Source organism: Erpetoichthys calabaricus, chromosome 17 (assembly GCF_900747795.2).
Source record: "Erpetoichthys calabaricus chromosome 17, fErpCal1.3, whole genome shotgun sequence".
Lineage (NCBI taxonomy): Eukaryota > Metazoa > Chordata > Cladistia > Polypteriformes > Polypteridae > Erpetoichthys > Erpetoichthys calabaricus.
The window spans coordinates 87,501,238-87,645,416 of NC_041410.2; the positions used below are offsets into that span (position 1 = coordinate 87,501,238).

General features: G+C 39.9%; 3 protein-coding genes and 1 non-coding gene across 9 annotated transcripts; 3 read left to right on the top strand and 1 right to left on the bottom strand.

The window, feature by feature from the left end:
• Positions 1 to 18,459: 18,459 nt before the first annotated feature.
• On the top strand, positions 18,460 to 30,928 carry LOC114668052 (KH homology domain-containing protein 4-like). Of its 6 annotated transcripts, none has more exons than XM_028823665.2 (13): positions 18,460 to 18,643; positions 21,220 to 21,466; positions 23,426 to 23,536; positions 23,610 to 23,689; positions 23,775 to 23,827; positions 25,369 to 25,502; positions 28,175 to 28,383; positions 28,484 to 28,544; positions 29,127 to 29,163; positions 29,280 to 29,500; positions 29,929 to 30,042; positions 30,158 to 30,227; positions 30,327 to 30,481. In XM_028823665.2, the coding sequence occupies exons 1-13, from the start codon at positions 18,615 to 18,617 to the stop codon at positions 30,332 to 30,334; spliced, it is 1,374 nt and encodes a 457-aa protein (XP_028679498.1). In that variant the 5' UTR covers positions 18,460 to 18,614; the 3' UTR covers positions 30,335 to 30,481. The 6 variants fall into 6 exon arrangements, with proteins under 6 accessions (XP_028679498.1, XP_051776398.1, XP_051776397.1 ...); XM_051920438.1 differs by having other exon boundaries at positions 30,330 to 30,481; XM_051920435.1 differs by having other exon boundaries at positions 18,461 to 18,643; positions 30,130 to 30,227; positions 30,327 to 30,928.
• Positions 23,202 to 23,338, top strand: LOC114668273 (small Cajal body-specific RNA 15). Its single transcript, XR_003718863.1, has one exon. It is a non-coding gene; the product is annotated as a small Cajal body-specific RNA 15 (non-coding RNA).
• A 2,462-nt stretch (positions 30,929 to 33,390) lies between the features above and the next one.
• Positions 33,391 to 70,972, bottom strand: LOC114668051 (fibronectin type III and SPRY domain-containing protein 2). Its single transcript, XM_028823662.2, has 12 exons — positions 69,927 to 70,972; positions 67,255 to 67,350; positions 65,591 to 65,824; positions 65,030 to 65,052; positions 62,456 to 62,577; positions 51,356 to 51,520; positions 45,646 to 45,780; positions 43,867 to 44,020; positions 41,611 to 41,744; positions 39,259 to 39,391; positions 34,028 to 34,204; positions 33,391 to 33,779 (listed from the first exon to the last, which is right to left on the bottom strand). The coding sequence occupies exons 1-12, from the start codon at positions 70,857 to 70,859 to the stop codon at positions 33,527 to 33,529; spliced, it is 2,559 nt and encodes an 852-aa protein (XP_028679495.1). The 5' UTR covers positions 70,860 to 70,972; the 3' UTR covers positions 33,391 to 33,526.
• A 13,892-nt stretch (positions 70,973 to 84,864) lies between these two features.
• LOC114668055 (WASP homolog-associated protein with actin, membranes and microtubules) lies at positions 84,865 to 124,967 on the top strand. The gene is made up of 10 exons (XM_051920428.1): positions 84,865 to 85,555; positions 104,204 to 104,377; positions 107,447 to 107,597; positions 108,057 to 108,226; positions 110,658 to 110,823; positions 116,451 to 116,638; positions 116,834 to 116,920; positions 116,996 to 117,091; positions 118,451 to 118,898; positions 123,537 to 124,967. Exons 1-10 carry the CDS (start codon positions 84,989 to 84,991, stop codon positions 123,836 to 123,838), a joined length of 2,349 nt encoding a protein of 782 aa, XP_051776388.1. The 5' UTR covers positions 84,865 to 84,988; the 3' UTR covers positions 123,839 to 124,967.
• The last annotated feature ends 19,212 nt before the right edge of the window (positions 124,968 to 144,179 follow it).

A 144,179-nucleotide genomic window follows, 5' to 3' on the forward strand; every position in this document is an offset into this window, starting at 1 on the left:
ATGGGCAAATCAACTGAGGAAGCACACATAGTGTAGACCGCAGACATCCGCGAAGCAGTGAAAAATCCGCGATATATATTCACATATGCTTACATTTAAAATCCGCGATGGAGTGAAGCCGCGAAAGACGAAGCGCGATATAGCGAGGGATCACTGTACCTCTGCCACTGTAGTAGAAAGAAGATTGCAAGTAATGGCTGAACCTTGGGTCAACGAGAAGCAAACGAAGCTGATTATCTTGTGTCTGCTTAAAATGGAGCAGCTCTGTCCCACTAATTGGTTACAAAATGGCATTGTGGTGTAGCGGTTAAGGCTTGGTCTTCAACCCTGCGATTGTGGGTTCAAATCCTGCTATTGACACTATGCAACCATGAGCAAATCAAATTGAAGAAAAGAAAAAAAAGCAAAAACAAAAGAAATGTAATCGATTGTATTTGAAATGTTGCAAGTCGCCTTGCAATCAGCCAATTAATCTTTATATATAATATGCTACCGTGGCTGTCCGTATGTCTGTCCAGGATTTTAAATCACCTGTAGCTCGCAAACCATTTGACCTATTGACCTGAAATATGGTACACATATACTACGTGACATCTACTATCCACTTTCGGGGTGATGATTGACCTCCAAGGTTATTCCTCTTTTTATTTTAATTTTATTGTAGAATCAACTCTGGGCAGCAGGGCAGTCATGTAGCGCATGCATATGGGCGCCATTCTCATTCCTACCACCTTCGTCGTCACTTCCTCTATGTCTTCATATCTTAAATCATTCTTGAGGCAGATTGAAGACTTAAGTACCAGCTTAAGTGAAAAATTAAGGAAAATGTACTAAGTAATTGCAACACAAACACTGACTTAATCAGTTTTAATGCATAAAGATGCCGACGGAAGAAGAGAAGCAGTGGGCCGCTAGGGTGGAGAAAAGAAGAGCTGCTCAGCAAGCACATCAACCTCTGAGCAAACAAATGCTAAACGTACAGAGAAAGAGGATGAAAACTAGGAACGTTCAGGTCAAGTGTATGCACTGCATGTTATAGTGCAGTGCACCGTTACTGTCATGTAATAAAAATAAACAGCTGGCAGCATTTTAAAATCACATAAAATATTTTGTAGAGTCCAAGAAGACCTTCTGCTTTTCAAAGTGAAGAGGCAACAAGTACTCTTTTTAGGGTAATTATAGTACCTTGTGTTTTATGTTTATAATTTGTAATACGTGTATGTCATTAACAACCATATTGCCATTTGTGGCTTTGCAGTTTTGTTGGTAATGTGGGAACCGAGTTTTCACTCTTCTTACCATTCTCCTAACAAAATATACATTCAAGTCATACTTTCGGCTTACTATACTCACAGTCATATGAAAAAGTTTGAGAACCCCTCTTAATTCTTTGGACTTTTGTTGATCATTGGCTGAGCTTTTAAAGTAGCAACTTCCTTTTAATTTATGACATGCCTTATGGACACAGTAGGATTTCAGCAGTGACATTACGTTTATTGGATTAACAGAAAATATGCAATATGCATCATAACAAAATTAGACAGGTGCATAAATCTGGGCAGCCCAAGAGAGATATTACATCAATACTTAGTTGATCCTTCTTTTGCAAATCTAACAGCCTCTAGATGCATTCCTATAGCCTTTGATGAGTGTCTGGATTCTGGATGGAGGTATTTCTGTCCATTCTTCCATACAAAATCTCTCCAGTTCAGTTAAATTTGATGGCTGCCGAGCATGGACAGCCTGCTTCAAATCATCCCAAGATTTCTGATGATATTCAAGTCAAAGGACATTCCAGAACATTGTACTTCTCCCTCTGCATGACTGCCTTTGTAGATTTCGAACTGTGTTTTGGGTCACTGTCTTGTTGGAATATCCCACTTTGTGACTGATGCTTGAACATTATCCTGAAGAATTTGTTGATATTGGGTTGAATTCATCCGACCCTCAACTTTAACAAGGGACACAGTCCCTGAACTAGCCACACAGCCCCACAGCATGCTGGAACCTCCACCATATTTGACAGTAGGTAGCAGGTGTTTTTCTTGGAATGCGGTGTTCTTCTTTTGCCATGCAAAGTGCTTTTTGTTATGACCAAATAACTCAATTTTTGTCTCATCAGTCCAAAGCATTTTGTTCCAAAATGAATCTGGCTTGTCTAAATGAGCATTTGCATACAACAAGCGACTCGGTTTGTGGCGTGAGTGCAGAAAGGGCTTCATTCTCATCACCCTGCCATACAGATGTTCTTTGTGCAAATTGAGCTGAATTGTAGAACGATGTACAGAATACACCATCTGCAGCCAGATGTTCTTGCAGGTCTTTAAAGGTGATCTGTGGGTTGTCTGTAACCATTCTCACAATCCTGTGCATATGCCGCTCCTGTATTTTTCTTGGCCTGCCACACCTGCTGGGGTTAAGAGCAACTGTGCCTGTGGCCTTCCATTTCCTGATTCCATTCCTTACAGTTGAAACTGACAGTTTAAACCTCTGAGATGGCTTTTTGTAGCCTTCCCCTAAACCATGAGACTGAACAATCTTTGTTTTCAGATCTTTTGAGAGTTGCTTTGAGTATCCCATGCTGTCACTCTTCAGAGGAGAGTCAAAAAGAAGGAAGCACAACTTGCAATTGACCACCTTAAATACCTTTATATCTCATGATTGGACACACCGGTCTGTGAAGTTCAAGGCTTAACGAGCTAATCCAACCAATTTGGTGTTGCAAGTAATCAACATTGAGCAGTTACATGCATTCAAATCAGCAAAATTACAAGGGTACCCAAATTTTTGCACAGTCAGTTTTTCACATTTGATTTAATTTCATACAATTAAATACTGCTTCACTAAAAATCTTTGTTCAGAAAACACCCCAGTACTCAGATGTTCCTAGGAAATGAAAGACATACCACTGTTATCTTTTTTGTTGAAAGTAGAGTTAATTATTTTACAGGCTGAGAGAGGGGATCACAAACTTTTTCATATGACTGTAGTTAGGTTGGATACTACAGTCATGAAAGAAAAAATATCTACTCAGGAAATATCTGAGACATTAATCATATAGAAAACAGACAGTTAAAATACCTGTGTACTGCAGGCCTAATGACCATCGATCTGCTGTAGGTGGCTTTTAAAAGATGTGCTGATGCTGTAAAGTACAGTGGAACCTCGGTTTGCGAACATAATTCGTTCCGGAAACGTGCTCGCAGTCCAAAGCACTCGTATATCAAAGTGAATTTCCTCATAAGAAATAACGGAAACTCAGATGATTCGTTCCACAACCCAAAACTATTCATATAAAAATGATTACCGGTAATCTATAATAATAAAAGGCAAAGCCCTCACTGACTGACTCACTCACTCACTGACTGACTCACTCATCACTAATTCTCCAACTTCCCGTGTAGGTGGAAGGCTGAAATTTGGCAGGCTCATTCCTTACAGCTTACTTACAAAAGTTAGGCAGGTTTCATTTCGAAATTCAAAGCGTAATGGTCATAACTGGAACATATTTTTTGTCCATACACTGTAATGGAGGAGGCGGAGTCACGTATCGCGTCATCACGCCTCCTACGTAATCACGTGAACTAAAAACAAGGAAGACATTTACAGCACGAGTCACACGCGGGAACGAAGGTAAATGACGTTAATTTTTGACTGTCTTTTAATACTGTGTAAGCATACATATTAACACATGTGCAATTAAACGTGTGCATTTACGGGGTGATTTCTCAGGCTTAAAAGCTCGCCTTTTACTAAAAAGGTAAATGCAAAACTATTTTCAATCAGTTTATTGAAACGCTCCCGTTAAGGATTGCAATAACATATTCGCGAGATAAAAGAACGAAGTAGGGGGAAATGGAGGAACAGCCGCAAACAGCGAAGAGCAAAAAATTAATTAAACAATTGAGAACGGAGCGAGTTAAGCATACAAGCATGTTCATAAGGGAAACAAAGCACGGTGTAAAACGTAAGTTTAAATTAAGTTTATAGAAACGCTCCCGCTGCGGATTGCAATAACATATTCGCAAGATAAAAGTTTAATGAGAAGACACGAGGTATAAACGAACCACACGCCGTGGCGCAACGTTAGGGGCAACAGTTTCAACCATTCTATGATCTGCTTCTCGCAACTGAAAGACGGCACATGGCGGATGTTAGCCGATTTGCTGACCGCAACGTTAGGGGCTTCAACTATGGCGCTGACGCCACATCTCAGTGCCAACACTTTGCAGACTCTACTTAAAAGACACGCCCTCCTCACTGGACAGTTAAAAACACCAATCAAACTAACGATGACATCAAGTATTACCCAATCAAAAGTAGGAAAGGAGGCATCTTCATAAAATGCGTGTGGGATGATTTGCATGAGACGCTGCTTTAAAAAAAAAAATGATAAAAAAAATACGGGATAAATCCCGTCCAGTATTGATTCAAAACGGGACGCGCAATTTCATTCTCAAACGCGGCACGATTCCGTATTTTAAAGGACGGGTGGCAACCCTACAGTGCCAGGTAACCACCCATACAATCAGATTGTGATTCAGACTAGAAATGCAATGAATGTAATTACCCCGATCTACATACAAGGCGAAAGTCTTGCAACATTCAAAGATGATGGTTTGGGATAAGTACACCATACAACATAAAAGAGCTTATGAAGCCTTGAACCGAAAAAAGCAAGATCTCAGTGATCGTAAAAAAAAAAATAGGAGGTAATGTCGTTTTACTCGCTGTAGATTTTAGTCAAACATTACCAGTTATTCTACGAGGGAGACCAGCAGATGAACTCAACGCGTGTTTAAAATCCATGCTTCTCCCACGCTCGGTTATATGTCGCGTGTTCTTGGGTAGGTGCACCAAAAAATGTATACATTTAAGCATGTAATGGGCAAACAAAAAATGAGGTATACCCGAAGGCACTGCAGTAGTACTTAATGTAACTTTACTTCTTAAATGTTAATGTTTTACTGTTTAATAATTTATACGCTTCTTATATGTTGTTCAAATTCTTTTATCAAAATACCACTGACAGCGCAATGCACGATAACATGGAGTGAATACACCATACGCATCCGCCCACGGCTGCCCTGCTGTGCGCAGATAGGAGTTGATTCTACAATAAAATAAAATAAAGATAAAAAGAGTAAAACAATCATCACCCATAAAGCGTGTGTGTGTGTGTATATATGTGTATATATATATGTTGATATGTGGATGTGTATATGTATATATATATATATATATATATATGTAGATATGTGTATATATATGTGTATATGTATATGTATATATATGTTTATATGTGTGTGTGTGTATTTTATATATATAAAACACAGCAACACTCATAACAATGACAACACAATTACATTGACAATCATGTTACGTTATTTTTAAAATGTTTCCTTTTTTTTTCATAACCTCTTTAACACACTACTTCTCCGCTGCGAAGCGCGGGTATTTTGCTAGAATAAAATATAAAGTAAAACTACATAAAGCAAATTAACCTGCATTTTATCTTTGAAAAGAATCATGGCTGGTGTGAGTGGGTTTCTAAACTCTTGTGGGATTCAACCCAATAGGACGACACGAGGAACAGCGTCCCAAAGCAATCGCAGTCCCCAGCGCTGTAGCAGTTTGCCGTAAAAGCGAATCCGAAAAGATCGTGGACATGATATATGCGCCTGCTGTCAATGGGTGATACAAGGAACAAGGAACATTATAAATGTGCAGGGTACAGTACTACTTGGCCATGATCCTGCCTGACTGCTGTGTCTGTGTATAGGAGAGTGGGAGATCCCGCTACAATAAATAACCGCACTGTTGCCGTTTCAAGCTGAATAAAGCTGGTGTCGCTAAAGTACTGAGACTCAGCCTCGTGGTTTGGGGCGCATAACAGGGACTCGCACGTCACAGCACACACACACACACAGTCACAGTGCTGTAGTAAACAGTATATGCTCGTACGGATGTTGACTATATGAGTGAGGCACGCCGACTCAAGACGGAGAATAGGAGACGATGGCCCACAATCCCGCAGCGAGAGAGAGAGAGAAGAACCGTCAGCTCAGTTGTGATCACATGACAATCCACAAAGCGTATACATACTACTCGTATTGCAAGACCTCATTCATTTATCAAGTCAAAATTTATTAAAAATTTTAGCTTGTCTTGCAAAACACTCATAAACCAAGTTACTCGCAAACCGAGGTTCCACTGTACTGTGGCAAGGGCTATCGGTAATGACCACAAGGACACAATTATGTATAAAAGTGGCAGAAATGACAATTCCCTGAAGGGCTATTGGGATCTGTCTGTGATTAACTGAGAAGCCCAGAAATCAGACAGCCTTGTAGTAAGCGATACAGTTCTGTGATGTGCATTTAGAACTAACTGTGTAAAAATGATCCAAATTGCTGTATTGCATTTAAATTATTCAGTGTTGTGCAGGTAATTGACATTTGCACTATGAAGACCTGTGTTGATTTTTTGAGAACTGCACCGCACCGCCCCACCCCAGCCAGCCGAGTTAAATTTTGAGGCTAGTTTCCAGGATATCCAGACTTGGTTTATTTACCCCAAATTCCTCTTTTCCATCGACTTCTGTCATGTGTAGCTTCATCTGTAAGCTGCATTTTCTTCTTATCTATACTCATTCTATCACTCCAATATTTCCTCAGTCTATCTCTAGGCCTTTCACCATCCACAGAAGACTTTGCTTCATCCAGCCGTCTTCATTATTTCATATCATGTGCCCATACCACCTAAGGAAGTGTTCTCTAAAAGATAATGTTTCTAAGTTCAACATTCACTCGACTGCGTACATATATACATGTTTTCTTCAATCTATCTTTCAGTGACATGTCACACATCCATCTTATCATACACGTCAGTTCTCTCTAACTTAATAAGGTGTTGAGATTTTAACACCTAGGTCTCACCACCATACAGCATACAGAAACACACACAAGTGGAAAAAATTCTCCCTTTTGCTTTTAGTGAAGTCGCCTTGGACTTTAGTAATGGTAGCGCTTCTCTAAATTTTTGCCAAGCACACCTCAGTCTGGTAGTCACTGTTAAATCTGCCCAACCAGTACAGTCTAGCATATCTCCAAGATAACAAAACTTGTTGACCCCTTCTGATTTTATATAACCTTCAATCACAAAGTTTTGGCACAATTGCTAGAGATTGATTTTCAAAGATGGACAGATGCCTCCTTTTGGATAATAAAGTTAATACTATCATAACCTGTACACTTTTGCACGTTAAGCATTCTGATTAAACATGTGTTAATAAAATAGTGGTAAAACAACTTCAATTTACAGCTATGTCAGCATATCATCCGCTGTCCTTCAGAGGGTAGAACCCACAACCTTGGAGGTACCTTAGATAAGCAGTCAACTTGCTGAACTAGTTATTGTAAGGTTGAAGATGTCTACTGCTTCTGGCCCTGGTATACTTGTATCATGTCTTTTGTAGGTGTCTCAATCCAAACTCTTACTTACTGCCCCTCTTAAAATTTCAACATCAACGTAACACAGTTATTTTTTAAGATGCTTTTGCATATATTGCATAAAGCACCTATCGCAATAGGTAATGTTCGTTTGTCTGGAATTTTGTTGAAATGTGGCACACGTATTCTTCAAGTATGAATTAGCGAATCAGCAAACTTGCCTGTCTTAAAAAAGAGAAATGTTCTGTGCGACCTCAACTATGAATTTCTAATTTCAACTTTACCTTGACAACAGTCACACCAATTTGTATATTTTGCATATTCTCCTTTTTTTCACCTCCAATAGCTGCAACTTACGGCAGACAAATCCCCTGGTAGTAAGTATGCTGGAAAATCAGAATTTGAAAATGCATCACTTGCAACCTTCCTGAAGGGTTACCCTACCAAAGGGTTAAGAAGCATGGATGCCACCACAAAAGCTGGTGTATGGTTGCATCTCCAGAGTAAAGCTGGCATTTGGCTGGTGTTTCAGTAGCAAATGCTAACTAATGGTTCCACAGTCCAGATCATAGAACAAGGGGACGGCAAGAAAGACACAAAAATTATGTTGTTATGTCTACAAAAGATTTTTTATGATATTGGCGATGATAAGTGGTACTGTGTGTGCTTGGAAGCTGCAAGTAGAAAACTTCACAAAGCAACTATTGAGAGCAATGTGCAAACAGTACTGTGTTTGAAGCTAACATCGGTTAGTCTGTTACTGTTCATTCTGGTAATATTAAAGTTTACCTTCTCAATATTCAGAATTATAAATTAAGGTGATTCACTTAAATTAATTCTAATACACAAATGAAACTTATAAAGTGTAACTGTACTTACTGTTCATGGTATACGCTACCATTTTTGGGGTGCATTTTATTTGCATTTTCCAAAGAGGAAGGTCATAAATCACAAGTTCCAAGTTTTAGTCGAATGCAGCCTTACTCTCCATCACAAGCTACTTGCACAGCCGGGCTGGCAGGCAATCCTCTCTCTATAATTTCAGCAGTGCGCACACAGCAACCTCTACCATCAGCAAATTATTTCTTCTTTAAAAGTTCTCTCAGCTGCTTCAGCACAAACAGAAAAGAAGCAGTGCACCAGCATTTCACTCCTCCTGATTTTTAAATCACAACAGGTAAATTAAATAATGTTTCTAACCATAAAAGTATACAGTGCAAGCAAGGAAAACAAATGGTTATCTACAAATGAATGAAGTACCCTGTGCTGTGTAACCAATTATGCACCAAGTAAATGAACATTTACTCAGTATTAACCGGACACTAAAACAACCTCACAAGTACACGATCTTTAGTTTGTAATGATTCAATATTTCACTGACACTGTAACTTACTATGGTGACCAGATGTCCTAATGATGGCCAAAGTCCCAATTTCAGGCTGCAAATCCTGATAAATAACTAAAGAATATCAAAATGTCCTGCTTTTAACCTGCTGCCCATCTAAATGTTTTTCAGTGCAGAAACCATTGCTTTGCTGAAATAAACATCATCACAATATATTTAGAACAGAGCGCACAAAACCCCAAGGGAGAACCCTTCTTGATTAACAACTTGTTATATTTGAACAGCATAGCAAGAAAGAACAAGCAGCAAACAAAAACAGAGAGTACTATAATTTACTTGTTTCACCTTCAAGCCCTGTGTGGAATTATCTGTGAAAGATGCCTTTTCCTCTCAGATTATGATGAAATATAGCAGGCATTAAACAAATGAGTCCAAATTTGGGACTTTGAAAGTCTGGTAATCCTACAATTTACCATTAGAATGCCACATTCAACTGATATCCAAAATGGTCACTCACTGTAATAAAAAGTTTTTCCTGTCATTTATGTTATTCCCTAACATCTGTCATACCCGAACTGCTTTGCAAATCCTATTTCATGAAAATTTCTACAGCCAGACCTGCTCAAGCAAAGAAGGAAGATATATATTTTTTTTAATTTAGGTTATGTTAACTGGTAATTGCAATTTGTCACCATATATGAATATGGGGTGTGTATGTATGTGTGTGGGTTTTGTGCATGTTTGAGTGGCAGTGGTACCTGTGATGGACTAGGCCATCTTTCAGCCTTTTGCCCAGTCCTAGTGGGATAGCCTCTGGCCACCACAACCGTGACATGGACTGAGAAGGTTCTAGAACCTACACACTGAATGAAGTCAGTCCACAGAGAGCAACAGTGCCTACGCACCTTTCGAACGCACCTGAATGTTACACGATATGTACATTTTCTAACTTGTTTTTGTTCCGCTAGCTGCAGCCTCTGCTCCTTCAATGAAAGTATGGATACAGCTAGACTCAAAACTGTCCATCAAAATACGTATGAAATCTTCACTTAGAATACCAAAATGACAGCATTATTTAAACACCTATCAGAATTTTCATGATGTAATAACAACAAAAGCTGACGATAGTTTTTTTTTTTTTTTTTGTATGGTTTCAAGTATAGGACACCGACAACTCTGAAAAAGGCCAAAAAATATCAAATCAGGGAGAACAGAAAAATGCACTTGAGCACAGGGTCCACGTAAATCTAACACAGACAGTGATCAGGCCAGAGATCACCCCCATGAACATAACACCCAAAGGTGACAAACTATAGTATGGTAACAGGCAGGCAGTGTGTTGCAGTGGTTAAGGCTTGGACTTCAAACCCTGAGGTTGTAGGTTCAAATCTACCACTCACACTATGTGACCCTGAGCAGCTCACTTCACCTGCCTGTGCTACAATTGGAAAAAGAAATGTAACCAATTGTATCTCATTTGGACAAAGGTGTCAGCCAAATAAATAAATGTAAACATCAACAGTACTATTTTAGCAATTTTCCAATTTTAGAGCCAGTCACTGACTCTAAAATGCAATTTAATAGATAAAGACATCAGACTTAACTAAAAAGAGATGCAATTCAACCATGCCATCCATCTGTAAGGAGCCCTCTGGCTTCCTGAAAACCAAGGTGTGACCCAAGTCAGGGTATTCACTAAGTATTTCCTTCAATATCCCAAAGATGTAAATGACAGGTAAATTAATGGCTCTCTTTTGACCCTATACACATGAAAGAGGATAACTTGAAGACAATGGATTGGTATCTATACATTTAGAATGAACTCATTTTTATGAAACTACATCTTCAACCAAGTGTTACAGGGAGATGGAGCTCAGCTTAGTAGAAAGCAAGAATCACTTCAGCCGAAGGAGCACCTCAAATTAATTTAAAATTACATGTCTTTATAATGTGCAAGGAAACTGCAGTATATGAGAAAACCCACCAGAACACAGTAACTCCACACAAAACATTGACCAGGTCAGAATTTGAACCTAAGATTCTAAAGCTGTGAGGCAGCAGCATTAACCACTGTACCAACATGTTGTGATAGGAAAGATCGTTATAGAGAATATTTTGGTGTCAAAGGCCACATTATTTGCAATAGTATTTGAAGTTGTTAGTGGAACACTGCCAGCTTCAGTAAGATATCCATCTTTTTGAAGGCTTCCGTCTTCTTTCTGGATTTCTTAGAAACACGTGAATAGGCTTTTATAAGTTCTACATGAATGAAGCCATTTAGTAACAGGGCTGATAGTTTGCTTAGTGTTCTGTGCCTAAAAGGTCACAGTGCTTTCACTTTGCCTTTCATTATGCTTACCTCTACTGACCACTAATTATCCAATGGCTAAGCTGTCAAAGTGTCAGGCTCTTAGTGTGTTTGCCAGAAGTTGTTTACTGCTGCTATTAGCTAACCAAACAGATGAGTCTATCTCCATGCTCTCGTCTTGTCTGTAAAGTCTCTTGGGAAGACTTTGCCCAGTCTTTCTGTGTTCAGTCTAATTTTGTCATTAATGTGTATATGTTAACAGCAACAGGCTTTTTTCACTTGAAGCCAACTGAAAAGCTTTCATAACATCGGGGCCATAATAAGATGTAAGACAGTTTTACTTTTTCAATACTTTTCCTCATAATGACTGTTACAAACACCTATAAGATATTGTTATCTTCTTTAAACATTTTTACTGGCATAGTGACACAGTGATTAGCAATTCCAAAGAAAGCTGAACTCCAGCGTGACCTTCAACAATTTATCCATCTGTGCTCCAATTGTATAAATTACATGTATCTTACACATATTTGTACTTGTGTGTTTGCTATGGAAAGGTGCTAAACGATTTTTTTTGTTTTTGTTCAAGTCTAAGAGAATGTGCCATGTTATTGGACTGTTACACTTTCTAGCTTGATTCCTACCTTGTTCCAGAAGCAGTCAAATACATTTCAGCTTTCAGCAGCCCTGTAACAGAAAATAAATTGAAAAATAAGTGTGCTTTACAATTATTTGGCAGCAAACCCAGACATGGTTTCTTCCTTGCACTAAGTACGGGACTGATTCAAATCAGATTTTATTCATTATATAAACTTATACACACAGTACAATATGCAATGAAATGCTTGGATGCTAAGCTCCAAGACTGTACATTAGAAGAGTTTAAAAGACAAAAATATCAAAAAAGATCAGTTATGTACGATAATAGTAGTAGTTTGCATTACATTAAAATTATAAAAACATGTAAACAATAGAGCATCATGTAGCTGTAGGCACTGTCCTCATTTAGGAAGCATATGGACTATGAAAAGAAGCTCCTCATCAAGACTCCCTAAATGGGATTTCAGGGAGAGGAGTGTTTCCCTGACCGTGGCACAGAGAAGAGGCTATTATTGGGTCTGGCATCTCTGATAATGTTCTTTGTCCTGCTCTGACATCACTTGATATAGATGTAATGGAAGTTAAAGAGCAACCACACCACTCTCTCCAGAGACTTTTTTTTCAAACCAAGCAGTAATACTTCCTGTCAGAATACTTTCAACAGTAGGTATATAGAAGTACTTTAGTATCTGGGAGAGCACTCTAAAATCCCTGAGGCGTCCGAGGTGGTAAAGGCATTATTATGTCTTCTTCCCCGAGGTGTCAAGGTATCTGAAACTGCTCACCCTTTCTACCAGAGTGGTGTTAACACAGAATGTGGTGTTGCCTCTTTTGGTTTGTACCAAAGTTAACAATAAACTCATCTGTCTTGCTGACATTAGAAAGAAGACTGTAGTTCTGACAACAATATAACAGACTCCCCACTTCATTAAGGTAAGCCTGCTTATTGTTGTTAGGGATCTGGGCTACCACACTTGTGTCACCAGCAACCTTAACAATGATGTTAGAGACAGTCATATCTGTAGAGGAAATACAGCTGAGGACTCAGAACACAGCCTCATGGAGCTCAAACCACCTAGGGTGTGCCTGTCAAGAAGATAAAAAATTAAAACTGCCAGTATATACAACAGTTTCCCATTAGCCCAAAATATACAGCATTCAGGAACTTTTCTTTTTGATTTCACACAGATTCACTGTGTTAAATTGTCAATATATTTCTCTGGTGCTAAAAATGAAATAGTCTTACTGTTGAAATTAAAAGCGAGGTTTTGATCAAAAACTAAGAACAGAGCAACATTAACTCACATTTACAATGGATGTAATGCAGATACACAGTGCTAAAATAAGTGCACGTTTGTTAGAATTTCTGTCAAAGGCACAGTTACTGCATATTCATTCATGGATGTGAATACTAACCCAATTAAGTTATATTCTTGTTTACATTCATAATTAATTTACAAAGAACTATAGAAATTGCTTTCACTTTAATGTTATGGATGTGGAGCACTAGTTCAACATATCCCAAAAAATACATTAAGATTTTATGCTTAACATAATTCAACTGGGAAAAAGTACACGATTCTTCTCTCATTCAGCAGCCAGGTCTTTGCTGTCCCACTCTTGCTCTCCACTCACAGTATGACTTGATAAGTGCATGCAACACCACAACTGTCTTTGTAATGGACTTACAGGAGGCAGTTATATTAATGTCCTAACTCATGGATGTACTGTCATTAAACCACAAGTCTCATTGTCTCATCTAACCATTTTTAATTCGAGAAGAGCCCTCCACTTGGACAGCATTGAGTATCATCCTTAGAGGCTTGGTATCATAAAACTATTTATCCCTGGCAATATAATTTACAACTCTAAACAGCCAGCCCCTTGTGTGGTACATGATTGCCCGTCTCATCTGTCTTGCGTCCCCTCTTCTATGCCGAAATATAAACAGTTCTTGTATTTCTATAATCCTGTATTCATCAATAAACTGTATTATTCTGTTTCTTAAAACAAGTATGGTTCAGTGACCTTGATAAAAACATCTATTTTCGTTACCTTTCCCTGTAGGAAGGCTTTCAGTCCATAAAGTGTGAGCTTACAAAATTAAATAATTACAGGCATTGACAAAGGCAAAACATAAAAATAATTGACTGATTAGCATGGAACAATCTATTATTTTTAGCTATCAGCTAAGAAAATGAACTTGAAGGACTAAATGGTGTCCTCTCATCAAATTTCTTATATTTTTTTTTTCTATCCTGTTAACACACTTTCCCACAATAACCAGTTAGTATTATTTAGTTGTGGCCACTAGAACTCTAAAACCAGCAGCAACCAAAGAACTTGATTTAAAAATGTCAATATCCTCCAGAGGTACACAAACTGCATACATTTCTCAAGACAAGGAATGGAGGTCATGTGATTGTGAAGAGATATGGTACATAATAAAATGTGTGTAGTACGGCCGAAGTTGGGCACTATTTAGGCTCTGTCTGCCTCACATGGTGTTGCGATAAAAGGGAAAACCCCATGCAAATGTACATGAAGGCACAAAGTGCAGCATCTAATAATGTAAAGCATTTGGCAGATATAAACCAATGAAGAATAAACCACATCACTGAAAAACCTCTTAACAATATGTAAGAGTGAGTGTGTGTGTGTGTGTGTGTGTGGGAGGAATGCTGGATGTGGGCTGCATATTAAATCTCTGAATATTTAGAGTGCTTTTGTAGTTAGATTTACTGCTTTTTGTCCCGATGGTAAGGTAGCAAATCAGCTGATAATAGTTTTTAATAAACTGCAGCACAGAAGCTGTGTCTTGGATTAGCTGAAATTTGAAAAAGTATGAACTGAAACAGTTTTAAAGTCAAAAGTTGCAGCATAATAGCATTTAGGTTAAAGGTGCATAAAATGTTACTGTTTCCTTCGCATATTGTTATTCCAGTTTGAAATTTCTGTACTTCAACAGCACATCTAGTGGCAGATCCCATGTGGAAGAAAACTGCTAGTTCAACACCCACTTGTTGTGATGAAGAAATTATTTTACCCCCTAAACTTTAGAAGTAATCAGAATATTATCTCTGTGTCTTTGTACACACATTATAAGACTACTGGCTTCTAGAAAAATAAGGAGTAATGGACTGGACTTAAGAAATCCTTGTGCTAGCACAAATGGGTTTACAGTTATTTGCACAAAAGTTCAAAACACCTCTTTTTCTAGAGTTAGCTGAAACCTAATGGTGATCTAATGTGTCTTTCAAGAATTACATTTTAAAAACATCAAATGAGTCATGAAAGAAAAGAGTGCGTTTCCCCGAGACGTACTAGCACCCTGTCCAAGGGATTGTTCCTGCCTTGCACACTGTGGAAGAAAATATGCTCAGTTTGTATTGCATTTATGTTTATACATGTCTCTTCCCTATGCTTGCCTGTATAAATGATTTTATATTATTACAATTAAGGTTATCTTAATACATAATTCACCTGCCTCCTCACTCACTCACATCCGTCCAAAGCCAAATGCGCAGTCGCCTTCTGCGCACGTCCGAAGCCGAATGTGCAGTCGCCTTCTGCGCAGCTGCCCGAAAAACCTTACGAGACAGACATCCAAACCCAACATCGCGGTAGGCAGCGGATTTACGGCTGCAAAAATCCAAACAGAAAGGTGAGTTCGATTAAAGCTCTAGAGGCCTGAAAGGCGATTTCGACTACAGCTCGAGGCCTAATTACGCATTCTGATTCAATTACGCATTCATTCAATATACCTATGTCAGGTTTGTGGTGCTTATACTTATTACTATTCCATACTGTACTGGAACATTCATCATTCAATATTATACTATAGGCCTGGAAAATTCATCAACTAACAGTACAAGCCTGTACAGTAATGAGTAAAGCGGACTACAATCATTACAAAAAAACTTCGTTACTTATCATTTGTTCTTCATACACTGCTGACACAAACTCGTGCCCGTTTCATCTTACGTTTTCGAAACGGGCTCTTTGTCTAGTTTCTTTATAACTGTGGCACATTGTTGTTTGCTCCAAGACACTTGTCTCATTAACTGACGCAGGATTTACTAATGTATTGTAATACCATCTCCCCCAAAAGACTAATGGGACACCAATCCACAAGTGATAAGTAAGCCATAAAGCTTACTGAGTGCGACCACTTCAAAGTGGGAATGCTCCTGCATAGCGATTCATATTTTCAGATTGTGCCTACCTATTAAATGATAATCTAAAGCAGGGTTTGCAAAGTAAGTCCTAGAGGCTTGTTGTGGCTGCAGGTTTTTGATCCGCTACAGGAGGTAAAACGCACCAAACCATGCCATATTTGTAAAAGATATTTTCTTTCCACTCTATTATTTTATTTTGTGCAAATACTGTACACTCTTACAAATAAAGGTGTCAGAGTGTTTCTTTAGAGTGATGCCATAGAGGAATATTTTGTAGTTCCCAAAAGAACCACCCAAATTAAGGTTCCAGAAAGAACCTTTATTTATTTACATCCAATAACTGCTTCATAACTAACCATAAATTGATAACAGATTTGTGAAATACCAATGAGTTTTTCTTTTTGTTTTATTTTAAAAAGACTCTTGCTACATATGCTAACACAGACTAAGCTTGGGTTTTCTTGAGTCTGCTAGGAAGGCTGTTATACATTACAGATTTTTGCACTGTCTATGTATTAGAAACCTTTTCAAAGCCCAAAAACCAAATTTCATATAAAAAACACCCTTGCCCTTAATAAAATGGTTCTTTGTCAAGCAATGATTCTACAACAAACTGCAGCACCCAGTAAAATGACATTAGTCTTTCTGAGAGTGTACATGATCCCAGAATGCTCAGTCACATATCACCTTTTTGCCACAAAGTGGCACTGGCCTTTTCAAAATGTTTAATTAGCATCCATTAAGTTGATTTCCCACTGACGTGATGTTGCGCTCATCAATTGGTTTGTGACATTCAATGTATTCACACAAATGAATAATAAAGGGAAGTTGACCTGATACAATCTTTGGAAATTTTTCCACTTGAATCCCTGTGCCATACTGTACTTATTATTAGTATATGATGTTCCCAATGTGTGAATATATGCATGTGCTTAGTGGAGGTTGCCCTCAAAAGAGGTTGGTGCTTTTTGAGCTTCAACATCCTGGAGCCTATGGGGGTCCTAATCTGGTGTTGCCTCCAGGATTGACTTTGCAGACCCCTGTTCTAAAGATTTCACAAAGATATATGTAAATTTGTTTCTGTTATTAACAAAAGGGTTTCTTAATGTCTGTCCTTATAACAAGAGATGAATGGTTGCTGGTAAAACAGTTGCAGTAGAGTGTTAAGGCGATCCATTTTTGTTAATGACATCTTACATTGAGGAACACTGTACACAGAATTTGTTTGATGCTACTTACCTCGTGTACTTTGCAGTGGTGGCTAAGACAAACTTATAACCTCATGCTTTCATGCAGAATGGAGCGAAAAAAGATGGCAATAGAAATTAATACTGTACAAACTGTGAAAAATGTCTATTAAAAAAAAAGGGAAAAAAAACAACTTAACGATCCTCCGGTCACATGATCCAACAGCAGATACAGTACCAATGTTGAATGCTCAAAACGTACAAAACACTTGCTTTTTTTATTAAAACATTTTAAATAGTTCCAGAAAAATTGCTGCAAGTCATAAACAGGAAAGTAAAGCCTCATAGGATTGATTTTTTTGGTTTGAAGACCCGCCTAACCACCTCATTCGTTGGTCAAGAGTCATGTCTTTAGTTCAAAAAGTGGCTCCCATGAGGCTTTAGGTTCCCGTTTATGAGATGTGGAGACTATTCCAGAATTAACTACCATACTAGAATAGTTTAGAAAAGAAAAGACAGTTTTTTTTTAAAAAAGCACACGTTTTGTACAAATGACTCGATGATTGACAAGAGGAATATCCGACAGGAGTAACGTAAGCTTTTTTTTCTGTTTTCCATTAACGTTTTCAATGTGTTTGCTGTTGTACGCCATCAATCACTACTTGTATTGGCTTCTATCGTTTCAAACGTTTTAATCTCCATTGTCCATGAAAACAGAAGGTTATTTTTTCTCAACCTCCACTACAAAGTACATTGGGTAAGTAACACGGAAAATATCTTTAGGTTGGCGTATTACTTTAAATCTGTTTACACAAAGAAACTCGAATATTTCGGAATAAAATATTCTATCTTGTTGCTGAACCTCTTGAAATTGGTAGAATGAAGGCATATTTTTTGTCTTTATCAGGGTTATCAGAAATTAGAAGACTTTGAGACAGCAAAAAAATGAAATAACAAATGATGTCACTGCCAAGGACTCGCTTCTAATTAAACAGCTGGATAGAAGCAAAAACGTGCAGCCATTTTGGCCCTCTAGCACCGAACTTGTGGAGATTTGCTTTAAACGGTTCTCTTTGTTTGTCTGACATAAATAACTGGAGGAAAGTTCTAAAAGGCAAGCATTTAAGAAAGCTACAAATAAATTATTAAGAGTCCTCACACTTTTACTCCGTATTACCTTTAAGTGTAGTCTGTTTTTTTTTTTTTCATGCTTAAAGTATGGAGAGCAGAAAGGGTGCGCTCGCGCTCAAGCCTCTAATTGAAGAAGACGCGGGCTTTTTGGAGAGGATTGCGCTGGAAGATCCCCAAGTACTACCTGGAGGATAAAGAAGTATGTCCTTCGACGGATACCTTACAGCGGGTCGGGCGTCAAGTTGACGTCACAAAAGGCGTGTCTCGAGGGCGGGCATCGTGTTTCCGGAACATTCGATAGCTTCTTAGTGTTTGGTTTCTCGTTTATTCAACACCTACCACAATAACGTTTTAATAAGAAGTGATTCATGCATTTATAGTATAAAACATTTATATACAGGAAGTCGAAAAATCATGACTTCTCAAGTGGCACAACAGAAATCGTAAGTTGTTTTATATTTTTTGCGTGTAGAACCGTCTATTTTTAATGTTTTGAAAAATGGCTTTGTTCCCAGGAGGTCTGGCCTAGTTGTTTGTATAGAAGTTTTTGAAACGTTGGTTTGTTAAAAACTGTCAATTGTTATAATTTACTATAATATTATTCAGTACAATCTAAAGACGGATCTGTACATGTTGCATCGTTCAAGACCGATAATAGTTTTTATATTCTCGTATGAAACGCGAAAGTTCGTACTTCGGGGTTACTTTTTCGCTTCTCTGCGATTTTATTGCAGTCTTCATTGAACTTAACGTAGTGAGGGTTTTTAATTTAAGTTTAAGCATGGTTTTGGATACAAGTGATTTTTTTTGTATGAAATAGCTCCGATACGAGGTTTTTTTTTTTTTTTTAATTTAAACTTCAGTTATCTATGAGGATAATCCTTTTGTTTTTGTTTTTTCTACATTGATTTGGTGCTGATTCAATCCGTTAATGGAAGGCAGTGATTTGCTTCATAGCATTGAATTCCTCAGATCGAGGGCCTGAGTAATTTAACTTGTAATTTTTTGTATGGGTCGCCGTCTGGTACATGTCTCGTGGTAGTTCTGGAATGCGACATTTCGTATTTCCTGCTACCGACCAGCATACCGTTTCCTAGCCCCACGTTTTCGTTCATATGTGCATTTGGCTCCGAGATATAATGCACAACACGTTATTCCATTTGCGGTTTTAGCTTGTTTTCCATATTTCTTTAATTAGGGCACTGCCGAGATTTTTGTTCCACCTTTTAAGTGATAGAAGGTACAGTAACTCCAATCTTATCTGCTACAGTCAGCATTTTATTTACTTCTGTCTTTATTTATCCCCAGGGGGAAATTGGACAGAAGCTCAGTAATAAACAATTGCAGTCTGAATTAGTGTAAGCGCCGTAAGAAATCAAATGACTTACTTTATAGATAGATAGATAGATACTTTATGAGGTAGAATGACACAATAAACAAGAATAGCTGTGTTAAAATATTTTAAGTTCAGTATTAAGAAGTTTGCTTCAATGTAAATGTTTAAATATTCATTATTGTAATAGAATCATTAAGTAGTATCATATTCATAACCACTGACCTTGCAATAGTCTAAAACAACACCCCACATGCTTCTGTTTGAAATATGTTGTTTTTAATCTTGTGGAAGTGGCTTTTAGAGGGCTCGGACCACTATCAAATATCATAAAATGACACAATACATGTCTATATTGCCTCTCCACATTTCTATGTTTTGAACAACCCCTGAGGGGTGGATGATGTTACATGCATGACTTCAAGTCTTTTTTTGCTTGTTTTTGCAGGAAACGCCTATTGGTTTACTTTTTATCATGAGGGTTATTTCTTACACAAAATATGGTCCATAAATGGCCTTAACTGAGGAGTTTGTGTCTAGAAAGCTAAAAATAGGGGGTTACCCCAGAACCAGATGTCAAGTCAAACGGTATACCATATGGGGGTTTTCTCATTCTGGTGAGTCAGGAGGCCCCAAACAAAACACTGAAGTGATTTCAAAGCATTCATTCGTAATTCTTATAAACAGAGCAAATACTATTCTGTTACAATAAACGGTCCTCTCTGAAATACATACCAGCACCAGAATGACTGGGTGGGGGGGACGGGACTAAAAAAGAAATAAACTTCTGACATGGCAGCCATGGTTATAGTGGGGCATTATACAGGCATACTGCCTTGGGTATGCATGAGCCCCACTAGTTTCTTGACACTTCTGCTGAAGAATTGTTTGGAAGTACTCGGTGTTGGTGTCAGAGAGAGGATGTGCAGCATTGTTCATAATGGCACACTTTTTATTTCTTCCTGTTAGTCTCACATTTCTGGCCATAGTGTACTTGGTGTGAATGTGATAGTGACATATAGCAACCGTTGTTTATGGAACTTCATATGAATGTAAAAAAGGTTAAAACATCAGGGTTCAGCCTATAAATGCTTGGGTTTGAATCCATATCTTGAGTGTGCCTAGGCAGTGGAATCTTTGGGAGAAGGTGGCGTGCTAGTGTTAAATTATTCATCCAAAATATACATTATTTTTCAGTTACTGGAGAGAAAATTGCCCAGCATAAATTTAGAATGTGCAAACCGGGTAGTCCATGATGATGTCATTCTCTGAAAACCTGGGGGATTCCCCGTGTCTATCACATTAAATTTGAAGCCCTGAATTTTATTTTGATATTTATGAATGGCATTACCATTACTACTAAATGATAGTTGGGTAACTTCTTGATGGCTATACCATATTTTGCATTTGTGTATTTTATATTAGTAGGGTGTTCTACAGTAGGAGTCATTATGGATGCAGTGAGAAGTCTAACAAAGTGATGCCTTTTAGTGGCTAAGTGAACCAATTACATTATGCAGGCTTTCAAGCTAGCTAAGACCCCCTTATTCCTAAGGGGCCTTATGCACCTTTAAAAGCTTTTGACAGGTTTGTGCGGCTAGATTTTCAGTAAATAAAAACTCAATAGGTTTTCAGGCATACTAATTTAATCCGAAGTGTGAAGTCTTTGTTGTATTTATTTTTTAGGAGCTTATATCAATGGTATCCACCAAATCTAGGAGGAACTACTGTCCTTCAAAATATACCTGGAAATTTTTCTTATCCTACCTCCCTTCCTCTTCTCTCACTGCCGGGTACTGGGATGACCACTTTGCCAATTACCCCTTCAGCTGATTTTGAAAAAAAAGATGAAGATTCGCCACGTGGAATAATGGAGGCAGTTGCAGTTGCTGCTAAGATAAATGCAATGTTAATGGCTAAAGGCAAATTAAAGGTACCTGACCCATTTTATGTATATACTTCCACTAATGTTACTTAATTGTGTTGGTTCCACCTACCTAAACAATGTGAAGAATGTCTTTTTGCAGAAACATGAGAGTATGAAAACAGTGTACATTTTCTGTGGGGGCTAGGGTGGATGGTTATTTTAAACAACTCTCTGTAAGTTTCAGGCAGAAGGCATGTAACATTCAAGGACTGCAGTTGTTCATGTCTTTACCACTCCTCAGTCTGGAGCTGTCACCTTAGGTGAATTGTGGTGTGTGACCAGTTCCACTGTTGTTTCCAACTTAACATTGATTCAGTTTAATTTATCGTGCCAAGATTCTGGCAACCAACCTCTGTAAAGGCCATCCAAAAGTAAACAGATGTCACAGACCACTTGATTGCAGTGTGACCTGTTTGAAAATTTTCAGCATCTTTAATTTCTGTTTGCCTCAAGAATTGTCTTCTGTAGTGCCTCTTTGCTCTACTGCCAGAATTGATGCCTAAGGATTATCAGGAGGATAATCAAGGCTTCTTTGCTCCCTAACCACTGATTTTAGTAGTACGGAAAACAATGCATGTGAGAAGTTATGTGAATGCTGAAAGATCTGAATGGCTATTGTTGTTTGTGTTACTTTTGGCTCTGAAATATTAATGGTAGTTTGTCAGCTGGAATGGTCAATTAAGTTATAATCAAGTTTCTGCTTTGACAACCCCAAGGAAATATCCTGCTCCTGTAAACATCTTTTTCCTGAATGTGCCATGTTTGTCAGTCATACTTCTGTTTTTCTGAAAGTGTGAATTTAAGTACAGTTCATACTTGGATTTGCTGATTTATGGCTGACCAAATTGAGGCCATTCGTACTTGAAGCAATTGTTTCCTTGATATTTGTTCTTTGTGTGGATCTAAATAATAGAGGTGGTGCCTTCTTTTTGACTGTTTTCCTCAATCCCACTACATAGGCTTTTCCCTGTGAAGTATCAGCCAGTCACTATGAAGGTCTGACATGTGAACAAGTGGTTCCCCCATGGAGTGTTGGGAATACAGTTGCTTGGCACTTCGACTCCTGTGTGGCAGGGGGATTGATTGGCACAACAGCTGAGTGGTTCAAAATTGTTGTGCAACACATGATAAAAGCCACCGAGACACACACATTGGTTTGTGCTACTCCTTATCAGCAGTTAAAGTATGTGACCCACAGAGCCTCAATTGCTGCAACCTGTAAACTTCGTAACCAATATACGGCCAGTTTGACATACAGCCAAATGAGCTGTAAGTTGATGCATGACTGTGTGTTAATTTTCCCCCTTCACATGCCGTTGCTTCTTTTCTCCCCATTCATCATTACTTTTAATCATGTGAGGGTTTGAGAAAGAAAAGGTATAATGTGGGACCGTTTTTTTAATTCAAAATCCCAGTTATTAAAAGTCAGTAGCTCTTCAATAAATCAAACCTGCAAGTATGTGTACTGTGAAATGGATTAAAGGTTGTTTTGCATCTGTTGCTGTTAATCTGAAATTGCAAATTAAGCAGCATAACATTTATTTTGATTTTGCATGTTTTATACATAATACAACGATTTACAGGTAGTAAATTCACCCCTAATTTTCTTTTAAATTGGTGCAGTTTGTGTTGGTATAATTCTGTGTTTGATGCATGGAAACTCATAAATCATAGCCATGGTCTAATTTTATGTTTTCTTTAATATCTTGGAGAAAATTTGTAGCACTTTATTTCTTTTGATGTGGAGGATTAAGAAAGGAGTACCTTTTGCAGTAATTTGGTTCTTCTGATACTGTCCTCCTAGATTAAACTGTTGAGCAAAGAACAGGTCAGGCTATCCCAGTGTTTTGTACTGACCTACTTGCTCAACACACAGTTTTACAGGCGACAGCCTAATTATTTAAGACTATGGTGCTATTTTTGACACACTGTTTAATAAAAGGATGTTTTCCTTTTTCTGCATAGACTGAAGATAATGCTTTAAATACTGAGAACTTGGTTGTCACAGAAGTGGATATTAATGATGTTCCAGTAACCTGTAGAAATCTGCTAACTAAAGGCCAGATGCAAGATGCAGTAAGTACATAAGGGTGATTTGACCTCTATGTTTTAATTCATAATCAACTTATACAGTTTATTGTCGTCTTAGATTTCCCAATATAGTGGTGCTACTATCAAAACAAAGGGCAGACATATGACAAGCGCAGAGAAGCTAAAAGCTGAAATGGGGTATGTGGTGCATTCTTGTTATAATTTTTGTTTTTCAGTACATTTAAATTCTGCAGTATTTTCATTGTTTTTCTTTACTTTCAAGTGCCCGGCCTTTATATTTACGGATACAAGGAAAGACGCAGGAAAACTTAAACAGTAAGTCATCTTATTAGTAGTGGACATTTCTGGGGCAAGGCAATTCCAGGTGTTTTATATTAATACATATTGCATAAAAGCAGTAATTTTTTTATATATATATAATATATAACTTGCCTAGTGTTTCCCTCTGTGGTGACCCGATTTTTCTCATGAAAACTTAACATTGTAGGCTTGAGTGGCTTAAGACTTCTGAAATGTACTGTATTAAAAGTATTTGCATCATTTTATCCCAAAATAATACCAGATCTAACTGCAGGTGGTGCACACATTGAAAATATTATAATGTCAACCAATGAGGACATTGAAGCTTCCTTTTCCAGTGTTCTGGATTCAGATCTTGTGCCTCTTCATTGTCTGTGTTGAGTTTCCACATTCTCACTATATCAAAGTGGGGTTTCTCCCGAGTTCCCTGGTTTTCCTCTCACTCCTAAGTTTATGCATGTTAATCGATTCAGAACTGCTGAACAGTCTTAAGTGCTAGTGTGGATTTGTGCAATTGGGCTGATTCCTGACTTGCAGGCAATATATAGCTTCTATCACAGCTGCTAAGCTTTCAGCCACGTGAGATTGAGGAATAACAGGTCTGTGATGCCCTTAGATGTCCGGGGCTGCATGCGCGCTACACTGAATGGATCAATGTGTGTCTACCTGGTGCCGAGAGGTGTGGGTAAGCCGTTGAATCCCATTCGTGATGGGGACCGGGGCTTGCAATTGTTCCCCACGAACGAGGAATTCCCAGTAAGTGCGGGTCATAAGCTCGCACTGATTAAGTCCCTTCCCTTTGTACACATCACCCGTTGCTACTACCGATTGGATGGTTTAGTGAGGTCCTTGGATCGGCCCTGCCGCTCGCGGCCTCTGGCAGAGCGCCAAGAAGACGATCGATCTTGACTATCCAGAGGAAATAAAAGTTGTAATTCTGTAGGTGAACCTGCAGAAGGATCATTACCGGTTGTGCCGATCCGTTGTTGGACGGTTAGGACCCGAAACCTCTCGGGCCTGCTTCCCCGCCCTCTTTCCGGAGAGGCGGAAAGGGCGTTCTTCCTGGGCGTCCTTCCCCTCTCCCCGAACCCCCCCCCCTTCTGGTGTGGCGGCGGTCCTCCTGTTTTCAGTCACCGACAATTGTATGTTGCTCTCTCCAGAGTTCCATCTTTTCATTCACTTAGTCGTATCCTCAAACCCACCCCATTTGGACAACTGTGTCTTTCAGGAAGTGTTCACCCATCAATACATAATTATGCGGCTGGCTAGTTTAATATTATGCTATGTCCCATGCAAATAGCACCTCTAACCAATAGGGTGGACGGATAAACTGGTAACAGCCAGTACTAAATTAAGAACATCACAGGTGTCAAACCCGACAATAAATGAACTCTGAAGATAGTTTTGTATTTCATCTGGTTTGACCAATGTGTTTTTTGTGTAACTTTTTGCTCTTATTACTGAATAATACCTTTGCTTAGAATGTTTCTGCAAGGGAAACACTTGTGGTACTTTCCACGTGTATTGTTTATTAATTAGTATCCCGTTTTCTGCAGGAGCTGTAGCTTTCATTAAGGGGATTATTGCTGAACATGTTTTACACAATGAGTCATCCATACCACAAACACTTGTACCAGTCCTGAACCAGCAAATCCAGGCACCTCCTGCTCAAGCTCATGCAAGTAAACAAGTAAGTGGTTCTCCCCAACTGTACTTGTAAGCACGCATAAAATTTTGTGGTGTTTGTCTTGTTTTTTTTTTTCCTTCCTCTAGTCCAGGTATTTGCCTCACTACAAATGGTTTCTGACTTAGTATTTTATGCTTCCTTATTGTTCTTACCCCACTAGATTTGTAATAAAGGGAGATCTCTCTCACTGATAGAAGGCCTTCTAGAATAAGTTGCAATGAGAATTTTCAAGCTCCAATAATAGCTCTGATGTCCTGCAGCTGTTAACATGCTATAACACATTTGATTTTTCTCAATGACTGTTTACAGGCATAAGGTTTTAGCTGATGTTAAGGGTGACCATGCCATTTTTCCAAAACTGCTTAATCCGTTTCCAGGGTGTGGTTGAGAGTCAGAGAATATCCTAGCAGCACTGGGTACAACACAGGAACCGACCCTGGATAGGGCTTCCCCTCCTGGTTCACTCTGTCATACATCCACACCAGGGCATTTTGGATTTCAAGTTAACTTACGAACATGTGTCTTTGGGGATGTGGGTGGAAAATCTACACATACAGATTCTTTAAATTGACATTAATGCTTCCAGTCAATGATATTAAACATGCATTGTGGTGTTTTGGCTATGATGATGGACTAGATTAGAAGGTTATCGTTTGTTTCCTATTGCCACTTATTTTGTGACCCTCAATAAATACCTTAATTCTTGTAATCCTTTACTTCTAAGAACACTCTTCAATAATGCATTCTCGCCTGAGTAGTAAATGCATAGTATAAAAGTGACAAGAGTGTGTAAGACAGTCGCCTAGTTTAGTGTATTACATCTTAGTGATGACAAGAAAAGCAATTTATATGTGCTCACTAAGAATTGCCTGACACATTAACATGCACAACACAAAAATAATGTAAGCAAAGGTTTCCCTCTATAAAGTATTTTTTGTTTCTATTTAGCAGTCATGCATAAAGCAAACACCTTTTGAGAATGTAACAACAGATTATAGTTGTTTTATGTGCACACATTCTAATGTAGCATGTTTCTGTTAAGAGTGAGTTGGGTTCTCTTATTTAGTATCACGTGCATGTGACTTTGAAATTGCAGTGTGAAACAAAACCTCTACCATTGCTTCATTTTGTGTGTAATATTTTATGACCAATAAGTAAAGCGGTCCATGTGTTGCATGGCAGAGCAGACCACCAAAAAACTCAATCGGCAAAGACTGTGATCACCACAAAAAGTACCATTACGGTTTGTATCAAAGGTTTAGTGCCAGAATATAGTAAGTGAACATATTCCTGTATTATGCTAGTTCTATACAGACATAGCTCCTGTTAGCTCAAAGCCCCACTGCATTAAGATTATGTGCGACACACATTACCTATCCTAGGGCAGGCTAATAATGCACAGACAAGACTGTCCAGTATAAACACCTGCAGTAGGTACAGTAAAATCTGTTTAAAATTGTTTTCCAGCATTGTTTTACTAGCTAAGAGAGTTGTGGCATTCCTTATGCTGGGCATACACTCTGTGATTTTCAGAAGTCATGGTAAAGTGACTACTTGTACTGCACGAAAGAGTCCCCAGTCGTATGTGTGCTCAAACTGTGCAAATACGTTTGGCCTGACATGCCTCAATGTGAGTTCTCAGACTATAAATGTACATGATCGCCATGGACAGTTTTACTGTTTCAAAAATATGTCTGCAACAAGCATCTCAAAATGTCGACAAAAGAGCTGCATTCCTTACTGTGCTCCGAGTGCATACAAAGAAAAGTGGTTGAGGTGCAGACAATATGGTTATCTATTTTACAGAGAATTAGAGGTTCATAGTTTATGTAATTTATTGTTTTGTGTGTTTGTTTTGAATTCTTCTAGTAAAGGTTTCCTAAGATGCTTTTATCATTGGCCATTTCATCGTATTTGTGTTATATTTAGATGTTTTGGGGTTTTTTTTTTTTTTGACACCAAAAATTTGAAAATGATCATAATGGCAATGCTCGGTGTACAATATTGATCAATGCACAATAAAATTGTAATAGTGACATCAGAAAACCCACTTTGGAGACTGCATTACAAGACCGCCAGCTTAAATTTCTGATATGACTGCATTATACAGTACAATTGGGCTGTTGCACAGACAAAGCAACCCCTCTCATACTGCACATGAAATATTGCCAATTAAATCTGAAATTTGGGGTAACACCAAAAATCGGTCGGGTGTAAAATCATGCACAGTAAATGCCCAGCATTACTTGTTTCACATCATTTTACAGCCTTAAACTGAAGTTGCTAACTTCTGTATTGGATTTGTTTTGATTGCCAAGGACACCATGTTTTCTAAACTTGAATAACATGAGCAAAGCAAAAGAGTTAAACTGCTTACACCTTTATAATGTTCAAATATCCATTTTCTAATAACGCTACTTCATTTAAACTTAACCAGAACACAGTGAAAAGAAAAAAAAATGAATGTTTTAGGTGTTCATATACTTTTGGAATAAAGGAAGCCCCATATCCATTTTAATACATGATTACAAATTTAGTGAATATTCTAAGCAAAGTACTCCTGTTAAGAAATATCATTTATGACGTATTGGCCCTTGCTGTATTTTATTTTTTTTTATTAGATCTTGCTCTAGATACATAAATCAGTCCTGAAAGGTTGTCTCTCTTTATTGCAGCATTTTGTTCACACCAAACTCTTTATAGGATTGGATCATTCTGTACCATCATTCAACGTGAAAGAAAAAGTGGAGGGCCCCGGTGGTTCATATTTGCAACACATTCAAAAAGAGACTGGTGCCAGAGTGTTTTTACGTGGCAAAGGTTCTGGTTACAAGGAGCAGGCTTCGGGACGAGAATCATTTGAGCGCCTTTACTTGTATATTAGGTTGGTAACTGTAATATTTAAGCTTGTACATAAATGTCTTTGCACAAGGCTAAACATAGCTAGCCTAATATTTATCAAGGTATGTTATTTTTCCTCTTAGCCATTCTTCACCAGCAGGTTTGCTTGCAGCAAAACAGCTCTGTGATAATTTACTGGAGACGGTAAGATACAGTACTTCTGCGTGTGTGTGTGTGTTTTGTACATGGAGGTTTAAGATGGTGAACATTGGAAGGTTTGTCAACATTCACTGACTTTGCCACCTCCTATATTAATGAAGTAGCGAGAACAGCCCTATCCTAAGGAATGGTGTGTGGTGGACTGCAGCTGCTAACATAAAAAAAATTCTGTCATGATATAAATTGTTTGGTTTTATGGTGATGCAGGAGTTAGTGCTAGTTATTTAACACTTGAGGAACCTTGAGTTCTGGCCTGGCCACCATTAGTGTGGAGTTTACCTGCTGTATTAATGTCCATGTGTTTTTTGTTTTCCCCGAGTACTCTGAATTCCTCCAGATATGTGCCTGTGGGTTTATTAAAGAGAGGTTAACTTATTGTGTTAATTGGTAATGCTAAACTGGTATTGGGTGGAAGCATGCAGGAGTGTGTCTTGTGATTTGTTTCCTGTCTTGGGTCCTGATGCATCCTTAATAGGAAAGAAGCTGATGGACAGAAAATTGGATTGATCTTATTTTGCTGTTCTTGTATGTTTAAAGCATCATTAAGTTTTTGTCTTTTTCTAACAGGTACGCGCGGAATACTCCAAATCAGCATCCACATTAGGTATTCTTAAAATTAAGTTGATAAGTATCCTAATGTACAAATTTCTTCAATTTGTTTTAGTTAAAACGTTTTTCAGTGCTTTTTTTTTTTTTTTACATGCATTTGTTGTTTTACAGTTGTAGCATACTCATCCTCGCAAGGATATTCACCTGGTGAAGTTTACAATGCCACACAGTCTTGGTATACCTTTCCCCAAGATTCTTCTGCTTCATTCCAAGGACACAGCCATTTGGATAGTATGAACAGTCAGCAAATTCAACCAAGTAGTGCTTTAACTACTCAAACCTTGATTCAGTATCCCGTCTGTCCCAGAATTTCTACATGTTACGTAACCGAGGCAAGTGGTAATGGCATAGTGCTGACTTGTGTTATGATGTGTTATATACAAAATCACAGTTGGGAAAAGTAACATTTTCTTGTCTGCTAATACAGTAAATGTCCAGCATTTTTTACATTTGTCATTTAAATGGTTACAAGTGTGCAGGTCTTAAGGATTTGCTAATTTGCTAGTGTTCTTATTCATAGCTGTGCTATGAGCTGCTTGTCCGTGAAATCCTTTTAAATGGCAGTGTGTGTGTAGTGAATAGGCAGTACCTGTTTACACATGAGAAATGGGGCTGAGTTTGTAGTTAAGACCAGTACATGCTAAATGATGTCCTGTTACCTTAACCAGTAAAACCAGAGTAAATCTCTGAATGTCCCACACAGTAAAGATATTAAAATTGTTTGTTCAGTACAATGTTTAATTTATATCTTGTGTTTTAGGACACAAACAATCAGGGTTCCAGTTATCAAGAATCTGTGTCATCTTGGCAGTCAAGTTCAGACAATGTGAAGAAGTGCACACAAAACACTACTGATGCCTACTTGCAATACCAGGTTGGCATGATGAGCTTTTATACAATGCTTTTACTCCTTCTCTCTCTATTTTCAGTTAAATTTACCATTATGCAATTTTGCTCTTAGCACGGACCGTTTCATTACAATAATTTAGCTACAGGCAATTCTTGGAAAACAGGAGAGACTGCTACAATCAAGACTAATGAAGATGGTGAATTTGAAAGGTGTGTGTCTGAACATGTATTGAAATTAATAAAAGAACAAAATATATGTATAGTTTGGAATCGTATGCAAGACTTTCACCAACCCATTAACTTTTGTAGGAGGTTAATGCCACCGCCACCACCTCCTTCTACACTTGCAAGTTGCTTAAAAAGGCAGAGAGCATCAGAACCTGAACAGATGGAAGCTTGTTTTGGTATGCATTTTTATACTTACGAATTGTTTTTGTCTATCCTAATGCAAACTTGTCTTCTCCCCGTGCCACCAAACCCATCTACCCATGGTAATAAAGATAACATAAACAATAACTTGGTTTTTCTTTCCAGGTGATTCAAGACGTCATTAAGTCGATCACAATTTAGACAGATACTAATGTTTTCTTTCCTGTTTTTATATTCTTTTTTTTTCCCCCCTTTCTCTGTTCTCTACATCTCCTGGACTTGCCTGATATGTCCCTGGATGCCATTTCTTGCCCCTTGGCTGTGGACTGGATTTTTTTTCTCGTTAACCTCCTGTTTGGGGCATCCTTGCGGTTGCCTGGCGTGTTCTGGTTTGTGTTTTTGCAGGTAAAGGAGATCCAGCTGTGAAAAAGCAGAAAATTGTAAATTCTGGGATTTCCTTAGTACCTTACGGTAATGAAGATTCTTCTGATGAAGATGACAGGTTTCATGGGAATAAGCAGTATAATCCTGACGATGCAGAATATTGTGAATACTGCTTTTAATTTTTATGTCAATGGGATATCATAATCAGCTTCTCAGAATTTTTTTTTCTTGTACAATGTTTTAGTCTTGTCTCTTTGTGAGGAAAATAAAATATTTAAAATTTTCACATCCATTCTGCAAAAGTGTACTTTTTTTTCCCCCTGTAATTTATGAAAGTTGAATAAGGAAATGTCCAATTATTTTTACAAGGATACAGTGCTACCTGAAATACCATCAATCCTTTCTGACACAGGAACTAGAAAAATGGGAGTCTTGGATATTTAATACGTACAGTAGATAGATAGATACTTTATTAATCCCAAGGGGAAATTCACAGTACTTCAGTACTTCAAATTAGAAGGCTGGTTCTTTCATACTTGGTTATGAACCAGTTCCTCTTGAATATATTGGATGAATGGATGGATGGATATTAAAGTGCCGTCGGTGTCGCCTTGCTTTCTAACATTCCATATTAATTCACATGTCCTTTATTTCTAAAGATAATTCTTTACTCCTGATGTATAAGACTATAATGTGTTAAGTATAGTGCAGTTGTGCACAATTTGGCTATTTGTACGTCCATTTACTCTGGATTAATGATTGATTTAATCAGAGGATCAGCTCAAGTTGGACAGTTGGGAGACAAAGTCAGAGAGGCGAGATTGCATTGGTTTGGACATGTGCAGAGGAGAGATGCTGGGTATATTGGGAGAAGGGTGCTAAGGATAGAGCTGCCAGGGAAGAGGAGCAGAGGAAGGCCTAAGAGAAGGTTTATGGATGTGCTGAGAGAGGACAGGCAGGTGATGGGTGTGACTGAACAAGATGGAGAGGACAGAAAGATAGGGGTTGCCACAGTGGATCATCTTCCATAATGGCAGCAGCCAACCGAAGAAGAAGAAAATAGTTCTTTATACACACATGCAAACAGAAGCAGGTTATCTTTGTGTCCCAAGTTTATTCAGAGCTGCCAATTGTATGGTGACTGGTACTCGTTTTAAGCGTTTTTTTTTTTTTTAAATCTTTCCTCGCCTGTTGAACTTAAACATGCAAGACGGTTTATAATGGAACATTGTACTAAAGTGGTGATTTTTGAAAGTGTGCAGTGTTCATTATTTACTAAGTTTTTGTACACTATTGGAACTGAGTTGGTAATGAAAGAATAATGGCAGCCATCCTTGATTTTTGGGTAAACTTATCAGGCAGTAGACCTGGAAACAGGTGTACGTATACTGTAGATATAATTGTGTCTAAGAAGAGTAGTAGTACAGGATTAAAATAAAGAGTAACTGGAAACAAGTGAAAGTCTACTTAGCTGTTGGTTAAGTATCTGGAGAACATGCAATGATATTAGAACAGAAATCAAAACATTTGCCATTGGACATTTTATGGTATATTTATTACAACTCGATATATGCATACCAGTGATGTTCTCCATTGTAATGCTTTAATATTAGTATTATTTTTGAGGACTTTGCTCCCCTCCCCTTCATAAACATCTGCCTAGTTACTTTGGTATTTCCAGGGCTGCTGTCCCTATTGTGTCTTGATTGGGTTTTTAATTCTTCACTTTCAGTCGGTATCAATAACCACCACACAACAGTGCCTGGCATTTCTGTTACATCTTTCAATTATTTGTCTTTATATATGAAAATGAACCTTGCAATATGATAAATTAAATGGTGGCCTAGGATTAGTAGTAGCAGGACTAAACTGCACACTGGACGTTACAAGTGAAACCAATTAAATGAATAAATCGTAGATGACCTGTCCCCAGTTTGTCTTTTGCACAAAATAACACCAGCTATGGCCTCTAAATCTTGAGTAAGGCCTTTAAATTGTGCTTAGCTGTTCGCACATCAGAGAGCAAAGCAATTGCTGCCCGAGACCACATCCATAGTCCATTTGTTTTCATGTGTTAACCAAGAAACTTGTTTGTCCTTGTGACTAAATTTGTGTTTGTGTGGTGTTCCGAGTTGGGCTTTACAAAGGTATAATGAAAATGACCGTATCTGCTCTAAGACTGTAGAGTAACAGTTGCACTTTGTCCTCATTTAGTGTTAATGTAATAAGATGTACACCACTGACAGAAATTAAATTAAATGGTAAAATGAACCATGGAAGGTTTGGCTGAAAATGTTTTTATTCAAAACAATCCTTTTCCCCACCAAAATGTATTTTGGTTTTGTCTACAGATCAATAGTTTTTCTTTGGCAGTTGAGAGGCAAAAATTTATATTGTTTATAAACATAATTGAAAACTGTGCATGTTACAGCACTGTCTGAAATAGTGTTTTTTATCATTATTGTAATAACTTTAGTAAATGTAGAAAATCATTTAATTTAAAAAATAAATTCAAGTGTTTTTTCTATTTTACAGCTTTAGAAAATGCCATTTGAAATGAGACATTTGAAGGTTTTTTGTTATTTAAGAATCTTCATAAAAAGAGGTAAATCTGGATAAATCTGTCAATTCCATGTCTTCTGCTGCTGCGTATTTAAGACAAGATTGTGTAGTTTAATGGAGTCATCAGTTCTCCCTTGTAATGAATGCTTCACTTTTTTTTTTTTTGTTTACGGTTACAATCTATTTCTAGCCTGTTAGAAAATGTGCACATAGTCAGGACTTTCAATTCCATTGTGCACTGTGAGGGCACCAGGTTTGTCTAATGCAAAACAAGGATGAACATAGTGGAGAAACTGACATTTGTACGTGTGGAGGTGCTGACCAAGGTCAGTGTTGAAAAATGATAGGTTTCCAGAGTCATAGTCCAGAAGCACTCCTATTCTCTTTGGTGGAATGCTAATCCTTATATCGGGAGATGCTCCATTATGCAGAAATTCATATTTATGTCTGCAAGAAAAGGTGAAAGTGAGATAAAAAGGTAAAATGATTAATTTGGAAAAGGTTTTGTAAAAAAATTTAAACATCACCTGTACATACAATTATGTGAAAACAAGTCAAATGTATGTTAACCTGTGCAGCATCTCAAAACGACATTTTGCTGTTGTTGGGTTGCTATGGCAACTTAATCACAGGAAATTTAGAAGAAAAGCATTTTTCTGTAAAAATTTGGGCCACTTTTTTCATTGTATACATACCTTGACGGAGTGATGATGTGCCTCATGCACCAGGATGTGTTGTTTCCTCCAAGGTAGCCATTCCTCTGTGTGTCTTCATAGGCCACACCAATCCTGTATTCCGTATTCTCTTCCACTTCTACCTCCCAGTAATGCTTTCCTTTAACTGGTATCAGCTCTCCCATGATGGCCACACATCTACAAAGACCACTGCAAGTTACTTTTTGTTTTCCTTTACAAGGCAGTAGGGCTCCTGTATATGTGCGTTTATTTCTATGTAAAGTGTAAACAGACTTGTGGTGGTGTTAACACCCATGGTATTTGACACAAGTTCTATCACTCAATACTGGGCCAAATTGGATTAATTGGTTAACTTGTATTGTACACATCATTAAGCTATGACAATAAGTGGAGTACTGGCAGAAAAATCTCTTGGCTAGCTAAACTTAAAACCAGTGAGTACTAACCATTTGCAGCAGATGGTTTGTAAATCATATTGGATAAATGCATCACCACCATCTTGGCCTAAATAAACCACCAATTTCAGCTCTCTTCTTCTTTTTGCTGCTCCCATTTGATGATCCGCTGTAGTGACCCCTATTTCCAGATCTTCCTGTCCTTGTCATCTTGCTCTGTCACATCCATAAACCTCTGCTTAGGCCTTCCTCTTACCTGGTAGCTCCATCATTCCTAATCTTGTACCTCTTCATCACACCCAATGCAAATCTTAACATCTTGAACTCTGCCACCTCCAGCTCTGTCTCCTTTTAGTTTTTGCCATTGTCTCCAAAATGTATAACATAGTTGGTGTCGCTACAGTCTTGTAGACCTTTCACTTTTGCTGGTACCTGTCTTTCACAAATTACTCCACCCTGCCTGCATTCTCTTCTTCACTTCTCTTACACAACCCCTGTTACTGTGTACTGTTGATCCCAAGTATTTAAACTCCTCCACCTTTGCCAGCTCTACTCCCTGTCTCCTCACCATTTCACTGACCTCCCTTTCATTTATACACATGTATTCTGTGGTGATGGTCCTGCTGACCTTCATTCCTCTTCTCCCTAGAGCAGATCTCCATCTCTCTCTAAGGTCTCCTTGACCTGCTCCCTACTCTTGCTGCAGCTCATAGTGTAATCGGCACACATCTTAGACCATGGAGACTCCTGTGTAATCTTACTTGTCAACTTGTGGGTTCAAATCCCACTCTGAAACTGGGTGACTAAGAGACTGAGCAAGTCACTTCACCTGCCTATGCTTCAATTTGATCTCAAATGCCGTATTTTGCCTTGTATAAAGGCATCAGGTAAATGTAAATATTTTGTTAGTCACACGTGAGTTTAGTATGTGCGTCTGTCTGCCCCTTGACGGCTTAGATACCTCTTGGTTGAGCTGTGGAACAGCGTGACCTGAACAAAGAGAATTGTGGGTAGATTCCCATACAAACCTATTATAATGACAACCCCATGCCCAGTCCTTTATTTCCAAGACCAAGACTAGCTAACATTACAGGGTGTAATCCCAGTCATGACATACATTAAGTCTGTCACAAATCGTAGACACACTGCACGCACTACTTTGCTGTTGATTAGATACTTTGTATGTGCTGATAGGTCATTACACCAGATTTCCTGATTTTTTGTTTTTATAATAAAGAAAATGTGCAAATAGCACGACATATTTGTGTTCTCCAAGGTGTACGTGGTACAAAGATTTAAAGATAATACTAGATCCGATCCTTGGCTACAGAAGCTGGCTCTTGGGACGTGGAATGTCACCTCTCTGAAGGGGTAGGAGCCTGAGCTAGTGCGCGAAGTTGAGAGGTTCCGGCTAGATATAGTCGGACTCGCCTCGACGCACAGCTTGGACTCTGGAACCAATCTCCTTGAGAGGGGCTGGACTCTGTACCACTCTGGAGTTGCCCCCGGTGAGAGGCGCCAAGCGGGTGTGGGCATACTTATTGCCCCCCGACTTGGAGCCTGTACATTGGGGTTTACCCCGGTGGACGAGAGGGTAGCCTCCCTCCGCCTTCGGGTGGGGGGACGGGTCCTAACTGTTGTTTGTGCGTATGCGCCGGCCAGCAGTTCGGAGTACCCACCCTTTTTTGGAGTCCCTGGAGGGGGTGCTAGAGGGCATACCTTCTGGGGACTCCCTCATACTGTTGGGAGACTTCAGTGTTCACGTGGGTAATGACAGTGAGACCTGGAAGGGCGTGATTGGGAGGAATGGCCCCCCCGATCTGAACCCGAACGGTGTTTTGTTATTGGACTTCTGTGCCCGTCACGGATTGTCCATAACGAACACCATGTTCAAGCATAGGGGTGTTCATATGTGCACTTGGCACCAGGACACCCTAGGCCTGAGTTCGATGATCGACTTTGTGGTCGTGTCGTCGGACTTGCGGCCACATGTCTTGGACACTCGGGTGAAGAGAGGGGCGGAGCTGTCAACTGATCACCACCTGGTGGTGAGTTGGCCTCGATGGTGGGGGAGGATGCCTGTCAGGCCTGGTAGGCCTAAACGTGTTGTGAGGGTCTGCTGGGAACGTCTGGCAGAGCCCCCTGTCAGAAGCAGCTTCAACTCCCACCTCCGGCAGAACTTCGACCACGTCCCGAGGGAGGTGGGGGACATTGAGTCAGAATGGGCCATGTTCTGTGCCTCTATTGTTGAGGCAGCTGACCAGAGCTGTGGCCGTAAGGTGGTCGGTGCCTGTCGTGGCGGCAATCCCCGAACCCGTTGGTGGACACCGGGATGCCGTCAAGCTGAAGAAGGAGTCCTACCGGTCCCTTTTGTCCTGTGGGACTCTGGAGGCAGCTGATAGGTACCGGCAGGCCAAGCGGAATGCGGCTTTGGTGGTTGCTGAGGCAAAAACCCAGGCGTGGGAGGAGTTTGGGGAGGCCATGCAGAAGGACTTTCGGACGGCTTCGAGGAGATTCTGGTCCACCATCCGGCGTCTCAGGAAGGGGAAGCAGTGCAGTGTCAACACTGTATATGGTGGGGATGGTGCGCTGCTGACCTCGAGTCGGTGGGGGGAGTACTTCGAAGACTTCCTCAATCCCACTAACATGCCTTCCAATGAGGAAGCAGAGCCTGGGGACTTGGAGGTGGGCTCCCCCATCTCTGGGACTGAGGTCACCGAGGTGGTCAAAAAACTCCTTGGTGGCAGGGCCCCGGGGGTGGATGAGATACGCCCGGAGTTCCTCAAGGCTCTGGATGTTGTAGGACTGTCTTGGTTGACACGTCTCTGCAACATCGCATGGACATCAGGGACAGTGCCTCTGGATTGGCAGACCGGGGTGGTGGTCCCCCTCTTTAAGAAGGGGGACCGGAGGGTGTGTTCCAACTACAGACAGATCCCACTCCTCAGCCTCCCAGGAAAAGTCTATTCAGGGGTTCTGGAGAGGAGGGTCCGTCGGATAGTCAAGCCTCGGATTCAGGAGGAACAATGTGGTTTTCGTCCTGGTCGCGGAACAGTGGACCAGCTCTAGACCCTTAGAGTCCTGGAGGGTGCATGGGAGTTCGCCCAACCAGTCTACTTGTGTTTTGTGGACTTGGAAAAGGCATTCGACCGTGTCCCTCGGGGAATCCTGTGGAGGGTACTCCGAGAGTATGGGGTACTGGACCCCCTGATAAGGGCTGTTCGGTCCCTGTACAACCGGTGTCACAGCTTGGTCCGCATTGCCGGCAGTAAGTCGAACCCGTTTCCAGTGAGAGTTGGACTCCGCCAGGGCTGCCCTTTGTCACCAATTCTGTTCATAACATTTATGGACAGAATTTCTAGGCGCAGCCAGGGTGTTGAGGGGGTCCGGTTTGGTGGACTCAGGATTGGGTCACTGCTTATTACAGATGATGTTGTCCTGTTTGCTTCATCAGGCCGTGATCTTCATCACTCTCTGGATTGTTCGCAGCCGAGTGCGAAGCGGCTGGAATGGGAATCAGCACCTCCAAATCCGAGACCATGGTCCTCAGCCGGAAAAGGGTGGAGTGCCCTCTCAGGGTTGGTAGCGAGATCCTGCCCCAAGTGGAGGAGTTCAAGTATCTCTGGGTCTTGTTCACGAGTGAGGGACGAATGGAGCGTGAGATCGACAGGCGGATCGGTGTGGCATCCGCAGTGATGCGGGCTCTGCATCGTTCTGTCGTGGTGAAAAAGGAGCTGAGCCGCAAGGCGAAGCTCTCAATTTACCGGTCGACCTATGTTCCTACCCTCACCTATGGTCATGAACTATGGGTAGTGACCGAAAGAACGAGATCGCGAATACAAGCGGCTGAAATGAGTTTCCTCCGCAGGGTGTCTGGGCTCTCCCTTAAAGATAGGGTGAGAAGCTCAGTCATCTGGGAGGAGCTCAGAGTAGAGCTGCTGCTCCTCCGCATTGAGAGGAGTCAGATGAGGTGGCTCGGGCATCTGATCAGGATGCCTCCTGGACGCCTCCCTGGTGAGGTATTCCGGGCACGTCTAACCGGGAGGAGGCCCCGGGGAAGACCCAGGACATGCTGGAGGGACTATGTCTCTCGACTGGCCTGGGAATGCCTTGGGATTCTCCTGGAAGAGCTAGAAGAAGTGGCCAGGGAGAGGGAAGTCCGGACATCTCTGCTCAAGCTGCTGCCCCCGCGACCCGACCTCAGATAAGCGGAAGAGGATGGATGGATGGACTAGATCTGTGCATTTCATTTGTATTTTTTTCCTGCTTAATTGAATGGACTGACTAAGCAATGAAGGACAAAATGGGCATACGTGAGGAGGAAAGAGTCAGAGGGCACAAAATTCTGCAGCACCCCACTTCACTTGCTTTTTGAAACAATTTGTATTCTGCAGTTTCAGATTCCAAAAATGGCCACTGTGGTTTAGCCAGATCTCCAACTAAATACAAAATGAAGTGAGAATAAAGAAGAGCATTGACTTGCGGGTTTTCTGGCCTCCCCAGATCACAAGGTTTAAAGCCAGTGACAAGCTGCCGTTACTGCACCGGGACATTTGTTGCTTTTCTTGGCCCTTTGTTTTTAATTCTTTAGCCCACAGCACTTCACCACGTACAGCGTGTCAGATCTACACGTATAAAATGAACCTGCCGTGTGGTCTGCCGGCTGAAGTCCCAGGTCCAAGTCCCAGTCTCACCAGGTGCCCCATGGCGAGCTGCTTATCATTAAGCTATGTGTGGATGTATGAATGTGTGATGCACAGTCGCCGACCATGAAATTTGATAAGATGTGTGCAGTTTAAAGGCTTGCAATACATCCCCCGGGTCAATACGTCATACCTTGCAAAACTGTTATCTCCAAAGTTCATGTCGCTGATATCGGAGTATTCATCTCCGTAAAACATGGTGAACCCATCTTCAGAAATAGAGAGGCTGGGATGAGCCGTTTCCTCATTCAGGTGGAAAAATGTGCCTGTGACAAGCACCAGATTCAAAAGAAAAGAAAGAGCAATGATTACAAGTGGGAGCAAGTCAACAACAACAACATTTATTTATACGCGACCGCCCACACCACCGCAGATCCACTTCAGACCTGCTTAATCCAGTTCAAGGTCACTGGTTGTCTAAGCCTGTGCAGGCTGTGGGGGGGCACTTCTTGTCCCATTAGTTTGACTGTGGATGTCATGGTGGGAGCACTGCAGGCTTGCAACAAAAAGACTATGGTTAGCATCCAAGGTGCTCCCTGCATGGAGTTCACATGTTCTCCCCGTATGCACAGGGGCTTCCTCTCACAGTCCAAGGACCTGCAGGTTAGGTGGACTGGCATGTTAAACTGGACCTGATATGTGTGTGTGTGTGTGTGTTCATCCTGAAATGGGCTAGCGCCATCTCCACATATTCTTTATTATGGGGACAGAATGTTCAACAACCTGACAGTGTGGGGCCATGTTGAATGTTTTCCAGTGCAGAGGCGCTCCCTCCAGCGTGAGTGGGCTCTGCACTCTTAACATTTGTAGTGCAGTGTGTAAGGCTGGGTGCTATGTCTCTGGTATACACCATTTGATATGGGATTCGTAAAAACAGTGGTAAGTGTGTGTGTGATGCGGCATCTATTGGAGTGATGAATACAATGCATTTTATTACAAACCAGCAAGCCCGCGATTCTCAAAAGAATCGCAAATCCAAGAATGGCAATCACTTTCTGTTCTCTCCGATACTTGGAGGGATGAAATATCATGGAGGGTGGCTGCGTCCTGGGAAAGTTAATTTAATGAAATAAACTTATTTGTACTAAAGCGGTTTCTTTTTGGAGCTGTGACTCAGTTGTAGGCGCCTTCGTTTATTGTTTTTATCCATGCAGTCTCTTTTTTGTTTTTCTATGGCTGTGTCGTCAGCGTGAAGTCATTTGCTGACAGAGGCGGATTCGCATGCTGAAGTGACCATGGCGGCAGATCCGGGTATGGAGGGCTACATTACTAAACGAACGTGGCATATGTGGTGGTTTGGGCGGTCACGATCGGGCAGCTGTACAACCTAGCGTGCACGCTTTACCTCAGGTTTAGTTCACAGGTCGTAGCCATGGTAAAGTTTTCATTTAATTAAATAAATATATTTGTACTAAGGCGGTTTCTTTGTGTGGGCGCCTTCGTTCATTGTTTTTATCCATACGGGCTCGTTTACAGGTCGTTCCCATACAGGGTCGTGTTTGTACTACTAATCGTTGAGCTCCTTCCATTTGGAGCCGTGACTCCTTTGCCTCTGCTGTGTCATAAGCGCGTTGTGGGCGCGTTCGCTCATTGTGTTTATCCATACGGGCTCATTTTGTATTTCCGTTAGTTGAACTCTTTCATTATGGAGCCGTGACGTCTTTGCTTCTGGTGTGTCTGAAGCACGTCGTGGGAGCCTCCGTGTATTGTTTTTATCCATGCGGTCTCGTCTTTGTTGTTCTGTGGCTGTGTCATTAGGTAGAAGTCGGAGTGGTGGCTCTGAGGCTAGGGAATCTGCACTGGCAATCGGAAGGTTGCCGGTTCGAATCCCGTAAATGCCAATAGGGACTCTGCTCTGTTGGGCCCTTCAGCAAGGTCCTTAACCTGCAATTGCTGAGCGCTTTGAGTAGTGAGAAAAGCGCTATATAAATGCAAAGAATTATTATTATAATTATTATTATTACTGTTAGAAAGCATACTCCAACTTGCACACACTGACTACTGGCACAGTGGATTAGAGCAGGTGTAGTTTACAGGTTGTGGTGTTTGGGCGCCAGGCACTGACTCTGGGAACTACGGGCTCAGTTTTGTATTACAAATCATTGAGCTCACAGGTTGTGTTGTTCGGGTGCCACCTACCGACTCTGGGAAGCCGCTGGGTTTGACTCTGGGGCGCAGTGCGCATGCGCGTCGGTGCGTCCGCCGTCCGTGCATAAATGAAACTGTGGTTTAGTGATAGAGATGCTTGTGATGTGCCATCTGCTGGAATGACCGAGAAATAGCAACCAGACGGCCACAAGACAGACACTTTTTTTTTAAACTTACTTTTTTAATTAGATAGATAGATACTTTAGGGTGGATATTTACTTATTTACTTTTGTCCAAGCTATTCCTCCATATTCTGAAACCCTGACTTGCATTAAGCAGACTGTTATAATAATTATTTAATAATAATAATAATAAATTTTCTAACGAAGACACAAACCTGTTGTATGAATTGTGATAGGCTGACTCCCGTCGCTCGGGCCACCTATATTCACTGCCCTGACATAGATGATGTAGTGCCGTCCAGACTGTAACTGAATAAGAGATTCACATGTAGGAATCCCGACGATGGACCTGAAAACAAACAAATAGAAAAAATAAATCAATAAAAGTTTGTTCCGTTTTCAAGGAGATGCAGCATGCTGAAGAAACTGCAGGAAAACAATTCACGGGTCAACATGGCACATGACCCTATCTGCAAATTAGCAAGCTCACATCTCAGCATGTTGGGGCCATGCAGTCACACAGGCCAGACTGAGGACATCAGGCACCTTATACTGGCTGGGGAGGCAGTAATGCTACATGCTGTGCTGCCATGACATCCAATGAATAGAACCTTCTTGAAGCCACCTTCTCCAGTTCATAGCTGAGGGGGACCGCAGCCCTGAACACTGGCTGGATGGCAGTCTATCGCAAGGCCCGTTCACACACTCCATTCTCAAACCCTCTTCATCCAGTTGTAGTGCGGCCACATAATGCATTGTTACTGGTGTGTCTCGTGCCTCTCTGTTGTGTCGACAAGCACATGCAACATTGGAAAGAAAGAAGCAGGCATTTTGAGAAGACCACAATAGTGAGGGACCTTTGTACCATAAGGTCCTGTTGTGATGATTTCAAGGGTTGTCATGGCAATAAGCACCAATCTACAGTTCATATGAGAGCAAGGAAGACACAGAGAGAAGGAGCAAAAGACAACGTCCTTACAAATGCTTTTTGATGAGCCATCTGTTGGAATGACAAATGCAATACAACTTGCTGTATGTTCTCCCATTATACCTTACGGCGCTGGGGTATGCATTACAATAGACGGTGCACCACAAACATTAACATGGAGGTCTACATTGATTACTTAGATTTCAACCTGTCTCGGGTAGCACGGCTAGTGCAATTGTCATTCCAAAAAGATGGCACATTACAGACATTTGTAGTAATGAAATGCAATGCATTTGTCACTCCAACAGATGGCATATCCCAAACATTAGCACTGCTTTTACGAATCTCATACCAAATGACACATAATAGAGACATATACATTGCATTTGTCATTCCAACACATGGCTCATCACAAACACTTGTAGTAATAAAAAGCATTGCATTTGTCATTCCAACAGATGATGCATCATAAACATTTCTAGTAATGAAATGCATTGTGTTTGTCATCCCAATAGATGACACATCACAAATATTAGCACTGCTTTTTACGAATCCCATACCAAATGAAACATAACAGAGACATATGCATTGCATTTGTTATTCTAACAGGAGGCACATCAAAAAACATTACCACTGCTTTTACAATGACACAAAACATAGACATATGCATTGCATTTGTTATTCCAACAGATGACGCATCACAAACATTTGTACTAATAAAAAGCATTGCATTTGTCATTCCAACAGACGGTGCATCACAAACATTCCTAGTAATGAAATGCATTATGTTTGTCATCCCAACAGATGACACATCATAAACATTAGCACTGCTTTTTACGAATCCCATACTAAATTAAATATAACACAGACATATGCATTGCATTTGTGATTCTAACAGGTGGCACATCACAAACATTACCACTGCTTTTATGAATCCCAAATGGCATATAACAGAGACATAGCAACTAGACGCACACGCAGACACCTGTACTTTTATTAAGGTGGATCTATCTGGATGCAAGAAGGGGTCCGAGGGCGATTTAAGGTAGACTCACCATTTGAATAGAGTAAATTACCTAAAGAGTGGTGAATTATAGCAGCCTCGTTCAGCATACAGGCGGGGTGCAAGGCAGGAAACAGGCCTAGAGGCGGTGCCAGCCCACTCACACATTTATATATGCCCACATTGACACAGTTAACCTACTTTGCACGTCTTTGGAAGTGTGGAAGGGTAACCCAGACAGACAATAACAATAATCCTAATTATAATCATAATAATAATAACACTCCAGACTGGTTCAGCTCCCCTGGGCTGCTCAAGGTCAACCGTTGCTAATTGCGGTTTACAATATGAAGCTCTTTAGGCTTCCATGACTGCAGTCTGCGTTCAACAGCTGGTATCTAGTGAAGCTTTGCTCTTTCTTGTATTACAACATATAGGATTCAAAACACAGCCCAGCAATTTCCGGCCCGGAATCGAGCATGCAAACTCATTATGGTTGTGTCTGTTGATGCCACACACGTGCAGCATTTGGGAACTCACTCAGTGACCGTGTTCTCATTCCTCTCGCGGGTCAGCTCGCACAACTCCACGGTGTATGAATCCACCGGATTGGTGTTTCCCGATTCCCATCGGATCAGCGCGGCGTTGGGACAGCTCCGGCACTCCTTACTCAAAATAACAGGAGGTGAAGGTACTAAGACGAAATATGGGACATTGGTTTGTTTTTGTCTTCTTTGTTTCTTTTCATTCAGCACATTTGAACACAGAAAACAGACTCGTTCTTCTAATAATGTCCTGCACCACCATCGTGGCTCTCAAGTAACCCCATAAAGGATTCTTATCAGACGCAGCTAAACAGTTTTGCGGAAAGAAGAATGGAGAAAAATGGCAGCGTCCCGAGAAAGAGAGACCTGAGCACACAGACTCAAGGCTGTCATGGCTGCCAAAGGTGCATCTACTAAATACTGACATGAAAACACATGGGATCAATTACAGAAAGTTGGTCAGTTGAGCGACTGGAGGACTGGAGCAGTCAACAACGACGAGCAACGTCCAGAGATCGATAAGAGGGAGCGGTAGACACAGATGGAGGCAAGTGTTGGTGGCCAGGGGCTTATTGGGCTGAGGTAGCCAGAGCACTGAAAGGAGGTAAATGTGGGGATGCTGAATCGCTGGCCAAAGTGGGCATCTGTGGCCAGGAGCCCATGAGCTTTAGATCACTGGAGTGCAGGTGTGAGGATCCTGGATCACCGGCTGAGGCCTTAAAGCATTTGAGATTTAGATTGCTACAGCATCAATGGAGTCAAGTGTTGGGGTTCTGGATCACCAATCAAAGCATCCATTGGCCATGAACACTGAAGGTGGCAAGCACGGGGACACCTGATTGCCGGCCAAGGTGGGCGGGCATCTGTAGCCACAAGGAAAGGTGGCCAGGAAGCCCAGAAACTTTAGACTGGTAGAGAGCCAATGAAGGCAAGCATGGGCATTGCAGATCACCAGCTGAGGCGAGTGTCCGTGGTCATGAGCATCTGAGCTTTAGGATCGGCGGAGTGTCAATGGAGGCAAGCGTTAGGGTTCTGGATCACCGATTGTGGCGAGCATCCATTGGCCATTAACAGCTGAGCTTGAGATCAATAGCGCCCTGAAGTTTGGGGATGCTAGACCACCAACCAAGGCAAGCCAAGTGCATGAGCTTTAGATTGCTACGGCGCTGATGGATGCAAGTGTTGGGGCGCAGGATCAGCAATCGAGCCGAGTGTCCACTGGCCATGAACATCTGAGCTTTAGATCACTAGAGCCTCGAAGGAGACAAGCTTGGGGACACTCAATCGCCGGCCAAGGCGAGCATTTATGGCCACAAGGAAAGGTGGGCAGGAGCTTTAGATCAGTAGAACGGCTGGGGCACTGGATCACTGGTTTAGGCGAGCATCCATTGGCCACGGATGTAACAGAGCCTTGGTAGTTCCATGAATGACAACATCTCCAAATGGCTGATTTTATCCCTCACGTGTAAAACTGTGTTTTTATTTAAGGAAGAATGCACTGCACTCTACTGACTGATGGACGCTGTTGCGAAAATAAAAGCCCAGTTTTGTGTTGTGTCCTCATTGGCCAGGCCATCCCTGGTTACGTTTATCGATGATCTGGGCTCAAGGACCTTATGGTAGATGCAGCCAACCCAGACATGACAGAGACTCCTGCCTCAGGTTCACAAATGATGTTTTCAGGTGGGACGCCCCTGTTTTGACTGGTGGTCTAATTCTGAACACATTACATACACCCAAACACTTGGACACACCTCACAAACATTTACAGTACCTGTCATGTAAACTGCTCTTTCGCTCGCCGGGCTGATGCCTGTGGTGTTCAGCGCTGTCACCCAGAATTCATATTGCGTGTTTGGCTCTAAATTGGTCACCGTGTAGTACGTTTCTTTAACTTTTACCATGGCTTCTGTAAAACAAAACCAAAAAGAACAAAACGACATCGCTGAAAGGGATACGTATCCGAAGGGATGATCTCTTGAACAAAACTCAAAACCTTGGACTCTCTTATTTTAAAAAGTCTCAGCGTGAGAGCATCTGCAGACCTGATAAGCCCACCAGGTGGCTACCCGCTCCCCGTCCAGGTGCCTGTTGTGTTCTTGCTTTGTGTTCCTTTTATTTGTCGACTGCTGCCCCCCACGTCGCCCCCCCCACAGTAAAGCCAGAGTGGAGGAGGGGGGTCCTCCAACTACCACTAATGTCTCAGATTGGGGGGCTGTAATGAAAGCTGTTGACAGTCTGTCTTACAGCTCAACCTTTCCATTTGTTCTGTGTTGTGTATTTACTTGAGCTGATGTGTTTTATTGTGGATTTCTTTATTTTTAATATTTTAAGGTATTTTCCAGTATGTTCCAGTTTGCAGTTATGTACTTCTTCCTCTTCTTCTTCTTTCGGCTGCTCCCGTTAGGGGTCACCACAGCAGATCATCTTCTTCCATATCTTCCTGTCCTCGTCATCTTGTTCTGTCACACCCATCACCTGCATGTCCTTTCTCACCACATCCATAAACCTTCTCCTCTGTTCCTCTTGCCTGGCAGCTCTATCCTTAGCACCCTTCTCTCATTATACCCAGCATCTCTCCTCTGCACATGTCCAAACCAACGCAATCTCGCCTCTCTGACTTTGACTCCCAACCGTCCAACACGAGCTGACCCTCTAATGTCCTCATTTCTAATCCTGCCCATCCTCATCACACCCAATGCAAATCTTAACATCTTTAACTCTGCCATCTCCAGCTCTGCTTTCTGGTAAGTGCCACCGTCTCCAGCCCATATAACATAGCTGGTCTCACTACCGTCCTGTAGTAGTACCAGGCAAGAGGAAGGCCTAAGCGGAGGTTTATGGATGTGGTGGGTGTGACAAAGCAAGATGACGAGGACAGGAAGATCTGGAAATAGGGGTCACCACAGCAGATCATCTAAGGAGAGCAGCCAAATGAAGAAGAAGAAGAGAGCTGAAGGGGTGGGGGTGGGGGGTGGATTTGCACTGCCCACAGTTATTTAGGCTAAGATGCTGGTGGTGATGCAAATGGTTAGTGGTCACTGGTGGCGAAGGTGGATGAGTTTAAATACTTGGGGTCAACAATGCAGAGTAATGGGGATTATGGAAGAGCAGGGAAGAAGAGAGTGCAGTCAGAGTGGAGTGGGTGGAGAAGAGTGTCAGGAGTGATTTGTGACAGACGGGTATACAGTGTCAGTGAAACATGTCAAGTCTTTATGCTTGGCATACTTTTTCATGTCTCGTACACGTACATTGCCGTGGGGACAATTGCCATAAAGAGAAGTAACTTGACTGAGTTTCTAATCTCCATACCAAGTGGATTTTCGGAAAGACCACTTTTGCTTTGCCTAACCCTCTGGCTTTACTTGGCCATCCTCGGAAATAATGCTGCCTGGGTACGTGACGTGTCGAGCACATTCAAGGTTATGTTCTCCAGTTGTTATAATGAAGGCTTAGTTGATCGCCTGAGACTGTTATTTTGTTTTGTTCACAGCGGATTGGTAATCCGACTTTCTCTGCATTCTGGGAGAAGTGCATTATGCCAGCTTTGTGACAAAGCATGGTGATATCATCAGTATCAAATGTCCCATCTGATTGCGTAGTCTGGGTATTCCACTGTCTTCATGATAATAAAATCAATGAGAATCGAGAATAGCAGAGGCGACAGAATGCAACCCTGTCGGACCCCAGTCACCAGACACAGCATCTGGAATGATGTTATAGAGACGTAAAGATACCGATATACAGTGGCATGCAAATGTTTGGGCACCCCTAGTCAAAAGTTATGTTACTGTGAATAGCTAAGCAAAAAAAAAAAAAGAATGACCTGATTTCCGAAAAGCACAAAGTTAAAGATCCACAATATAGAATAAGCAGGAAAGGTAACACAAATACGTATACTCAACAAGAAGAACATGTAAAACACAAACCACTTATTAAGTACAGAAAGATTTATACTTGAGAACCAATGAGCGCTCAGCCAGACATTCAATGCCTAGAATGTAGGAATCAACAATATGTCCTGTCTAATGTATCTAACTCACCATAGCCCTTCACACAGCACTGCCTCCATCAGGCAGCACGTGATTGGGCTTCAGGAAGAAGGAGCGAGCTTGCGATACTTTTAGAAGTCACATGATGTGACAATGGCTTTAAATGCTGGGAAATTAGGAACTTAATTGGATAAGTACGACCATAAGTATGTCTCCTGAAGGAGGGCAAGCAGTGGAGTAAGCCCTCTAAAGCAGAGATGTAGTAACAGGACAGGCAAGGTAGGAATGGTGTCCCTTTACACAAGTACTCAATACAACCACACATCTGTGGAAACAACACACAGCAGCAATACACTACAACAACAGCCTCCTGAGGGGGCCACAACTGCATTGTAAGAGTGTTTGTAATGAACATTTTAGTGATGTTAAATGTAATTAGCGCCATTTTTATAAATTGTGCAAAGGATTTGCTTGTCTGGAAGCAGAAATGTGGGGAAGAAAACAACAACCGGAAGAAAAGAAGAGACAGGAGACTGAGAAGTAGTAGAGATTTAAGTTAGCTAGTCAGTCAAGTAGCTCTAATTTCAAAACAGCACAATATTCAAAGGTCTACGGACTTGGAGGACATAGTGGCTACACTTACTGCAGCCAACATCGTCAAACAGAGATATTGAAAGTTACAGTAACAATACTTTTATTGGCCTTTTTTTGTTTTCTAAGTTTCTATAATGTGCACTTTATTTATTTTTAAATATTTAGATATGCAATTTGTTTTTGTTTTGTTTTTAATTACCAAGTACGTTTATTTTGCATTTTCTTTTCTTTTTTTTACTGATTTGGATTTTAAATTTGGATTTTTTGGGAATTTCCCCTTGGAATTAATAATCAATCAATCTATCTATCTATCTATCTATCTATCTATCTATCTATCTATCTATCTATCTATCTATCTATCTAATCCTGCCTACTATATTAACATCTATCTATCTATCTATCTATCTATCTATCTTATCCTGCCTACTATACTAACATTAATCTATCTATCTATCTATCTATCTATCTATCTAATCCTGCCTACTATATTAACATCTATCTATCTATCTATCTATCTATCTATCTATCTATCTATCTATCTATCTATCTTATCCTGCCTACTATACTAACATTAATCTATCTATCTATCTATCTATCTATCTATCTATCTAATCCTGCCTACTATATTAACATCTATCTATCTATCTATCTATCTATCTATCTATCTATCTATCTATCTATCTATCTATCTATCTATCTATCTATCTTATCCTGCCTACTATACTAACATTAATCTATCTATCTATCTATCTATCTATCTATCTATCTATCTAATCCTGCCTACTATATTAACATCTATCTATCTATCTATCTATCTATCTATCTATCTATCTATCTATCTATCTATCTATCTATCTATCTATCTATCTAATCCTGCCTACTATATTAACATCTATCTATCTATCTATCTATCTATCTATCTATCTATCTATCTATCTATCTATCTTATCCTGCCTACTATACTAACATTAATCTATCTATCTATCTATCTATCTATCTATCTATCTATCTATCTATCTATCTATCTATCTATCTATCTATCTATCTATCTATCTATCTATCTAATCCTGCCTACTATATTAACATCTATCTATCTATCTATCTATCTATCTTATCCTGCCTACTATATTAACATCTATCTATCTATCTATCTATCTATCTATCTATCTATCTATCTATCTATCTATCTATCTATCTATCTATCTATCTTATCCTGCCTACTATATTAACATCTATCTATCTATCTATCTATCTATCTATCTATCTATCTATCTATCTTATCCTGCCTACTATATTAACATCTATCTATCTATCTATCTATCTATCTATCTATCTATCTATCTATCTATCTATCTATCTATCTATCTATCTTATCCTGCCTACTATATTAACATCTATCTATCTATCTATCTATCTATCTTATCCTGCCTACTATACTAACATTAATCTATCTATCTATCTATCTATTGTGGGATATGGTCAGCTGTTCATCCTGGCCAATACCCCCAGGCCGCCAGATGGAGCCCTCCCTGCAACATGGAGGTGCCCCAAATTCCAGCAGGGCCTCATGGACATTGGAGTTTTAATGCACAGCCCTGCTGGATACCATGGGGGCTGCCAGGAGTCGCTGCAGGGAGGCCCAGGGATTAATATTTTCCGTATAGCCTGGAAGTATTTCCAAGGCACAGGAATGGAAGAAATGATATACTTCTGGGCTGAAATAAAAAGAGAAGTTTTTACCTCGACCCGGAAGTGCTGGATAATCACATGGACTGAGGGCTCAGAAGCACTTCCGGGTCGAGGACTATAAAGGACTGTAAGAAATCCCAGACGTCGAGCTGAGCTGGGTGGCAACGTTTCTGGGAGTGAGGAGGATTATTGATTTATTGATTGTTTATTGTGTTTATTTGAATATTGTGGAGAAGAGGGTGCTTTGTACATGTTTTGTCTAAATAAATATAATATCTATCTATCTATCTAAAATTTACACTGTTCTTTTGTTCTTTTCTATTTTCTATACAAAAGTTGTATTTATTGTGCTTATTTAATCTGTTTTTCACAAAATTAAAACAAAGAATTTGTGCTTATTAAGTTCTTTCTGCTGATCTTCTTAATGTAGACTCTGCACTACAATAAAGATAACTAGGGGGCTCTGCCCCCTGCTTACTTCGCTCGCCCACCCCCGTGTTTGATTAACCAGATATACAATTTAAAGAGATTGTTATTTTCATGGGAATTGTTACATGTTTCACTTTTACTTTAAAACTTTAATAAAAACAATATTTGGAATTAACTTTTCTTCAAGATTGCATTAAAGTTTGATTCCGTGTTTGGACTTACATCGTGACAACGCAACGTATAACTTTTATTTTTACATTCTGTTTTGGTATGTAAAACATACGAGACATCAGACAGATGAGCTTCTCTTCTATTTGTGAGGATCAAAACACGTGTGCCTAATTCCTCGTTGCTACATTTTATGCATTGAACGTTCATTGGTTCTCAACTCTTGCACACAAAGGGCCCGCTCCTCCGACCAAAGAGAAAATCAGATCTGTTTGATTTTATCCTAGCCAGTCGCACACTAGTTGGTCTCAGTCATTGGGTACATCACCTTAGACAACTGGCTTCATGGGAGCGCAACACTAACTGGCTGAAATGATAAAAATGAAGACTATGACTTAAAATTGCTTGGAAAGTCGTGTAATGTGACATGGCCTTTAGATTAAAGTGCAATTGTAATTCAAATATGCCAAGACATGGGCGAGTAAAGTGCCTAGGATCTCACTGGGTTGGAGTGTCTCTTGTTAATCAACAGCCTGTCTAAGCAGAACAATGTGATGGAAGGAAAATCACAATGGAGTTTGTCACACACTGTGCATGAGCTCAGCTGCTTACCACTCTGCGCTTCATTTTCATCCGCTGTCACGTTTTCCAGTACGGGCTTGTAGTAAAGTTCATAATATTCAACTGTGTCATCCGAGAACAGGCTCCAGCAGACTCTCACCGAGGTGCTAGTCCCGGAGTTGGAAGACTGAGGGTTTATCACAGGAGCTGATGGGGCTTTAGAAGGAAAAGAAAATTATTAGCAAAAGTAAAAAGGTCTAAGTTGACATTACAATATAAAAAAGGGTGGACCATCATTTGAAATTCTATTCTATTTACTCGGCAAAACAGTACATTAAGCAAAGCACTCACATTCACTCACACAGGGCCATCTCAGAGATGGCCATTAGTTTAAAATGCAAGTCTCTGCGAGGTAAGCTGAGTGACCAGGAGAACGACAGACAAAGAGCCCTGAAGATGTGACTGATCAGGTCTAAATGCCAGGCACCTGTCCCTCCCTGGTGAAAATGAAATTAAAACAATAAAAGTTCAATCCAGCCTGGGCAAGAAGTCAAAACAGGGTGGTGTGTTCTCTGACTGCCAGTGTGGTTCTGTGTCACCTCAACCAGTTTGATGTGAACCTTTCTTTGGATTTGCCACCCTGGTGGCATTCCTACCCATGGGCAACGCTTCACTATTGATGAATATACACTACATAAAGTAAAGAACAAGATACAGATAGACAGTGAAAGGCTTTATATGATATTATATAGTGAAAGACACTATATAATAGATAGATAGATAGATAGATAGATAGATAGATAGATAGATAGATAGATAGATAGATAGATAGATAGATAGATAGATAGATAGATAGATAGATAGATAGATAGATAGATAGTGAAAGGCATTATATGAGATATATAGACAGTGAAAGGCACTGTATGATAGACAGTGTCACACTCGTGCAATTGGGAAACAGCCTAAACGCTTATTCGACTATGATGCCACCCCTGACCCCTAATGTCTCTCCTCTTTTTTGATTTGCTGATCCGATGACTGAGAACAAGACGTATCATGACATCACTTCCAGGTTCTGGTCACCTGAACCCGCCTTTTCCTCTCCACTGACCTCTTAACTGGCTCCACCGCCATCTGCAGGCCGTCTATTCCTAAACTTGCATCTGAAAATATATCACTACTAAATGAACATTAATCATTATGTTATTTGGTTCCTCCAGTTAAAAACAGGGTTTGTCTATTGGTGCCCCAAATGTTTATGTCCTCTCCTGTCTTTTTATTACAATAGACACATCATAAAAGGCATTGTATGAGATAGTTAGTGATAGATGCTATAAGAAAGATAGATGGTGAAAGGCACTATATAACTGATGGACAGTGAAAGGCACTATAAGATAGATAGATAGATAGATAGATAGATAGATAGATAGATAGATAGATAGATAGATAGATAGATAGATAGATAGATAGATAGATAGATAGATAGATAGATAGCAGTGGCGGGCCGTCAGGGCCTGCAAGGCCTTCTCTGCTGGCCTAAAAAAATATCTGAATCACAAACTGACGTTAATTATATTTTGTCCATGAATACTTACTAAATAATTCCAAATAGTCTGTCCACTTCCTTTCATAGCTTTTCCGATGGTTGTGCTGCTTCCAGACATGTATTTTCGTATTAAAGCATTTAACCAATCACATTTCAGCCATCATTTGTTGGCAGGCAGGGTCAAAGTCAAAGAAGTCTGCCCGGAGGCCTTCACAATCCGTTCTGCAGGCCCTCTAACACAAAATAGATGTCGATTAAACCGTTGCTTCAACCAATCAGATTTTGAGTTGGTGTCACTAGGGCCCTCTAGCAGGCGTATGGCAACGTCACCGTATTCAGACCCATTGATTGGATAGGATGGTGTAATAGAAAAATCTGAATGAGAGCATCATGGGGCAGCTGTACACATTGGTATGTTTAGCGGTGACCATTCCCGTGTCCACTGCTTCTGTCGAGCGGACATTTTCAGCCCTAAAGGGAATTAAAACTTATGCCAGAAATACGACAGGGCAGGTTCGACTTTCAGCATTAGCTTCGATGGCGATAGAAAGGGACTTCGTGATGGAACTGAAGCGCACGGATAATCTGTACGACAGAGTAATTGAACTGTCTTTGAGGAAAGAGAGGATGATGGATTTTGTTTACAAATAATCTGAATTTTTGGTGAGTAAAATGTTGCGATTTTCCTAAATAATATTGCAAGTTTATGAGTTACTATTGATGTTTTTTATGTGTGTCGCGGCTGTAGCAGTAGAAAGGAACTTGTTCACCCCTGGTTTGTCTATTCAATAAAGGCATTTATTGTGGCTACAGGAGTTATCTATCTGTGATGCAACGGCTCTTTATAATGTATTTCTGCATATTAAGATGGTTTTTATGACCATAAATTAGTTTTTGAGGGGCGAGTTGATTCAGACGGAGCACTACTGAAGGCCTAGGTGTGAAATGCACGGTCTGCCACTGATAGATAGATAGATAGATAGATAGATAGATAGATAGATAGATAGATAGATAGATAGATAGATAGATAGATAGATAGATAGATAGATAGATAGATAGATAGATAGATAGATAGATAGATAGATAGATAGATTTATTTGTCGCCAAGGGGAAAATTAAGAATAGTAAGTAACACAAAGGAGCTTCCCAGTACCATGCAAGGACTCAAACCTTTACGAGCGTTTGATGATCTCTCTTTAAAATGCTTTATATACATGCAAGTGGGCTTTTCTGTCCTTATCTCTGCTTTGGGATCTGGACGGAGGTCCACTTTATGCGGCAGCTTTATACCCCAGCCTTGAAGTCCTCTGCCGATCTGCCCAGAACTCCCTTTGGTAGCCCCCCAGCACACTGTTAAAGGACCAGATATCCTAACTTACTTATTTACTTAAAAGCCCCTACTAGTTAAATATTTGTAAAGGGAGCAAAGCAGAGAATTTGGGTATTGAATTCCAATAGAATTCTTATTAGATGAAAAGCAGGTAACATTCTTGATGTCTTGAATGCGGCAGAAAAAAAATCACATACTGCATCTTTGCTACACAACAGACTTGAACTTTACAGACATTTGTTGCCAATTAGCAAAAGGTCAAAGCTCTCTGTGCCAGCAAAGCGGATTGAGACACTCACCTCATTGCTGCTCATCAAGCCCTTTAAAGTGCGAGTGATGTTGGGTAATTAAATACATGAGATTAACGACTTGAGATCTGGCTTGTGCTAGGCAAGTCTAGAATTCTCTACAGTATTCTTTATGTATATGCTTGATTAATAAATACAGAATAATTTTATTATGCCACTCTATCTGAACTAGTGTGGTGCTGAGGTGTCACCCGTTGCATGGCTGCACTCGGGTCCTAATCTGGAGACCCTGAGTTGGTTTGTCATGAGGTGGGTGCTGCAATGCGCTGTATCAGCGTGTGCTCCTCACCTCTCTCTCTCATCAAATAATCGAAATTGAATGAACTTTGCACAAAGAGAAATATACAAGGAAAAGATGATGAGTCACACATAACTCATACAGTAAGAATTCAGAAGCACACATCTCAGGCCTAAGGAGATCTCCAGTATGCTATTACTGTGGACTGTTTAGTCAACTACATGTCTCCCACCCCAAAAAATGCTTTGTAATTCTCATATGTATGATTAGTCTTGCAGAGCGATATGTATACTATATACGAGGTTGGGGACTCAAACATTTCCGGAATTGTTAAAAAAACAACTTTATTATACAATTTACCGCAATTCCATTTTAGTCACAGCCAACATACTCCCCATGGGGTGCAATACGCTTGTCCCAGTGTTTCTGTCATTCCTGGAAATGTTTGCTATGGTTATCTTTTGTTTCCATGTCCACAGCCTGCTGTGATTTTTTTCCTGGATTTCTTTTACGATAGCAAATCATCTTCTGCTCAGTCTCAGTTTCAGTTTCAGGTAAAAATAAAAATAAGCGACATTGATTGACATCGGGTGAATTCTCGGAATGCAAACCAACAACTATGTCATTTTTGGTCAAAAAACTCTATGCCTGACAATGAGGTGCGTGCAGGTGAGAGGGCATGGTGCAAAATCCAGCTTTGCGTACGCTCCTGCTCAGGACATATTGCTCCTGATGTTTTCCCACAGACGCTTCAGTAGTTCGCTGTAATGTGCCTGATAAGCAGTCTGTGAATGTTGACAAACACGATCATCATTGTCTTGATGTTTCAATATGACCTGACATGCTTTTTTGGCTTGTCGCAAAAAAAAAACAGACAATAGCAGAAGTCAAGCACACATTTGTAGAATAAATGACAGAAACAACCTGTAACAGTCGCACTCCCGCTCAGATGGCAGCAAGTTACACACACCATCTGTGCTGGATTGAAGTCCAAAGTCGGCTATCCCAGACTGTACTTCACTTTCTCACCTGCCCTCCACTCAAGCTCCACAGTCGACAGACAAAGTCAAGTCAAGTCAAGTAGGGGAGCATGCACTGGTACAGTGTGTTGCCGCACCCACTACACGACGAAACAACTCGGGATACCCCAGGCAGACATGTGGACCAGTCCCACCCTCCGGAAATGACCCTCTATCTGCCACAGCCAGGTGTTACATGGGCGACCCCTTGGCCTGGTCCAGCCACTCGGGTCCCCAGCAATGAGGATCTTACGAGCTGGATCACTGTCTGGGAAACGCGCCACATGGCCGTAGTGCTGTAACCAAAGCTCCTTCACAATGCAGGTAATGTGCCTCATTCGGGACTCCATGAGCAACACAAAGTCAAACCAATGTTACCCAAGAATTTTCCTGAGAGACACAATAACAAAGGAGTCCAGTCTTCATCTCAGGTCACTGGATAAAGTCCATATCTCGCAACCATATAGCAAGACAGGAAGCACCAGGGCTCTAAAGACTTGGACCTTCGTCCTTTTGCATAGATGTTGGGAGCCCCACACACCCCTTCCCAGTGACCTCATGACCCCCCATGCTCTCCCAATCCATCTGCTGACTTCATAGGAAGAGTCACCAGAGACATGAATGTCACTGCCAAGGCAAGTAAACCTCTCGACGAGGTCGACACTCTCTCTGCAGACAGACATGCTGCTGATGGCCGTGCCTAAGAGGTCATTAAAGGCCTGGATGTTGGTTTTTATCCAGGACACTCGCAAGCCCAGACACTCAGACTCCTCGCTCAGTCTCTCAAGTGCCTCGATCAGAGCCTCTATTGACTCTGTGAAGATCACAGCATCGTCAAGAATCTTTCTTCACTAACAGATTGTTCACAGCTGCTATACCCCACGACCTTGCCCAACACCCAGTCCATACAAGCATTGAACAGAGTAGGAGCAGAACACACCTCTGATGAACCCCTGAATCAACTGGGAAAAACACAGAGGTTCTTCCTCCACTCTGCACAGCACTCACAGTACCAATGTACAGGCCTGCCATGATACCCAGCACCCTCGAGGGGATCCCACGAACCCTCAGGATGTCCCACAGGGCAGCTCGATCAACTGAGTTGAACACATTGCGAAAATCGACAAAGGCTGCAAAGAAACTCTGCCGATATTCGCGTTTGCACTCCATGAGAACCCTCAGTACCAGGATGCGGTCGATGGTAGACTTCTTAGGCGTAAAACCAGACTGTTTTAAAACAGTTTTAAAAACAGACACAAACAGGTAAATAAGTCAAAGATAAAGGGTAAGTCAATGAAAAATAAATATATTAGAAAAAGATGAAATGTTATACACACCCTGAATTCCCTGATCCCATTTACAGCAAAAAATGAGTACAGCATGATCACGCTCGGCAGACTGATTAACAAGACTGTTAGCATAGTCGTTAGCTACACCCTACTCTCGTGGTATCGACCGATTCCAGGAATGTTTGAGCCCCCACCTCGTACATCAGAAAACAACCATGAGTGAATTTTGCTTAAAGGGGTGTTGGAACAATCAGACACTTCACTGAGTGTCACATTTCACAACCAATCCAACGTCTCATGAAGGAAGCACTGAAAGTATGGATGGTGATTTAAACAGAAAAGAGCAATGGTGCTCTTGTTAACCTGGTTCGATAGACAATAATCTTTTGGTTATGATGAACATTCGACAGCTGAACACTCTCCAAACGAGACCCCCGATTAAATATTTAAATGTGTCGCATGTGCAGAGAGAAAGTTGCATGTGTTAAAAACAAAACATAACCAATTGAAAGGATAAAACCATCCATCCACCCATCCATCCATTTTCCAACCCGCTGAATCCGAACACAGGGCCACGGGGGTCTGCTGGAGCCAATCCCAGCCAACACAGGGCGCAAGGCAGGAACCAAACCTGGGCAGGGTGCCAACCCACTGCAGAGGATAAAACCCTTCTGTCAAATTAGGTTACACTTTGGCATTTGAAGACGTCAACGAAGTAGTGGTAGAAATGAGTGATACGTTGTCACAGGTGCTGTGTGTGCTCTCTGTTGATCGCAGTTTCCGAGTCGGTTTAAGGTTAAAAGAATTGGCAGCTATGTTCATGTTAAATATGAATTGCAAATATGCATCGGTAGTAAACGAAGTGTTACACCGCATCAAATGGACTACTGTTAAGAAAGTTGATAATGAAAATCCACAGGAGATGCAGATTTCTGGTACTCAGAACAACCTAATCAGTTAATGTGCCCAAGTATAACGACACCACCCCAGCAGAAGCACTGATGAGACTGCACAGCATTCACCTTCTGACGAATAACTAAAGGATGTTGACATTACTGTCCAAATGGAAACATGCAATGCAGGAACATAGCTGTAACATTATAGACCACAATGGTTATCTATACTTTATTTGTTGTTGTTATGCCATATACATGTCGTGATACAACACTCAAAATGAAAGAAAGAATTCAGAGCAGACCAAAGCATTTCTCAAACACATTGGACCAAGTACCTGCAGTGGTCTACTATAGTGTGTCTGTCTCTTCTGCCACCTCGCTCATTATGATATACAGTGGAACCTCGGTTTGCGAGTATAATTCATTCCGGAAACGTGCTCGCAGTCCAAAGCACTCATATATCAAAGTGAATTTCCCCATAAGAAATAATGGAAACTCAGATGATTCGTTCCACAACCCAAAACTATTCATATAAAAATGATTAATACAAAATATAAAGTAAAAATACATAAAACAAATTAACCTGCACTTTACCTTTGAAAAGAATCATGGCTGGTGTGAGTGACTTTCTAAACTCTTGTGGGATTCCACCCAACGGGACGACACACGGAGAGCGTCCCAAAGCAATCGCAGTCTCCCAGCGCTGTAGCAGTTCGCAGTAAAAGCGAATCTGAAAAGATCGCAGACATGCTATAAGCGCCTGCCGTCAATGGGTGATACAAGGAACATTATAAATGTGCAGGGCACAGTATTACTTGTCCACGACCCTGCCGGACTGCTGTGTCTGTGTACAGGAGAGTAGCAGATCCCGCTACAATAAATAACCGCGCTGTTGCTGTTTCAAGCTGAATAAAGCTGGTGTTGCTAAAGTACTGAGACTCAGCTTTGTGTTTTGGGGTGCATAACAGGGACTCGCACGTCACAGCACACACACACACAGTCACAGTGCTGTAGTAAACAGTATATGCTCGTACAGATGTTGACTATATGAGTGAGGCACGCCGACTCAGACGGAGAATAGGAGACGATTGGCCACAATCCCGCAGTGAGAGAGAGAGAGAGAAGAACCATCAGCTCAGTTGTGATCACATGACACTCAGCAGACAAAGCGTACGCATACTACTCGTATTGCAAGACCTCGCTCATTTATCAAGTCAAAATTTATTACAAATTTTAGCTCGTCTTGCAAAACACTCGTAAACCAAGTTACTCGCAAACCGAGGTTCCACTGTACAAATGAATCATTAAGCTTCAGTTATCTTGTGGTACTGAGCTCCTGAATGGATAACAGTGATTTTATTTTTCTGTCTTCTATTCTGTGTCAAGCTTTCTGCTCAATTTCTTTTTCTCCCTCTCCCTGTCTTTCTATATTTATTGTATGTATCTGTCTAGTACACAAACAGAAATGGGATACTGCAACCTCAAATATTTAAAGTGCACGGACTGGAGGAAAGTTTGTGAGTGCTACATTCATCTTTAACTAAAATAACATGAACCATTTGCTATTTAGGTTGGCCTAGAATCAGTTCAAGGAGGTTTAGAAGGCTGCAGCTATCACACTGTAATGTGACTAATTTAAGTGGCTTAATAAAATGTAAAAAGCATTTCATCCAAACCATATAATACGGCTTACATGCTTCAGTAGATTCTATCTACACTCTCATTAAAGCGTGTGGCGGCTGAATGTTTGTACTTGTTAATTGCTGTGATTACCCAAAAGCCTCTAGGACAAAGTCGTCTCAACAGAGCTGTACCAGTACCTCATATGGAGGGTTGCTGATTTCAGATTATGCTTCAAAAAGTCTTTGTTTATGGATGAGAAAGGGAGACAGACTTGAAATGAGATGGGAAATGCAGGTGAGATCCTGCATTTTAAGGAGGTTGTCAATAAAAAGGGATAAAGGTTGACAGACTGAATTAACTTTGGCTTGTTATGGAAAGCTTTGCTACACACTAACTTAACTAACTACATACTGTACATTGAGTATCTGTTATGAGGTTCTTGTGGTGCAACCTACCAGAAGTAAAACTTAGGCACACTTTCAAGAAGGGGAAAAAATGACTGCCATGCGGGAACTGTCTGACGTAAGAGGCTGGGAGGATTATATATTACTTCTAAAGATAAATGCAGTGGATTATGAAAATATTCAGACTTCTCTACTTTTTATACATTTTGTTATGTTACAACATAGTGCTACATAACATCATTTAAATTCATTTTCAGCCTCATGGAACCCTCGACACCCAAAGCAAAAGCAGAATTTTAACGTTTTTTGCAAACTAATTAAATATAAAAACCTAAATAAAATATTGACAGAAGTATTCAGGCCCTTTGCTACAACAGTTGAAATTTGGATCAGGTGCATCCCAGTCTATTGATCATCATTAAGATGTTTCTATACCTTGTTTTGGAGTCCACCTGTGGTCAACTTCAATGGTTTGGACTGATTTGGAAAGACACCCACCTGTCTATAGAAGGTCCAACAGTTGAGCAAGCGCCAAGTCATGAGGTCGAAGGAATTGCTTGCAAAGTCTAGAGAGAGGATTGTGTCGAGGCACAGATCTGGGGAAGGCTACAAATAATTCCTGCAGTACTGAAGGTTTCCAAGAGCACAGTGGCCATCGTGATTCTTAAATGGAAGTATCTGTGGAATCACAACTGGCTATCTTGCCCACATGAGCAATCATAGGAGAAAGGTCTTGGTAGGAGAGTTGATCAAGAACTCAATGGTCAATCTGATTGAGCTCCAGAGAAAGTGTCTGGCGATGGGAGAAACTTCCAGAAAGACAACCATCTGGGCTTTGAAACAGAATGACCAGACAGAAGCCTCTCCTTAGAAAAAGACACATTAAAGACAGCTGGGAGTGTGGAAAATGGCACCTAAAGGACTCTCAGACTATAAGTCAGTAAGTCAGTCCTCACCACTTTTTACAGAGGGACCATAGAGAGCGTGCTAACCAGCAGCAGCTCTCTGTGGCAGGAGAGCTACAGCGCTTCGGACTGGAAAGCACTGAGGAAAGTGGTGAGGGCTGCGGAGAGGATCATTGGAGCCCCGTTGCCAAATGTACAAGATTTGGCAAAACAATGCTGTCTGGCCAGAGCTGTGCGGATTTCTAGAGACCCTACTTATCCTGCCTCTGAACTCTTTTCCCTCATGCCCTCAAGCAGAAGGTACCGCAGCCTGAAATGTAGAACTACCAGGTTTAAAAACAGTTTTTTTCCTACTGCCGTTCATCTTTTAAATGAAGCATTTTAGTATTTTATTGTAGGCTGATTTTAACTATGTGTTTTTATTAATGTCTTGTGCATCGTATTTTCGTTCTGCAGCACATCTTGGATGTTCTGCTGAATGACAAATAAAATTGAATTGATTGATTGATTGATTGATTGATAAGAAACAAGATTCTCTAGTCTGAGGAAACCACAATTTGTGTCATGTCTGGAGGAAACCAGGGGCCGCACATCACCTGCGTAACAGCATTCCAACACTGAAGCAAGGTGGTGGGACTGGGGACTGGGAGACTTGACAGGGTTGAGGGAAAACTAAGCAGAGTGAAGTACAGAGATATCCTTAACAAACACCAGAGTGCTCTGGACCTCAGACTGGGCCAAAAGTCCACTTTCCAGCAGGACAAAGCAAAAACAACACGGGAGTGAATGAGGGACAACTCGGTGAACATTCTTGAGTGACCAACACAAACGAACATCTCTGGAGGGACCAGAAAATGGCTGACTACCAATGGATGGTCTCTATCCCACCTGACAGAGCTTGAGAGGATCTGCAGAGAAGAATGGCAGGAAATCCCCAAATACAGTTTATGACGTCAAACCAAAGAAGACTTGAGGGTGGAATCAACTGAGTATTGAGAAAAGGGTCTGAATATTTGTGCAGCCGTAAGTTTTCAGTTTTTTCTCATTCTGGGGTATTGAATGTTGCTTGATGAGTGAAAAAAATTAATTTTAGCAACATAGCAAAATGTAAAAAAAGGGAAGCAGTATGAAATTTTCTGAATGCACTGTAAATCCAATGCTATTTAGAGTGTAAGCTGTACAGTCTAAAACTTCATTCTGTACTCCAGTACTCTACATCATACGTATGTTCATACATTATTGTTTATTTGCGTGTATACTGTGGTGCTGCAATGGATAAAACTGATGTGTCTGTTGATGGGAAATGTTTTTTTTTTCTTTTTACTGGTGTTTTCCGCAGTATTAGGTGATTTATTAGGAGAGCTAGCCTTTATTTACCCTGTTCAAAGTTCACTTAATAGCGTCACCAGTTTAGGAATACTGTAGTTTAATTGTGACACACTTCTGCTGTTCTAATTATTTTTGGCGTGCAATACACAATAATTAAATACAAAAAATGGCTAAATAAGGATAAAAAGCTCACTCGTTCTGATACATACTGTTAAAAGGTCATAGGCAAATAAACCATCTAGCACCTAAAGCACTTAAGGCCACCTGGCACAATGTTGATAGAGTCCATCATCTGCCTGACATCTGAAAAATCGATCTCGCTGTTTTCAAACTCCATAGAGGCAGACAGCTTGGTATCCAGTTCAGTTTCAATACTTTCTTTTAACCTGTTCATTTATAAAAAACAAGAAGTGTAAAGAGATGGTGGAACGCTAGGGCACAAGCAGACTGGCACAAGAGCATTTTAAAAACATGCCATGCAAAAGTAAAATAAAACTGGTATAATGTTTAGGTTAATACTCAGGTGAATATGGAGTAAATGTTTATTTGCTCTGTGCACAAAAACTTAAACACCATAGGGCACATTCATTCTCACTGTTTAATGCTGCATTTACTACTGTATGTGAACTTTTAAAGAGTACAGTACAGGATGTCAAAAATGTAAGTTTACAGATGTTGCTGCTTCTTTATTATGGAATACAATTTGTGGTCATATTAAATAAATAAAAAGGCAATTATGAAATGATTACAAAAGAGTGTGGCAATATAAACTGTATGTTGTGTTTCAGCCAAGGTTTGGGTTCAAGTGCTGCTTTTATGTCTTTTTTCTTTTTTTTTTCCCATGTTAACATTTTTGATTATTTTGCTTCTATGTGTCTATCTATCTATGCTTGTTTCATTATACTCCTTGTGTTTTGTGGGTGTTTCCCTAGGAGGCGGGCCCACCTGCCCATCACTGCAAAGGACTGCCTCCAGCCCTATAAAGGGTTGGGGAAACTCCCACAGTCCCTTGCAGGTCATTGTGAATGTGCTAGATGGGTGGTGAGTTCTCTTGTGCTTTTCCTAATTTTGATCTTTACTGAATTTCTGGATTTATGTGACCTTTGCTCTGCTTTTGAGTTTGCTTTCTGAATTGTGTATTTGGGCATTGTTTGGTATTGGACTGACTCTTTCAGGCAACTCCCTTTGCCTTTTGGACTCTTTGAGACTTGTTAGATTTTGTCATTTTTTTTTATTTATAAAGATACTACATTGCCCTTTTCCTGTCTAGCCGTGGTTTGACGGTCCCCCCAGTCATTAGCATGTGAAAAATACATGCTTTGATCTAATTATTATGAAATGTATTTTAATCATTTTATTCTCTATTAAAAATATAGCTACATTAAATGTAACAATTGCAGATAACTGTAGCTACCACCAGCGAAAGAAACTTAGTTTTCGCTAGCCCATTTAGAAATAGTAAGGTGCTACTGAACATTTTATACACAACCGGTTGTCACATCTAATTTTGCCCTGAGTAACATGATCTCCATTGCATGCTGGGCCAACTATTTTCTTCCCATAATGAATTTTCCAGCAATGATGCATACAGCCAGGCTCCTCAAGAAAGATGCATTTAACAGACACAAGTGATTATGTGTTAATGCACTCTTAATATACTGCTCTGACCAATTTCAAAAATTAGACTAAACTCAAGACTGGCCTGAAAAATATTACTAGACCTCACCTGCTCTAAGTAAGCCTGGCTTCAATAAACTATAGAAGCAGGCTTTCCGGCCTGCAAATCAAAAATGGAGTCAAGCTGATTAATCTCACAGAGGAAGAGGAGAACCCCTGGTCTAAATAACAAAAACATTTTTAGACAATATTTCGGTTTTGCTCTCAAATTAGGTTAATAAAAACAAAACAATCTTTTTCTTATATATAAAAGAAATTCTTCTTTTATAAAGATTCCTTGTGGGATTGGTCTATCAAGCCAGATGTTGTATGGTTTCTCTTCCTAGTGAGGAATCTTTGTGTATTTCTGAAATCTTTGGGACATTTACTAAGTGTTTTGAACTCCTGAAACCAAAACCCCTTTAAGGCCTCTGTAGGCTGAATCAGGCCAGTAGAGGTTGGGGGTCAGATTGCCTGAGGCGAGGCCTATTTCGGGGCAGATTAGACAGGACCCTGGCGTTTTTTTGTCATGAACTTGGAGAGAACCTTAGTAGACAGGAAAACCATCAAACCCCAATTAGTAGCAAAATGGCAAATGTAACGTTTTTATAAATAAAAGATCTATTTCTCCGAAGCTCTGTTAAACAAAAAAAAAAAGAGAACAAAGGTAAAAGTAGTTGCCTGAAACAGTAAGGCAATCCAGAGCAAACAAGTCCCAATACACAGTCCAGTTGGAAAAGTCAAAAAGTGTTGAGCACGTGTTGAAAACCCAGTACAATAAATCAAAGCTAAGCAAAAGACGCTAGAACTGGCCAAAACCACAGGTGCGTTCAATGAACCTCAAGGGACTGTGGGTTTTCTGAGGGCGGTCCCTTGATGAATAGTCCTTGCTTAGTCATTCTGGAGTATTGATTGTTGCTTGATGAGAGGGGCAAAACTAAATTACTGTACAACAAGGGTGTAACATAACAAAATGTGAAAAAAAGTAAGGAAGTGTGAATACTTTCTGAATCCACTGTAAAAGTTCTCGTTTGACAAAACATATCCTAATTCCAGGCCCTTTCTATTTTAAGAGCATGCTAATTCTTTATTCTGACTTCTCTGTTTCTTACAGTTAGATTTTTCTGTACCCCATACATATATGAGGATCCTATAATCAGGACAAGTGAACATTTGTATTACCTGTCAACAGCTGGAACGACAGCCTAAAAATAGAAATTCAGAATCCGTTAGTGAAATGAACTTGGGCGGTTTAAGCTTAACATGTGAATAAAACATAATTCGACTGCAAAGAGCAGCCCACGGTAGTGCCGGCACATAGCGGCAAAGCATTATTTCTTAACATAAGAAATGTGACAATTTTATAATAGGTTCTCTTTTCTTAACTAAAGCTATATTTAAGAGGGATTCAGGAAGCAAAGAGCCAACTCGACACTCCTGGGGACCAATTAGGAGACATTACAGGCTCAATTTTATGCATTACAAGGCAATGTAGACGTGAAAGGAAGATCAGAATGGTTCCCAAAGATGTCAGATAATTTGAGAAAACTGATGCATTTTCCTCAATGTTCTCTTTATATTCAGGGAATAAAAGCTGACTTTCTAAGAGGTTAATACCTATTTTTTTCTTGTTTGTAAGCACAAAAGGTACAGATCATAATAAGCAAATGCTTTCTTTAAAAAAAATCCCTGGGGAAAGACACACTTATAAAAATAAAGGAAGATAACAAAAAAATCAGTAACCTCAAGAAAAGCAATCTTTTCTTCATTCCTGTAAATCTCCTGTGCATTTTCGATCATTTCTTTGGAAACATCCAGTGTTTTCCCACAGTCTATCAGCTGACCGTACAGTGACTCCAGCTTTTGCTTCTTCTCCTCTTCCAGCTTGGAGGTCTTCTCCTCATACCGTTGAGTTAGAGTCTGAATGACTTCATTGTAATGCTGCTCCAGGTTCTGCTCTTGCCTCCCAAAATTCTCCTAAAGTAGTAACAATTCATCAGGGTACACAAATATCACATTTACAGTACATCACATTCTAGAGATCAAAGAAATGACATTACTTAGCTTACAGTGACAACTTGACATGTTCACACAATTTGGACTCGTCGGAACTACTCCAAAACTGAAAGGTAGACGGGGTTCATAAACTAGTTCTAATTTGTGCAATAAAAAGATCTTTCTGTCTATATAAATAAAATGCTGAGTTGTTTCCATTTGAATGTCTGTTTGTATGTTCGCTAATTGTGCAAAAACAGCTTCACTTCATCTTCTTCTTTCGGCTGCTCCCGTTAGGGGTTGTCACAGCGGATCATCTTCTTCCATATCTTCCTGTCCTTGTCATCTTGTTCTGTTACACCCGTCACCTGCATGTTCTCTCTCACCACATCCATAAATCTTCTCTTAGGCCTTGCTCTTCTCCTCTTGCCTGGCAGCTCTATCCTTAGCACCCTTCTCTCATTATATCCAGTATCTTTCCTCTGCACATGTCCAAACCAACGCAATCTCGCCTCTCTGACTTTGTCTCCCAACCGTCCAACCTGAGCTGACCCTCTGATGTCCTCATTTCTAATCCTATCCATCCTCGTCACACCCAATGTAAATCTTAGCATCTTTAACTCTGCCACCTCCAGCTCTGTCTCCTGCTTTCTGGTCAGTGCCACCGTCTCCAGCCCATATAACATTGCTGGTCTCACTACCGTCCTGTAGACCTTCCCTTTCACTCTTGCTGATACCCGTCTGTCACAAATCACTCCTGACACTCTTCTCCACCCACTCCACCCTGCCTGCGCTCTCTTTTTCACTTCTCTTGCACAATCCCCATTAGTCTGTACTGTTGATCCTAAGTATTTAAACTCATCCACCTTCGCTAAATCTACTCTCTACATCCTCACCATTCCACTGACCTCCCTCTCATTCACACACATGTATTCTGTCTTGGTGTTCCTACTGACCTTCATTCCTCTCCTCTCTAGAGCAGATCTCCACCTCTCCAGGGTCTCCTCAACCTGTTCCCTACTCTCGCTACAGTTCACAATGTCATCAGCAAACATCATAGTCCATGGGGACTCCTGTGTAATCTCGTCTGTCAACCTGCCCATCACCTTTGCAAATAAGAAACAGCTTCACTGATTTTCACAAAATTTTGCATTTGCCTTTTCATTGCTCCAACTTAAAATACAAGCTATGTGTCATAACAGGAAAAGGGTTTATAATGGAAGGTGGGTCAACTCAAAAAATGGCACTGACACAAGGACTACAATGCCCATCAGTCAGCAGGAGTGTGCTGGTGTCCTGGTAATGAAAAATCTTCCGTTTTTCAAGCTCCAGACTGCTTATATTAACTTTTTAATAATTGCGCTCAAACGAATCAGGATGAACTGAATTTACAATACCAAAAAATCCAGTACCTCAACAGTGATGAAGATCTCTTCTAAATGACTTGCAAAATTTTCCATCTGGGCTATCTGTTCCTCCAGCTTGCACATGTTTTTATGAATGTCTGTCTGAAAAAAATAAAATTAATTCTTAGGTCTTAACAGTTGGAATGTAAAATTACTGAATGCTTCCCTGTAGTTTTTGCACATATTCAATTTCTTTTTTTCATACAATTACTTAAGTCAATATAGGGTTTTTTTGATTTGAGGTTTATTCACATCAGATTCTCACAGTGTTTACTGAAGGAAATAAAAGCAGTAGCTGAAGAATTTGCTGCTCTGTTGCTCTGTACTGTGACAGGGAGACACATAAGCTAACAGGTGGCCAATTAAAAAATGATATTTGGAAAAAAATCTGCACTAGCCAGAAGAAAAGAGACTTCTTAGAAACTATTATTGTCAAAAAGGTGGGTATGTAGTACATGTACAGTGGATTATGCTAGAACGAATGAAATTGGTTCTAGAACCTCATTCATTATAGTATCTGTTCATTCTAGCATATATTAAATTACCGTATATACTCACGTTTAAGTTCTCCTGCAGATAAGTTGGGACTTGATTTTACAGTATATTTTGGGGTATTTTATAATATACTAGAGAACGTAAGATGAAACGGGCACGAGTGGAATAGTAATAAGTATAAGCACCACAAATCTGATATATGTAGGTGTATTGAATGAATGCGTAATTAGTCCTCGAGCTGTAGTCGAAATCGCCTTTCAGGCCTCTAGAGCTTTAATCGAAGTCGCCTTTCTCTTTGAATTTTTGCGGCCGTAAATCCGCAGCCTGCTGCAATGTTGGGGTTGGATGTCGGTCGAAGTCGCCTTTCTCTTTGAATTTTCGCGGCCGTAAATCCGCCGCCTGCCGCGATGTCGGTCTCGTAAGGTTTTTCGGGCAGCTGGGCAGAAGGCGACTGCGCATTCAGCTTCAGACAGATGTGAGTGAGTGAGTAGGCTGGCAAATTATATATAAGATAATATTTTATAATGCGGAAAACTCACGTTATTGGTCCAAGAGATTGTGATATGCTAACGCCCACCTGAGATAGTAACCACAGAGCACACAGCCTTTTTTCTATGTATTGTGCCTATGTGACCACACGGTAATACCCAAACTATTCTGAAGCGACGTTTGCACTGATTTGTGTTTTTTGTATCTCACACCCTCATTCACCTGTATTGCAAGAGCATCCCTTATCTGCGATGGAGCATTCAATCAAGCTGGTTTTAAATTAAAAGTCCTTGAAGTGGCGAAAGAAATTGGTAACAGCGCTGCTGCAACAAAATTCGATGTGTCTGAGAAACTGGTGCGAGATTGGAGGAGGCAAGAAGATGTAAAAAAAAAAATAAAAATTAAGTGTCGTATTTTTGAACAGGCATATAAGTCAGGATCTGATTTTATGACCGATTTTTCGGGTTTTAAGACCCGACTTAAACAAGAGTATTTATGGTGTATTTATCTAGGGGTAATCTGTACTAGGCCCACTGCCCAGAAAAAAGTTAGCATCCAACACTAATATAAATCAAAAATGTAAGTGCAAAAATAATATAAAATTAATTTACTTAACATTTATACATTGTGCTTGGGCAGGGGTGAGCAATGTCGCTCCTGGAGGGCCGCAGTGGCTACAAGTTTTCATTCCAACCCAATTGCTTAATTATAAACCAATCGTTGCCAATCTCAGGCCTTATTTAATTCTATGGTCTGTTAGTCTGCAATGTAAGGTTCTTATATCGTAGATTTTTTTCCTTTCCAAGGATGTCATCCAAATGATTTGAGGCCTAAAACGGATCATTTTAAGTTTTTATTAAATCAAATAGTGCACGACAAACACACACAGATGTAAATAGAAACAAGCTAGATGGAGAACTGCTGGTAGCTTTGTCATTTACATCTTTTTGCTAATAAGGAGCCATTAAAACAGTTAAGATTGAAATAAGCAATTAAGGATGGGGAACCTTAACAAGCAAGACTACTAAAATGAAGCATCAAAGTGTCACTTAAGCAATAAGAACTTCATCAGCAGTAATTGACTTCCCATTAAGAAACTGGGTTGGAACAAAAACCTTCATCCACTGCGGCCCTCCAGGACTGACCGCTGCCCACCCCGTTGCTTGGGGATCATTGGCACGATTGGCACTCCAGCCACTGTAAAAAACGTCACACTGTTCCAGTGTGGTGCTGAGGTGTCACCCACTGCACTTGAGTTCCAATCCAGGTGGTTCGTCATATGGTCGGTGGGGCAACTTGCTATCAGCGCATGCTACCGACCATCACCACATGTAAATTTGAAAAGCCTAAGCAATCTTTTCTTAGTCAAAACAACGCCTAATAAAAAGCATAATCAATCTAACACACATGAAAAAAATAAACCTTTTCCTAGTGACAACTGTAATTGAATTGCCATAATAAAAGCATAAAATCTTTTGCGACCCGTGCACTTCATTATTTTTTAAAATTGTCCTGAGTATTGATTTAGAAATATCCTATTCAGCACTTAGATCTCCAACACTTTTTCCACTTCCTCGTTTATAAATTATTTATTTCTCAATGTCTAAATTAATCAGCTTTCTCACTCTATTTTGCTGGCTCATGTCTAAAATTACATAGCAGAAATCACTAAATCATTAATGGAAATGACTTACCTTTATGTCTTCTGCAGCATTTGATATTTTTGTCACATTATGATCTTTGTGAATCCCAAACAACTTCTCAAAAGCTCTGATTGGGAGTTTACATTCGATGCAGTACACATCTGGCATATCGTCTTCTGAACCTTCTTCTGGCCCAGTCTGCTCATCTTTTGCTGCCGTGCTATCCATTGTAAAGTCTTCCTGGGCTTCATCTTCCCACTGGCTAAAGACCTCCTTCTGTAGAGCTGGGGCATGCAATTGCTTCACAGCAGATACCACATCAGACAAATGCATGCTCTTTTCATGAAACACATCGTCACTATTTGAGATGTACTCTTCCTCAAGCCTTTGGCTGTCACTTTCTGATGGAAAGCATGGCTGAAAAGTTAAAGATTCATGGGTTTCCAAAGGGAAATCTTCATCAACGGCAGCAGACTTACAAATACCGCCTTTCTTTGCAGAATAAGAGCTTTCACTGGGCTTAAATTCAGGTTTAATTTCACCTTCTGGAAACGCACCCTTATCAATGACGTGTGACTCTTGGGTTGGAAAGCCTATCTCTTCTTCTGTTTCATCCTTCTCATCCCACATGCCATACTGTTTGGCCATTTCACTCACCTGCGCACTGTACAAATCATACTCTTCTTCCTCTGTTCTATGAATAATTTTCATTGTTCCTCCCATTTCTAAAAACTGACCGTCATTCTCTGTGCTTGAAGGCAACTCTTCTGTGAAGATATCCAACCTCTCACTTGACCCATAGAGGTCCATATTATAAAAACTGAGCCCTTCTGGTTCAAGGACAGGATTCTCCGAGGGGAGTGGGGGCTCCACAGAGGCCTTGCTCAAAATTCCGTCATCAGTACTAAAGAGAAACTCTTTAGTGTCTTCATCCCTCGGCTTTGGTGATGAAGTAGAAGGATCAGTTGTGCCATTGTTTGGCATGGTTCTGGAAGTTGCTGTTCAAAAGGCAATATAAATACACTGTGTATATAGAATCACCTTCTAGAAAGACTTCCCCTGAAAAAAATTAAGACTGTAAAGAAAAAGAAATCATCAGGCTGCTTGTGGTTAAAAGCCAGTGTACTAAGAGATTCTAAATCAGCAAACCAACTACAAAATATCTCCAGTGGTACTGCATGATGAGAAATTAGTGAAAATAATTAAACAAGTCAGCCCTCCATCCATCCATCCAGTACTGAATCCTCTTTATCTCAGTTATGGGGTTGTAGGGGATGGGAGTCTATCTCAACAACCTCGGGCAGAAGTCAATAACCAGTCCTGGATAAGTTTGCCATTAAAGATGGACAGACAGAAAGGTAGACAGACGCAAATAGATTTGAGTCATGGTTTTAATTCCCACAACCCACTCCAAATAATCGTTGCATTAGCAGGACCCATATGAAATTAAGAAGAGGTAGAGCCTGGTCAACTATTTGGTAAATGCTGACTGGCCAAACAAGTATACTACATGAATCTGCTGAAACTGTGGAAAGACAAGGACCCTGATCCCTACTGTAGACAGCCTTCTTCTTTCTTCACTCAAAACAACACCCTTAATTTCAGCCCTAACTTGACATCCACTCAGTGATAAGAGCTTGAAGCAACTATCTTCTCTGTCCCGGAAGTGGTTAATGAGTTACCCAGAAGAACTTCCCTGATTGACCCAACATCATTACTGAGCCTTGGGTCATCATCAAAGATGATGCCTCATGGAAGCAAAAAGAGCAAGTGGAGCTTGAGATTAGAAGGATGCTGAACCTTGGTGTTATTGAGGAAAGCTTTAGTCCCTGGTCCAGTCCTTTAGTCCTGGTCCCTAAGCCTGACAGGAGTTGGCGCTTTTGTAATGACTTCCGTTGAATTAATCAAGTGTCCCAACTTGATGCCTATCTGATGCCGCAAATGGACAATCTCCTTGAGCGACTTGATACAGCTCAGTATTTGACCACACTTGACATGACAAAAGGGTACTGGCAAATTCCCTTAATGGAATCCACCAAGGTAAAGACCACATTCAGCATCCCTAGCAGCCATTGGTATTATCATGTTCTCCCATTTGGGTTCCTGCGACTTTCCAGGTGGCTAGATTATTGCAACCCCACAGTAACTATAGCGCCGCCTACTTGGATGATTTCATCATCTATTCTGGCACCTGGAAGGAACACGTGCAGCAGGTTCACATGGTGCTCTTGACATTCAGCGAAGCTGGCCTACGTATCAACCCAAAGAAGCGTATCTTTGGAGTGACCGAGGCCAAATGTTTAGGCTACTTGGTGGGCAGGGTACCATTTGTCCACAATGTGCCAATGTAAATGTCATTCTGAATTGTCCCCTTAAGAACAACATGAAATCGGTTAGGTTTAGTGGGTTACTACCGCTGGTTTGTTCCCTGATTTTCAGAGAGAGCAGCTCCATTGTTAGACCTCACAAAAAAGAGGGCTCCTAAACACGGTGGTATGGATGCTAAAACAGAGGCTGCATTCCATGACTTAAAACAGGCCCTTACTTTAGCACCTGTGTTAATTATTCCTGACTTTTTTTCTCCTTTTATTTTATAGACTGATGCTTCAGACACAGGTCTCAGGACTGTGCTGAACCAAAGCATCGAAGGTGTTGAGCACCCCATTATGTTCCTGAGCAGGAAACCATTGGATCGGGACACCAGGTATAAGGAGGTGGAAAGGGAAGCCTTTGGCAATTAAATGGGCTAATAACCTGTTGTGCTACTACCTCCTAGAATGGGAATTTACTCTGGTGACAGACCATGAACCCCAACAGTGCATGGCACTTCATTAGAAGTCAAATCCTCACGTGACCAGGTGGTTCTTGAATCTGCAACCATTTCAGTTCAAAGTCATTAATTGTCGAGGCTCTCTACATGCCAACGCAGATGCTCTGTTCCAAGTTTATGATCTCGCGGTTCGGGATGCTGGGTTGAGGGGAGGGTCCTGTCATACGTGTGCTGAATAACTGCAATCTTCCTCCGGAAAGCCAGAGGGTGCTATCGACTAATGCCTTTTCTGTTCCTCTCTCTCAGCAGACCGGAAGACTGACAACCATGACACCTCTGACATCACTTCTGGTTTCTGCCCACCTGGACCAGCATGTCCCTGCCTAGAACCTTTATCATCGGAAGCAACGCTGCCTTAGGCAGTCTTGCTGAAGACTCACAATGTTTCTTTTCTTTTTCAACACACTATACCTCACGTTTTATTTTAATATGCAGGGTTAGCCTTCATGGTGCCCCAAAGATTTATCATCTCCTCTTGTATCTTTGTTACAGTGTTTATATCTCTACTTAACTTACACAACTTAGCAGAGAACAGTTTTCACCCTGACATTAAAAAGTCTTTTTCTGTTGATCAACATCAGAGAGTGAAATAAAATACACAGTGATTAAATGCTGTTTGATAATAAAATTTGAAAACTTCAAAGTGGGTGAATGCTTTCGATAGATAGATAGATAGATAGATAGATAGATAGATAGATAGATAGATAGATAGATAGATAGATAGATAGATAGATAGATAGATAGATAGATAGATAGATATGAAAGGCACTATATAGCAGATAGATAGATAGATAGATAGATAGATAGATAGATAGATAGATAGATAGATAGATAGATAGATAGATAGATAGATAGATAGATAGATAGATAGATAGATCTCAATTTTAGTATAGTAGGCAGGATTAGATAGATAGATAGATAGATAGATAGATAGATAGATAGATAGATAGATAGATAGATAGATAGATAGATAGATAGATAGATAGATAGATAGAAAGTAAGCACAGTAGGCAAGATTAACATTGAACATTTACATTAACAATAAAGGAGATAGACAGACAGATAGATAGATAGATAGATAGATAGATAGATAGATAGATAGATAGATAGATAGATAGATAGATAGATAGATAGATAGATAGATAGATAGATAGATAGATATGTGATCCATGAGGTGAAATTCACATGGATATGTTTTGAATAACGGTTCTGACACTTTAGATCCGGTATCCATAGTTTCAGCATTCCTTGCTGTTATCCAAGGGGCAGACAGAACTAACCCTGAACAAGTTCATTGCAGGGACCACCCAATACACAAATGGGCCTGTTTATCATCACTAATCAACTTAACGCACGTCTTTGGGATGCGGAAGGGAAAAAACACATGCACACATAGGAAAAACATGCAAACTCCACAAAACAATGACCAGATGCAGGATTCTATTTACTGTACAATGCACACAATGGTGACAGGAAAAATATTTCTTTTAAGCCAATTTGTAAATGATTCTTCATTCTTGTGCATAATTAAGCATATTCTTTAGTAACTTTCTTAGAAGAACTGTACGGCTTCACATTAAACAAGTATACAAACATAATGCAACTAATACAGTGTATAGAATTAGATTAAGAAACATCACAAGAAAAAACAATCAAGTATATATAATGGGCTATCCTTAGGCAAGCTGAGTGGCATTGCGGTTAAAGATTTGGACTTCAAACTCTGAGGCCGAGTTCAAATTCTGCTACTGATACTGGGTGACCATGAGCAAGTCACTTCACCTGCTTGTGCTCCAGCTGGTAAAACAAAATAAATGACACCAATTGTACCTCAAATGTTGCAAGTCATCTTGGATAAAAGGTGCCAACCAAATACTAATATCCTCACTTTAACAGACTAGAAAATGACACCAGAGTGTAATGATAAGGCCAGCCTTAAATTCATGTTTTTGCTTGAGCCATCTTACTAATCCATGAAAATGCAGCAATAGCAATCGGCAGAAAATACCAAATAGAATAAAAGTAAAAAGGCTTGCCAAACAAAACTATAAAGGTACCCTAAAAAGTGTCTGCCTTTTTTGACTTGCACGTTTATTCTTATTATTACACGTTGCAAAATCGATTAAAACTAGACTGGACATTAATAAATATTGTTTTTGATTTTCATTTCTTTTTACACTTTTGAAACTTCATTTTCTTCCAGAATTTTTTAAATAAAAAAGCAAGATATTTAACACCGTATACAGCATTAACAAACACTCAATTTCTAGATCAACATTAGCGCACAACTTATTAATAAACCCATCCAGCCTATATCCGACTCAATCAACTTTATCTTTCTGGTTTCGATATAAAAAATAATAAGCGTAATGCTTTTAAAAAAAGTTTTATCTTACCCTGAGTCTTGGAGCTGTCACTTATCTGCTGGCAAAACCATTGAAATTATTAGTGAGCTCAGCTAAAAGGACATACGAAGTAAATTTAGCTTGAGATCCCAGCCCCCCTGGGAATAGTGATGTGCCAGCAGTAAGTGACAGCTGGGGACAAATATAGAGGAAGGCCATTTGGTGTAATCAGGCGCGGTTCCCCTACAAGCCTCTCAAATGTCTCAAGGAAAATGTCACTCTTTCTGTGTCACTCAACTTGAAATGGGAACAAAAGCCTTTAAAAGCAGCAGAAAGTGACAAAATCAAACAAATGCTACTCACAGTGTACCATGCATGCCCTTTAAGGGGTAGAACATAAAATGATCTTTTTACTTTTTTAAATCCCTTCATTTATTTGCATCTGATTGAGGGTTACCAGAAGCCACAACCTATCCTGGCATCAATAGATGCTACGTAGGAACCCACTATAGATGAGATGCTAGATCACTAAAGGGTGAGCGTAAGCACTGGCACACCCACATCCTCCATTTTCTACTGTTTATCTGCATCCGGGTCGTGGGGGCAACAGACATCCCCTTTCCCCGCCACCCCCTAATCCACGAACCACCAACATATAGATTCACTCTGCACAACATCCACAACAAACCGTATCTGACAGAATATGTCGCACACCTCCTGATCCTGGTGGCTCTGGAGCTCGGGATATGTGCAGACAATCGGAAGGGTGCCGTTTCAAATCCTGCAAATGCCGAAAGTGACTCTGCTCCAGGAGCCCTTGCGAAAGGCCTTTATTCTGAAATTGTTTCATCCTGGGTATGACGTTAATCTGCATCCAGCCCTACAAGCAGGTCCTCCAACTTACAGGGAAAACTTGCTGGTTGGTGGCAGGATTGGCACTCCAGCCACCATAAAAAAAAATAATAAAAAAATCACACTGTTCCAGTGTGGCGCTGAGTTGTCACCTGCTGCACTCAGGTCCCAATCCAAGTGGTGTGGCGTGTGGTGGGTGTGGAAACAGAAACACATCTGAGGTCCTGTACTTCTTATTGACCACTCAGGTCTGCTGTTGAACAGTGTCTGGTGGTGCCATCTCTGTGTGGTGTCAAATCTCTGTCCAGACTCTTTTCATGTGAAGCTCCTGGCTGGATGAACAAACTGCCTACCTTTCAACAGAAGTTTTGAGTCCCTCAATGAAGCATTTAAAGACTCTCTTGTTTGGTGAATTTCTGTCTAACTAGCTGTAAGGTTTTGGAAGCTGGGAATTGTAACTCAATTATATTTTGTTCTGTGCTCTTCACTTGTGGTGATCAATTTTTTTTACCCTAGTCCTGTAACACTTGCTCCTAAACAGTCCCCCACACTGATTCTTACTCAATTATGTTGACCACACTTTGGGTAAAAGTGTCTGCTAAGAAAATAAATGTAAATAAAAAAAAAATGAAGAATGCACTTCAACTAAGATGCCAAAGAAGAAATACCAGAATATGCAGATGCAGAATATGCACTTACTCACAGTGTTATGAATCTAAGCTTTACTTTGTTATGTAAAACACTGGCATGTCATTTTTTACTACCGAAACACATGGACCTCCGGCCGCATACATTTCTCTGTCTTTGCCAGCGTTGCATTCTGTATCCGGCACTTGACACTGATCAGTTTAGCCTCAGCAGTTACATGTGGAACCCCAGTCGCATGAATTTCTCCTTCTTTGTAGTTCTTCGACTATGTGTCCTCCTGCACTTGACGCTCAGCAGATGCTGCTGTTCTTCTTCATCCTATTATGGTGCTTTTCGTCATGTCATCAGCCTCTGCTATTTCTTCAATGCACAGCAGGTGTCACTGGTCCTCTTTTTCTTTCCGCCATGACACTTTGTTTGTCTATCCCTTTCCTGCAAGAAACCCATGAATGCAGGTCATTTTGCCGAAGATGCTGCTATGCTTTCGGTATCCCACATCTGACACTAGACTAGCCCCAGTAATTATATGAAGAACCCGGTTTGCATGCATTTCTCCATCTATGTCATTCTTGCATACTGTCTCCTGCACTTATCACACAGCTGATGGTGCTGCTCTTTTTCTTTTTCCAATTATGGTGTTCTTCATCATGTTACTGGTCTTTGTGCTTTGCTTGATGCTCAACAGATGTTGCTGGTCTTCTTTTTCTTTCTGCCGTATCACTTCACTTGTGTATCATTGTGCTATAAGAAACCCACGAGCGGAGGTCAGGTTGTGGAGGTTCCCACTGTCTCATATTTTTTACATTTTCAAAAAGTATCAGGTTGTAAGTTTGCCATCAAGACCAAGAACAAAGTTCTAGCCCCTGTAATTGGGGAGTCACAGGCAGATAGGCTTTAGCATTTCATATATATAGATTTTTAGAGACTAATTCTTATTGTTATCAATTGTAATCTTTTTGTTGAGGATGTCATGTCAAGGCACCATTTTCAGTTTGTCATTGATCTGTGGCCGTTTTGTTGATAGCAAAAACATTTGTTCCTGGTCATGTGGGTGCTGGCAGTCCTGCACATGATGTCACATTTAAAAGTGTCATTAAAGATAGCGTTCTGATTTTGTTGGCAACCAAGTTTGTGGACATTTGCTTAACAACAAAAAACAAAAAAAACCTGACGTATAGTTATTTAAAAGAGGGATTTTCAAGTATTTAGGGCTTTTTTGCCTTTTTGTTTTGACCACTCAATTTTTGCCTCACCTTCCTGGTTGCTGATGATTGGTATTTTGACTTTTCGGCTCAGTCCCTTATTTGAGTATCAATTTTCTGTCTCGCCCTTCTGACTCCTTTATTTGCTCGTCCTTAAGTGAGAAAACAAGTCTACCATAAGCTTCTAATATATGCATAGGTTTAGTCAGCCAACTGCAGAACACAGTTCCATTCCTGCCAGCCTAAAGCAAAGTTGCAGCTGCAGTGGGCTAAGGACAACAAACAGGAGATACAGGACTACTTAAAGACTGTTACTCCATCTGATTAACTCTGATTTAAACTACGTCATGCCGATGCAATGACGAACATATGGTGAAAGGGAGCTGCAATTTGCTCATCTGAGTCGGTTTCTGTCCGGTGGAAACAGAGCACACATCACTGTTAAATACGGTAGTTTTATTATTTTACAAACCAGTGACCATAGGACTGTTAAAAAAAAGGATGGATGAAAAATATAATATACTTTCATCTCTCTATTATAAGAAAAAATCCTGTGGGAGGGAATGACTAGGAGACGATATGTGATCTTCACGTTAAGATCACGGAAGACAAATAAAAGACCTGCGAGACGAAAGAGAATGGCCACGGAGCGTCTCGCGGGGATATAGAACATGAGATTCTTGTAAGACATGCCCTACTTACAAGCAATATCAGAGCACGGCCAGCAAAAAAAATCAGTAGTGTAAAGGCCCGCAACACACACAGATACAGGGGTCTCAGTGCATATAAAGCGTATAAAGGACAATACATTATAAATGAAACGTCGACGACTAAAAGATCGCATTAGATCGCATTAGATAGATAGATAGATAGATAGATAGATAGATAGATAGATAGATAGATAGATAGATAGATAGATAGATAGATAGATAGATAGATAGATACCTTATTAATCCCAAGGGGAAATTCACAAACAAAAGGAAATTAATCATCAGGAGTAGGTGTAGTTGAAAAAAATAGCAGGACAAAGCGAGGTCAAAAATAAAAGGCAAAGAGCAGAAAACAAAGTCTTTTCGCATTTGCATCATTCAATGCACAAAACGTAGATTTACACAATAATGGACCATACGCTATGAGAATCTGTGGTCCTGCAACAGTTAAAGCAACGACAAGTTTAATTTCAAAGAAAACACAATTCGGTCAGGTGTGTATTTATGATCACGGAGAAGCAATCACAGCGCGAGCAGCAGAGACACGAAGAGGAAAAAAGGACAGCGGCTGTACAGGCTTTAAAATGATCGAAGGGCAGCACGACAGCAGCTGCCTCCCCCTTCACAACGCGAGCAGCATTATATGTCCTGCAAGAAAGAGATTTAACCACGCCCGGGGCCGGAAATAAAGGACAATTATTGTTTTTACAACGTCACACGAGACCAGGCAGTGAGCCATCATTTAAAACAAGTCCACAGACATCTAACCTAGCAGTTGTTGGATTGCTTTTGGCAGACACGCATCATGTGCTCCCAGCTCTTAAAACAACGACTTGCGACAAGCAGAACAGGCAGCTCGCAAGGAGCAAAAAGACAGCAGATGATCCAACGGCATATTCTTAGCGTGCGTTCAGCTGCCTCCCCCCCTTCACAACGCAAGCAGCATTATACGTCCTGCAAGAAAGAGATGTAACCACGCACAGGGCCGGAAATAAAGGACAAGTATTGTTTTTACAAATGTTTTTAAAGTAAAAGTGAAAATAATGCATATGTAACAATTCCCATGAAAATAGCAATCTCTTTAAATTGCATATCCGGTAAACCAAACCCGGGGGTGGGCGAGGGAAGCAAGAAGAGGCCGGAGCCCCCTAGTTTGACCAAAAGAAAATATCTTTGCATAACTCTGTGTGGTTCCTCACCATAGCCAACCAGAGAAAGAAAGCAAAGAAATTATACACTCACTGAGCAAATTCTTAGGACCACTATATTAATATTGGGTACTCTCAAAACAGCCTCAGTTCTTCATGGCACGGATTCCACAAGATGTTGAAAAGATTTCATTCAGATTCCGGTACATGTTGACCTGACTGCAGCAAGCAATCTCTGCAGATTTGTCAAATGCAGACTCAGGCTGCAAATCTCTCAGGCTTCCACATCCCAAAGGTGTTCTACTGGATTTATATCTGGTAACTGGGAAGGCCAATGAACTTATTGTCACATTCATGAAACCACCTGGAGATGACTTTTGCTGCGCTTTTCCTGTCTTCAACTGTCCAGTTTTGGTGACCTTGTGGCCACTGCAACCTCAGCTTTCTGTTCTTGGCTGACAGAAGTGAAGCCTGATGTGGTCTTCTGCTGTTGTAGCCCATTTGGTGTGAGGTTTCATGTGCTGTGCATACCGAGAAGCTTTTCTATTCACTACAGTTGTACACAGTGGCTATGTGAGTTACTGTAGCCTCTCTGTTACCTCAAACCAATCTGGTCATTTTCATCTGACCTCTCTTGCAAATAAGGAGTTTCCACCCACAGAACTTCAGCTCACTGGATATTTGTTTTGTTTCTGCACCATTCTGAGTAAACTCTAGAGACTGCTGGGTGTGAAAATCCCAGGAGATCAGCAGTTCAAGAAATACTCAAAACAGACCATATGGTAGCGACGATCATGCCACGGTTGGCAAATCACCAAGATCACATTTTTCCCATGTTGGTGTTTAATAGGAACACTAACTGAAGCTCCCAACCTGTATCTGCATGATTATATGCACTGCACTGCTGCCACGTGATTGGCTGATTAGATAATTGCATGGATAAGCAGGTGTTCTTAATAATTTGCTCAGTGAATGTAGATTCATAGTGGTTTAACTAAACAAGCAGTGAATGAAGTTCTTCCCCAGAATGGTTCTCTACACTACCTCTCTAACTGCTAATTCTGTTTAATGCATTGGGGTGCCATATCATCTCTAAGGTGATATGGAATTCACTATTCAGAGCAGGGATCCACCAATTTGCAACAACTGCACAAAACATCAGAGTCAATAGGGGCCAACATTTCCATGTTGAATCTTTGAATACCTTTGAAATCTACGTCCTTATACGCTGTATAGTGAACTAATAAGGGGCCAGTTTTCTATGTGCTAAGCATATCTAACAAAGTAGACACTCTGTGTACCTTCTGAACAGTCAAATAAATAAGTAGCTACAAATTATTTTCATTGAACTATAAGGTATAATGAAATTATATTTAATTAAATACAACTGACTTAATAAAAAAGCAATCTAGGAAAATTGTGCTAAGCCCCTTTGCTAAAAAACAAAAAAATATCATTATAATACGGAGTTAAAATATAGACAATTATACAGGGTGAGTCAAACTTATGTTAACACCAGTAATGGCGCACTGCTCGTAATGTGCAGTGAATACACTTGACGTGATCATTCCTAGTCGTCATCCTTTTTCTCTGTACGTTTAGCATTTGTTTGCTCAGAGGTTGATGTGCTTGCTGCTTCCTGAGCGGCTCTTTCTTGTCTCCACCCTAGCGGCCCGCTGCTTCTCTTCTTCTGCCGGCATCTTTTCGTGTTAAAACTGATTAAGTCAGTGTTTGTGTTGCAATTACTTAGTAAGTTTTCTTTAATTTTTTGCTTAAGGTGCCAGTTAAGTCTTCAATCTGCCTCAAGAATGATTTAAGATATGAAGAGGTAGGGGGAAGGGACAGCGAAGGTGGTAGGGAATGAGAACGGCGCCCCTACACATGCGCCGCATGGCCGCGCTGCTGGCTGCTGTTGAGAGTTGATTCTACAATAACATAAAATAAAAAGAGGAATAAATTTGGAGGTCAATAATCACCCCAAAAGCGGATAGTAGACGTCACGTAGTATATGTATACCAAGTTTCAGGTCAATAGGTCAAACGGTTTGCGAGCTACAGGTGATTTAAAATCCTGGACAGACAAACAGACAGCCACGGTGGCGTATTATATATAAAGATTTGAATGCACAAAACATACTTCATATGTGCAAGATGATTTACATGAATGTCTCAACTTGTTCGGCATCATGTTCAACATGTGTACCATATGTGGCACATAAATTGTCCACAACAATAAGTATATACATAGCAGTACCATTAATGTTAACATAATTTTGACTCACCCTGTATTTCTATAATCCTGTTTATCAATAATTTGTTTTATTCTGTCTCTTAAAATGATTGTGCTTCCATTTACCTTGATATAAGTTTAATGGCTCTCCTACTGAGAAAGGTAAGGAAATAAAGTAGGACTCGTACCAAAATATTTATGGTATTACTGGTATTGACAATGGCAAAACTGATAACTATTTAACTGACAGATTAACATCACTCAATCATTTTTCTCACATTCACTTGAGATTTCCAATATTTATTTGGTGTCCCCGGGAAGGGCTGAAACAAAGATCACTCAAACTCATTTCATGCATGGTTGAGGGATGTCAACGGGGTGTCAACATGAGCTCAACATTGCCACTCCAAAAAAAAAGTGGACCCTGCATCAATGCAGGACAAACACTGTGAAATAGATTAACCTATTCATTATTTTTTCCACTATAGGCACAATAAAAATAATAATGCTAATTATTATTCATCCATCTGCCTATCCAGCTGAAACCTATGCCAGCAAGTACCAGGCAGCAGTCCATCACAGGGTACACACAGGTCAATCTGGCAATGCCAGTTCTCTGTTATATTATTTGAGAAGCATCTGTCTGTTGTTACAGGCCAGGACTGAACATGACCGCTGCAAAAAGAGAACATCAGGAGGAAAAGAAAGGCTATAAGCAGAATACTGCTTGGCACTGGGGGCTTTTGAGTTGTCAGAACTCTATCTGTGGCAAAGGCTGTGAGCAGACAAGTGATCAGGACGTGTATTCTTACCACAGGAAAAATAATTCCAAGAATTCATGATAAAACTATTATTTATAGTTGACTTTCATAATCACAAGATGACACATAAATGCTACTAATAAGTTGTTTTTTTTAATCGAACCCCTTTGCTGCTTCAAAGTTAACGTATTTGGTAAGTTTTAGGCAATTTCAACATTGTGTGGCAACTGAATGCAGAGGCGTGACCACAGGGGGGCTGGGGTGGGCACTGCCCCTCCAGGGACAAGCCGTGCCCCCCCCTGCGAAATGCTCTGTCTGTCCAATGAAAACTCTGGAGAAGAATATCATTTGATTTTCAAAACTGAGTTTCTTTCCAATTGACCCGTTTGAATTTGCGGCGTATCTGTCAGTGTCTCCTCCACTAGACAGGCACCGTGCTGATCACAGTTCACTTCGACACACATTTTGCAGCACGTTTTGAACTTGTTGACCGCATTCTTTAATTAAAACAGCGTATACGTTCCATTCTTCTTTTATTTTCTGATTGGTAACACCAAAGGCTATGCATAGGTGGCTTATTAAAAAGCAGACATCTTCAACCTGTGTCCCTCCGCAAGCTGCTGGCTCCACGGTTGACCCCAACACCGCTGCTAGCACATCGGCAACTGAAACTCCAAAAGATGTAGATAAGCCTACACAATCCTCCAGCTCTGCGCCCGTGTCGGGTACTCCAAACCTCTGCCTTCAACAAAATATACAGTCTGGTCTGCCTGACTTAAATATGGATAGCCCATTCCAGCCCATTTTAATTAATTATCCCAAGCGTGCATTTGAAAAGACACTCAGATGTTTTAGTGCAAGCTGGTATCAGTCTCGACCATGGCTTGAATATTCTGTTGTCCGTGATGGCAGCTTTTGCTTTGCCTGCCACAAATTTAGCGTTTCCAATTCGGACTGTGAGGACATATTCACCAAACACGGCTACACTAATTGGAAATAAGCTCTAGAAAAAGACGGTGGCGGCTTCCACAAACATGCGTCTAGTATCCCGCACGTCAGAGCCATGTCTGCATCACGGCACTCATCATTGGTGTGTCTTCAGCTGCATGCGAAAGCTCTTTCTCTACTTTGAACCGCATTCTCACTCCACTCCGCCGAACAATGCTGCATTCAAGGAAGAGAAATGTAGTCATTCTGGTACATGAGAAAAACATCACAGAAAATCTAGACTTGAATGAATTTATTTCAGGATTTGCCAAGAGTAACCGCAGACTGGTCCTGTAGATGATATCCAGGTTAAACACTGGAAACTGATGTCCTATAGCCTCCCATGACTACCATAAGCCATGTTTCTGTTCTTGCTCTCACATGTTGTATACATTTGACTTTATTGATATTTTACCTTGTAGATGTAGTTCTATATTTGTTCACAAAAAATAAAACAAGTTCCATTGCCTCTGTTAATTTTATTGAACAATAGGTTATGATTTATGCCACAATTTTTGCTTTTATATGTTATATAAAACTATGTTGTTATTATTATTTGACCCCCCTACAAAAATGGGGATGGATGGATATTTTTTGGCACCCCCCCCAGACAAGCCAAATGCCCACCCACACATGATGTTCTGGTCACACCTCTGACTGAATGTACAGTATACCATAACTGTGAAGAAACAACTTCGACCTAAAAAATACCGAACTTATTTTTTTTATATCAACTTCTAAGGTTCCGTTTTATTCATTTTATTAGCTATGCTTAGTTATATAATGCCACAAGCACCAGGAGAGATTAAGATGAGGGGGTGATTTAACATGGAATATAACAGGGAAACCGAAATACTGGTCAAATGGAAATTCAACGGTCAAATATTTCCCTCTCCGAATACACTACTGAACATTTACATTTACAACATTTAGCAGACGCTCTTATCCAGAGCGACTTACAACAGTGCTTAGTAGTCTACGACTGTTCTTCAGTCTTTAAGGCTAGGATTAAATCTACTGTCATTAAACAAGTTACCGCTGACCAAGTTGTACACAAAACCATAACTCTGGCTTACTTTGCCTTATTTCTTACTTCAAACGAAATGAATCCCGCGCAGTCTACCATCTCCATCCCGTCCTGAACGCCCAGAAACACGATGATATGATATTAAAAAAGACCGCCCATCATTTTCTATCCACCAATCATAAATGGCTTCAAATCTGTCAATCATTTTTTCCTCTCCAAATGCCCCAGCAAGTCACGAGATGCATTAGTCATGAGGTCAAGGGTTACACCGTGTGACGTCGTGTCAATGGAGGAAAGAGTAAACATAGCGAGCTCGACAGGTTTTAAAAAGCAACCCAGCAAGGCTCTTTAATGCCCTTTAAAATCCAACGAGTATGGAGTGTGAGCGAATGGATAGCCTGGAGGGTTGGGTGGCTGTCAAAAGCAACGCGTTTGAAGAAAGCGAGCCCTTCAAGCTCGGCTTTATCGTCGAGTGGAACGCCATCGAGTGCAAGTTCGCTGTCACCTGTCACAACAGGACCCTACAGAGACAGAAGAGGAGACACGACCCCGCACTCGCCGATACCCAGAGCAGCTGGGCCGGCCTCTTCTCGGTCTCCGATTTGCGCAATTTACATCGCCACCTGACCGGCGTCAACGAGGCTCTGGAGCCTTACTTCCCGGATTTGAAGGAGTTTGAACCGGGGAACTTGTGGGATCTGTTGTTTCCGAGTCGAGCGACAGCAGGTTCGGAGGAGGCCGAGAGAGACTTGGATACACCGTGCCGGCTGCTGGAGAAATACCTGAGCACAGCTATTGACGTGTGCGGCCGGAGGATCGTCTTGGATGCTTTGTTTGTTCAGGATGACCGGGATGTGGAGGAATATTTCGAAAATCTGCACGAGTTTAAGAAGAAGAGTCTAGAAGACCAGGTGACGAGAACAAGGGAAAGTTTAAGAAAGGTAAGCGTATATTAGTGTCGTGAAAGTTGATATAGAAAATCATGAACCTCCGACCTGCGGGTTCTTTTGCTCGGCAGTTCTTAATCAATGGCGCTAGGAAGAACTTAAGACCACTCAGTACTGGAAAACTCCATTGCTAAAAGGATTGTTGTTCAGCATGCCAAATCATCATTACGTAAGAAAAGATATTACATAAAGTGGTAAAAAGTCTGATGTACGCTGTACCGTCAAAGTTGTAATGTTATTAAATGCTTTAGTCGTATTAGTCTAATTCAGTACTCGCATTTTAATTTTTTAGTTTTACATTCCCAGTTTCGAAAGGCCTTTAGGGTGTTTGTTTTCACCCTTAATAATTCTTTGCATTTATATAACGCTTTTCTCACTACTCAAAGCGCTCAGCAATTGCAGGTTAAAGTCCTTGCTTAAGGGCCCAACAGAGCAGAGTCTCTTTTGGCATTTACGAATGCGAACCGACAACCTTCCGATTGCCAGTGCAGATCCCTAGCCTCAGAGCCACCACTCCTTGGATGCAGTGTGGTACAGTGGTTAAGGCTTTGTAATTGAAACCTTGAAGTTGAGGGTTCAAATCCCACTTTTGACACTTTGTGATCATGAGCAACATACCTTACCCGCCAATGCTCCAACTGGATATCAAGAAGAAATGTAACTCTCAAATGTTGCAACTTAATCTCCTTGTGCTTCATATTCTTCAGGTTTAGCTTGCAAAAACTTTACAAGCGAAATGATATTCCACCAAACCTGAAGTTTCTTTCAAATAACAGACCTCATCTTTTGATTTTTTTAATTTTATGATGCACATTGCAGTAGATACACACGTTAGGCCTGTATAATGCATCCCTGTGAATGCCATTACCCAGTCAAGTATTTTTTTTGGGGGGAGATTTTGGTTTGTATTTGGCAGGGTTTGTTCTTTTTCATAATGTAATATCTATTTATTTATTGAGATTCTGTAAAATGTCAAAATTCTCCCTGTGGACAAAAACAGTTCTATCCATTTGACTATCTAAGTCAGGGGTCCTCAGTCACAGTCCTGGAGGGCCGCAGTGGCTGCAGGTTTTTGCTCCAACCCAATTGCTTAATAAGAAGCACTTATTGCTCAAGTAACACTTCTGTTTCACTTTAGTTGTCTCGCTCATTAAGATTTTGAACCCTTATTGCTTATTTTAGTCTTAAACAGCCATAGTCTTGGTTTTTAATTGCTCCTAATTAGCAATAACATGCAAATGACAAAAGAGACCAGCATTTCTCCATTTAGCTTGTTACCATTTACACCTGTGTGTAATCATACACTATTGGGTTAAATTAAATACTTGAAAGGAAATTGAAGAGAAAGAAGTGAAGGACTGAGAATTACTCATCCATTTTAGCTTTCAAATAATTTGGATGATACCCTTGGAAAGGGAAAGAAAATCCAGAATATAAGAATTACCCGAATTAAATTAGAATTAAAGCACTAGCAAGTCATGAAATTAAATTATTGGCAAGAATTGCTTTCTAATTAAGCAACCAGGTTAGAACAAAAACCTGCAGCCACTGCGGCCCTCCAGGACTGTGATTGAGGACCCCTGATCTAAGTGAAAACAATATGAGCATCCCTTCTCTGCCCAAGTTAAGAGAGCTGTGTGAGCTAAAAACCTCAATATATATAGTATCCTATCCTATATGCTGAGAAAAGAAAAGTTTAAAAGCAAACCATCTTGTTTAATTTAGTGCAAAATGATTAAATCTTGCCAAATGCTGCAAAAGCTTCCTTTATAGAGAAAAATAAATGTTTCTAATTTTATGTAATCAAAGATCCAGACTAAAAGAGCTAATAGGATATTAAGTCAAATAGCCCGCTATAGTGGATTCAGAAAGTATTCAGGCCCTTTTACTTTCTATATACTGATTGCATTGTAGGTTTAATTTTAAATGAGGAAACATGTCAGATACTGTATATCCATCAGTCTGTATTCAATAAACCATAACGACTAAGTGACCATGCTTTCACAAAGGTTTGCAAATTTATTAAAAGTTAAAGCCTGAAATCTCAAGTATTCAGACCCTTGAATCAATTCTTTTTAGAAGCCACTTTACAGCTTCGAGTCTTCTTGTTTAAGTCTCTAGAAGCTTTGCATGCCTGGATTTGGGCAGTTGATCGCATTTTTGCTGGCAGATCCTCTCATGCTCAGTTAGCTTGGATGGGAAGTGTCTGACAACTGCCATCTTCAGGTCTCTCCTCACATAATTTTTGGCTTTAAGTTTGGGACCTCTTGGGACACTGAGACTTGTCCCGAAGCCACTCCAATGTTGTTATGGCTGTATGCTTCAGGTCATTGATGTGCTGAAATGTAAAGAATCACCCCAGTCTGACATGGCGTGCTCTGTAGAGCAGGTTTTCTTCAAATGCCTCTCTGTATTTGACAGCATTCATTCATCCTTGCCTTAACACTTGAATAATTCTTTGCATTTATATAGTGCTTTTCTCACTACTCAAAGCTTTCAGCAATTGCAGGTTAAGGGCCTTGCTCAAGTGCCCAACAGAGCAGAGTCCCTATTGGCATTTACGGGATTTGAACTGGCAACCTTCCGATTGCCAGTGCAGATCCCTAGCCTCAGAGCCACCACTTCCCTTGATTCTGACCAGCCTCCCTGTCTCTGCCAGTAAGAAGCACCTGAATAGCATGGTTTTACCATAACCGTGTTTCACCATGTGGATGGTATTTGACAAGTTATGAGCAGTGTCTGGTCCTTGTCAGATATAATACTTGGAGTTGTGACCAAAGAGTTACATTTTTGTGTCCTCAGATCAGAAAATCTTTTCTGTCATGTTCTCGGAGTCTCTGTTTAGTCACTCTACTACAACAACAACAACAGCAACATTTTCAACAATGCAGTTCAAAGTGCTTTACAAGACAACAAAGAAAAAGTTACAAGAAAAGAAAAACAATTAAGACACTAAGAAAAGTGACAGCAAAATATGGTAAGGTCAAATGGCCGAGAGGACAGAAAAACAAGTTAGGCTGGAGGAAAAAAAAAACAATCTGCAGGGGTTCTAAGGCCAAAAGACTGCCCCGTCCCCACTGGGCATCCTCCCTAATATGTGTCAGACCTCTTTTTTATTTTATGCTTCACATGATTCTGATTAAGCTGGTCTCGTGGACAGATAAGACACAGGCCTTCGTTTCATCCTCTTGGGGTGCTGCATGGTGCCTTGATCAGGTGGTGGTGGCAGAGAGTAGTGGGGATTAGTTCAGACCCATACCGTCAATTAGGAATACAGCTGAAATGTAGCTGCGAAAAAGCTGTGTTAACATAATGGGTTTTTAGCAGTTTTTTAAAAATGTTCCACAGTATTAGCCTGGCAAATTTTTATTGGTAAAGTATTCCAGATTTCAGGTGCATAACAGCAAAAGGCCACCTCACAACTTCTTTTTAAGGCTGGCTCTTGGTATTATAAGCTGACCATTATTTGAAGATCAAATGTTATGTTAGAGTGTATGGGGGACCGGCATTCTAAAATATAGGACAGAGCAAGATTATTTCACCCTTTATAAAACACTAGTGGTGTTTCAAAGTTGATTTGAAATGACGCAGGTAACCAATGAAACAATGCTAAAACTGGTGAGATGTGCTGAAGTTTTGTTTTTCTAGTTAAGATTTTCTGCACTAATTGCAACTGATTGATGCCTTTCTTAGGTACAGTGGTACCTCTGGTCACAACTGTAATTCGTTCCGAAACTCTGGATGCGACCGCATAAGATTGTATATAAATACAATTAACCTATTCCGGAACATACAAACTGTATGTAAATATATATATTTTTTTTTTTAAGCGCAAAAAAGTTGATTATAGCATAGAATGCACAGTGTAATAGTAAACTAAATGTAAAAAATTGAATAACACTGAGAAAACCTTGAACAACAGAGAAAACTAACATTGTAAGAGTTTGCACTAGACCCTTACGAACTGCTCACTGTAAACAGTTTTAAGCACAGGGGAAAAAAAATTAAATGCCACTTCTCTTGTGAAACTTTTCACACCATCCTCTACTGGCTTTAAATTCCTCACCTTCACCACTCGAAGAAGGATTTTTTTTCAGCAAATTGCCATGAATCTTCCTTTCTTTCTCACATATGATCCCCTCGCTTACGCTATCCCCTGCAAGTTGCTTCTCGTTCAACCACACTAGCAACAGCTTTTCCACCTTTTCCAGCACTTGAGGCAAATTGTAACTCCTTTTGCAACATCAGCTGTTCTGTTAGGCCCTGTATACGCAAACAAAAGAAAATGGGAAATCATTGGTGCGTAGGGAAAGTGGCCGGCAGTGGTATTGTTCGCCACCAGAGTGTGTGGTCGTGAACAGATGCAAAATTTTGGCTAACTTTTTGATCGTAACCCGATTTGTACGTGTTCGGAAACGTTCGTGACCAGAGGTTCTACTGTAGTCCTGTTAGGAGTGCATTACAGTAATCTAGTTGACTAAAAACAAAAAAACTGAATTAATTTTTCAATGTCTTAGATACTTTATTAATCCCAAGGGGAAATTCACATACTCCAGCAGCAGCATACTGATACAAAAAAAAAAAAAAAAAAACTATTTAAATTAAAGAGTAATAAATGTAGGTAAAAACAGACAATAACTTTGTATAATGTTAACGTTTCCCCCCCCCCCCCTGGTGGAACTGAACAGTCGCATAGTTTGGAGGAGGAACGATCTCCTCAGTCTGTCAGTGGAGCAGGACAGTGACAGCAGTCTGTCACTGAAGCTGCTCCTCTGTCTGGAGATGATCCTGTTCAGTGGATGCAGTGGATTCTCCATAATTGATAGGGGCCTGTTTAGCACCCGTCACTCTGCCACGGATGTCAAACTGTCCAGCTCCATGCCAACAATAGAGCCTGCCTTCCTCACCAGTTTATCCAGGCGTGAGGTGTCCTTCTTAATGCTGCCTCCCCAGCACACCACCGCGTAGAAGAGGGTGCTCGCCACAACCGTCTGGTAGAACATCTGCAGCATCTTATTGCACATGTTGAAGGACGCCAGCCTTCTAAGGAAGTATAGTCAGCTCTGTCCTCTCTTGCACAGATCGTCAGTATTGGCAGTCCAGTCCAGTTTATCATCCAGCTGTACTCCCAGGTATTTATAGGTCTGTACCCTCTGCACACAGTCACCTCTGATGACCACGGGGTCCAGGAGGGGCCTGGGCCTCCTAAAATCCACCACCAGCTCCTTTGTTTTGCTGGTGTTCAGGTGTAGGTGGTTTGAGTCGCACCATTTAACAAAGTCCTTGATGAGGTTCCTATACTCCTCCTCCTCCTGCCCACTCCTGATGCAGCCCACGATAGCAGTGTTGTCGGTGAACTTTTGCACGTGGCAGGACTCCGAGTTGTATTGGAAGTCCGATGTATATAGGCTGAACAGGACCGGAGAAAGTACAGTCCCCTGCAGGTGCTCCTGTGTAGCTGACCACAATGTCAGACTTGCTGTTCCCGAGACGCACATACTGAGGTCTGTTTGTAAGATAGTCCACGATCCATGCTACCAGGTATGAATCTACTCCCATCTCTGTCAGCTTGTCCCTGAGGAGCAGAGGTTGGATGGTGTTGAAGGCGCTAGAGAAGTCCAGAAACGTAATTCTTACAGCACCACTGCCTCTGTCCAAGTGGGAGAGTGATCGGTGTAGCATATAGATGATGGCATTCTCCGCTCCCACCTTCTCCTGGTATGCGAAGTGCAGAGGGTCGAGGGCGTGGCATACCTGTGGCCTCAGGTGGTGAAGCAGCAGCTGCTCCATGGTCTTCATCACATGTGACGTCAGAGCGACAGGCCGGAAGTCGTTCAGCTCATTAGGACATGATACCTTTGGGACTGGGGTGATACAAGATGTTTTCCAAAGCCTCGGGACTCTCCCCTGTTCCAGGCTCAGGTTGAAGATGCACTGTAGAGGACTCCCCAGCTCCAATGCACAGGCCTTCAGCAGTCGTGGTGATACTCCATCTGGACCCGCTGCTTTGCTGGCACGAAGTCTCCTCAGCTCTTTGCTCACCTGCGCTGCTGTAATTGTGGGTGGGGATATCTCTCCTATGCTGGTATCAGCAGAAGGATGGGTGGAGGGTGTAGTACTCCGAGGTGAGAGTGGGTAAGGGTGGTCAAACCTGTTAAAGAAGTTGTTCATTTGGTTTGCTCTCTTCACGTCTCTCTCGATGGTGGCATCCCACTTCGAGCTGCAGCCAGTGATGATCTTCATCCCATCCCATACTTCCTTCATGCTGTTATTCTGCAACTTCTGCTCCAGCTTTCTCCTGTACTGCTACTTCGCCGCCCTGAGCTGGACTCGGAGTTCCTTCTGCACGCACTTGAGCTCATGCTGATCACCGCCTTTAAAAGCCCTTTTCTTCTGGTTCAAAAGGCCCTTGATGTCACTTGTAATCAATCCATGGCTTGTTGTTAGCATAGCAGCGTTCTGTTCTTACTAGAACTACAATGTCCATACAGAAGTTGATGTAGTCAGTAGTGCAGTCAACAACCTCCTCAATGTTCTCACTATGTGATCCCTGCAGGATATCCCAGTCCTTAGTTCCAAAGCAGTCCCTCAGAGCCTGCTCTGCTTCAGGGGACCACTTCCTGAATGAGCGTGTGGTTGCAGATAGCTCCCTCTTGTAAAGTTATAACCGTTCTAACTTTTGCTATATTCCTTAAGTGCAAAAAAAATGTATTCCTCGTAATCTGGTTAATACGTGATGTAAAGTTTAGGTCAGAGTCAATGATAACCCCTAAATTCTTTACCTCCACCTTGACTATTTAGAAATGAAAGTAAGACACAGGATCAGTGGCCCAAGAGCATCAGGGTAATCAGGCACTTGAGATAAATAAAGCTGTGTGTTATCTGCTTAGCTGTGGCAGTTCACCCTGTGCTTTGAGGTAATCTGACCTAATAGAAGCATGTAGATTGAAAAGAGCAGCAGACCCAGAATAGATCCTTATGGTATTCCATATAAAATATTTATCTCCGAAGTACAGTCACCACAACTAACAAGGAAATGTTCTACCTGTTAAGTAAGATTGAAACTAATTTAATGCGCTGCCAAATTAACACCTGATTGACGGTGGGGTTCTTCCACCTCATCAGAAGACTTCTGAAACTTTGTTAGAAGAACTTCCTGACCAAGGTCCTTCTTACTTGGTTACACAGTCCTGGTCCTGACATGCAGTGTGAATTGTAAGACCTTGTATGCATAGGTACATGTGTGCCTTTATAAACAACTAGCTGTATAAGCCCGGACTCCTAGAAACTATTGAAATTGTCAGAAAAAAAAATTGAAATGCAGAGTTGGCAGTTTTGTTTTGGGGACATACTCGCACCCTTGTATGTTAGCGGCTAAGCGAGTTTCTCTCTTGTTCGTCTTTTCTCTGTAGTTTTACTTTGGTGATGGAGTCGCTGTCTTTCAGCCTCATGCTGTAGCCTCGTACTTCCGGGCCGGACAGACACACACACACTTCCATGTATAGATGTTTATGTATAAGATATCCAATCAATTCAGTGTGGCACAGGACAACACTTGAGTTCTAGACACATGTCAATAATAATTAAAGCAAATGGAATGGACCTGAGCACAATTTGAAGTGCCATAGCAAGGGTCTGCATACTGCTATGATTGAGAGATTTCGGTTTTTTATTTATTTTTTTTTTAATTATAAATTTGCAAACCGTTCTAAGGACATGTCAATTTGTCATTCTAGGTTATTGAGTGTAGGATGATGGGCAAAAACCTACAATACAAAGTGTACAGAAAGAGAAGTTATCTGAATACTTGATTTGACCTCTACATGCCATGGAGATTATGAAAAGGAAGGTTATGCAGTAAGGCACTAGCGAGGCCTCTTGTAGAGTTTTGTCTCCATATTACAAAAGAGTCATAGCTGCCTTCAAGAAAGCAGCTATGCTGAATCTCGAACTGAGGCATATGAGTGATGAGGAAAGACTGAAGGAGCTGAAACTTTTTTTTTCTGTTTCAGCAAACTGAGATGAACACTAGAATTGCTGAAGCCTACGAAAAAACTTGCAATCCCGGCCCACCTTGAATCCCTTTGCACCTCTCCATCAGCATCTTTTGTTTAGTAAATGCGTTGATCAGCACAAGCAGCCTGCTGTCCCATTCTTGCTTTGTTGGAGCTCAGCTCTCAAATCAAATCAAATAGCCTTTTATTGTCAATTCACTATATGTGCAGAACATACAGGAGAATCGAAATACTGTTTCTCATCTTCGTAGTACAATAAAATATAAAAAGTATAAAAGTATAACATAAGATGAATAACATTAGAACTTGTAAAGTAGACCTGTGTACAATATGCAATAGTCATTAGTGCAAAAGCCAAGTACAGTAAAAAATGAGACGGTGCATTATAGAGTAGCTTATGAGATGTACAAAAAGGCAAACAATTAGCAGCAGATGTAATATTGAGTCCTTATATAATACCAGCTGACGTAGGGTACTTGGTAGATGGTGCCTCTTGTTACAGTCCAGGGGCAGGGGACAGGAGGGGAAGGTAATGGACAGAGTTCAGCATCCTGACAGATTGGTGGATGAAGCTGTTAGACAGTCTTGCGAAGTGGGCCCGGAGGCTCCAGTACCTTTTCCCTGAGGGGAGGTGGCTAAAAAGGGAGGGGAAGGGGTGGGAGGAGTCACCAGCAATGCTGATGGCTCTACGGGTGAGACGGGTGTGGAAAATGTCCTTGAGGGAGGGCAGTGGGGCACCAATGATCTTACTGACCACATCCACTATGCGTTGCTGGGACTTCCTACAGGAGGAAGTGCAGGTTCCATACCACACAGAGATGCAGCTCAAGCCAAGGCTCCTGAGGTTCCTGGAGTTGTATAGGGTAAATACAGTATATCGCTATTTGGAAAACATGCATTTCATGTGTGTTCCGTATCTACAAAGATCTGGGTAAGTGTAGGATGAAAGGAAATGCTGAACATAACCTATGGCAGAAACTTTCTCCATGTTATACTAATAATGACGTAAAGTGTGTAATGTGTGAAGACTTTAGTCCAAATATCAAACTTGTGCTTTTATTCAAGAATATAACCAAAGAAAAAAAAGCATTCGATTTACATGTGGCTATCAATGAATTAAAAACTCAAGCTCAAATGTCAATCGACAGGGAGTTAACATGCATTCTTGAATGGTGCACAGGTAAGAACTGCTGCCTTATAACCCGAAGGTCATGGGTCTGAGACCCAGTGCTCCGCGTTTTGAATAGTGAGCTGCTATTATTTCTGCAGTACAATAAAAACATACATTTGATTTTGTGTCTGTAACACCTGGTGTACATTTTGGCTACTTGTAAAACTTAGGGCTTGTTTTTTTTATTATTCAGTTTTATTCTCTCCGTGACGTTCATCTGGTTCAGCGAACTCGCCTCTCCCTCTCTGAGTTGATGGCATTTAACTCCATGCTTTTCACAAGAGCAGTGCTGTGGCTGATGCCTACTCAAGAACTATTTGTTGTACCGGCAATCAAAGATATGATGTCCCGTGACCACTATCAGACTGGACAAAGGCAGGACCTTAACAACAGACAGCTGCTTCACTGCACTTTCGCCAGCTAATAGACTGCTCTGCACCACAACGCAACTCTGCTTGGCACCATAAGTAAAATGGGACTTGCTGCTAAAGTCACTTCAGCGATTCTCCATGCTAGTGTTTAGATCTTACAGCGCCGTGCTGACGGTGTATGCGCCCAAAAAGAAGCCTTTGATTTCAGTCTGTAACAGCCGGTGTAAAGTTTGGGCTTTATGGCTTTCACAACTCAATAGAAAAGCAGGCAATTATATTATCTAAAACTACAGAAAATCAAATTTACTTGCATTGAATAATTCAGTGTTTGCCTAAAATTTAGCAAAAATTGACAGTATTCGTGTCCTTATAAAGCAAGTCTGTCGGGCTTCTCTTTTTGATTCTGTTTTATCTTTGGTATTTAAACCTGTTTGAGGAACTATTTTCTAATAGGACTTCCTCCCCCAGAAAAACACTCCAAATTGAATTAAGGGTTAGGTAACGTGCTTTAACTCTAGAATCCCTGAAGCTTATTCTTTTTCGTTGTCCCTGACCTCCTTAAATTTTCCTGACCTGTACCATGCAGCTCATAGCTCCTCATCACTATGTTAATAGCCCGCTTATGTTTTGCAGATGTGTAGATTAGCAGAACTGCCTGCTTACACCCCCCCCCCCCCCCCCCCCCCATTCAGTCAGATGAAGGCATCACCCTGCTGCAGTCCTCACAGTTCAAGTCTGTGTTGAAGTGTTTATCGGGCAATGTGTTTATGTGGAATTTATATAGGAAATGAAATACATTTCATGTGTGTTCCATGTCTACAACGATCTGTGTAAATGTAGAACGACAGAGGAAATATGAAGCAAGAAATGCTGAACACACAGTTAAAAAGAAACTGTTTTCATATGTTGTACAGTAGTAATAACATCATTTTGACATGAACTGTAGAATGTGTGAAGACTGAAGCCCAAATATCCAATAAACACGTTCACAAAAGGTGTAACAAAACAAATATTTTTTTATGCAAGAATAAAACCAAAGAAAACTAAATTGCTCAAATGACATGCTGCTGAAGCCCAACTGTCATTCAGTACAAAGTAAAAGACGTTCACATACGTGTGTGTTTACGCGTTTCATTTTCAACCATTTGTCACAGTGGTAAAACTGCTTCGTCAAGAATCTGTGGAGATGGTGCAGTGGATAAGCTACCTCTTAGCAACCTCAAGATAATAGGTTTGAATCCCGCAACATCTCTGCATTTAGCGCTTTGAGTAGTGAGCTGCTATTATTATTATATAATAATAAAAACTTGCTTTTGATGTGAGTCTGTAACATCCTGCATAAATTTATGGTACTCCTAAAAGTGCTGAAGGGATAAAAGCAGACACACAAACACAGCTCAGTCATTTCTTCCTTGTGCCTTATTGAGCAAAATAAATGACTGTAGAATGCAGCAATTTACCTATCAGTAGTGATACTGCTGATTTTCTTTTTAATCTGGACAGTCTGACATCTGTGGCAGAGCGAAGGGCGCTCAGCAGGCTCCTATCAATTATGGAGAATCCACTGCATCCACTAAACAGCGTCATCTCCAGACAGAGGAGCAGCTTCAGCCACAGATTGCTGTCACTGTCCTGTTCCACTGACAGACTGAGAAGATCGTTCCTCCCCCAAACTATGCGACTCTTCAATTCCACCCGGAGATGTAAACATTAACGTTATACAAAGTTATTGTCTGTTTTTTACCTGCATTATTATCAATCTTTAATATTGTTTTTTGTATCAATAAGGTGCTGCTGGAGTATGTGAATTTCCCCTTGGGATTAATAAAGTGTCTGTCTGTCAGTCAGTCAGTCATCGGGTGATACTTAGGGCAGTTTTGCTGATACCAATCCCAATACTGATGCAGCCAGTGTGTCATCTTGCAAGAATTGTTAGATAGATAGATAGATAGATACTTTATTAATCCCAGGGGGAAATTCACATATTCCAGCAGCAAAAAATATTAAATTAAAGAGTAATAAAAAATGCAGGTAAAAAAAAAAAAACGGACAATAACTTGAATTGAATTGAATAAATTGAATTGTTAATCTTCTGTAAAAACTTACAGTATGTGTGGACATCAAAAACTCACATTTTAAAGACTTTGCATTAGTGGACTATTACATATAGTGCCAAAGATCAGACTTCTTTATTAATAGAAATTACTAAACATGCTCTGTTCTTGCAAATGATCTGTGGAACAACAACAAATTAATTTGATGTAAAGTGAATATTGAGTATCTATCTGTCTAGACGTAATAAATGTAGAAAGTTTGAAACTGTTTGTTAATTAACAGAAATTATGGGTAACGCTTGAGCCTACCTCTTTTAAAACTGTTTTTACAGCCAGAGTGAATGATTGGATCTAATGCTAGGGAATGGGAAGTAATCCTAATAGAGTGACCTACTTTTTTACAAGATGGGCATAATAAATATGGAAAGTTTGAAAATATGTTCTTAGTATGTCCGTTCATCAAGCTATAAATGTAATATCTCTAATCTATTATAAAAAAAAAAAAAATAACAAAAAATCTCAAGACAAGACTTTTTTTTCCTGCGATGAGATGTGATCTTTTGAAGAGAGACAGAGACAATTTCACGTGCCGTGAGACAGTCAAGTCAGGTCATACTTACAACCTTTGGAAGCAAGTCCCGTGATACACATGCAAAGCAGGTTGGATACTGTATAATGGAAATAGGAAAATTCGAAAGTCTCACAAAAATGAGAGTAAAGATCGCATTAGCGCAAACAAATGGAAAATATTACTCGGTGAAATAACGGAATAGCGAAAAGAGATCGAATAGTGTTGGAGGTTGTCCGGGGGGGGGGGAGAGAAGACAGACAAGGTAGTGAGACAAAAGGACAGTTGCTGTACAGCCTTTTAAACGTTTGAAGCGCTGCACAAAATGCAGATCACGTGTCACAGCAGCAATCCAGCAGCTGATTGAGCAAAGAGGAAGTTAAAAAAAGAACTGTTATTTGTTTCCCATTGTATCACCGTTTAAGAGGGGTTTTGGAGGAGCGGCCACGTCTTGTTGCGGTGCGTTCAGCCCCCCTTTTCACAATGGTGCGTAGTACTGAATGGGGGGGGAGGGGTTGGCGAGCAGGGGGCAAAGATCCCTGCTTCCTCCCTAAAAACATCAGTTTACCGTACTAATGTTACCTGGGTACTGCCTGCCTTTCAGAAGGCTGCTTTAAGAGTAGACTGCAGCCCATTGGTAACCATACCAGGCTTTTTAGCCTGAGTGTCTGTGCACTCTTCTGATCGTCTCCAACTCCTCGTGTTCGGCAACGTGACAGACTTTCATCTGTTTTACCAGGTTTGTGGTGTTGCCACCATAACGTATAGAATCACACTTCACATCATTATTGTTCAGTGGAGTAAAATAACTACAAACAACCCTTTGCTTCCTTTGTGCCATTTCCTCACATACACAGTCCCACTGATTTGGCTGGGGAACCGCTGCACTACCGGTGTAAATGCAGCTCCCGTTTTACACAATATGACACGTTTTAATTTAATCATGTTCTTGCCATCAAATTTGAAAATAATATTTAAGTTTATCAGAAATTATTGAAGCTGTGTAAAATGCGAATTGTTAAAATTTCAGGATTGGAAGCATTGATCCTTTAGTATCAATCCGTCCATCACTACCAATCAGAACTAACAAAAGTAATTTGAGTGTACGGCACTGTCTTGGCGGTGTCTTCTTGGAAAACTCTGGAATGTTTCTGTCTTAGGTATTCCTGCATAGCTATTGTCCTATGATGCACCATTTCACACTTGCAGATTGTACAGAACATTATCTTATTTGGCTTTAAAGAAAACCAAGATAAAAAGATGATAAAAACGCAATGCATCAATGTGTGCTGCACCAACCGATGAAATTAAATAATCAATTATGTCGACACACTATTAACAGCACTAATCAAGAGTCCTGTCTTCAATGCCAAACCACCATATTATGGGAATGCCTTTTGTACAGAAGTAACTATTATATTTTAGCAAAAGGTGCATATGTATTGCATGTTTTGAGCATACTACTGGATAACAGATGTGGATTATGCAACACAAGTATCTCCAACAAGAACATTTTTAACATTGTTTGCTGTTGTACAGCATTACTCACCATTGAGTTCTATTATATCATAAGGTTTTTTCTCTTGCTCCCTTTGGCCAGGGGGCTGTAAAACTGAGATGCTTCTGGAAGGTGGTGACTCATTTGGACATGGGCTACCCTCAGGATAAAGTTTTACACTGAAGATAGACAGCCCAGTAGAGCTTATATTTCTGCATGTAAGAGGCACTGCAGCCTACAGCTTTCTGTTCTGTAGTAGCTATTGAGCTCCTGCTTGTTTTGATTTAAAAACTTTGCGTTATTAAAAGGGGTGGCATAGTTGGCACCCCAACATTTATCATTTTGGATATGTGTCGTCCCTCACCCCACCACACCAGTTATCTATATTGTCACCCAGATGAAGATTTTGCTCAAGGATATGTTACAGATCTCCAGGTCCTGAATGTCTCATGTAAGTACAGTGGAACCTTGTTTGCTGAACATAATTCGTTCCTGCAGCTGTTTGAAAACTGAAACCATTAATCCGTTCCTGAACCTCAGATGATTGCTTATACGTCATGCAAAAAAAATAGTATACAAAAACAATGACAGTGCATACAATCTTACACAAAAAGAATAAACACAATAAATGGGTAAATCTAGATGACAGTTTAACTTCACTTTACCTGTACGGAAGAGAGCCGATAGTGCAAGTGGAAGGTGGTGAGGAAGGGAAGGGGAATCCCCTCGCTTTTTCACAAATTGTAGCATCAAACACTATCACCAGCCAGCTGTTTCTCGTTTATCTAAATCTGTGGCAGTTTTCCCACTTCTTCAATTGTCTGTGATCTTTATTTAGTAAGAACTTTCACTCCTTTTGCTACATCAGCTCCCTTGATTGCCTATTTATTTTTGAATATAGTATAGATTGTTGGTTTTGCCATACCGAACTGCATAGCAAGTTTATTTTTTCACTTCTATTTTGGTTCTAACATCTTTTCTTTTTGCTTTGCTACTACCCATATCCATTTTTAGCCCCATGGTGGTTTATTTATTTATATATATAAAAAAAAAAACGCAAAGAAAATCAAGAAAAGGTACTGCACATTTGAGCTGGAGGCCGTACTGAGCACAGACTGTGGCATAACTGATTCTGGCCCACCGTACATCTTAGCCTTAGCATGCATTTTTTTTTTCTTCGAAAAATATTTGTAAGCTGATTTGTTCGAGATGAGTCGTTGGACAATCAATCAATCACTGCTCGCCCATTCATTACTCCTACTGTGCACATCCTCTCTCTATACCACCCTCTCAGTTGTGATTCTCCCTTCAATGCAGTCACTGATAATGGCAAGGCAGTAAAGCAAATTATCTGTTGAAGAACACATTTTACATTGCAATAGGGAAGAAAAGCTGCAAGAGCTAATAATGAACATTGAAAAAAAGAAAATAAAAGATATAATAAAAATCAAGAATAAATCGAATCGTCCAATAAATGAAAAAGAGAAAAATATCCTGAACAATATGCAAACAGGAATGCAAAAATGTTTGTAGAGTGTAAGTTAGAGGATAAAGCAATTAATGATATTGTTTTAGATGAGGCATTAGTGTAATTTAATTTGTATTTACTTTTTACTATATTTTATTATTTATTGATATTTAAATTAGACAATTTACAGTGAAACACTCAAGTAACTGATTTTCTATCTGTAATAACCAAGGACCAAACCGTCTTCCTTCCGCACCCAGCATACTCTTCTATATACCATCTCTTTAAATACAACTGCTTTCTCTAACAGAGGAGTGCCCCAATGCCCTTTGAGCAGCTCAGCAGCGAGATAGCAGGTGCCCAGCACTGGGGTTTGGTGAGCAGGGGGTGGAGTAAGAATTAAAAAAATATACTTACAATAGTTGCAAATGTGCTTTGCAATTGAATCAATGGATTTTGCTTTCATGGTTCAATGGAACCTTTTTCATTATTTTATGGTAGAACATGCAGAGGTATCTTGGCAGCCATTACAGAGTTTACAGAGTACATGGGGTATGTAACATAGTACCGTTTTTTTTTGTTGATGGAGTGTTCCTATAATTACTTAACTTTCTGGGTAATTTGGATCTGTACCCAAGTATTACTTATCTGATTAGTTTAAAAAGTAACTTGTACTGCATTTTGCAACAAATGAGCCTTAAAAAAAAAAAAAAAAAATCCTACAAATTCCTGTAACTTATATTAACAGACAAACACATTTGGTTCTTTGTTCCTCCTGTACCACAATGTTACTAAACCTGGAATTATATTCATGTATGCTGATCACGTAATGCTTTTTGACTTTAGAAAACTGTAAGGATTAAGTTAAGATTAAAACTGATTGCATATTATACCTCATACACTAGTTATTCTGCTTGGTATTGTACATTGATAAGTATTCTCTTAAATTTGTGAAAGTGGCTATTTATTAAAACCCAAATCTTATAAAATGCACAGCGTCAGCAAGACATAATTTGACTTGCTTGTTTCATGCCAACCTCCAATGAGAAGGGACAAAAATCAAAAAATCAAAATGCTAATCAGACTTCTTTTTCTAATGTCTTATTTCTTTCCGTAGCTCCCACTGACTCTGCTTTCCTGATGCTTTAATTGCAATTTATTAGCCCTTGCAAATTACCTTGCATGAATTTTTGAAGGCATAAAAGAGTCATTTCCATTTCAATTTTGTAAATTATGTGAAATTCGCTGTTACAATCTCTAAGAGAGATCAAGGGATGTTAATTAAAGACCTCTTACAGTGCATACTCGTTTGTTTTTTTTCCTTCTCCTGTGAAGCCTCTTTTAATATTCATTTGTAGTATTTTACAACATTCTGTTTTGGCGCAGGTAGTTGTGTATATAAAAAAAAAAAAAAAAAAAATTTGGATGTGGCTATATTTAAACATACCAATTATCTTTGTTACCTTACATTGTTCACACAAATTAAAATAACAGACCTGCTGTAGTATAGCTGCCCAGGGGTCACAATCATATGAAACTGTAAATTAAAGCCCAACTCCAGCCCAGTTGCATAGCTGAAATGATGGTTATATTTAAAATAAAGCCCCGCTCACACTTGCACGCTAACCCATGCTTCAAGTCTGTGTAGTATGAATGCAGCTCTTTGTAGTTAAATAGTAAGAGAAATGCTGTGGCAAATATGTAGCTCATCTTGTGGCTTTAGCCTGCTTCTTTGGAACACCACAAGTCTGAAATTCCCCAAGGAGCTAATATCTAGAACTATTTTAACAAGACTAATACTCCACGCTGTGTTGTAAACCTATGTAGCAGGATTTTACCTATTTGACTTAACCCATGCAAGTGATGGAAAATACATATTCATTCATTCAGTCATTCATTCATTCATTCCCATACACTTAAACTGTTTTTTTAAATGCTTTTTACTACCTTAAGTGCATTCTTCATAAAGATGGATATTGTAGGCCCAAGACTGCTTACAAAGAAAAGAGTTACTCCTTGCAAAGTGGCGCCAGGACATCAGTCTCTCTCTTAATGTATCTAAAGCCAAGGATCTAATCATAGACTTCAGGCAGCTGAGACAGACTATACTCCAAAATTGCGTGGGATCCTGTGGAGAGCATGAGCAGCTTTTGATTTTTTTTTTTTTTTTTTTTTTTGACTATCACCGATAGACTGTGGGCACGATACTTTTCAGGTCTTACCAAGAAGGATTACCAATGCCTCTACTATACCAGACTTCTGAGGAAAGTGCAGATTTCTCCATCTATTCTCAGTAACCTCTGCAGATGCACAGTGCAGTCCGTCCACACTGGCTATACAATAGCCCAATGTGGAACCTGCTCGACTCGGGATCATCAATGCAGAGGGTGGTGAAGGTGGCAGAGAATGATTCCAGCTTTTGTTCAGAACCTATAAAACACTTGCTGCCATACAACGGCAAACAGTATAAATAAAGACCTCCGCCATCTTGCATAGATGTGCTTGAGGGTTGCTGCTGTTCCACAAAGTGGACAAGTGGGATCTTTATCAAGCCACTGATTTTTTTTTTTTTTTTTTTTTTTTTGGGAGTAGGAAGAACATGATAAACGTCTAAGGAAGCTAATCTTTCCTCCTTCCTTTTCCAGTAAATCTTTCCAGTTGATTTTGCTTTTCTTCATGTTTTTCCACCTTGTCCACTGTATCTGAGACACTGCTGTTGCATATTTAATTTGTTCCTGCTGTTGCTGTACTTCCTCCTCCACCACCATAACTTATCTTTGCCTTTGTGTTGCCTTTTTCCTCCTGGGCCTATTTGAACCTGTGCCATGATCACCTCTTCCACATTGCACCAGTCCCGCAGTGTCTACAAATCTGCTTTTGCCTGTTTAATAGACTCTGCTGAACACCATTTCCTTAAGTATGCATTCTATTGGTTGAGTCAGTGCAGCTGATGTTTCTGTCATAGACTCTGGCTCTTTATTAGAGAAGGGGTCAGAAGGCAGACATAATCGTTTTGTTACCAGTTTTAAAATTGCAGAGTGTAGGCATCAGCTAAGTGGAACAATTTCTCTTTCTCAGCCCTTTAAATGAAGTGCTGCTGTTCAATTATTATTTGGTGAATATTATTACATGATTGGTAGGTGCCATATTTAATGCTTTAATATTTTGAAATTTTAAGTGTACCTTTTGAGTCTGAACAAACAAAACATTTACAAAGGTGTTACAATGTATATGCATGAAGCGTCTAGTCACTAAGTATCTACATCTACCCCTTGGCCTTTCAAACCAAGATTTCATGATGAATAATACTGCACAGACTAAGATTAATTTACTTTTATACAGTTGGATAAAAATTTGATATTCATTAAGTGAACGTCATTATGCTTAAACATATGGTAAAAGTTAAAATGTAAAGTGTATTTAAGGTCTACATCTCAGTTGTAGTCACAAAAATTAAGCTCCATTTTTTGGTTAATTGTATTTATTTTAATTTTTAGCTACTTCAACACCACAGATCAGTTGACAAGATGGTTGCTCTATTAAAGATTTATGAAGAAGAAGATGAAGATTATCGAGAATTAGTCACCATGGCAACACTTTTCTACCAGTACCTTCTACAGCCCTTCAGAGACATGAGAGAACTTGCAGTGCTTTACAAAATGGAGATTCTGGTATAATTAATTTTTAAACAGTTTTTGTGACACCTCGGGCAAGTGGCCAAATGTTCCAATAATACCAAATCACGATTATATTCTCTCATTTCCTATTAACACGTAATCCTTTGTTACAACGTATGTCATATTTTCATTGTTACTCACTTTATAAGGCAGTTGTGAGTCATTTCATCTACATGTTGTAAAAGGAAATGAGGCTTAAAGCAGGAAAGCCTCTATGGCAAGATTATCCTTTTGAGATGAGAAAACATTATCTTTTGACATTTACAGTGGGTATAGAAAAGAATCATCCCCTTTGAAAATATTCACATTTTTGTTGCTTTACAGCCTAAAATGAAAATGCACACAATAATATTTTTCAGCTGTATTTACTCGATGCAACCTATACTAGTTGAGTCAAAAATATAATCGCAACAGTTCCAAAAATTAATAATAAATAAAAAAAAAACAAAAAAAAAAAAACTGATCACCCCCTCTTAAACAATACTTGTAAACTCTATCAGATGCAAGTAAGTACCAAGGCAATTGGCTTCCACCTGTGATGCATTGTAATCATTGTGATTGGTTTAGCATAAAATGTCATTCCTGGAGCATTCCAGTGCTTGGTAGTACAACTGGAAGCAAACAATTGACTATGGGTGGCAAGGCTACTTTTGAAAGATTTTAGGGATGTTGTGGACAGGTACAAGTAAGGAGGTAGATACAAAAGATTTAAAAAGCTTTACTAATCCATAGGAGCATATTAAAGTCCATGATTAAGTGAAAGTGGAAGTGGAATCTAAGACACTTGCTGGATCAGGCCGTCCCACTAAACTGAATGGAAGAGCGATGAGGAAACTGGTCAGAGAGGCTACCAAGAGGCCTGTGTCAACTTTCAAGGAGTTGCATGACTTTATGGCACAGAGTGGTCATTGTATGGATGTGACAAGAATATCACTAGTGCTCCACAAATGTGGCTCGTACTAGAGGGCTGCAAGAAAAAAGTCACCTGCAGCAAGGACTAGGGCCCTTATCAGGGTATAAGGCAAAATACCATCAAATACCTGAAGAAAACCTGCCATTGTCTTCCAGAAAGTTGAAGGTAATAAAAAGGTTCACTTTCCAACATGACAATGACCCAAAGCACACAGCAAAGTTGACCACACTGTGGCTGAAGAAGAAAAAGCTGAATATCCTTGCAAGGCCAAGTCACAGCCTAGACTTAAATCATATTGAAAATCTGTGGAATGATTTTGAAGTTTGCAGTCTACCAGCCGTCACTGTCCAATTTGACTGAGCTTGAACAGGTCTGTAAAGATGAGGGGGCACATATTACTTGGTCTAAATGTGCAAAGTTGGTACTGAAATATTACCAAAATACTCAATTCTGTAATTAAAGCAAAAGGTAATGCCACGAAGTACTGACACGGGGGTGGGAGGTGGTGATCCTTTATCTTCTTTATCAATTTAAACTTCATTAGTATTTTATTTATTATTTTTTGAATTGTTGCTTCTGTATGTTTGATTTGGATGTTATTGGTTGAACTGAGTTAATAAAGCTGAAAAAATATTTTTGTGTTTGTTTATATTTTAGGCTGTAAAGCAACAAAAATGTGAATATTTTGAAAAGATGTGATTCTTTTCTATATCTACTGTACTATCTTTCTGTCTCAGAGTACAGGGTCTAACGGTTTGTGTGTGTGTGTGTGTATACACACACACAGTCGGGGTTACGGGAGTGAGCCAAGCCATAAATAAAAAATGTAGTTTATCATGGTTTAAACAGGTCAATGGACAGAAAATTGGCAGAATTAAACAAAGATTAAATAACTTTGTATGGGGTAGGTTTTTCCTAACAATTCCTGAAATATTGAAGCCTTGTGGATAAACTTGCAGACTGCTTTGACAAGAGTCACTGTAGCTCCACTGTAGTTCTGATGGCTTCAAATAGTTGTTCAGAAGTGAAAAAATAGTTCTGAGACCAAGAGCATTGCCTTGTTGAAAAATAATCTGATCTTTCCTACTCTGAAAACAAGTTCTCAGTTGTGGGAAGCTGACCTGTCTGCATAATTCTCCTGTACTCCGCAGCACTACTCGGACAGCTGTAGCTTTTTACAGTTTCTCAACACAAAACCAGCAAGAGACAATCTACTTGTAACTGTCCTTTTGAAATTGCCATGTTTTTGTAAGCTCTTGAAGTCTTCTGACAGTTTTTACAGGCTTTCCCCACAAAATCCCCCCCCCCCCCCCCCCCCCCCCCCCCAAATGTTTCAGGACCATACATTTCAGACATTGGTCATAGATTATATAATGAGAGAGAGGTTATATATGTTATGTAATATGAGAGAGACTATACAGCAGGGGTCTCCAACTCTAGTCCTGGAGGGCCGCAGTGGCTAACTCTTTTCTTAATTAGTGACCAGTTTTTGCTGCTAATTAACTATTTGCCTTAATTTTAATTGATACACAACTTAAGACTCTGGTCCCTTAATTATTTATTTTTTCCTTAATTAGCAAACAAACAATATTAAGACACAAAATGGACCAACACATAAACAACAAACTACGTCCATCACACAATAATTGAAAATAAAGAAAGGGGAAGGCCTCAGTAATGTTGATCTGCTCAGGTCCACAAAACATTTTGACAGCGCCCCTAAAAAAGAAAATCGACAGTTTTAGAAATGTCTGCCATGTCAGAATGAGCTCCATGGAATTAAATAACTGGTTTAATTAGCAATGAGAATTGGCTTCAAATTAAGAAACTGAATGAAGTGAAGTTGGTTGGAATTTGAGGCCCCAACTTAGTTGGTCATCTGTTGGCTCACTTCACATCAAATTTATGTTTAGGTGCCATTTAAGGAAAAAAAAAATAAATTCAGCGGTCAGAGTCTCAAGAAAAGTCCATGGAAATAAAGGGAAATAGTTAATTGGCAGCAAAAACTGGTCACTAGAATGAAAACTTGCAGCCACAGTAGCTCTCCGGGACTGGAGTTGGAGACCCCTGCTCTACAGATAGATAAATGTCTTAATTCGTTAGAAATAATAGACACAATAGTGATTTGAGTTTATTGCTTTCATTGTCAGAAATCCCTAGAATTTGATGATCTTGGTCCAAAAAGAATTGAAGCTCTTAAGAAAGAAGTGGATGACTGGACATTGCAGGCTGAGAGGGCAGTATGCTCTATTCAAGATATCACTGTGAACTACTTTGCAGAAACGTCAAAGGCATTGTCAGGTATAGATGTTAACATTATTCTGGTGCTAACATTATTAGGACAGCCAGGCAAGCTGAATACTGCTTCAGAATTTTCATATCTGTCACATCCATTTGTTATACAGTTTACTCTGAGATAATTAAATGTGTATTTCAAATGTACCGAACAATGACAGTAATTATTTCCCCTTTAATAAATATCACTCTTCTTGTCAGACCTGAATTAGATTAAGTATGTAAATATAATGAATCATTATTAAGTCGGTCTGAGAACATTTTGTTTTGCTATTGTTATTAGTGGGTAAAAAAGAATTATGAAGCATTATTACTGCTAGATTCCATACTTTGAACTCTGAGCTGTTGTTATGCTTTCTCATAGTAATGTACACTTAATATAAGATCTTGTGACTTCATTTTATTTAATTCATTGAGTTTATTGATCATGTGTAGATTTTTATAACAGCCTGTTTGCTGTTTTAGGCATGCAAAAGCAGATGGAGGAAGATAAAAAGAGATTTGGCCAAGCATCCTGGGCTTCTGCTGCTCCCAGACTGGAGAAACTAAAATTTATGTCTGCCAAAGAGACACTTCAGCACATGAGGGCCAAAGAGATGTGTCTGAACCGCAGAAAAGCAGACATCAGGCATAATGTAAGTTATCAGATGTATAGCTTATTGCCGAGTACGTCTTCGTTGCTTTATTTTTTTCCACAGGTGTACAGTTGTTGATGCTGGATCATTTAAAGAAACTATTAATGATCTGCAGTTTAGTCAGTGCTTATTCAAGCTACTCAAAGTTATGCCCTTAATGCCGTAGAAGAGGAACCTTTAGCTTGGTGTAAAAGAGCCCCACTGAGTGCAAAGGTTTATAGGACATTCTTAGTTATTTGTTGGCCTACATTTTCTGAACAAAATAAATACTGCAGCATTTTCAGTTAAGAGATTATTGGCTATTAAGAGGCTTAACTTATAACCCTCAGGCACTTCTAAATAAGAGTTGTGAATTGAAATGGTTTTCTCTAATAGTTAAATGTTCATAAAAACCTTTATTTTGAGTTACATTTGAATGATAGCATTTTGAGAGGTAAGGTTGATTTGTCCAATCTTTTTATAATCAGAAGATTCATTCATTGTCCTGTAAGACTTAAGGGCAGCAGCTGTTCAGGACCAGAGCTGGAGATACCTGCATTAGGATGACCTTTTTTTTTTTTTTTTTTTTTTTTTTTTTCAGACATCCAAGACATATTATCTTTATCAAAAAAGGTGTAAAATATTGTCAGCAGACGTCAAAAATTACTTTAATAAAGTCCAAGTCCACAGTAAAAAAAAATTTAAAAAAAATTAAATTCTAACCTGCTACTAATCACTCTTAGTATCCCAAATTAATTTGACTGGAAAAGCACATGGTTATTATTCTGGAATGTAGTTTTGTAAGATGAATAAGCCACACGATCCTAAAACACGATGCTAATTTTATTATCTTGCTTTATGAGATAAGATAACATCATGCTGTAATTTTGTTTGCACTAATGTACACCCAATTGCTTTTTCCATTGCTCATTATCTCGGTAAGGATCTTGCAAGTATTGGCCAATACAAGCAGCAAGTCATTTAAATGATTAGTAGTATTTAAGTAAAGATTGCATTTTCTCAATATGCTTATATGGCCATTTATGAAAGACTAATTTGTAATACTGCAGTAGAAATAAAGCAAATGTTTTACAATTATTTCAGAATACAAGACGAGGTCTGACAACCGTGGTTTTTGAGAGTGGTAGATCTATATTATCCAAGCCAAAATGTCTTAGTTTGTTTAGGGAAGATGTTGCCGTTTGTTTTTTATTATAATAAATCATATTGTATATTGAAATTTTAATTTCCCCTTGGGGTCATGTAATCTAACTAAATGTGCAGGTCAGGTTTAATATTCAGTCTGTATATTTTCCATACATTCCATTTGACATTTCTGAACAAGCAGAAAATAAACGTTACTGCATTATAGTTTTATTTTTGCAGGTTAAAGTGAAGAAAGACTAAATCTCGGTATTCTTGCAGATCTATTTTTAAACTCTACAAAGTACTGTATATGGAACTTTAAATGTCACCTGAAGGTACCAAAATAAAATGCTTATTTTAGCCTATAACCCTGGCCTTATTGTAACTTGTAAAACAGATGAAAGCTGCCATCCTCAAACCATTTCAATTTGTCCAACATAATGCATTTCAGAGCGTGGGTTACTCATTTCACACGTATGGTGGCCTTTTCTTCCAATCCTGTTTTTGCATCACATATCCATAATCAGAAACATGGACAGAGGGAGACAGAGAGAGCTAATTAAAGTTGGATTTGTTTTTGCATAACTATGCTCAAAAACGTGGATCCTCCTTCAGTGCTCTGCCATTTACTAGCAGCAGGATTTCAGATTAACCTGCTGCCAGTAGATAATCTGTGGGTTGATCTGCTCACCAGCTAGTTCAAGTACTAAATCCAGAAAGTGAAAGAAACGCGCAGATGCAACTGCAATGCAGGCATCCTGTGATGCTCTTTGCATGAGGGAAGTGGAATGGGTCTACTGAGCTTTGCAAATCCAATGAAGGTAGTGCTCATGGTATCCCACTTATTGATTCTATTTAGTTAAACAGTTCCAAACTGTTTTTGCAATTGTTTAATAAACCCAAGAAATGTATTGGAGCAGAATTTGTTTTGATCATTTGCAGCGTAACCTATGCCATGTGAGGTATCTTAAAGATTTTTTTATTTTCTCGTATACAAAGTATAGGAAACATATTGTAGTCATCCAAAAGTCATATTCATGCAGCTGCAGAGTCCAATTTATTCAACTTTCATTTTATAATAATTGTTCAATATATTATTAGTTTGATTTGTTGTTGATAGCTCTTTAAAGTACATAATATAAAAATATAATCATTGTCTTGCGGATTACTCCTCAAATATCCATCCCGATATCAGAGTATACGAGAAAGTCTAGGGGAGACCACACCCATTTTTTTTTTTTTAATTTAAAATATTAATTCCCCCAGCTTTGTATTGGCTAATTTGGCTGTTTCTTTGTATTTTCAGATGGAGCGCCTCACTGTCCAAAAGGAAAGTATGGAAACTGTGGATGAATTAGAAATTCAGTATTATGAAGCACAGCTGGAGCTATATGATGTGAAGTTTGAAATTTTAAAAAATGAAGAAATGCTTTTGATGGCACAGTTAGATACAGTTCGGAGGCAAATTAAAGGTATTTAAAACTAATTTACAGTGTTGTAGCAGACTAAAACCCAGCTAAGATTCAAACTGTCGATAGGATGGTGATTTATTTTTTCAGTGGGGATCCCAGGAACGCACCCAGCCTTGGCCCAACTCACACACGCATACCCTCACAGAGACAAAAAAGCAGCAGGTAATAAAAAGAAATAGAAGACTGTATTAAACAATAATAAACTAAATAGAACTATACAAACTACAACAATCCCACCCCAGTTACCATAAGGCTATATACAATAAACACAAATTCAGCAATAACAAACCACTAACAAAAACCACACACGATGAAGGCAGACACCAGACAGACCATACACACTCATAGGAGATAACCCAGGACAAAACAAGAATCCACAGGTAGTAAACGGGAAGGCAAACAGACAGGCAACTCAAGACCTGAAACATCAAAAGAATTCTCTCCTTCTCTGTAGAATTGGCCGCCTTTTAAATTTCGCACCGGCCTCCTTGTCCCCAGCAGCCCCTGCTCCCTCAGCAGACGACCAATCAGAGCTACTGCAGGAACTGTTGGGAGTTGAAGCTTCATTCCCCAGTTGCACCTCTACAGCGTTGTGTTGATGAGAAATTTAGAATTTAAATTCAGCCATTTTTTATTTAACTCTTTTAGGGCTAATTTTTTTTCCCTCTTTTGTCCCAGGGCTGAATATTTTTTCAAAAACTGTGGTTTCACACACAAAGCAACATAAAATTCTTATTTATGACAAATGCCACTCAGTTTTATGTTCCGTGAGCCTCTACAGTATGTAAATTCACATGCTAATTATATACCTGTTTTGTCTCATCACTCAAAAGCTGAAAGGCACTTTCTGGGGAAAAAAACAGTCTGAAGTAGTCAAGTGGCTTGTAATCCATAGTGTCCACTAGCACGCCATGTCATTTGACGAAGTCCAGTAGCCAGCTTGCCTCCCACGGTTCTATGTCTGGGTAGACTTTTTGTTTCCAATCTCCAGGTCACGTGCTTCAAAATTAGAGTCCAATTCAGCAATAATATGTAATAAATAAATAAATAATACACATGGAGTATTTTGCTTTCTTCATTCGCTTCATTCTCTTACCCGATATCAGTGCCATTCTAGACGTAGTTTACTCTGCACTAATCACGCACACTCAAGGATTTAACAACAGGTCAATGAGTCTAACAGCCCTCCTAGCAAACAGGGTCTACCTATAACGTAACAGCAAGTTTTATTGATGTTTACTCCTTTTATCACCTTCAGCCCTCCATCCCTTTTGTCGACAAAAGTCGACACCCACTCTAAAAGAGTTAAAACAATAAACTTTTTCTTAAAAACAATTTCAGTTTCTGTTAATGTACAGTATAAAAACTTTGTTTCCCTTGATTAAAGTGCATATGCAAGTATGGAAATTTAGCATTATGCACACTATAAATGATCTTTTTACTTTTCTACAATTGTACTTACTGACCCAATAAACCCATTTCTCAAGTATTTTCATAAGATCTTCTTAAGTTCTCTTTGTAGCACATTGATATAATATTATAATGAAAGATTTATTTTGAAAACTGCACGAAAATCGAGCAAGTATTTGTAATTTTGTTAAAATGGTAGTAAAAGGATCAAGTTCTTGGTTTTTCATAGTTGTTGCATTTCAACAAGCATTGAAATGAATCCCACTGCAGAATATAATTTTATTCTTTAATAAATGTTTAAGGTTCAAGGTTTTTATTTTGTCAGGTTTACACTAGATAGCTCGAAATTTGCCTTCTCAATTGCATTCAATAACAGACAGAAATATAACAAATAGGGACAAGAAGAGGTTAAGTCTTACACAGAAATTCTAAATTATTTACATCATTTGAAAACCAATTCTTTGCTAACCACTTCTAGCCGTTTCATAACACATTTTTACCTAAATTTTACACGATAAATAAGCAAAACTCTGCACTTCAGGAAATTGTTTGTCTCTAGTTTTCATTATTAAAAACATGCATGGCACTGTAAAGAAAGGAATTGCTTGTGTGATTTGTGTGGGTCTTTAAATCTTTTTGATTTACTAAAGTTAAGTTATGCATGTGAGGGGTATTTGTCATCGGTTGAGGTGATTTCCACACACTTAATAAATCATCTGTGTCAGCCCCAATTACTTGTTTGATAATCTGATTTTGGTTTGTCAGACCACTAAACCTGGCAAAGAAGCTGAAAGTGATGACAGACTGGATAATACTGTGATAAAAGGACAACATGAGGTCCTTGTCTACTTTAAATGGTCTTTACGAAGCAGAAATCAGTGCTGATTGCATTTTGTATTGATATCACAATTAAGATTATTACCTAGGATAGTTCCTAAATTTTTATATTTAGTCATTTTTTGTACCTCCCCCCTCAGAACAATGATGGGTACACATGATGCATCATAGAGAGTGAAAATTCAGCAACATCAAGATTATGTAGGTGCAGTTCTGTATGTCTGTAGGTAATCCTGCATGTCTGTTGTAAATCTTAAGAGAGCATGTGCAAGTTTAAATGACACACAGATACTATTATCTTTAAGAAATATAAATAATAATAACAATAATAACAGAAATAGAGATGAAAACTCATATGGTGTGTGTGTGTGTGTGTATGTTTGTGTATGTGTATATATATATATATATATATATATATATATATATATATATATATATAATATAATTCTCTAAGACACCCATGAAAGCATGCAGGAAGGAGCCACGCCCATCAACTCTAAGACCATTGGATACGTCAAAAACTTGCAGAGCCACGCCCACCAACTCGGACGCGATGCCTCGGAAAACACGCCGTCATTTCTGTTTGTCTGTGCTACAGTCCACATGCAGCTCTGAGCCACGTTGACTTTTTGGTTATGACGCACGACTGCGTGCAACATCGCAAACTGTTGTACACGCTACATACAGTAATTCGCATCCGCGACAAATATGCGTCTTCTTAGATGGTCCTGCAGGAACACGGAAAACGTTTCCCCGCCCACCAACACTCCTTATTCCCCGGCCCGCGTCCACCCTCACTCTCTAGGTATTCCCACTGCCTGCTCATGTGCCCGGATGCAACAACTCACCGACCATCCCGTAAGTCGCTTTCGTCTGTGCTAGGAGTCCACATGCACCTCTGAGCCACGTTGACTTTTCATTATTCTTTTTGGTTATGACGCATGCGCCACCATCGCAAACTGTTTTACACGCCACGGTCTTAGAGTTGGTGGGCGGGTCTCCGTGAGTTGCTCTTGCGAGCGGGCACATGACCAGGCGGTGTGTATGCTTTGAGAACGAGGGTGGACGCGGCAGGACCATGTAAGAAGAGGCATGTTTGTCACGGATGTGAATTGCTGAATGCAGCGTCTAAAACAGTTTGCGAGAGGTATCCCATGGGATCCTTAAAACGATCCTTTAAAACTGAGGTTAAAACACAATGAAGGAAGCAGTCTTTAAAAACCAATAAGCCCTGTGCCTCTGTTTCATTAGCATCTCACCTGCTTCACCGATGCAGGCCCTGCAACAGTCAAGACGCTCTCTCAGCAGCTGACCTTCTCTGTGCCTGACTCCACTATAGGCTGCAACAAAATTATGAAAGTACGGGCGCATTTGTTTCACACAAGCTGTGTGTGTGGGTGGGTTGGTGTTAGTTACTTACTCGAAGGATTTCAAGATTTAATATGCAGAAGCGGTAACACTGCAAAAGCAGTTAGCAGTTAGTTCCGGCGCCGCCGAGAGTGGCAGCCTTTTCAGCAGCGATGTGAATTTCCCCTTGGGATTAATAAAGTATCTATCTATCTTCGCAAAAAGTGGCCGACAAATTAAACGCGTGTGCATTGTACTTACTGAAAGCAGCGTTACGGATTTTGCAAATGTTCATTTTTTCCCACTGCTTAAAAAGCGGTGTGATTATGCGCCGTATACTACTACTACGCCGCGGGTTGGTATGCAGCATGTAAAACAGTTTGTTTGTCGCGGATAATTTGTCTTTTACTATTACATGAAGACAATTTCCTGTTGATACTTCGTTACATTGATATAGCGGTGTTCTCAGTATTCAAAGCGCTATCCACACAGGGAGGAACCGGGAAACGAAACCACAATCTTCCACAGTCTCCTTACTGCAAAGCAGCAGCACTACTACAGCGCCACAAGGCAGTTAAAGAATACACCGGGCTCGATTTTGTTTTCACTTCTGTTTACAGAGATCACTTCTGTTTACAGAGATCGGGTCATAGATAGCATTGTTGCAATGTTACTTTTCTTGGTGGCTTATTACATTACGGATGTTTCACATGTTCATTTTTTCCCCTGTGCTTAAAGGACATTAAAAAAGTGTTTCTCAACTGTGACTCCGGAACATCTCAGTACGCAAGCTATATTAAGCGTCAACAACGAAGACTCGCTACACCTTAATCTACAAGTACTGACACTCCTCCCTACCGACGAAGTAACTTTCACCAGCATGGCCTTCTTCGTCACAGACGATCCCGCTTTCAGTCACAGACAATTATATGTTGCTCTCTCCAGAGGTCTATCTTTTCATTCACTCACAGTGGTATCCACAAACCCACCCCATTTGGACAACTGTGTCATTCAGGAAGTGTTCACCCATCAATACATAATTATGCGGTGTATGCTACGCCGTGGGTTGGCTAGTATATAAATATAAAAATGTATTTATTTATACAGTCCTATGAAAAAGTTTGGGAACCCCTCTTAATTCTTTGGATTTTTGTTTATCATTGGCTGAGCTTTCAAAATTGCAACTTCCTTTTAATATATGACATGCCTTATGGAAACAGTAGTATTTCAGCAGTGACATTAAGTTTATTGGATTTACAGAAAAATATACATCATAACAAAATTAGACCGGTGCATAAATTTGGGCACCCCAACAGAGATATGACATCAATACTTAGTTGAGCCTCCTTTTGCTAATATAACAGCCTCTAGATGCTGTCGTCCTATAGCCTTTTATGAGTGTCTGGATTCTGGATGGAGGTATTTTTGGCCATTCTTCCATACAAAATCTCTCCAGTTCAGTTAAATTTGATGGCTGCAAAGCATGGACAGCCTGCTTCAAATCATCCCATAGATTTTTGATGATATTCAAGTAAGGGGACTGGTGTCCCAACCGGGATGCCAGCCAAACTTTGTCTTCGATGGCAAAATATATAAAACTGTTTCTTTATTGTTCACTGTATAGTTTCCTATATTTATGGTACTTGGCCCCTTATCTGTATATCTTAAGATAAAAAATTATAATAAAGGAAACGACTTGCATGATGGTATATGTTTACAGGACAATGAGAGGATTATGGACTGTTTAGTTGAACAGTAAAATTACAAGAGTGTAAGTTCACTTTTCACCACTGAGTCTGTGTTTTATACCTAACAACTTTATTTATTTGCCTGGTCTCCCATTATAGACCAATCAAAATAGTAATGCTGTTAAATATAAAGTTCACTAGTATATTGTTCACTAAAAATGTATTCTATATAGTCAGGTAAAAGGTGATTGTCATTTTCACCCAGTAATAAACTAATTCCTTCTGAAAATATAACGTGTACTTTTTCAAATCACTTCATTAATGATCCCTACTTAAAAATTTTAGAGCTGAAGGAAGAAGTGATCTACTATGATACTTGTGAGAACCCAGAAGAATTGGTAATGGCTCAGCAGGGAGGAATGCGAATGGATACCACTTCACCTGAAATGAAGTGCTTATGTCACCGTCTTCAGCAGCTGGAAACTAAGAGAGGCAAAATATGTGCAAAGAGGGCCTACCTAAGAAATAAAAAGGTATTATTTCTATTCAGCACTTCAATGGCAATGTAAAGTAATTAAATAGTTAAATTGGTGCTTGTAGATTCTCTCCCCCATACCAAAAAAAAAAGAATCTTGAATTAGGTATAAGTGTTAATCAGTTCTCTTATTTGTGATTCTGAATCTTTCATGGCTTCAATATATATATTTTTTTATATTTATACATTTTAGGACCAATGCATGGAGGCAGAACAGCAAAAACAAAAGCAAACCCTTGAAAACATTGCACGATTTCAACAGCATCACAGTATTCAAATGGTGAGATATAAAAGCATCAAAAAGATTACACATTTCACATTCTAGTCTGTTCACCTTCATTGTGCTTTTTCTTAGAAAAGAAATCAACAAAAGGAAGAGGAAGTAAAGAAGAAACAGTGGGTAGACCAGGAACGGCAAAGAACACTGCAGAGATTAAAAGCTTTCAGAGAGGTGATTGTGAATTTTCTTTTATTCATTGTTAAATTATAATGTTTAGTCATGACACTGTTTGTTTAGTGACATAGGAATGAGCAGTTTCTCAAGAAGTAAATACCAAGTATATTTTGAACTCTTGTCTGTATATACCCAGAGATGCCAGATAATAAAGCACACCTATCTAGTAGTGGGCTGCACCTCCTTCGACCCTAAGAACTTTACGAATTCATCTAGGTATGGAATGTATTCAGAATCTTATATATATTGTTCAGGAGTGTTGTCCATGCAGTAATTATTGTGTTGTACAGTCTTGCTGTGCATAGTCCTTTCCACTTTATCCCAAAGATGCTCTATAGCAGGGCTATTCAATTACAAATTTAACTGGGCCATACTTATTCAGCAGTTGGTAAGCAGCAGGTAATAACAAATTTTAAACCAACACAAATGAATATACTGAAAAACAAGTAACGTTTATTCGTTGTTTCCCTTTTAAACTTGGTCACATCTGACACAGGCACATCAAAAAGTACACCTGTTCCGTTAGCCGTCCACTATAAACTAGCATGGTACGACTGGCAACTTGTGAATAGCTGTACCCAAAAATTGATTGGAGACCTGAATTTTAAAGATACTTTAAAGATAGTGATGCTGTTTGGATAGGCTTAGACTCCCTTTGACTCTGCAGTGAGGAAATGGTGTTGAGTCTTGTCAAAGATTTTCATAAATGGCAGATGGAAATTTAAACTAACAGTTTATTTTCCTTTTATAAATAGACTTTCGTAACAAGAAGGGTTTTTGCTAATGATATTTTTTGTAGGTAAAGACTTTTTTCTTAATACTGTAATATGTCTTTCCATTTGTGTTCATTGTGTACACTTAAGTGATGTTCCTAAATTTTTCAGAAGAGTCAATACATTTCCCCAGTAGCTTTCCTAATTGTTTTTTTTTTTTTTTTTTTGCCATATTTTTCATCATTGTTTCTCTCAAGGTTTGTTGTTCAGGTTGCACTCACTGTTTTCAGCACAATTGGGAACAAAGCAAGAACAAGATCCAAACTGGCTGCAGTGGCAGTCCATTGCATGGCACCTTCCCACAGATGCTCACCCATATAAAGCTAATTTAGAGTGGCGAGTAAACTTAAGCTTGTTTTTGGGCTTGTTTGGAAGCCAAAAAGCATAAAGACTCCACACTGAGTGTAGTGGTTTGAGTCCAGTCTCTTGCTGCCGAGATCAGCAGCTCTAACTACTGTGTCGATGCAAAGATTTGTAGTAAAAATCCAAATTATAAAATGACATAAGATGAAGTTTACTGTAGAAAGGTGTTATATATAAAAGCTTGGTTGATTGTAATTAATGTTTTAATTTTCCCCTTTAGAAATGTCCAGTACAGTTAGTATTAAAAGGGCCTTCTTCCCAAACATCTGCAAGAAATACATCCTCTACATTGCCTTCTCAGCCGATGTCTTTCTTCAGTTTAAGCAGTACTGCACAGAAAGCCAATGCCAGAGCGTCCAAACCACAGAAGAAGACAAATCAGAAGAAGCAGAATGACATCCCGGTACACATCTTTGTCACACCGAATCAACTTCCGCAGTCTGAAAATGTGGAAGGGACAAGGAACTGTGGTTCTCCTCCTCCACCACCACCTCCCCCACCCCCTCCGCCGCCTCCTCCACTTCCACCTCCACCTCCACCACCACCCCCTCCAGCATTGCTTGGTGCACCTTCATTTTTGGGTTCTGCTGAAAAAGATGCACCACTGCCACTAATTTGTGAAAATGAAAAGCAAGATTCAGCAAAAAATGCATTGAAGCAAAACATAGGTAAGGCATAAATCAAAGTTTTACCTAAAAGAACTTTTTACTACTTACATTTTTTTTTTCCTTACAGCTTCATTCTAGTATTATGTTAAAATTTGTACTAATGGACTAGAAAGGTCAAGCAGCTTTGACAAAAGTACATTACAGTTTGAGGAAACATGAATAATTGATTATAATTACTGTACAGCATATAATATTACACAGAGAGGCATTCATGAAAAATCTGCATTTAGTGTACATTTTATGAAGTTCTAAGCCTTCAAAAGAGTCACTAATTTCAACACAATTATTGTATCAAATAAAAGCTGTGCATTTGGATGTTTTTAAATTATGTTCCCTCTGAAACAGTAGGAGGATGTACATTGGATTCAGAAAGTAGTCAGACCCATTCACTTTCTGCACATTTTATTTAATTTTAAATTGATACATTTGCCATTTTTGCCCAGTAGTGAACACTCTGTAAAAAGTGAAAAAATGTTTTCAGAACCGTTGCCAAATTTATTAAAAATCAAAAACTGACATGTCTCATTCATACAAGTGTACTGTAAGTATTCAGACCCTTTGCTGTGAAACTCAGATTATTCTCTTAAGATGTGTCTAGATCTTAGAGTTCATCTGTGTTAAGCTGAATTTAATGGGCATCGTTTAGAAAGGCACATGTGTGCCTGTGTTTTGAAAGTCCCATGATTCACAGTGTATGTCAGGATCTAATCCAAGCCAGGAAATTTAAGGAACACTCTGTAGAACACTGCAATAAAATTGTTGTGAGGAATCAATCAGGGCATGGGGATAAAACCATTTGTAAAGATTTGAGCATTCCCAGCAGCACTGCTACCTCTGTAATTTGTGAAGTGGAAAAAGTTTGGAATCACTAGGACAACTCCTAGAGTTGGCTGTCCAGCCAAAGTAAATAGCCAGGCAAGAATAGCTTTGGTCAGGGAGGTGACCAGGCTCACTGTAAGGGAGCTTCAGATGTCCTCTATTGAGATGGGAGAACCAGTTGGAAGGTTCTCCGCTGCAATCCATCAACTGGGCATTTGTGCTAGACTTGGTAGATGGAAGCTTGTAGCTTGTCAAGCAGCATTTAAAGGACTTTGAGAGTGAGGGGCAAAACATTTCTGGTCTAATGTGACAGTGATGGAATTATTTGGGCAGAACTCCAAGCACTATGTCTGACAAAGACCAGGCACAGCTCATCACCTGCCTAATACCATCCCTGCAGTTAAGTATGGAGATTGCAGCATCATGCTTTGAAGGCGCTTGCAGGGTCAAAGACAAATCAGAACTGAAGAAAGGATGAATGCAGCCTAATACAGATAAGGTATTCAATAAAACCTACTCCAGAGTGCACATGACCTCAGACTGGGGCAACAGTGTCCCTTAAGCACAAAAGTGACCTGAAGCATTCAGAAAAGACAAGGGGCAAGTCTCTAACTGTCCTTGAGTGTCCAATCCAAATCCCAGAGGTAAACTCCCTAGAACATGTGTAGACAAGATTGAAGATAGCAGTTTATAGATGCTTCCCATACTGTCTTATGGAGCCTGAGAGGATCTGCCAGGAAGAATAGGGTAAACTGTACAAAACCAGGTGTGTAAAGCTTGTAGAAATTTCCATTAGAAGACTCAAAGCTGTAATTGCTGCCAAAGAGACTTCTTCAAAGTACTTAATTAAGGGTTTGAATGCTTCCATGAGTGAAAGATTTCAGTTTTTCATTTTAATACATTTGCAGATCCCTCTGGAAACCTTTTTACTTTGTCATTATGGGATTTTGAGTGCAGATTGACCGGTTAAAAATAGCAGATGTATCCATGTGTAATTAAATCTACAATACAGTAAAGTGGGCAGAAAGTGAATAGATGTGAATACTTTCTGTATCCATTGTACACACCACAGTTTACAGCAGTGCAAGTAACAATAACAACCTGTCATGTACAGATTAGTCTTATTAGGTTATTTTTTCCAAAATGCTTCAAAAGAGGCTTTACTGTGAACAGAACTTCTTTTACTTTTTGGAAGTGATACAATAATTGTGAAAAACTGTTGTAGTAATCGAAACAATATCATATGTTTTGCACTGTTTAGTAATTGAAACAGTATCATATACAGTGCGTGCCTACAGGGAATAGAAGGAGGTTCTGAACCCAGTTGTCAACCATTAAGTCAGTCTGAATATCAGTCATGATCACAGCTCAGACATTCTCCCATTTAGCGTTGATTTATGTGTCATTCTGATCCCGAACTGAACTTTTCCCCACCTTCAATCCTGCCGTGTAACATTGTGACACTGTTCAATGAGTGAGCTTGATTTAGTGCAGTGAATGAATTGCTCCCTTTAGGTAACAGCAATACCAGCTGCTAGGGCTAAACAACTTGATTTTGTTTTGCCTATGCGGTTTGTTTGCTTGCGTTTGCCATTTGTAGGCGGCTATAAACACAATTTCAAACCAAATCTCTGTTATCGTATTGCTACTAATGATATATGTCTTGGCCAAAATGTTCTATGCATCGGGGCATTTATCAAGTGCAGAATGGGCACCCGCTAATCACACTGCTTTATTTTCTGTGCATTTATTTACTGGAAAGTCAAAGTTCTGTCTCACTTATGTCTTCTCTGTGTGGTATAAGAAGAATAAGCGCAGGACAGAAATCAAATATGTGTACATCAGGTATGTATGTGCATGCAAGACAGTACGTACATGCCTATATGCACAAGATTAACAGAACTTTGATTTACTGTCTCAAGTCTCAATGCACTTGTCCACTTACGGTATGGTAAAGAAATCAGTGGGGGAAAAAACTATCATTTTGTTTTATGGATTTCCCATGTTAAAGCAATTTGAATGTAGAACTCCTATGTAAACCTAAATCATGATAAGGACATCAGCTTAATGATTAGTCTTTTAAAACTGACATGTATAAAAACTGTGTCCCTCACTAGGGAGGATATTTACCACTGGGCAAAGCGTCTCTGCTATAAATTTGCCATTCCTAGTGAATGTTCGTCATGCAGTGTAGAATAGCTTAACTAGACAACCAGACAGTTTTATCGCTATGTTCAGGGAAACACAATGCCCCTTCTATTTTCCAAAAATCATCCCAGGTATTCACAGAGGCCATGCTATTAGATACAATTTGGTCTGTAACCGGCAAATAAAGAATACAGCTTATTATATTGGTAAAGGGCACGGTAAAATATCAAATTTTAGTCTTTTTGCATTTTGAATTGAAGCGTTACCGTAAAGCCCTTTTTAAAATCTCAAGATTAAGTGATAAAATTACCAAAGACTTAATTGTCTTTAAGTATATCTAGTTTTATTTTACTTGCTCTGCAATGTTTTTCATAACTAGAAATTCTTATTCCAAACTGGCATCACCTCTGTTTTTTAATTTGCCTGCCAGCGACATTGAACACCTTGGTCAATGCATATTCTGGTTGAGTTGGGTGTTCTGGTGTAACTATTGGCAGCCTGCATTCTTTGCGGAGTATAAAACTCGAACATGACCTGAAGCACTGGAGCATGTCGCGTCCACTTACTGACAGTAGGCATTGGAGGGATGGAAACAGTATTGGCAATTTCTATATGATAGAATCTGAACCTATTAAACTTTAAGTTTGTTTTATATCTCCTGGGGTCTTCTCCCCAACTGTAAATTAAAGGAATACTTCTCCCAAAAATGGTACTTTTTATGTATTACTTAACCCATATAGTTTGTGATGATGGCATTGAAAAAAAATCTCATGTTGTGGAGAAAGAACATAGTGAAGTTTCTGATACAAGAGAACCCAATGGGGACAGAAGCAGAACAACAGCAAACAATATGAAAACGTCAATGAAAAATGCTTATTTTGCTAGTATTGCATAATCCTCATGTCTGGTCATGTAGTTGTATGCTCGGAATGTGTAAAATGCATGCATTTCTTGCTAAGACTGTATTAAATTAAAGTAGTTCACAAACAGGAAGCTTATTCGCACAGAATCTCAATTTTCAATGGAAGACCTGCTTCTCCCCCCTACTGGTCAAGAGTCCTGTTTTCAATTGAAACATGTGACCATTTGTGAAGGGGCTTCCTGTGGCTTGGTATGTGGATTATGCAACACAAGAAACATTAAGATTTTTTTCATGGATGTTTTGATATGATTTTCTGTTCTCCAGCCTTGGTCACCATTGAGTCCTGTTCTGTCAGAAACTTCACAAAGATGAGATCTCCACATTTATGCTACCAGGTTGCCATTCTGCCAGTAGGTCAGTTAAGTCTCCTTCCTGCACTAAAGTCAGCAATTCTGTTTTCATTGCAGTTCAAACCTAAAGCCTTGTCACTCATATCTTTGTGTAATTTAGGCCAGGACAATCCAAAGATCACTTGCAAAGCAAATTTGATAAACTTAACAAATACTGAAATTAATTATATTTTATCTAGATTTAAAGTCCTTTTATCAACAACCATACCTTTTTTAAGTTACATCCTTTTGTATAAACTTAAAATAATTTTTTTTCCTTTCAAATAAAACTCTTTGACCCAGAAATCCTTGAAGACCTTTCCCTGCTGCCAATGTCAGATGGCTTCATGATGGTTTTGTTGCCTGAGGTAAAAAGTAAAAACTGTTTATTATGGGTTTTTTTTTTTTTGGTCTCTATAGGTTCGATGGATGAGGTTTTAGCATCTTTAAAGCGAGGCGAGATCCTCCTACGCAAGGTTGAACGAGCGAGCCAGGGAGTTGAGAACACGCCTGTGGATGTTAGAGACAGCATCTTGTCAGCTATCAGACAAGGAGTGAAACTGAAAAAGGTGGGCCAGTTGCCTTGCACTGATGTTAATAGAGAGCCAGTGAACGATCTGGAGCGCAGCATCAGAGAAGCAATGCAGCGGATGAAAAAAGTGTCCACCGATTCAGATGATGAAGATCGAGCTGAGTGCCCGTCGGCAGAGTGGGACAACTAGGAAGTGACCTATTTCAAAGTGAAATGATGGTTTGAAAAAGAGGGTAAAATAATATGAATTTGTTTTTAAGCGTCTTTAGCTTCATTTGGAGAAGTTCCATTTGTTTAACCTGTAGTCTTTTAATCATGTGGATAACACCATAGTTCAGAATGTCCCTTCCTGATTCATAAGGGAGCACTATGGGATGGATAAACCTTCAAAACACAGTATGATACAGTTATGTTAATGATGGATGACATTTATTACAGTAAATGGCAATACTGTTGTATTTTAATTTGGGTGGGTATGGCATTGCACATGGAATGCCATTTGGAAAATCCTTAACTTTAAGAAACTAAAGAATTGTTTGCACTGTTGGCTTTTTCCATGCACTTTTTCTTTTTTCCACTTATTTTGCTGGTGGAAAGAAAAACACAACATACAAAGACCCTCAATTGATCTTAAGATATATAAAAGTGCCTCTTTGCTCTTTATAACGTTTTTATTTAAACTAAATTATGCAGAACTTTTGTTTCTCATTTGTTTACAGTATAAACTTCATTTAAAAACACGGTTTTGTTTTTCATTAGCTAAATAAACTGGGTCTGAACAACAACATGTAAAGCGTAAGTGGTTACATTTATAATGGATTTTAGTTTTAAAACTTTTGTTATGTATGAATCCTATTTGTATTTTGAGAAGAAATGTGCTAGTAGGAGCTGAGAATCTCTTTGACTGGAAGCCATCTGAATTTCAAAAAATGTATATGGCACATTCCTTTAAAACTTTATTTACTATGAACTAATTTATGAAAGAATTGTAGAAAGAGCACTTAATATAGTGAATTGATTGTAAATGGTTTCCAAAATTAGAAACTGGATATGTAGGGATGGAAAACTTGTTACAGCTAAGTTGCCATTTGCCTTAAGTACACTTTGAGTTTTATGTCAAAATATTACTGTGGATTTGTGGACTGCCTAGGGTTTGTATTCTGCGTATAACTTCTGTCTTTAAGGTGTACGATGGAAAAAAATATTTCAAAAATGTAACATCTGTCAAGCAGCCTTCCTTAAAGTGTTGCCATCTTGTGATCACATCACTAATCAGTTCTTCCTGTTGGAGAGCAATAAAAATGTTTTAACATGTCAAATATGTTAATATGTATTTTAACAATTCTGCACTGTAAGTCTTTTTTTTTCATACTATATAATGAACAGTAGTCATTCATTAGTAGTGTTGTTTAACTAGAATACAGTGTTAATCTTATGTTTAAAACAGCGATAAAGAAGACCAAAACGTTTGATTTGTTCCGCTGTTCACTTAGTTAGTGGCAGAGAAAAACCTTGAGACCTCCCAATGAAGTATTCATTATTATTTGAAGACCTGGATTGGGTCCCCACACAGTCTCCTATGCTCGAGACTAAACAGGTTTAATTCTTTGGCTCTGTCAGAGTAGGGCATGTCCAATAAGTTCTGGGATTCACTTGGATGCTCTAATCTGCCCAGATTCAAGTGTGCTATGTCTTTCTTATAGCGTGATGACCAGAATTGCACTCAATAGATTGAACTTTATTTGTCCCCAGGGGGAAATTTGGCTTTTTGCATGTATGAATGTGTGTATGTGTGTGTGTATTTAAAATTATATAGAAATTTTAAAAAGAACATAGTTCTGACTTGGCAGTCATATTCACAATGAGGTATTATACGGTCATATTGCTGTTGGTATGAAGGAGCCACAGTAGTGTTTCCTGACACACTTCTGCTGAATAATTCATTGACTAAAAGTCTTCAGTGTTAGTGTGTCACAGAGCGGATGTGCAGAATTGTTCATAATAGCACACTGTTTTCTCTTTCTGTCCTCCACTTATATTTCCAGGAGGTCCAGAGTTCATCCCAAAACTGAACCTGCCCATTTTAATGACCTTGTTGATTCAGTGGTCCTCTCTTGAAGTGAAGTTATCAGCCCAGACACCATAGCATAGAAAATCACAGTGGCCATCACAGAGTTGTAGAAGATCTGAAGGATGTCACTACCCACATTCAAGAAACTCCAGATACAGTCATTATAGTGCATTTTATAATCGGAATGAGTCCTTCTTCAGCCAGGATCAAAGAAGTAGTACATAAAATAACAATTCTCCATCTTCTTAGTAAACGTGAGCTTCATATAGAGTATCAAAAAAGTAGCAGCATTGGTAGCACTGCTGCCTTGCTACAAGGAGACTGGGGTTCAAATATCAAGTGCTCCCTGTGTGGTATTTGCACATTCTCCCCTTCTGCGTGGGTTTCTTCAATGTGCTCTTGTTTCCTCCCACAGTCAGAAGACCTGCGGGTTCCATGAACTGGCATTGCTAAAGTGGCCCAAGTATGTGTGCATCCTGTGATGGACAAGTGCCCTGTCTAGGGATTGTCTTTGCCTTGTGCCCAGTGCTTGCTGGAATAGCCTGCTGCCCCCCCATAATCCTTTTCTGGTTAAGTAGTTTTGAAATATGGAGACATCATCTGTGTACTTGAATTTGTCAGAAGCCCTGTGAGAAAGTTGGAGACCAAGTATAAAGGAATACGTTGGATGATGAAACTAAAAATGACTGTTTTGACATTAAAAAACGCTGCAACAAAGAGAAGAGTCTCTGCATCAGGCTTCAAGAGAACATCTTAAGGTGGACAATAACCAACGACAAACAATATTCAGTCTATTTGACTAATTCTGTTTTTGGTGAATAATAACTCCTACACTCAAATGTAAGTCTTTTGTGGTATCCCACAAAAATTATATGTGATCTAAAAGAAACCTGGAAGATTGTGTTAAAATCACTTGAAAATCAGGACAACCTTACAACAAAAGATGTAAAGCTATTATTAGGGCAAACTGTGCCTCTACAGAATACTAAAGTGAGGATATGGAATAACATTAAACAAATTTCCCTTTTTTCTAACAATTTATTTTGGTGAAGCAGTCACATTTTTAAAAAAAAAAAAAAAAAAAAAAACTTCTGAGCTAGAGTCTTGAAATTCATGGATTGTTCTTGCAGCATATTTTTGTATTTCATCAAAGATCTTATTAAGTGTGGCAATACTGCACTTTTCCCAGATCAGGGGGAAAAATGGGATTGTCCTGATATGTAAAGCTGGATTGTGAAAGATGAGCAAGTTGCTATGATATCTTGAATGTTAGATTATTTTTTGGAGTGTTTTTTTTTTTTTTTTTTTAGTGCCATGCTATAAAAATATATAATATGTGGTTCGCGTTGGTCATCTTCCAAGTTTGTGGATAAACTAAGGAGAAAAACCTTTGTGAATGTTTTATTGTGGTGTGGTCTTAGAGTGGTTCTGTTCCCCTTTATCCTCTTTATTATATTGACATGACCAAAATGTTTCCAAATCCCTGCTTAAGCCCTCATATGTTACACTACTTTTATCTCTGTGACCTCAGGCAACAAGATACAGTGCCAGAACAGGCAAGAGAAAAAATCCAAATTTATTTATTATATATTATAGATAATATTCCCAAAATATAAGCAGAGTACAAATGTGAATGTTGGCAAATTATTATTATTACTGGACTGATCAGTTCAGCTAGCTTACACTACAAGGTGGTTCTCTGGTCTTTCCTCCCACATGGTCTTTTTATGGAGAGAGCCAATGGCATGGCCTCTTCTCAGGACTGAAAATGACAGAGAGAGATTGTGACTTTGCAGGGCTCATTTATCCAGTTCTAATAGTTCTTAATATGCCTCATGCAAGAATGTGTGTAGTGTGTGTAATTCCCAGTGTCTCAGCTCGGGCAGATTCCAGCCCATGCCAGCCTGTTAAAGGCCTTTCATTTCAGCTCACCTCTATTCCCCCAGGCTAGCAGAGCTGCCTGTTTCTGAAATGTTATCTGTACAAGGTTTAACCAGTAGGAAATACAACAATTGGTTTTTAATTTTTTTTTCTTTTACTAAGTACATGTTTTTATCATATGATTACACCATTCTCGTGTGTCGTATGTGTGTGTGTCTTTAGATATCTACGTTTCCTAATTTAAGATTTTAAGAGTTTGAATTTTGGCAATCGATAGTATTGATGTTTTGGTTAGATTTTCTGGCTGATTCCAAAGTTTCCTCTCCTGGTCACCCTAATTATTTTTATTTACCTTGGCTAGTGTAAGGCACAAGATATTGGAGTACAAGTATCAGCAAAAGCCTACATGATTTTCTGCCTTGTGCCATATGCAGTAGTAAGTGTATAAGAGACAATTGGCTGCAGTTTGAGCGAATGCAATTTCAGTTTTGGAGAAGTGAAAAGGAGGAGAAAAAAAGATTTAAGAGAAGCAGGGTTAACTTCAGTAGGCAGCTAAGATGGAGGGATACTTGAGGGTTCCAATTTAGATTTCAGTGTTAATTCCCAGTGGCGAAGTTCTAAATCTGGTAAGGCACTCCTGCTGTCTGACTTATCATTGAGCAAGGTGGAGTGGTGGTGGTGGTGTTTTTTTTTTTTTGTTTTGTTTTTGCCATTCCAGAGGAATCAAGATAAAGGAGACCAGAATTTAGTCAGTGTGGGAAGAAGGACCATGGCAGTTTTGAGGGGCAATGTTCATTTTAATTTTGGGCAACCTGGACCAAAAGGGTAGAGGCATAGATAACCAAGAGGCAAGAAAGATATTTGCAGTTTGTAAGATGTGTTTCTAAATTGATGATGCAGTGTTAAGTAGGTAAGGTGTATTATTAATACTCAGATTTTTGATAGACTTTGAAAGCAGAACTGGAAGAGTTCACCATAATTTTAACGATGAACACTATGTAGTGTCCATTTCTGTCATCCGGTCTAGTCAGTTTGACACCCAGAAATGCAGTGCACCCCTCCAAGGGTCAGATCTGTAATGATGGCTCGGTGTTTGTCGGGTTGCCAGCATCCTATGAGAGTTTTGCCTGCTCAGGCTTTGTCGACGACAGGTCACCATTGTAAAGCTCTTCGGATGGAGTCTCATGTTGTGATGAGTTCTTCGTGGCCAAAGGACTTAATATTTTCTAGGGGGCCTGCAGTCGTAACTGGTCTGAATTCAGTAAATGACCCTGGCTCTGCACAGAGCGTCTTCCTTTTTCATCAGACTGGGAGGTTCAGGCAGTGATTTACAGGACCCAGATGACACCTGCAAAATGTTTGGTGAGTAGGAAAGAATTTCTATTTCAAACTATATACTGGGGGAAATAAGTATTGAATGCATCAACATTTTATTTCATTAAATGTTTCCAGTGAAGATATTCACGTGAAATTCTTACCAGGCATTGGTATTAACTCGAGAAATCCACAGAATGGAATGAAGCAAAATAACATCCAACGAGTGGCAGTTCTGTGGATGGAAATGCCTTGTTGATGAGAGAGGACTGAGTAGGGCGGCCAGACTGGTGTGAGCTGACAGAAAGGGCACAGCAATTTAGATAACCACTCTGTACAAAGTGGGTGACCTTGAGGTAAATGGGCTATAACAGCAGAAGACCACTTTGGGTTCCACTCCTGTCAGCCAAGAACTGAAAGCTAAGGCTGCAGTGGGCACAGGTTCACCGAGACTAGACAGCTGAAGACTGGAATAACGTAGCCTGGTCTGATGAATGTCAATTTCTGCTGAGGCACACAGATGGCAGGGTCAGAATTTGGCAGCACCAGTATGAATCCATGCACCTGTTCCACCTTGTATCAGCAGTGCAGGGAATGTTTTCTTGACACACTTTTGATCCATTAGTACCAGTCGGAGCTGGAGGGGATCTGCTAAGAAGAAGGGGATAAACTCCTCAAGTCCATGTGTGCAAAGCTTATAGCCCTTTACCCAAGAAATCTTGAAGCTGGAATTGCTGCCAGAGGGGCTTCTACAAACTACCAAATTAAGGGTCTGAATACTACTATGAATGAGAGATTCCAGTTTTTGACTTTTAATAAATCTGCACACCTTGCTGAAAACATTTTCACTTTGCCATTATGAGTTATCCAATGTAGCTTGATGGACAAAATGGCAAGTTGTATCCATCAGAGAAGAAGTCCACAACACAAAGTTTGCAGAAAGCGAAGGACTCTGAATATGCACTGACACAGGGAAGTGGCCATCTCGACGACGACCAGTATAAGGTAGGAACTAACTCTGGATGGAGTGTCAGTTGATCTCAAGGTGTTCTTGAGCCCTATTTAGAGTTGCCAGTTAATAAGCTGATCAAAACCAACATAATCCGTCAGTGGTAGATTTTGTGCTTAAGTGTTATAATTTATTTAGTATAATAAAATATCTCACCATGTCTTTGGATTTTCTAAGAACTCCAAATGGTTATTCATTGTAGCCTATTAAGGTGCAGTCTGGCCCAAAGTGCAGACTTCAGAATTTTGTGCGGTGTTTGTCTTGAATTTCTCTGCTCTTTGAGATCATTTCCTTCATATAGAACAAAACATAACAACAAACTAGGTTACCGGTGAAAGCGATAAAGCAAATGAATATCTACTGATGTGTCACACATTGTGTTCTTAACACCCCCATAAGGCTCTAATGGCCCAATTTACTGAGGTGCGCATTTGCATCCGCATTCTGCCTTTGGGCGATAGGAGGGACATGTCTGAAAAAGGACTGCGAGATCACAGATCAAACCACCAGAGCAAACAAAAATCCCAGCAACCATGGTTGTCATGGAAACGGAATTGCTCACTGGTGGTAGTCTACAGTAACAACTCTGCAACACGTTCTTAATTATATTTTAACCCACCCACTCAACACACTGACAGATGAGCTGGCTTGACACAGTTCTCTGGCAGGCTCCCTAATAACACGTATAAGAAAAATTATTTTTGTTTCTCCATGCTGAAAAATTGTGCATATTATGTAACACTTTTTCTGACTTGGGGAGTCTGTCATGGTGCAAAAAAAAAATACAATCTTGCTGGTCAGTTTATTTGACTGAGACCTTGATTCCACAGGTTCATTCCTTGATGACTTTAAACCATGTCTCAGTATAGTGGTGAAGATAGTAACTTCGATGTTGACATCAAATCCTGCTTTTTATATGACCTGCTATTTCATTTATGTGTATGATAGAAGTTTGTGTAGTTAAGCAGTTCCAAAGATCAGAGCATTAGCCAGTCCTTCATCCTGCAACCCAATGACATGTTTTGCTCATTTGTAATTCCAGATAGTCTCTGTAAGGATGGTTGCAAGTGAGTCCTGTGATGGATTGGCATCAGGTCCAGGGTTGGGTACTTCTATGAACCAGTGCTGCTAGGCTCCAGCCCTCCACATCTCTGAACTGGATTATGTAGGTATCAGAATTTTATGTTATTCTTATTTCTTATTTTCTTATTTGTACCGTGTTAGCCATTGATTATATCTTGCCTGATGAAGGGGCCTGAGCTGCCTCAAAAGCTGGCATATTGTAATCTTTCTAGTTAGCCAATAAAAGGTGTCACTTTGCTTGACTTGGTTAATTGTTATCCAATCATATAGTGGTATGCCTTCTGATGGACTAGCACCCTGTCTAGAGTTAGTTCTTGATGCTCCAAAAAATATTTTTTTAATTTCCCCCAGGGGACAAAAATTATACAACTACTATATCTTATAGGCTTCAGCACCTGTATCCTTGAACTAGAGCTGGCAAGTTAAAAAATGGATGGACAGAAAATTAGTTTTTTTTAAATTTTATTTTATTGTAATCATTCATACAAATCAATCAATTTTTACAAAAAATAGGATTGGAAAAACAAGTTGACCGCCACCCCTGAAAAATTAGAATCTTTATTAAAAAAAATAAAAAAATTGGACAAAAACCAAAGCCCAACTAACTTTCCCACATAGAGTACAAGGTGAGACACAGTAATAATAAGATTGGTTAAAAAAAAAAAATCTTTATTGATGAATTACAGCATTCTAAACATTGTCACCTTCTATATATACTCCCCCTACCAATCTCCATACGTAACTTCCATTGATTGAAACAGTGTTGGAAGTCTTCTTACTTGAGGTTCTTCAACAGGCTTGCCGTTTTTGTCTTCAATTCATCCATTGAAGAAAAATGTATTCCCTTCAGGTCACTTTTGATGTTCGGAAACAAGTAAAATAATCACAGGGAGCTAAATTGGGCAAATAGGGAGGATAATCGAGGACAAGAATGTTTTTGTCAATGAAAAACTGCTTCACGGAAAAAGCATTGTGCTCTGTAGCATTGTCTTGTCTTGTCTCGTCTTGCTGTTCAATTTTTTTCACCTGACATTGTCGTGGCAACTCATGTAGCGATTCTTGTGCAAATACTGACTGGGTTATTCACAGGATATACATAGCCGGTCGGCAGTTTGAGCGGGCGTGTAGAAGGGTATATAGTTCTATGATTCACGTCTGGCCGACCTCCAAATGGTTTTCCAGTTAAGCCCCAAGTCCAGTCCGTGTTATTTTTGTCTTACCTCGCATTACTGTACCACTGTGGTCTCCTGGGAAGTAACTTCAGTTTGTTCAGGCATTGAACTCCTCAGGAAGGCCTACTCCATCACTGGATTAACCCTGTTGTGGGAAAGGGAATGTTAGGAAAACTGAGTGCCATCTTGAAAATATGCCCTCCATCCCCTGCAAAAGGTGCTCTCTTGGGGGTCTTTTCTGCAAGCTGTTCTCAGGGAATTCAATGCTTCCTCCCAACGTCCCAGGCCAAATGCTTATACTCTTTTTTTTAATTTGCAGTTTCTCCACAAATATGCATGTATTATTTATCTGTCTATTGGTTGATTGTATTATATTTGCCCTGCGGCTCCGTATCTTTTGGGTTTTTATGTTCCTGCTGCTGTGTGCACCTAAATTTACCCTTGTGACTAAAAACGTTTTTCTAGTCTAATTCCTTCAAAATAAATAACCTCAAATTTATTTATAAAGGTTCTTAAAGTCTTACTTATTAATAAATGTGTCTATGGTTCTCTGTGTGAAGAATAACTTACTAATGTTAGTGTGAAATTTACCATTAACAAGTTTCCAAGTGTGTCCACGTGTCCTTGATGAACTCATCTTAAAGTCACCATCTCGATCCATTGCACTAATTCCCTTCATAATTTTAAACACTTCAGTCATGTCTCCCCTTAACTTTCTTTTGTTTAAACTGTAAAGGCTCAGCTCTTTTCATCTTTCCTCATAACTCATTCCCTGTAGCCCTAGAATCAGACTAGTCGCTCTCCTCTGGACTTTTTCCAGCGCTGCTATGTCCTTTTTGTAGTCTGGAGACCAAAACTGCACACAATACTTCAGATGAGGCCTCACTAGTGTGTTAGTGTGTTGAGCATAATCGCTTTGGACTTGTGCTCCACACATCAGGGCGCTATATAACTTGACATTCTGTTTGCCAGACAGTGTTCAGAAGCCATTAATAAGGCTGTTGATAGTGTTGAGTCCACTATGACTCCTTCTCATAAGCAGTACTTTCAATTTTCAGACCTCCCATTGTATATTCAGACTTAACATTTTTACTACCTAAGTGTAATAATTTACATTTCCGCACATAAAATTTCATTTGCCACAAATATGCCCAAGCCTGTGTGCTGTCCAAGTCCCTCTGTGATGATTCAACAGATTCTCAATTATCTACCAATCCACCTATCCATCTGCAAATTTAATAAGCTTGTTTTTTATACTCCTATCCATATAATCTACCAGTCAAAAGTTTTAGAACACCTCAGTTTTTCCAGTTTTTCTTCAAATGTAATCGGTTGAACTACAATTAATGACCTAACATGGTGAAAAGGTGAGCAGTAAACTGCCAAAGGTTTCAATTTAAAGTTTAGGTTATCAAAAACTGAAGGAAAAAAGGAAATACAGTATCAGGATATTACAAATGGGCCTACTTCAGGAAACAACTAAGAGGTTACAACCTACAGATGGTCTGCAGCAATTAAAGTAAATGAAACTTTGCAAGTTTAAGGAAACAATTTGCACAGGTGTCCCAACTTCTGTTGATTACTTAGAAACCCTCTGTGTGTCCTAAAGCAGAGTTGGAGCAGACTGTATTACTACACCCTCTGAAGTACTGCTTGGGCAATATTCCAGTGATAATGGCGAGAAAACAGCAATTAAGAAATGAAATGAGACAGAGCAGTATTACCGTTAGAAAGTGTAGGCATATCATTCAGAGAAATTGCAAAAGATTAAATAAATAATAAATAAATGAATCAAAGTTGTCAGTGAGTCCAGTGTAGTCCTGCACAATCCAAAGTCAATTGGAAACTGGAAGAGATCTGGCCGAGCCAGAGTTGCAAGCCAATCTGAAGCCAAGTTTCTGAGGATCACCAGCTGGCGTGATCACAGGTGCCCCACAGCACAGCAGCTTGAAGCCCAGCTTAACAGTGCAGGTTGACAAAAGCAAAATGTCAGTTTGTACTGTGAAGAGGAGGTTTTATGCTGCAGGTTTGACGGCACAAGTGGCAGTAAGAAAGCCTTTCCTTAAAGGACAAAATAGGACCTTAAAATTCTGGCTGTAGACTACTGTAGATTGGACAAAGATAAAATGGATGGATGGGTTCTTTAATTCACATAGTTATGTGCCTGGTGGTAAACCTGTGCCCTGTTCAAGTTCATTATCACTAACACCTGCCAGGTCGGTATGTAACTTTAGGGAGATGATCATTAACCAACTAGCCTTCACTGCCCGCGTTGTAACTGTCTCACATTTGTGCAGGTTTGCTTTGTTTAACATCTGTAAGATCAGGCCATTTCTGACAGAGTATGCTGCACAACTCCTGGTCCAGGTGTTGGTCTTGTCATGTCTTGACTACTACAACTCCTTAATGGCAGGCGTGCCTGCATGTGCTGCCAAGCCACTTCATGATGGTTCAACATGCTGCAGCACATTTTGTGTTCGACCAGCTCTTTGACTGACTGAAGACAGGAATATTTCCCAGGTACTTTATGGACAAGCCCTGTGATAGAGTGGCATCCCATCCTATAATGGACCCTATCTGTTGGTGCCGCATTAGACATTAAATACCTGTGACCCTGTACTGGAAAAGGTGGGCTCATAAAATTGGTTAATGGATACATGTTTATATACTATTACAATTAAACAGATGAACTGCAAACTAGAACAGCATCTCTAACGAGCATCTCTTATGCCAGCATTTCTGCTAACTTCTGGGTAAAGAAGATACATGTATCATCATTCTATGTGACTGACCAAGTGCCAGTTAATAAATGAGCAGATCAATGAATGACAACATCTAGTAGACATTTAATGCAGTCAGAGACCTCTTTTAAGAGGGACCATCCTCGAGTCCTTGTATTAAGGAGTGAAATGATTAAAATTTTAATTACTTACTCATATTCAAACACACAGGAGAATGCAAGGAGTTACTGGGTCCTTACGATCGTCATCATGTAAGGCCCACAGGGGTGCATTTGGGTTTATGGAGTGTGCTGCGTAGATGCTGATTGAGTGCCTGAATTACATTTGTCTGAAGCAGTCAGAATGAGTGTGAGAGAGCAGAGAGAAAACGAGCGAGGCCATGAGGAAGTATTTATCGATTAGAAATGGATATTTAAGGCAGCAAATGCTAAATATATAGTGTCTTGCATATCTTTCTATCCAACATGTACCTTTTCTATCATGCATATAATATATATACACAGTTCATCACTTTTTCCACATTTTGTTATGTTACAGCCTTATTCCAAAATGGATTAAATTCATTTTTTTCCTTGGAATTCTAAACAGAACACCCCATAATGACAATGTGAATAAAGTTTACTTGAGATTTTTGCAAATTTATTAAAAATAAAAAAACTGAGAAATCACATGTACATAAGTATTCCTTTGCTCAATACTTTGTCGATGCACCTTTGGCAGCAATTCCAGCCTCAAGTCTTTTTGAATATGATGCCACAAGCTTGGCACACCTATCCTTGGCCAGTTTTGCCCATTCCTCTTTGCAGCACCTCTCAAGTTCCATCAGGTTGGATGGGAAGCGTCGGTGCACAGCCATTTTAAAATCTCTCCAGAGATGTTCAATCGGATTCAAGTCTGGGCTCTGGCTGGGCCACTCAAGGACATTCACAGAGTTGTCCTGAAGCCACTCCTTTGATATCTTGGCTGTGTGCTTAGGGTCGTTGTCCTGTTGAAAGATGAACCGTCGCCCCAGTCTGAGGTCAAGAGCGCTCTGGAGCAGGTTTTCATCCAGGATGTCTCTGTACAATGCTGCAGTCATCTTTCCCTTTATCCTGACTAGTCTCCCAGTCCCTGTCGCTGAAAAACATCCCCACAGCAGGATGCTGCCACCACCATGCTTCACTGTAGGGATGGTATTGGCCTGGTGATGAGCGGTGCCTGGTTTCCTCCAAACGTGACGCCTGGCATTCACACCAAAGAGTTCAATCTTTGTCTCATCAGACCAGAGAATTTTCTTTCTCATGGTCTGAGAGTCCTTCAAGTGCCTGTTGGCAAACTCCAGGCGGGCTGCCATGTGCCTTTTACTAAGGAGTGGCTTCCGTCTGGCCACTCTACCATACAGGCCTGATTGGTGGATTGCTGCAGAGATGGTTGTCCTTCTGGAAGGTTCTCCTCTCTCCACAGAGGACCTCTGGAGCTCTGACAGAGTGACCATCGCGTTCTTGGTCACCTCTCTGACTAAGGCCCTTCTCCCTCAATCGCTCAGTTTAGATGGCCGGCCAACTCTAGGAAGAGTCCTGGTGGTTTCGAACTTCTTCCACTTACAGATGATAGAGGCCACTGTGCTCAATGGGACCTTCAAAGCAGCAGACATTTTTCTGTAACCTCCCCAGATTTGTGCCACCAGACCATCTTGTCTCGGTGGTCTACAGACAATTCCTTTGACTTCATGCTTGGTTTGTGCTCTGACATGAATTGTCAACTGTGGGACCTTATATAGACAGGTGTGTGCCTTTCCAAATCATGTCCAATCAACTGAATTTACCACAGGTGGACTCCAATGAAACTGCAGAAACATCTCAAGGATGATCAGGGGAAACAGGATGCAGCAGAGCTCAATTTTGTGCTTCATGGCAAAGGCTGGGAATACTTGTGCTTTCTCAATTTTTTTTTTTTAATAAATTTGCAAAAATCTCAAGTAAACTTTTTTGACGACGTCATTATGGGTTGTTGTGTGTAGAATTCTGAGGAAAAAAATGAATTTACATAACAAAATGTGGAAAAAGTGATGCGCTGTGAATACCTTCTGGATGCACTGTAATATATATAAAATATATATATATATATACACAGTGGGGCAAAAAAGTATTTAGTCAGCCACCAATTGTGCAAGTTCTCCCACTTAAAAAGATGAGAGAGGCCTGTAATTTTCATCATAGGTATACCTCAACTATGAGAGACAAAATGAGAAAAAAAAAATCCAGAAAATCACATTGATTTTAAAGAATTTATTTGCAAATTATGGTGGAAAATAAGTATTTGGTCACCTACAAACATGCAAGATTTCTGGCTCTCACAGACCTGTAACTTCTTCTGTAAGAGGCTCCTCTGTCCTCTACTCGTTATCTGTATTAATGGCACCTGTTTGAACTCGTTACCAATATAAAAGACACCTGTCCACGACCTTTAAACAGTCACACTCCAAACTCCACTATGGCCAAGACCAAAGAGCTGTCAAAGGACACCAGAAACAAAATTGTAGACCTGCACCAGGCTGGGAAGACTTAATCTGCAATAGGTAAGCAGCTTGGTGTGAAGAAATCAACTGTGGGAGCAATTATTAGAAAATGGAAGACATACAAGACCACTGAATCTCCCTCGATCTGGGGCTCCATGCAAGATCTCACCCCGTGGGGTCAAAATGATTACAAGAACAGTGAGCAAAAATCCCAGAACCACACGGGGGAACCTAGTGAATGACCTGCAGAAAGCTGGGACCAAAGTAACAAAGGCTACCACCAGTAACACACTACGCCGCCAGGGACTCAAATCCTGCAGTGCCAGACATGTCCCCCTGCTTAAGCCAGTACATGTGCAGGCCTGTCTGAAGTTTGCTAGAGAGCATTTGGATGATCCAGAAGAGGATTGGGAGAATGTCATATGGTCAGATGAAACCAAAATAGAACTTTTTGGTAAAAACTCTACTCGTCGTGTTTGGAGAAGAAAGAATGCGGAGTTACATCCAAAGAACACCATATCTACTGTAAAGCATGGGGGTGGAAACATCATGCTTTGGGGCTGTTTGTCTGCAAAGGGACCAGGACAACTGATCCGTGTAAAGGAAAGAATGAATGGGGCCATGTATCGTCGGATTTTGAGTGAAAACCTCCTTCCATCAGCAAGGGCATTGAAGATGAAACGTGGCTGGGTCTTTCAGCATGACAAACACACCGCCCGGATAACGAAGGAGTGGCTTCGTAAGATACGCCATCGCAATCAGGCATTACTGACGCAAGTGGTTAAAGAGCCGTCTGTGGGCTTCACACATGTGCGGAAGAATGAAGAGTTGTATACAAGAGGTCTTGTGGTTTTACACGTTGGTAATTGGGAAATAATAATGAAACAAATTGGAAGGAAATCTGTAGCTCGTTTTGTCAAACTGAGCCTCTTCCTTTTTTAGGTTTCTGTTGCACTCGTTATTTTCTTTATAAAATATTTTTTTTTCACAATATTATGAGTGAAAGGCACAAGTGACAATTGGCCCTCTGAGTAGTAGTAGTAGTAGTAGTAGTAGTAGTAGTAGTAGTAGTAATCATTTTTATTTATGTAGCACCTTTCATACACTCAAGGACACTTTTTACAATTCAATACACACATTAACAAGACCGTAGAAATTACATACATGAAAAAGAATAATATACATTGAAAAGATGTGTTTTTAACAGAAGTTTGAAATTAATAATAGATTTTTCCTCGCGAAGGCTGAGAGGGAGAGAATTCCAAATTTTAGGGGCTATCACTCTGAAAGCTCTTGCCACCCATAGTTACTAACCTGTACAGTGATCCCTCGCTATATCGCGCTTCGTCTTTCACGGCTTCACTCCATCGCGGATTTTAAATGTAAGCATATAATAATATATATCGCGGATTTTTCACTGCTTCGCGGATGTCTGCAGTCTACAGTACGTGTGCTTCCTCAGTTGATTTGCCCATTTGAATTGAAACAAGGGACGCATTTGAATTGAAACAAGGGACGCTATTGGTGGATGGCTGAGAAGCTACCCAATCAGAGCCTGCGGTTAAGTTCCTGTGTGCTGCTGATTGGCTCAGCGACGGAGCGCTGCATTAACCAGGAAGTACTAATCTCACTCATTCAGAATTAACGTGCACAAGCGCCAACAGAAGATGCAAATGATTGCAGAAAAGGTAAAAGTTTTGGATATGTTGAAGGAAGGAAACGGCTGCACCGCTGCAGGACACCATTACAGCATAAATGAGTCCACGATTCTTTTTATTTAAAAAGCAGGAAAAGCATACAAGATCTACGGCCGCAGTGTCTTTTAACCAGGGCGCAAAATGAGTTGCAAGTGGACGTTGTAAGGCAGTAGTCTGGATGGAACCTGCTTTAGGGATTTGGATTGAAGAGTGATGGAAGAAAAACAACGGCGGTGCTAAACAGTCGCCTGAAGAGGCTCCTTTAGAAGAGCTGTAACGCTATCCTTTGTTGTGCAGTAAAATTAAACTCATCGTTATCGGACAAGTCGTCGTGTCATTGTTGGTGAGTAACCATAATTAATTATTTACGTACAGTACTTATTACATGTACATAGTTTAGTGTCACTGTACACACATTTTATTGTATACAATTTTTCTTGCATTGTACGTATTTATTGATGGTGGCCTGTCTGTCGTAATGGCTGTAACATATGTGATATCGGAGACGCTCGATATCTTTAAAATAATATTTAGGTTTTACTGTATGTAAACTGTGTTTGCATACATAATTTCAACGAATCTTACCTAATATCTAAGAGAATACAAAGGGTTTATGCTGTATAATTGTGCGTGAAATGTTTATAATAGTGTGGGAGAGTTTATAAGGGCTTAAAATATATAAAAATAACCACATGAACATATGGTTTCTACTTCGCGGATTTTCTTATTTCGCGGGTGGCTCTGGAACGCAACCCCCGCGATGGAGGAGGGATTACTGTATTTAGGTACAGTGAGTAACTTAGCATCCGATGATTGTAATGCACGGGCAGGAGTGTAAGGAAGCAGCAGCTCTGACAGATAATTAGGGGGTAACCCATGAAGAGCTTTAAATGTGAGAAGAATAATTTTATATTTGATTCTTGAAGACACTGGTAACCAATGTAAATCATAGAGGACAGGAGTGATGTGAGCAGATTTTTTAGTGTGTGTAAGTAAACGAGCAGCAGAATTCTGAACATATTGTAATCTATTGATATATTTAGTCGGGAGGCCATAAAACGAAGCATTGCAATAGTCCAGACGGGTAGAATGCAGATGAGCAATGTTATGAAGATGAAAAAAGACTGTCTGTACTATTGAGCTAATGTGTGATTGAAAAGTAAGAAGCTGATCAAAGATGGCACCCAAATTACGGACTGATGCTGAGGGTTCAACCAGGATCCCATTAATGTCAATTTTTAGCCCACAAAGGGTAGAGAGAACAGATTTGGTACCAACTAATAAGATTTCTGTTTTATCAGGATTGAGTTGTAAAAAATTATCTATCATCCAATGATTGATTTCCCAAATGCAGTCAGTCCGCGTAACAGGTGAAGATGTTGCAGTTGCATCAACACTTACATAAAGTTGTGTGTCATCGGCATAGCAGTGGAAGCTCAGACCATACTGACGAATAATCTCACCTAATGGGAGCATATAGATGTTGCAGAGGATTGGACCAAGAACTGACCCTTGAGGGATACCTTGTATGAATGAAGTAGTGGCAGGTTTGTATTCCCTAATGAAGACGTAATACTGGCGATCACTGAAGTATGATGTCAACCAAGAAAGAGCAGCACCAGAAATACCAATAGCTGAAAGTCAGGACAGTAAAATGTTAAGGTTAACTGTATCAAATGCTGCACTCAATTCAAGAAGAACTAGAACAGCGGCCTGTATGGAGTCCTGTCTAGTGTTGGGTCTTGCTATGTGCTCAGTGTTGCAGTTCCAGTTTTAACTGCATGAGTTCCTGTAATGGAAAATTGGGTTTTGCAAATGGATAGAAGGAATGAAGACTGGATGTGCATGGGCAGCAACTTGTGCTGATGAATGCTGGGTTGTTTTGTGTATGTATCGTGACTGTCAAGAATACACCAAAAAGCCAAGATGACATCTCTGCAGTATGTTTATCCATCTCCGCACAGAAAGCTCTTTTATCATAGTATAGAATGATTATGGTTGCTTACATGTTGCTACTCTCCTTACCTGGAAAACCTCACAGAATGAACATTAAATTTTTTTTTATTCATTAAGAATTCAAAAATTGTGCCTCACCAACAGCTCTTCCAGCAGCAACCCAAGCTTTTTTCCTAGATATTCTCCCATCCCCATACTGGCTGGGCCTGAACATGTTTAGCTTCAGGTGGAAGACCTCTTCTGACATGCATGTGGTATTTTCTCCTGTGATGATATTTTTTTTTTCTCACGGTTTATTTAGTATGCTGTAAAGGCAAAGCAAAGGTCCTGTTCAGGTGCAAGAGTTGGACTCCTTAAACTGCAAAAGTCCACCATTCTCTTAACCTCCGTGGCATTAACCCTGAGCGTGACTCCAGCTCGGAATTCTGTGTAAATACGATTAAGCTCGAGTCAGATTCAGGGTAAGGTGTAATGATCCAATTTACAGTGTAAAGCTCGATCAACCCTCAGCACAGTATTCTGCTGCCATCTCATAGATGAAATAGCATTGTGCTGTAAAACATCTTGAATGTTTCTATGTGTTCCACCATTTTATGGTAACTCTTCAGTCAAATCATCATTATTCACCGTCTCCACTGGGCAGCAAGGTGGTGGCAGCATCAGGCTGTGGGGATGTTTCTATGCAGCAGGTCCTAGAAAATGAATGCAGCACAATCCAGAGAAATCCTGGAGGCCAGAAATCTGCACCATAGGAGAAGATTTGTTTTTCAGCAAGACAACGAGCCCAAGAAGAACGCCAAAGCTACACAGGAATGGCTTCAAAACCACAATGTTGTGGAGTGGCCAAGTCAGGCTCCATATCTCCATCCAGAGAATTTATGACTGGACTTTGCAAAGGCTTTTCAGTCATGTCCTCCAGTGCCGCCTGAGAAGTTTTATAAAGAAGAATGGAGAAAAATGACAGTGTGGAGATGTTCAAAGCTGGTAGAGACCGAGATTGACATGAATACACGGACTTGAGGCTGTCACAGGTGCCATCCACTAACTACTGACTTGAAAGGGTGAATATGTATGAGATCAGTTATATTGTGCTTTCACTTTACACAGCTCTAATTTCACATTGATATTAACCAGTCTTTTTTGTGTTGATGAGTCTCAAAAATCAAATGAAATCCACTTTGATTAATTGCTGTTAAACAATAAAATGGGAAAGCGTCCAAGGGAATGCACTCTTTTCATAGGTCCTGTACATACATGCAGTATAAGTAGATGCTGATCTTGTGACTATTCTGTAGACATGGGTCAAGGATGTGAACTTTAATGTGTGCTACTACTGGGAGTTATTGGAGTGACCTGTGCCCGTGTCGGCTGGCTGAACGCAACACTTACCGCTGCATCTTGAACCTTCTGTGTGGCTTGGCAGCCCATGCAGGTGCTGGTGCCAGAAAGGAGTTGTAATCGTGAAGATGTGTAAAGACCGATGCTTGAACCAAGTTATTCCTTCCAATCGATTTTTTTTTTTTTTTTTTTATTCTGGTTAAAACCCAGAAAAAATGATGATATGGAGTGTCCATCCAGTTCATTCCTGTGGAGCCAACTGTAAATGGTCATTAGTCCATTACAGGGCAGTTCCTGTCTGTTGATTCCTATTTTGTCCATTTTTATTTATTTACTTTTAGAGGTTTCCAAGGCAACCCGTTCAGCTATTATAGTCATCTGTATGGAGGCAAGTATATAAACAAATAGGAGACCCTTCAAGTGAGTAGGAGTGGCACTCGCTTGGCACGTTCATGTGCGCCTCCTTGGTGCTGCGTGATTAAGCTCTCTTCGGCTTCTTGGTCTGAACGAGGTGTGCTTAGCTTGAAACAAAAGCTTAATGATATGAACTCATGTTTAGGCCATTAAATTCAGCTGTTAAATTAAGGCCTATTATTTGGATGGTATTTACGGGGGGGGGGGGGGGGGGGATTTTGCCTTGATTACAAGCCATTAAAGGTTTGTGATGTCAGCATGTCGAGGACGCAGCTGAATCCACAGTCGCAGGCTGCTAATTATTATCTTTTTCCACTGTTTCCCTTAAAGGCTAGTGACAGCGCTTCACTTCATGGCAGCAGGTGCTCAGTGGTGCCATCTGAGTTTTGCGTCACATAAAAGGAACCCCCCCCCCCCCCCCAAAAAAAGACACGACAACTTTTAATTGAAACTATATTTTGACAATAAACAACTCTATATCATACAATAAAATGTAGAAATCACAAAAGGCCAATAGGAGTCCAGTTGAAAATGGTTGGGAAGTGGTGGGAGACGTCAGTGTCTGTGTAGAACATGTGTTTGTGAGTGAGCCACATCATGAAAGGACAGCGGTGCCAATCGGAGTCCAACTGAACATTCTGAGGATGTGCTGGGGTCCACCTGTAGCAAACACTAGCATCAGAAGGATATCTGAGCAGGATAAAAAATATAAATATACGCAAAAAATAGCGTTTCCTACAAACGTCCATTTAATTTGTACCCCTTAATTAGTTTCACTGCAACTACAAAAGTGTCAGTCTAATGAGGAAATGTATAGTGTAACACTGCAATGTACACTCAACAGAGTTAACACAATATTTAAAAAGTTTTCTTTCATAATGGAGGGGGAATTTGGACACACAGCCAATGTATTTCACCAAAAAGGGAAAACCAAATGAAATTTTTAGGGGGTTGCTGGCTGGAGCCACCACTGCTTCTTACATATACTTGTTTAGAAATGACAACGCATCCTGAGAGACTCCGCTCTTCAATATGCAGGCACTGAAATCGGATTACGAGGGTTGTTCCTACTTATGTCTGCAGCTCCGTAATGAAATTTGCTCCCCCTTTGGACTAATAAATATGCGTCATATGTGTAACACCACCTTTTTTTTGTCAAGGTTTGTGTTTTGATTATGAATTTCTACCACTCCAATCTTCATCCCAGCCCAGCCTGTCAACCGCATGTCATTGTAAGATTTATTCTTCTTTTAAAACCTTATATAATCTCAAAATTCTCCCCAAAAGAAAAGACACTACAAATAAACTAGGAAGCACAAGAGTTAACCTGGTAATATTACTATTTAAGTACATAATGT

What these genes read in the sequence shown, in the direction of transcription:
- LOC114668055 (XM_051920428.1), top strand. Translation starts at nt 84,989, where the DNA reads ATGGAGTGTGAGCGAATGGATAGCCTGGAGGGTTGGGTGGCTGTCAAA. An exon ending in CCTACCTAAGAAATAAAAAG is followed by an intron (nt 116,639 to 116,833) that starts GTATTATTTCTA and finishes TATACATTTTAG; the next exon opens with GACCAATGCATGGAGGCAGA. An exon ending in AGCATCACAGTATTCAAATG is followed by an intron (nt 116,921 to 116,995) that starts GTGAGATATAAA and finishes GCTTTTTCTTAG; the next exon opens with AAAAGAAATCAACAAAAGGA.
- LOC114668051 (XM_028823662.2), bottom strand. Translation starts at nt 70,859, where the DNA reads ATGCCAAACAATGGCACAACTGATCCTTCTACTTCATCACCAAAGCCG. An exon ending in GGAGATAACAGTTTTGCAAG is followed by an intron (nt 34,205 to 39,258) that starts GTATGACGTATT and finishes TGGTCTTTGTAG; the next exon opens with ATGTGTGGCCATCATGGGAG. An exon ending in CACATCATCACTCCGTCAAG is followed by an intron (nt 33,780 to 34,027) that starts GTATGTATACAA and finishes CTTTTCTTGCAG; the next exon opens with ACATAAATATGAATTTCTGC.
- LOC114668052 (XM_051920434.1), top strand. Translation starts at nt 18,615, where the DNA reads ATGACTTCTCAAGTGGCACAACAGAAATC. An exon ending in AAGGCCAGATGCAAGATGCA is followed by an intron (nt 23,537 to 23,609) that starts GTAAGTACATAA and finishes TTGTCGTCTTAG; the next exon opens with ATTTCCCAATATAGTGGTGC. An exon ending in CAAATCAGCATCCACATTAG is followed by an intron (nt 29,164 to 29,279) that starts GTATTCTTAAAA and finishes GTTGTTTTACAG; the next exon opens with TTGTAGCATACTCATCCTCG.